The sequence below is a fragment of the Aythya fuligula genome, chromosome 8, assembly GCF_009819795.1.
Source record: "Aythya fuligula isolate bAytFul2 chromosome 8, bAytFul2.pri, whole genome shotgun sequence".
NCBI classification, from domain to species: Eukaryota; Metazoa; Chordata; class Aves; order Anseriformes; family Anatidae; genus Aythya; species Aythya fuligula.
This window is the reverse complement of record NC_045566.1, coordinates 21,554,419-21,691,998: the sequence shown is the minus strand read 5'-3', so window position 1 is coordinate 21,691,998 and position 137,580 is coordinate 21,554,419. Positions and strand designations below refer to the sequence as shown.

The following is a 137,580-nucleotide window of genomic DNA, read 5'->3' as shown; positions in this document are numbered from 1 at the left end:
GAATTGCTGTCAAGTCACATTGCAATTATTGATTTGAGACACCAAGTCCCTGCCTGCAGGGCTACTGGTCTTCATGCAAAGCTATCCTACATCACTCATTTTCCTCTTACTGCTAAGCTACACACTTGTACCAGACATGAACTTTGGTAGCACATAAAGACATAAAGTAGCACCAGGCAGAAAAAAAAAATCAACTCATCCATACTCTAACACAGACTGCTTATACTGCTCAACATCTTCACGCTTCTTTTCTATCCTTATTTCAGCTGTAGACAGCCTCTCATGTTTTGCAGTGACCAGCCTCTTCAAGGACACTTCATCTGTCTTCCCCTTTTTCAGCTCTATCTGAGCACTCTCAAGTTGGTCCTCCAGATTTCTGACCTACAGCATGTAAAAAGTAAAGAGACAAATTAAATAGGGAAAATAAAACCATATATCCTGTTAGAAGTTGACTAAGATTAGAACCGTCTTCTTGCCTTTTAAGAGATTGATTACTAACCAGTTCTCCCTCTAATATTTCAGTTTCTGATTAGAAATACATGTGAATGGACAAGATCCTATTACTTGTGTCAATTCTAGAAGCTACTAGGAGGTCTGCTGTAACTCTTAGGCAACTTTAATTTGAATATGTTATACGAACACCCCCAAAAGATTACATTTTTTTCCCCCCAAATGCTCTTAACAATTGCATTCTCACAGTTGAGTAGCACCTAGCAAGGTGCTTTATTAAGATAACCATTTCACCAGTCAGAGTCTAGCTTAGTAACATCAGTAAAATTAAAGCACTTCAGATGTGAAATAGTCCTGAAGTGGTAATTTCTTGCTCTAGTTTCTATCCTATAGGCAGAAGAAACTGGGTCTCGCTTTTCTTCCTCCTCCATCATTTCCTACCAACAACCCCAAGACAGTTCTAACTATTTTAGGTCAGGTTTCTATGGCAACAAAGGCTTGATTATTAAAAATGGTCAACAGTACATTAGTTAGCGACATACAGCAAAGTAGCATCTGTTTTACTGACGTTTTTCATAATCTGAATTCTTTCTGTTGGTGGCAGATGAGATACACTTTCAAAAAGCAGATGTTTACTGTTGATTGCCTGACTTGGATTGATATTAAACTTACCCACATTGTATCTGGTTAAGGGGAATACAAACCTCTGATAACACACTGGCCAGTATCTCCACATTTTTTTCCTGTCTTTCCATCTTCTTTTGATATAACTGCACCTCCGACTGGCATGCTGGCAGAGCTTCAACTAGGTCTCGGTAACCTTCGTATTTCTCAATAACCTCTTCCTTTAAAAGAAGTATTAATAGAACAACTTAAGAATTCAGCAGTTATTTCATACAGCACTAATTTATACTGACTTATGCCCATTCCCTCATTGTTTAACATACTAAATATTAATTCCAGTGTATTTGTTGAAATTAGATCTTTGTAAACAAAAACACAGGAAAACTGACATAAGTGATTTGCACTGAATCAGCCAGCTTACTACAAAAGCTATGAGGACAGAAAAACTGTACAGTGAAGAAGTTCAATACTAGCAAAAACAGGAGTTATATGAAACAAAAACAGGTATCTGGAATTACAGCGATAAGAGTGCCACGTTTTGGAACAAAAGTCCTGAGGGAGAGAAAGTTAGGTAAGCTTCACAGATTCATGAGTGCTCATGAACAAACTTTTTTGAATAGACATTGCCATAAAAAAAAGCACAAAAACACTAGGAAGAGAGCTCAGAGTTCACCATAATAGTAGAAACAGACAGCAATTCCAGAAACCATGAATGAGAAAAGAGGTAGCATAAAGCAACCGTTTTAAATCTAAGAACATTTGTGAGCTGCCAAAAATACTGGCATCTCTCCAGAGCAAGCAGTTAGGAAAGAATAAATTCAAGAGCTATACACCTAGTTTCACAAGTAAACAATTATTCTTAAGACTAAGCACCAGTGACTGCAACTTCGTTTCTCAAAAAGGAAAAAAAAAAACACCAGAAGTCTGCAGTTTTCTGTGAAGTTTTGATTTCATTTGAGACTAACCACCAGTATGTTGATTTTTAGCTAGAAGTATAACTTATTCAAGAACCAGTTGAAGACTATGTAAGTTCAGTAAAACATGCATCTTCCTAATCGAATACCTCCTCACATGGAAGAGGGAAGAAAAACCTCACCTTGGATTTCTTGAGTCTGTTGACAGTCTCTTTCATCAGTTCCATATAGTTCTTCATTTCCTCTGGACTCTCCACAATTTTTGATTTTAGCTGCTCTTGTTCTTCTTTCAAAGTAGCCATTGTCACTTTAAGCTCATTCTAGTTTTCAAGACAAAGATGTACTTTTGTTCACTTACATTGCTAACAGTAAAGCAGAATTGTCAGGATCTTAAGGCTAGACACATTCTTTTCCTCTGTAAGCCATTCCTCATTAGGAAGTTTATTCGGAGTTGTTTTTTGTTTTTTTTAAATAAATATCATAACATTCTCACTCAAAACAATTAATAGTCCACTTTGCTCCCTAAACATGTCTACAGTGGTACAGCACTAAGTTGCAAGAACAGTATTTAACGAGCATTCCACAAAAGTCCTTCCAGGTAACACCCATGGCTAGCAGATCGCTCCTACACAGACCCTCCCATACAACCCCTCAAAAACCTCCTAAATTCTCTCCAGCCAGCTCAGTGGCTGCCTCGTTAGCCATTCTATGAATGTAAGCTAGCCTGTAGCCTCTCAAACATTCAGAACTGTTGCCCATGATGAGCTTCCTGAATGTACAGCTTTACATTGCAAGGATGGGCTTTTTAAAGAAGTAACAACGCAGGCTACTGCAGAAATGTTTCCAGAAAAAAAAAACTGCTGAAGCAGTTTTTGAAAGAAAAGACAGCTAGTAATCACCACAATATTAATATTACCTAGCTCCAAGAATAATCTGATCTTAGAAAGAAAACCAATCTATTAGCTGAACACAGATTTATGTTAAGGCCTACACAGAGGTGTACTTACCAGTTTTCGGGTCCTCTCTGTAATATCTGACTTTTTTTGTGAAATCACTTCTTGCAAAGCTGCCTGAGAAAAAAGTAACAAGTTTAAACATCTCTACAGCTACTAGCTCCTTTGCCCTTCTATCACTGATTTGTCTATGAGAGATCCACTGATAGTTTCTTTGGAGCACCATGACTAGAATACAAATTTGCAGTCTAAAAGGCACCATTTTTGAGAAAAGTTAACACCAGGCCACCAGTCATACAGAATTCAAGCACATAGTTAATATTATTAAAAATTGTGACATGGCTTAAAGTAATAAAAAAAATACTAATCAGATATTTTTCACTCTAACGCAGCTGAAAAGGTTACCTATGGGATCTCAGGTGAAAGGTGCCGCTGCTGGAAAGTTACCCCACCCTATGATCAACCCTACTCTTTTTGCTAGTCATTCCACTGGGGTGACCGTATTTCCTACCATCATCCTATTTCCTGCCACAGCTCACCTCCAGTTCCTTCTTTGAATTCAGAAAGAAAACAGTTTGAGAAACATACGCATCATATTTCTAAGATTACTACAGGGACCTCTCAAGTCAACACAATACCATATTTCAAAAAGGAAGAGCTGAATACACTTCTGATATCATGCATGTTTCACACTCCTCACAGGTGATGCTAGGGATTAGACAGGACACAGTGTTGCAATGACCTTTTCTGATTTAAACCAAAGTCCTTTTTATTCTTTGTAGAAGCAGGGGACAAACCCGAAGAATGAACAGAACTAAGGAACACCCGTGATCAGAAGCAATGGCAGCAGTTCAGAGGATAACAAAGATATCATACTGTTTTCCGACGATAGTCATGGCTTAGCAGTTGCTCCAGTTCTTGAATGTCATCTGACAGCTGCTTGAACTCTGCTTGCTGTTCAACTGGAACAGTACTAAACAAAAAATAAAGGTGTTGGATAGTTTCAGCATCATTATAGTCAGGTCAGCAGTGTACAGCAGATAAAACACTCTTTCAAAGAGTTTATAGCCAGCAACATCATGGATCAGGTTAAGGTAGCCTGAAATTAATACAACTTATTTTCCCCTGCTTACAAAGCTTTGGTGGTGAAGCGTACTCTGAAGAGCTATTTCAGAAATAAGTGATACAGGCTTAATATAGGACTGTAAATTTTAAGATAACGTTAAATAAAAACAAGTACAAAAGCACAACACTTCTACCAATTTATTTGGATTTACGGTGTTTGCATATTACGTGCCACAGAAACAGCTTGTATTGGGATAAAACTACTGCTAGCCAGAAAACCTCCTGCCTTGCGCATACTGGGAGCAGTTATCAGGGAAGAGCTTTTTAAACAGAAAGCTATCTTGGAAAGTAGCCATCTTTTCATCCTATTACCTACAAGCAAAACAAAACTTAATGGTGCAAAGACACAGTCAGTATGACTAAATGGCCTGAAACAGAGAATGGGGCACCCACGTCAAATAACTGAGGAAGGCAACTTTACCCATCCATTAAGTCAAAGACGAACTTCCTACAGCTATATAAGCAATAAAAACAGCTCACTAAAAAACAACTATAACAGCAAGAAAGTTTCATCCTAGTCCCCCAATTTACAAAATATTCTCTCAAAGCACTTACATACTCCTAAAGTCACATTTTTAACTTCCTGCCAGCAATTCTTCTAGCCTAATACCAGTAGAACTACTTCTTTAAGGGTGAGTGCAACACAACAGAAACATCTCTGCACTTATGAGCTTATTTCCCAAGGAGGCTAACCAGCAGAGGATTAGTTTGGAAGAGATAGAATCCCATGGGAGGGACCCCACGTGGAGCAGGGGCAGAGTGGCTCTGAAGGAGCAGGAGAGAATGTTACGGGCTGACCACAGTCCCCATTCCATTGTGCTGCTCAGTAGGAGGAGGCAGAAGGAGGCGGATGGGAGGAAGGATGTTTTTAGTTTGCTTTTAGTTTCTCACTGTTCTAGTCTGCTAGTGATAGGCAGTAAGTTATATATTAGTCTCCCTACATTGAGCCTGTTTTGCCCATGAGACAGTAATTGGCAAGCTGTCACCCTGTCCTCATCTCATCCCTTGAGCCCTTTTCCATTATATTTTCTCCCTCTCTTCCTTTGAGGAGGGGTAGGTAAGAGAGCAGCTATAGCAGAGTTCAGCTGCCAAGGAGGGTGAAACCACCACAGGCATGTGGATGCACCTGGTGACAGCACTTGCTGGAGGAGATGGTTGTCAATTGAAAGAAAAATGTTGACAATGAGCTATGAGTTTCACTCCCATTATCAAAGGTTAATTAGTATCTCAACTCACAGCATCTTAGATCTGTAGCACTTAGATCCCACTATCTGTAGCAATCTAGTCTCACACACACACCAAAAAACAGGTTACTGAATGCAATCATGCCTCTCACAGTCTAAAAAGCGCTTTCCAACAGATGGAAAGGGATTCTGGGCACCAGTTGAACTGCACAATGTTGCGATCAAGTTCAAAGAAGTCAGTTGTTATCAGCCAATTCCATCAGATCACTGAAATCAAATATCCAGTTCCTGTTTAGGCGTCCCATTGTGCACACACACTGAGCAAGCCAAGAAATACTGCATCTCACAACACTTGCTCCTCACACTTACTTCAGTTTCTCCAGCTTCACAGCTGCCTCCTGATTTGCTGTTTCCAGTTGCTGGTGTTTCTCCATAGCTAATTTCTGCAAGTTAAGAATTCATGAAGACTTATTTTAGAGGAGTATAGTTTTTCCTCAAGTTCTGTTAGAACTCTACTCATCATTATTTCACATAACATTCACAATCCCTGAACTACTGAGATATTCAGAAAAGAAACTGCCTGCAGCCCTAGCTTCAGCTCAACAAGAGCTACATCTATATTTTCTCAAAGTGATTTGTCAAACCTTCACTTACAAGGCTGAACTGAACAATCAAATAAGTTACTGGAAAAAACTCAGATGATAGCTTAAGTGGTAACTCAGCCATGGTACCATACAGAAACTTTTACATTATCAACTAGTCCATCAACTCACTATTCTTAACTGAGATGTTTCCTTAAGAGCAATGTTTTTTTCTTAAGCCATTTACAGTAGTTGTGTACGCTTATAATGTCTAATGTAGCTGCACAATAAGTTTTATTTAATATTAAATGGGTACATTCCTATATTACTCAGCTGTATTTAAGATTCTCGTGTTATTTTACACATACTCTTAAAATCCCCTACCTCTATGCTCCCAATTGTATATTTAATGCTAACCTACTCCAGGTGCTTGCTTAAGTAACATGCACCCAATCTTACATAGTTCATCTGCAGCTCCAAGTAGGTCTCACGTCGGGATTCTCTGAAATGCACAAAGTTGAGAATGCCACTCAAGAAGCGAGCTGTCCTCTTTGCCTCTGAAACGGAAACAACCAAACATCACTATTTTGGTCTACACCTCCATTGCAATCATGTAGAAGTTGGGCAAAACACAGTTCAGAGAAGAGACAAATTAAAAAAACATGCAAGTTCGTTATTTCCCTGCTTACCTTGCAAAGGTTTCATGGACCACACAAAAAGCAGCACCAAGCTATGAACTTACAAGGTCTCAGCAATTCTATGTTACTTAAATAAAAATGGCACCTAGTAGAAAGACTAGTAACACAGCTCCACAATTAAGCGAGCGTCAATGTTTGACTACAGCCCTGAAGACTGAACCTCACTGTAACTCTGGCTAACTGAAGCTAGCTGTTAGAACTGCAGGGACATTTTGGCTCTATTCCCAGTGAACTGCGTGAAAGATGATTACAACGTTCTCAAATGTCTTAGACAAGCCAGACACAGAAGTGATAGAGAAGACAATTCTTAAGAACTCTAAGTTTCTTTGCACCAGAATCACCAAAGCTAGGTGTTGGAAAGAATGAAGCAAAAATGAAATTAGTTCTAGGCACTGGCATAAGATATTCTTCCTAGCAACTCCGGAATGCCATATGAGTTTCATTACCACCTATCCCTACATTATTAAAAGCTTGTCACACTTTGCTCTCCAGATCAAAAGACAAGACCAGTACACAAGACTCTCTTCAGTTATTTAACTGGACAAGCCTACATAGGGACTAAGGTGGAAAACCACTCACTAGAACCATCGTCTAAAGACCACCTTCAGGAGCAGAGGAGCAGACACCCATCTATGCCAAATGAGAAAAAGCACCTCGATATCTAGATATCCACCCTAGGACACACAAGGCTGACAATGCACTCGCTTACTTGGATTTATAACATCAGCAATCTGAAAGTCGTTAACCCGGCACACTGGAAGGAAGCGCTCCCTGTAAGGAAACAGAATACAGCCTTATTTTCCAGTCAGCAGCACTCGCTTTTTGTGCTATATACATTTACTGAAGACAGTTATTGTCCTCTCACTCCAGAGCACATGTACAAACACATGACACAATATGTCTCAGGAGAATAAATAGTAGGACTAGATATCAGTGTTAAAAACTGGTATTCTTACAGTATCTCATAAGGAATTCTATAGACAAAATACTTGCCTTTAGATCAACTTTTTACCTTAATTAATGAACTCCTTCACTTAACTAAGGGAGTCAGATCTGAAGCTTCATCTCTGTTTTAAGGGGAAAACTAGCACACATTTCAACAAAGGAGTCTAAACAGAATTCAGACAGCAGATTCATGCAACAGGTACCCAAGATCCCTCTGCCAGGTGTAACAATGAACCTCTAGCCAGTAAAAGAACAGAATAATACCCCACCTTGTTTGGGGGGCATGGCTAGGGTTTTTATTGTTTGTTTTTAAATAAGACTAAAATAAGCCTCCTCACAGGAGGCTAGATATAGTTAAGCTAATACATTATTTTTGACAAGATTGCTGCCTGCTGAGAATAACCCTGCATTACAGCATTGCTGTCTTTCATTTATCTGCAGACTTCACTTCACTCAGAGCCAAAAAGTGGCAGAGCCACTACCCACAAAAGTTTCTAGTAAATGGAACCTTTATAAGGAGGAACAAACGAACAGATGCTATCTTGTACTTACATGTGAATATACAAATTACAAACAGGTAGAAAGCCTTCAAATATCTGCGGATACATTATTTCAACGTTGACGGGCATCTGAAGAATAAAGAGTCAACACGTCAGTAGAGAATACTTACAAGAAACCACAGAAGATGACTTCCACAACATAAAATCATTCAAATAGGTTAAGCATACAGACAGATACTTGTTTCCCCATCCTTGGGGAACACAAGTTAGAAGCAGAAGGATATTATCTAGTTAGCAGATTATTTTCAGTGTCTATTTTGGCTGGTCAAAACTGAAAGAGACAACAATACCTAAAGCAACACCACCACAAATGCTGGAATTCAATTTAAATCCACCATTTTGATTTGTTTAAAATAGAATCACAACAGTCTCTGCATTAGACACCTAACAAACAGCAGGATTGTCTCTTTCTTTAAAGATCTGAAAACCAAACATTAAACTCTTAAAATAAAGAATTTAGAAGACAGTAGTACACTGTTGCTTTTTCTGATCACAGAATCACAGAATTTTCTAGGTTGGAAGAGACCTCAAGGTCATCGAGTCCAACCTCCAACCTAACGCTAACAGCCCTCCACTAAACCATATCCCTAAGCTTTACATCTAAGAGTCTTTTGAAGACTTCCAGGGATGGTGACTCCACCACTTCCCTGGGCACCCTGTTCCAGTGCCTCACAACCCTTTCAGTGAAGAAGTTCTTCCTAACATCTAACCTAAAACTCCCCTGGCTCAACTTAAACCCATTCCCCCTCGTCCTGTCACCAGGCACGTGGGAAAACAGGCCAACCCCCACCTCGCTACAGCCTCCCTTGAGGTACCCATAGAGAGCGATGATTTAAATCACATTAATACAATATCCCAGCTGATGTTATTGTCTGAAGGACTAAGTTGTCACAGGCACATATGATTTTCCCTTTCAACTTATCCAAAACCAGCACAAGACAATACCATTTACTCTTGCTGTCAGGAATCCATTCCTGACTGGCAGAAACAGGGTAAGTTAAATGTTAATCAACAAGGTATCAGTTAGCCCAGCCCACTAACTGCACTTCTCCTTGCCTTCTTCTCAATTTCAGAGGTGGAAATGATTAAACACAAAAGGCACATTTTACTTTCCTTCTAGACTGGTCCTTGTAAGAGACCCTCCTTCAGCAATGGCCAAAGCCAGATGCCCAAGAAGACAAAACATTATTTCAAGGCCAGAGATAACACCTTGAGATTTAACAGCCCTCCACAGGGCTTGTGCAGCCCCTCTGAGGGCTTACAGACATTTCTGGCACCTGCAGCATATCAGAGAAGAATCCACAGCTGAAATCCACAGCTTAATCACAGAAAATTTTCTTATAGTTTACTGTAGTGAGTGAGCTCTTCATGTCCTCTAGTTCCTTTGGGGAGAAGGCCTTCTCCTCGCCATAAAACAAAAATAAAAATACCCAGAGGGAGGACACCCACAAAACCACTATATATTTCTACAAGCAACTTGGGATGAAGCTAGCTTCCAGACCAGGTGGGCTGTTCAAATCAGCGGGGCCTCAGCAGCACCTCACAGACCACAGAATACCCACAGCTGGGACTGGTGAGGATCACTCAGGCCGACTCCTGGCTCCACACAGAACCACTCCAAAATTAAACTGTATTTTGAGCGTGGCCTGAAGGTTTCCTGAACTCCAGCAGGCCGGGTGCAGTGACTACTCCTCTGGGGAGCATTCCCAGCCACTGCCTCAGCGAAGAGCCTTTTCCTAGGAAGGTTCTTCCAAACTGAAAGAAGCCTGTGGTGGTAATGCTGATGGCTAATGCAGAGGCACACGTTTGGTCCTGCCCCAGCAAACATTGTAAGCTGCCTCACTTATGAGGCATAACGAACATATTAATGAACATATTAAATACAAATCCTCACACACACAAGATGCCCTATACCAGGTATTCTGCAAGACAGGAGAGATTTCTAAGCTCCTGCTCATTTGATTAGACAAAAACACAGAATGTTACTTGCCAGATAAGATAAAAGGGAGACAATTGAACGCATAGTGTGGAAAGTGCAGGATTTTTTTTTCTGTTTATGTTCTGTTATGTCCGCAACTAGCTACGTACCATGTAGAAGTGCTCCAGGCGGATCCCATACACCTTCTGCAGGATCCTCATGAAGATCATGTGCAGGACCTCAGGCTGCGAGGGGAGAGGAGGCGGGTCAGCACCCCCCCGGCTAATTCCTGAGGTAATTAACCACCGAGACCGACCCCACACACCCCCCGACTCCCCCCCCCGGCGGCGGCTCGAGCCCTGACGCCCCGTTACGGGAACGCAGCCCCCAGCCATTAACCCAGCACCTTGGGGTTGGCGAAGAGGTCGGCCTTGGTGAGGCCGCGGGCCTCGGCGCCGGCCAGGAGGTGTCCGCGCAGGTAGGTGACGATGTCGTCGGGGCTGTAGCGGGGGAAGGTGAGCGCCTCCATCTTGCCGCCGCGCCGCTTCAAAATGCCCCCCGCCGCCGCCCATTGGCCGGCGGCGTGATGGACGGCTGGGGCCGGCCTATCAGCGGCGGGGATGGGTGGCTAAGAGGCGGGAGTGAAGGGAGCCCCGCCCCTAACGGCCAACCGCCCGGCGTGAGGCGCTGAGGGGCCGGGGGAGGCGGGAGGGAGGCGGCGGCCGGGGGAGGAGCGGGGCTGAGCGGGGCTGAGGCGCCCCCTGCGGGCGGGCAGCGGCCCCGGGAGCTGCGAGGAGGCTCGGAAGGTGCCAGGAGGAGGCGAAGGTGCGAGGAGACGACGAAGGTGCGAGGAGGGCGGCGGGCGGCGGGCCCCCTTCCCTTGGGGACGCGGCTGAGGGGGAGAAGCTGCCCTGAGGTAAAATGGCGCCCCCCCCCCTCCCCTCCCCTCCTCCCTCCCCACAGGTGGCTGCAGAGACCCCGCAGCGCTCTGAGGTGAAAACCCGCCGGGAGCTCAGCTTCCAGCCAGGCGCCGTGCCAAGGAGTCAGGTGAGTCCCAGCGCTTCCCCAGGGACGGCTCCGCGGCGATGGTAACGCTGCCCGCCTAGGGCTGAGCGGTGCGTGAGGCGGGAGGCCATGTCTCCCTCAGGTGGACGGCGGCCCCTCAGCCTCCTCCTCCTCCTCCTCCTCCTCCTGCTGCTGCTCCTGGGGACGGGGCTGGCAGCGGGGAGCGCGCACTGCCCCAGCGGGTGCAGCTGCGGGTACCTGGAGGTGAACTGCACGGGGCGACAGTTGCAGGAGTTCCCCGCAGCCATCCCGCTGGACACCAGGCAGCTGATCCTGGCAGCCAACAACGTCTCCTACCTGCCGGCGGTGGAGTTGAGCTTCCTGGCTGATCTGGTCTACCTGGACTGCCAGAAGAACCTCTTAGGGGACGACCTGGATTTCACTTTTATCGGCGTGGCCAAGCTCGTCTACCTGGACCTCAGCTTCAACAACCTGACGCAGGTCACATTCGGCACCTTCTCGCAGCTCCTCAGCCTGGTGGTGCTGAAGATCTCGGACAACCCCAACCTCGTAGCGATCGAGAAGGATGCTTTTGCCAACAACACCTGGCTGAGGCACCTGGATGTCAGCCGGACTGGCTTAATGTTCCTGGACACCAGCACCGTCCGGGACCTGCCCAACCTGAGGTTTCTGGGGCTCAGTGACAACCCGTGGCACTGCAACTGTTCCTTTTTGGTCTTCATCACCTGGATGGCAGACAGCAACGTGCATTTCCCAGGTGAGGCAGCTAACCCCCCTCCACACTGTGGCAATGTTTGCAGCCTGTTCCTGCTTCTGTTCTCACCTCCTTGGTGCAGCCCCTCCAGTCCTGGGCTCTCCGATTCCTGCAGTGTCTCATTCACCTTGAATACTGCCCTTGTTTCTGCGCAGCACCCCTGGGAGGCCGTTGTTCTTTGCAGTCCTGCTACAGCAGTTCTGCTCAATGCTGAAAAGCTGGGTTAAAACCCAGTCAGCCCCTCTTCTGGCCAGGGTCTGCAGGAAGAGTCAGGGTGCTGCTGTGGAAGCCAGCAGGAGTTTTGCTGCTGACCTCGGTGGGGCTGTGAGCACACTGCTCCCTGCTGACCCATTTCCATACACGAAATGCCTGGCGCCGTAACTGTGGCTGGCAGGGTGTTAAACTGCAGGTGAAGGAGAGGGCTGTGGCCAAAGGCACGCTGTGCTTCTACAGAAACAAAAAGGAGACAGTGCTTTCCACCACAAGCAGCCTTTGCTGACTTCAGAGGGAAAAGCCAGCATCTGTTGTATTAGAATACGACAGGACACAGTCACTACTTCAGTGCAACCGAATCAGTAATGAGTTTCCTCTTTCTCTCTCACAAAGCAGGTGAGATTATGCCTAATTGCAAACCACTCTAGTTTTCAAACTTGACTCCCTCCATGCAAGCCTCATTATTCTAGTCTCCAAGGGCCTCTTTCAATTTAGCCCTGTCACTTCAGAAGCTAAGATTTTTTTTTTTTTAAAAAAAAGAAGCAACCTACAAGTGCTCTTCTATTGAAATAAAAGTGAGCTATAGCAGTTTGTCACGATCCCATAATCCGACCATCGATATTTTCCCATGGAGACACCACCACAGAAATCATTCCGGCAGCTGTGGTTTGGCAGAGGTGCAACTCTGATTTTTCCTGGGCTGTGGAGGGAGGAGGATGTGAAGCGTGGCGAAATTTTCCAATTTAGCAAACTGCTCCGTCCTTTTTCTAGCAGCACTCCTACTCACTAATGCCTTAGAAACAGGCAAAAGAACCGTGCCGTTGCTCTTCTCTCTGCAGATGCTGACAACATCACCTGCTACACACCCGAAGCCTTCCATGCCTGGAAGCTGCCTGCAGCCGAGGTACAGCTGCACTCCAGCTGCCTGACCCAGCTGCACAAGCAGGACTACATCTTCCTGTGTTTCGTTGGCTTCTGCATATTCTTTGCTGGCACCGTGGTGGCCTGGCTGGCCGGCGTCTGTGCCGTCATCTACCAAGTGCACACTTCCAAGGGGGAGGAGGATGAGGAGGAGGAAGACGCGGTCGCTTAGGACCAGCCCTACAAAGCGTTCCGAACGCCGTCCTGGGAATTGAAGGCAGGCCCTTCCTGGATGATTTCCCACATTATGCCCCACTTTAGATGCTATTTTTTTTTTGAAGTGAAATAAAACTGCCAGAGATGAAAATCTCTGTGCTCCAGTTTCACTCGTTGTGCTGCCTCCGCCTTCCTTCTTCCGCTGGGACCTGGGACCTTGGCAGAGCATTCGGTGAGGGTGTGTGGACAGAGCCATGCACCCCCAGCAGCATTTACGCTCCTGTTTTACCGCAAGGCTGCGGGACAGCAGGGTCAGCGTGCGGCCTGCCCTGTCACGGGGACAGGCGTGAGGAGTTCGGAGATGCAGGAGAGGCCCGGAGCTGTGCTGTAGCCAGGGAGCTCACCGAGGTTTTGCTGGCTAGACTGGGACCAGCCCAGAGAGCTCCCTGCTGGGGGAAGGCAGGTGTGTGAGCAAAGAGCTTAAACCCAGGACTTTTAGGGCCCTGGGGCCTGCTGGCTTCTCCATTATACCCAAAACAGCAAAAGGCGCGCCCTGTCCCGCTGTGGTGGTTCCCAGTTTATGGACACGTTCAGAACCAAAAAGTCCACCTCCTAATTCATTCTGTACCACGTTTCCCTACAACTGCGTTGCTTTTTAAGGTAAAACACCGCTTACACCCAGCCCCAGTGCTGACAGGGGCTCGTGCCTCCCCCCGGGCCAGAACATTGCGGGGTGTAAGCGAGATCCCGCGGATCGCTGGCACGGGGCTCACAGCAGTGAGGGGCTGCCTTCCCCACCCGGCACCGCCTGCGAGGGAACAGGGCACGAGCATCACGAGAGCACCCCAAAAGCTGCCTGCAAAATCCCCCCCCGGCCTGGGGAGAGGGCGCAGCCCCCTGGGGGGCAGCACGGAGCCCACAGCCCTCGCTCCGCCTCGGGGCGCGGCCAAGCCCGGTCCCGGCCCCGCTCCCGCCCCGGGCTGCTCCGCACCGCACCTGAGCCGGGCCCCGGGGTGCGGGTGAGTGCGGGCAGGGGGCCGGGGGGCTGCGGGGGGCTGCGGGGAGGGTCGAGAGCCCGGTGTGGGGCTGCAGGGGAGGCGGGGCGGCCCTGCTGAGTCCTTACTGCGGCGTGGTTGTGGTGAGCCTGCTGGGAATCGCTGCTCTGGGGGGAAAGCGCTCCCTGGGAGCTCTCCCGCAGCCCTCCGGCCGTGCTGCATCATCCCCCGCGGACCCAGGCCCAAGCGTTGCCGCAGGGAAGATGCAAAATTAGGCTTGTGCAGGGCGCCGGTGCTCGTGGGCAGAGTCCTTGCGCTGCAGACAAAGGTTGGTGAGAGGCAGCAGCAGCAGGGAGCAGCCGCAGGTATCGGCTTGGAATCGCTTTGGCTCCTGGTTGCTAGAGCAAAGGCGCCGCGTAGTTCCGCAGCGGTAGCAAAGGTCCAGCAGCAGGTTTATAACCCCTGGCTTAACACTGTGCTGCGCCCTTTGCTACTGAGAGAAAAGGTAAAACTCCAAAGGACGCAGCACGGCGAAAGGCCCGGTCCTTGCTGCCGCGTGGGGCTTCTCCAAGCCTGGCAGCTGAAGGGGGAAATGCGACCGTGGAGCTGCGCTGTGCGGCAGGAAGGGGCTGTATGCACAGCGTGACCTCTAACTGCCTCTAACTGTCGCACGCGGGTGCAGCTGACCTGTCTTAGTTAGAGCTTTCAGCATGCTTACTAAGAATTTTTGACCAAACTTCACGTGGACAAAGCCAGCTGTTGTCTTGATCAAAATCCCTGCGCAAATGGGAAATTAAATCGCCTGCTCCCTGCTGAGCAGTGCTGGTGCAGAAGGAGGGCTGGCTGCGCTGCTTCCTCCAGGAGGGACGTTTGTCCCCCGTGCCAACAGATCGTGCTGGTGGGACAGCGCCAGAGACACCAGAACCTTGCTGCATCACGGCAACGGGCTGCGGTTTGGTTTGGTTTGGTTTGGAGAGGGAATCGGCTCAGTGCTGGGGAGAGAGGTGCCCGCTGCCTCCTGGTGCTGTGCATGACACAGCACAGGCTCCGTTCACGTGGGCGCAATCAGAGGTGGGGATGGTGCAAGGGGACCGCTGCCAGATGGTGGTGGGGCCGCTCTCTGTGACTCTGAGCCCGTTCCTTGAAGCTGCTGGGAGCGAGCGTCGCTCGTCTGGCCATTTTATTGCGTGAAAAAACACCTCTGTTTGTTTTGAATCCCTGTCCTGGCTGCATTTGGTGGCTCTGAGTTCTGACTTTGGAAGCAAACAACCGGTTTCTGTCCGCCCTCTTTAGCTTTTACAGACTTCATTGAATACCAGTCCTGCTTGTCTGCTCTCCGAGATGAGTCTGGACTTACTCGGCTGTTCCTCACATGAAAGCTGTTGCAGATCTTTAAACACCCTTGCAGCGCCACTCTGGCCCCTTCCTGGTTCTGCTGCAAGCTTTTTAAGGTGTTGGGACAAGAACTGGCTGCACTGCTCAGGCTGGAGGTGAAGCAGGGCTTTGCACAGTGCCATAATTTGGCTGACCTGGTCTCCAGCCAGGCTGTGGAGAAATTCCTGCAAGTGCAGGAATTGCAAGGGGTTGTTCTGCTTAACGCCCAGCAGGCACCAAAAGGTAAAAAAATCCCTGAGAGTTTCTCCTCTCCTTCAGCCAGTCCTTGTGCTAGGAGGACTCAGCAGTTCTTACACACACACACACGTGTTTCTGCCTGCACTGAGCTGCCTCTGCTCCAGTCCTCCCCTGCAGTAGTAACGGGCTCTCTTTTCCTCCCAGCACCACCATGGCAGCTCTCTCCAAAGAGTACGGCTACGTCATCCTGACGGGGGCCGCCAGCTTCGTCCTGGTCACGCACCTCGCCGTCAAGGTGGCAAAGGCCCGCAAGAAGTACAACGTGGAGGTGAGTCCTCCTCTCCTCGGGCAGAGGGGTTGGGAAGGGGCTGCAGCTCCGACGCTGGTGGGGAGGGAGAGCCCCAGGCCCTGCTGAGCGATCCCCGTCTGAGGGATCCCCTCCTCCTGCAGCAGGGACAGCGCAGCCTGGCTGCAGCACCCCTCCTTCGTCCCCTCCCCGGCCCAGAAGGGCACACAGGCCTTGCCTTCCCAGGCTGTAGTGCTACAGATAAGCTCGGTGCCACCTAGTTTATTTCTGGATGCCCCACTGGCACTTCCTACCCTGCCGTGTGGATGCAGAAGGGATGGAGCCGACATTTCGGCTCTCCAAACTGGAGCAGACGCGCAGCAGAAATCAGGGCTTGGCAGAACAGGCGCTTGGCACTGAGCTGAGACGGCTGAAAGCAGAAGGCTCCGAGCCCGGAAACACTGACAGGCAAGAAACCACACGGCCTTTTTTCCCTGCGAAGCAGGCAGACGCAGCGTTGGGAGCAAAGGGATCTCAGTGGAACAAAAGCATTCGGGAGCAAGCAGCAGTTTCAACATAGCTGTGGGCCGCGGGGCAGGGTGTGAGGCTCTAACTTGAAGCAAGTCCGTGTTAGAGGCAGCAGCACAGCACGGGGCTCCCCGGGAGAGGTGCCACAGGGCCTGCACCTCGCTGCTGGAGTTCAGGCTGTGTTGCTCACGTTCTGCTCTTGTGTTTCTTTGACAGTACCCCACCATGTACAGCACAGATCCTGAGCACGGGCGTATGTTCAACTGCATCCAGCGTGCGCACCAGAACACGTGAGTGCCGCGTGCGATTGTCGTACTGCCCTTGGCTCCTCGTGGTCAGGGTCCACCCGGCTAACACGGGGCAGAGCACATCCGAGGGAGGCTGGGGCAGCAGCTCCTGGGGCAGCTGGTGGCAGGCAGCATTTAGCAGCAGCTCGGGCACAAAGTGGAAAGAAGAGGGGGGCGGCCTGACAGAGGCACGGGCAGGGATGAAGTCCCTGAAAGCCTGCGCAAAAAGTTCCCTTGTGCCTCCATCTCTGGCCACAGCACCGAGCAGCTCTCCTCAGCATGGAAGCTCACAGCAGCCAGGCCCATCAGTTGACAAGGGATGCTCGCAGCTCTCTGCATGCCTAGATGTTCTCTCTACGAGCAATCTGAACAAACGTAACCTCCTCTCTCATTTTCAGACTGGAAGTTTATCCCTCCTTCCTGTTCTTCCTAGCCACTGGGGGCATCTACCACCCGGTAAGTGACTAGCTCACAGGGTTGCACGACTGAACTCTGCCCTTAATCCCTGACTCAGAGCAGGCAGGAGGCCAAGCCCGCCCCTCTGGAGGCAGCCAGGCTCCTTCCCCAGCCACATGCCCCTGCACGGCCGTGCCCCTTCTGAAAATGCAGTGGTACGAGCTCTCGTGCAGGGAACCACAAGAATTTCATAAATCATTGCCCCTACTGCAGCCTCTAGGCCCCTTTCCTTCCCCTGAGTGGGGTTTGTTAGACAAACTGCAGCATCCACAGCCTCCAGCCCACAGCTGGGGAGGGTCCCTCCGACCCTGCCTGGTTCTCCTGAGCCTGCAGGGTCCTGCTGGGCTCACAGCAGGGCCACTCAGCAGCTGGCTTTGTACAGGATGGGGACCCTGTCACTTCCTTTTTAAACACACTTTTAAAAAGAGTTTTTCTGACAAAAATAGATGGGGAACACTGTGATCTTCCCACCCACCTTCACCACCAAAGGAGGTGTGTGAAGGATGCAAAAAAAGCCTGGATTATTTTTAAATCGAAGAGGTAGACAGCTCTTGAGGAGGCAGTTCATCTGGGAGAGCCTAAAACCAGGAGCTTCTTCTTTACCACCACCAGACAAATCGGGTCCATCTTGAACATTCCTTTTCGGAGAGGGAAGGAAGTGGCACAGGCGGATCTGACAAACTGAAGCATATTGCAGCAAGCTCTAAATGAAGTGGCAATGCAGAAATCCGCAGCAGGGAAACCTGTACACATGCCTGCACCAGTGGAGGGGGGCTTGCAAGGCCCTGCAGCACATCACAGGCACCCCAGAGGTGCCTCGAAAGGGACCCGATCTGAAACTCACCCTGGCTCCCCACACCACTCACCCCCTTCTCCCAGGCTGATTCCCAGCTGGGTCAGGACCCCTGCTGTAGTTTGTGGTCCCTTCTCGCAGCAGGGCAGCTGTAACAGCTGAGCAGGTGCCAGCAAGAAACCTCCAAAACCTTACACGCTTCTCCTTTCCTCCTAGCGGATTGCCACGGGGCTCGGCGTTGCCTGGATCATCGGGCGAATCCTCTATGCCTACGGCTACTACACAGGAGGTGGGTCCTCATCCTGCGGCACAGCAGGGCTGTGGAAACTGCAGCCTCCTCTCCAGCTCCTGGCAAGGAGGCAGCACAAAGCTTCCCTCCCGTAAGCGTGCAGAGCAGAGGGTGCAGGCGCACAGACTGCAAGCTGCACTGTGCTCTGCCTGACAATAGCAAGAGCTCTAATCTCAAGGCGTACCAAGTTTGGGCTATTATTAGAGTAACCTCTAGTTCCTGCTCCCTCTTCAGTTTCATCTGCTGCTTCCCACACTAGTCACAGCAAACCACACTGCGGGGGGCTCATCCCAAGTGTGCACTTGTATTGGTTCGGGTTTGTCACGCTCACAGCACTTCCCCAGCTTTCCTTTCTGAAGGTGAGGGCGAGGTCAGCCAAAGCTGAACACGCTTGCAGCAAGTTAAGGTCATGTGCGGCAGAGCTGGGAGCGGCCTGGATGAGAGAGCCAGGTACTGCTGCTGAACTGATAAAATCTGTCTTTTTCCAGAGCCAAAAAATCGAAGTAGAGGGGCCATCGGTTCTGCTGCACTCATTGGGCTGGTGGGCACGGGCGTGTATTCAGCTTTCCAGCACCTTGGTTGGACCTGCCAGGACTAACTGACCATCGCGGTGGCTGCCTGGGAACCCAAAGGGATTCTTGTTCTGTTTTCTCGTACAGCATTTCATTGCCTGTTGGCTGTTTTTCTCCTCATTCAATAAAATGAAGTTGTCAGTTCTGTATTTTTATTTTGAAGTTGCAGAGGGCTGTCTTGAGTTTTGCAGCAAGCCAGAACGACTGATTTTATAGGACTATAGAAATCTGCCTGTCGGGCAGGGATGTTCCAGCTTTTATGGCTTTGGTGAATGAAAAGCAATCTTGCAGCCCATTTGCTTAACCCATACAGCAACTGCCCAGCCCTATCAGACCGTATTTCTGGGCTCCTTGATTCATGTCACTCACCAATAAGATGTTGCAGAGTTAGTATTTATTTGATTACTTAAAAAAGATTACGTAAACATTTAAATTTGCTATTTCATCACATTTATAAAGAGAAGTAGGCTTATAGGAAAGAAATCAAATAGATGCCTGCCTGTCTTAGGCAAAAGCTGTTCTATGTCAGTGCTCACTACCACTCTGATTATCCTCTGTGCTGTGTGAGGAGAGCATCTGCAGCACCATGCCTGCCACGGGCAGCATCAGCTCTCCATCCCTACAGTATCGTGTCCCACCTGGAGGTGTTGCACAGATAAAAAACAGAATTTTGGTTCACAAGTGGGCTAGAGGGAAAAACTAAAGGCTCCTCTTAAGGCTTTTATATAGCCAGAGAAAAGACAGTCTACAGAGCTACAGCACAGCAACGTGTCCCAGGGCTTTTAGGTGCACTGAGAGTCACACTTGGTAAGGGGAGACTGAACTTGATTGAAGGTGAGAGAGAGCAGGGGTCAAGATCTGCTGGGGGGAAGCCCCTGCTAACATGAAGGAGCTGCAGGTGCCAGCTGCTGAAAGCCAGGTTGCTCCCTCCTGCTCCGAGGTTCCCTTCCCCTCACAGCAGCGGGGTGGCCAAATGCTGCCCTCGCTCTGCCCCACCCCCAGGCACTTACAGTCTCTCAGCACTTTATTGCTGGGTAAATGATTCACCATTCTGAGCCGGCACGCCCTCCGGATGGCCCCAAAGCCACTAGAACACGGACTCCACATCACCCATCTCCACGCAGACCGTCTTCAGCTGCGAGTAGTACTCGATGGCCGCCCGTCCGTTCTCTCTGCCAAACCCTGCAAGGACGAGCCAGCGGTGAGAGCACAGCTCCAGGCATCCTTTGTGCATCCTTCGTGCCCCCTGGGACCAGCACGGAGCCAGACCAGGGTGATACTAAAGTTTATCTCCCTCCTTTCTCAGCACAAACCCACAACCCCTTCTCCTGCTTCCCTTTCATCCCCCGGTGAGGTATCCACCCCGTGACACAGCAGAGAGGCCGCCCAGGCCTGCCACCGCAGACACAGGCGCATCCTCACTCTCCCCTGGGCGCAGCAGAGCCAAACGCTGCTCACCTGATGCCTTGTATCCTCCGAAGGGCAGCTCCACGGGGCTGACGTTGTAGTTGTTAATGAAGCACATCCCGGCGTTAAGCGCAGCCACGACCCTGTGAGCCTTCTGGATGTCCCTGCGGGGAAAGGGCAACTCAGCCGGAGCCTCCCTTCCACCCTCTCCTCCCGTGCCAGCTGACATCCCGCTACAGAAAGGCCCCCAGCAGGTCACGGTGCTTTTTGGGGCCCGTCCTGCCCTTCTCAGTCCTTGCCCACTCTGAGGATCCAGCGCCTATCCCCACGGACACGCAGAACAGCGCTTGATTTGAGAGGGCAGGACAAGGACAGCAGCAGAGCGGGCTACGGCAAGCAGCCAAAAGCCGTCTTTGCACGCTTTCAGCAGCATGGCAGGCTCCTGGCGAACACCTCCTGGAGATGCAGAAGGCGGGCAGCAGGCCAAGCACGGGCTGGAAGGAGTCTGAAGGACGGCCGGGCCCACCTAACCCTTCAGGAGAGCTGCGAGGAGATGCGCTGTCGCTTACAAAGTCCCCTTCTGGCATTTCTGCAGCGTTCCCAGAAGATATCCATGCCCGTGCCAGACTCCACAAGAGGAGCACCAGGTTGCCACAGTCTTTCCCTTCTCCTCCCCTCCCCTGACCTCCCCCCAGCACGGCGCTGCCCAGCTGTACCTGGTGAAGACGCCACCAGCCAGCCCAAATTTGGTGTTGTTGGCTCTCTCCACCACCTCCTCCTCGGTGTCAAAGGGCAGGATGGACATGACGGGCCCGAAGATCTCTTCCTTCACACACGTCATGTCATCGGTGCAGTTCCCTGCAAGCACAGAGATTTCCCAATTAATTCAGGCACCTCAGCTACCTCCAGCACACCCACCTGAGTGCCCCCTGGGGGCACACACAGAGATGGGTCACGCCGAGCACAGCTTTCTCTAGAAATTCAGGGACACCCACGTGGAAGATGCCAGCACCATGAACTTCCAGGACATACCTAGCACACAGGGGCGCATGTAGAAGCCATTCTTCAGCTTCGGGTCATCCGGTACGTAAAGGTCCCCACCACACAGCACCTGGGCACCCTGAAAAAGAGCCGAGCAGGAGGTGGGCAGGCACGGACGGGGACATCCTGCCCAGCCGCAGCAGCTCTGGGACAACAATCCCTGCTGCTGTGCTGCCCCGTCAGACAAACCACACCTGGGCCCTCAAAAAAAAAAAAAAAAAAAAAGAACTATCGGTCTGCTTGTCTAACAACAAAAAAAAGACATTATTTTAGGGCAGTCTCAAGGCAGCATCACGATCTCACCTGCTCCTTCGCCTGCTTGATAAAGTTCTGGACACGATCCAGGTGGGGCCGGTTGATGAGGGCTCCCATCCGGGTGTCTTCCAGAAGCGGGTCTCCAATCTTGATCTTCTGGGTGCGTTTCACCACCTCCTTTGTGAAGGTATCCAGGATCTTCCTCTCCACAAACACCCGCGTGCCGTTGCAGCACACCTGGAACACAGAACAGGCTGCTGACAACAAGGCACGCTGCACTCTGCAAGCCTTCCTGCAAGGGCCCTGCTGCAGGGGTTCCCTGAAAAGCCCCTAAAAAAGCTGCTAAACCAGCCAGCTTGACCCTGGGGACAGCGGAGAGCAGGCAGGCAGTCCTGCTGTTCTTGCCTGCTCTGGACACAGCGGAACTGATGCCACCAAGTGGCCAAAACGCACCGAGTCACCAGCAGGAGACGATTTGCTGCCCGTTCAGCTCCCAGAGATGACCCACGTAAGGCAGTTTGCCAATGGGATCACACAAAACCTGCAGCCAAACCCGCTCCCCTCAGCCACGCACCTCGCCCTGCGTGAGGAAGTTGGCCATGAGGGCTCCGTTCACAGCGTTCTCCAGGGCGCAGTCTGAAAAGATGATAAGGGGGGATTTGCCTCCCAGCTCCAAGGTGACGGGTTTGATCCCTTTAGCTGCCATCTCCATGATCTGGCAGAAGCAAGGACACAAGAGACAAGTGACACACGGGCAATACGGAGGCTGGAGGGGGTAAGGGACACCCAAGGGGAGAGCTACCAGGGGTCTTCACCAACAACAGAAGCAGCCAGCGCACACAAAGGGCAGGCTGGGTTCCTTAGACTCATTTAATTCAGACTGCAGACGTTCTCAAAGGGAACAGCCCCCGTGTGTCCCCCAGTGTGACGGTGCCTTTACCTTGATGCCAGTCGGCACGCTGCCAGTGAAGGAGATTTTGGCCACATCTGGGTGCTGACACAGGAACTGGCCTGTGGCCACCCCGCCCTGCACCACGTTGAAGAGCCCCTTGGGCACACCAGCCTTGGTGAAGATCTCTGCCAACCTCACCACCGAGATGGGGGTGAAGGGAGAGGGCTTGAAGACCATCGCGTTGCCTAAGGGACAGAGGCGAGGTGGGGTTAACACCCAAACTGCATCAGGGGAAATAAAAACCACCGATAAAAAATCACCCTACACAACGAATTTGTCTCTGATGTGTCCCCTGATGTGTCCCCTGCCCTCTTCGCACCTGCCAGGTTCCCCCTTCCATTTCCTTTCCCTTCCTGCCTGAAGGCTCTGCGACCCCTTCAACACCTCCTTCGAGGCGATCCTTGTCCGTGTCTCTGTCCCCCAAATCTCACTCCCCCACAGGATCACTCGGCTTCAGAGGGGAGCTTCCAGGGGCACAGTCTCCATACCGCAAGCCAGGGCCGGGGCAGCCTTCCAGCAGGCAATCTGGAAAGGGTAATTCCAGGCTCCGATCCCGACACACACACCCAGGGGCTCTCTGCGAGTGTACCCAAAGGATCCCCCGGGAAGCTGGACGTGTTCACCTGCAGAGACAGACGGACAGAAGTAAGAGAGGAACAAAGCCCCTTGCTGTTTAATCAGAGCCTCGGGGGCCAGATCTGACTTAGTCTGGGAACACACACACACAGCTTTTACCCCAACAAGCTCACAGAGCATGGCAGCGTTAGGTAGAGAGCTCTGAAAATTCCCCCAAGATCTTCAGAAAAAAGAGCAGTCTTTCTCTTAGAGGAATCGACACCAAAGATGGTCTTGTATCATGGAAGGTACCAGAGAAGACAAGAGGCAGGACAGAGAATAAAGAGCCAACTCCCCTAAAGCTCTCACCAGCCAGAGATCCTGCCAGCCCTGCATAATACTCCAGGCACTGCCAGGATATGTCGATGTCCACTCTGGCTTCAAAGATGGATTTCCCATTGTTGATGGTTTCCAAGGTGGCAATTTCGTCTCGCTGTTCCTGTGAGGGGTGCAGCACAATGACAGCACATCAGAGAAGCCACAAGGAGCTAGCTGCATCCCAAGCGTGCAACCTCCAAGCCAGGCTCTGCCTTGAGTAATCATTTTATCTAAAAGATAAGATTCCCAACTGTAATTTATCGATTTGCCAGAGGCCATTGGGAGAATGCCAAACAGAGAGCTGCTGGGTTCACTGCTAGTCTGGTCTTGCTTAACAGCGCTGTTTATCTGAAAGATGAGCAAAACTGAGCTGAAAAGCCAGCTGGTAAACAATGACTGGAATTCACAGAAATAAGCTGGGAGGGACAGCAAACAGCAAGACCAAAACCGATCCAGAGGATTTAGCAAAAGACGGACAAAGCAGCAGAGCTGGGAGGTATCCTTTAACAGAAATATCAGCCTGATGCAGGAGTCTGGCAGGAGTAGAAATCTGGCAGAAAGAAAACACTATTCTTATCGCATGTACACGCCGGGGCAAGGTCCGGTTTCTTACAGACCTGTGCCTCAACGGGCATTAACTTTGATGTCCAGGAATGTGTTATCTCACAGACAAGTTTGTGATAAAGCTAGGATATTTGTATCCTCTCCCCATACGTATTATCTGCTGTCTAAGGGAAAGAAAACAGCATTCCTACGTTGTCTTATTGCTAAAACAAAATACGCTCCCGCCACGTGACATTAGGGTCTGAAATCCTGAAGTTCAAGGACGTGACAGCTACGCAGCTTCAGCTTGGAAATCACCTGCCCTGCAGGGTCCTGACTGGATTGCTTCAGCTTCATGTCTTCTACCAGAATTAGGCAGAAAAGGTGCTGCAGCACACACCGGCCTTGAGCCAAGCCTGATAAGACCGGGTGCCCTGCCCAAGGGCCTCTGCTGGTCAAAGGTGGGGTTTTACCTCCTGTGCTCCTCCTGGGGCTCGGGAAGTGCTGCTGGAACCACAGCCCACAGCAGCCACCTTAACCCACGAAAATGCTGGCAGACAAAATATGAAGCAAGCCCCCGACATACCCGAATGATTCTGGCGGCCTCCAGCAGCACCCGGCACCGCTCCATGCCTGATTTTTGGCTCCATTCTTTGAAGGCAGCCTTCGCGCTCTGCACAGCCAGGTCCACCTCCTTCTCCCCGGAGCACAGCAGCTTGGCTATCACTCGGCCTGGGCACATTTTAAGCAGGAAACAAACGAGATGTTCGAGTCAGAGGAAGGGCACAGAACACACCATTCACTTTGCAGCACAAATTTCAGTCCCACCACCCGCACCAGGCTACGGATGCAATGGTTCCCAACAAAACCCACTCAGTTGTGACCGGTTTCTCAGCGAGATGCTGTAGTTTGGAGGGGTCTGAAGGCATATTAAGTTATTAATTAGCTCCTGGCATTATAAACTCTTTCGCTCCCCCCCCTTGAGCTTCCACCACCAGCACCCTGCCACGCGTTCCTCATCTCCGTGAGCCCCTCGCCACCTTGCCTGGGGTCTGCCAAAAGCCAGGCGAGGAAAAAACAATTAATTTGGAAATCATTTGAGCCAAATCCCGGCACTTTGGCAGACGGTCTCAGCCAGTCCCAGGCTGCAAGGGCTGAGGATACGGGGGTCGGGGCAGCCCCCCCGAGGCACAGCCGTGTCCCCACGCGTGTCCCCCACCTGTGGCCGGCTCGTAGACCTCCTCCACCTGCCCCCCATCGGCGGGCTGCAGCCGGGCACCCCCCCGGTAATTGAGGGGCTGCTGCAGGGAGAAGGAGCCGGTGGCGCTGCTCATGGCGAGGCCGGGCAGCAGGCGGCGGAGCCGGGGCACCAGGGGCTGCAGCAGGGGCCGTGGCACCACCATGGGCCAGCTGCGGGGCAATGGGGGTGGCCAGGAGCTGGGGGGAGCCCCCCAGAGCCCCGGAACGCCCCCCCCGGCAAGCCCAGCCCCGGCCCTGGGCGCCCCCCCGCGGCTCGGAGGGCCCACAGGTGTAAAAAAGGGTGGAACCGAAACCGTCCTTTCTTCCCCCAAAAGGTAGGTGTCCCCCCGTTGTATTTTGTGGGTTCTTAGAGCTCAGACCTAGAGAGCTGTTCCCCCTTTGTTAGGATCAGCAACCCCACAGAGCTGCTGCAGCAGGCAAGCAAGCCAGCACAGCACCAAAGCCCTAATTTTCAGATAATTTTTGGATGTGCATCACCCTCACAGCGTGATAAAACAGCACGATGCCACATGTGCTCAGCCAAAGGCAGCGTGGTGCTGAGGCAGGGTTTGGGATGGCACGGGGAAGGTCCCTGTGCTGCACGCAGCACCTCCTCGCCCAGCGAGGCACGGTTTGTTGCTATGCCCCATCAGATTTGGCTCTCCCAGCTGGATTTGCTGACCACATGCTGCAGGATAAACTAAGGCAGCAAGGCTGGTGCAGCAGGTTTGGGTGTTTCTGGCTTTGCAGCGGGGTCAGGCCATCACACAGAGGCCACACGTAGGAAACAGGACTTACACAACTATGGATGCTCCTTGGGGAAGGCTGCATCTACACCGTGTCAAAAATGCAGCATCCTCATGCTCCGTGCTTCTCAGGGAGAACTGCTGCAACATGTAGGATTTAACGTCAGATTTATCCCCTTGCCCTGCACCTCATCAAAACCTCCTAGGAAGATGTTCCCTATTATACGCTTCTGGTCACAGAAGCGAGGAATCAGTAGCCCCTACAGGTACCGCAACACTCCAAGGAAGTGTCAGCCCAACTTGAGAGCAGCAGCAAAATTTATTCAGCCCTTTTGAACAAGGCCTGGCCACCAGGACTGAGCCAGGTAATTAGTTGGCAAAGTGTAAGACAGCACAGGGAACCTACTGGCCTATGAAGGAAGGAGGAATTTTTAAGATTTATACTGCTGAAGGGACTGATGATCAGTAAACTAAGGGGCACAAACAAAAACGCAGCTGTCCTAACCCCTCAGGCAATAAAAAGGGTTCAGCAGCGGTGGACAGCACTGATATAATTTAACAGTTTACTCATTAAACTGAGGGCCAGGTTTGTTTCTGCAGTTGAGCAGATTCTGCTGAAGTAAGCAGCTTTAACAGAAGCTGTACAACGCTACAAATCTCTGTGGCACTGCATTCTGCCAGGAAGGCACGGGCAGGCATCCAGCAATACTTGCAACCCAAAGGGCAGCTTGGCACAGGGGCAGTTCCTGGGCCCCCTGCCACCTGAGCCAATAAAAGAAAAAAAAAGACTCACCCTGAGCACTGGAAGTGTTACACAAAACCAAGCACACCTCCTTGCCCAGCTCTCCACTGCACAGGAGTACAGCCAGTATGTCTAAGACGAGGGACACCTCTCAGCACAACTGTCCCAAGTTTCCTAAACTGTTCTGCAGATCTTGTTTGTGATATCTTAATTGATTTCCATGCCATAAGCTAAAGCCAACTGTGCTACGCCAAGGTAGTTCTACTCATCCTATAGCACAATTAACAGACATCTAAATCAACATGCCCATGCCGTTTATTTCTCAGAAACACCAGAGACAAAAAGTCAAGTCATCTTCTGAGAACTTTCTTGGTTTGATGAGCAAACAGCTGCTGGTAGAATACTCCAAAGGCGAGGTGTTTCCGAGACTGTGGCAGATACTGCATAGGCTGGTTTTCGACACGTGAAGCCTGGTGCAGAATCCCATCCTTCTACCTCCCCAGGGCAGACTTGTGCGGCTGTCAGACCTGCAGTGAAGGCTCTAACTGTGCTTTAGGAAAACTTCCCTGCCTGAGGTGGTGGGCCGAGGAAGCCCCCTGCTTGCTTGGTGGCAGCCCGGGATGGAGCAAGGCCGAGCATCTTCTGAATGTTCTGCAAAAACAAGAGCAGAAGAGCACGTCAGTAAGGCCGTGACAAGGGAGACACCAAAGAGGAAGAAATCCCAGCTCTGCCTGCAAGTGCAGCCTTCCTGCTAGCTTCAGCAGATTCAGGTCCTCACCCACACAGTCTTATTACCAAACTGCCCAACATACCGTGGACATCTGACCTTGCAAGGTCGAAAAATGCTTTAGTACAGAGCCAAACAACCACCACTAATGGCTACAGTTATAGCCGGGCCCCTCTCTTCTACCCCAGCTGGAGCCTCATGACTAAATCCTCATTTTGGCTGAGGGCTCCTTCCCACCTCCAGGTGGACAGCACACAGTCAGCTGGGAGATGAGTGCATTAATGGCTTTGTTTAGGGGCTGGTGTCTTCAACCTGCAATAGTCAGACTGGCAGTTTGGCTGCAGAGTGTACACAGAAGAAGGTTCCTAACGTGTGCTCACAGGCAGAACCAAAGCAGCCCGCAGTTTTCACGAGTTCTAGAAACCACTGTCAATGGCAGTGCCATCCAGCAGAGCCTGAAAACTAGCGAGGAAGAAATGCAGTCTGAATTTGGGTCAGCAACGTGGCAACCAAAGCACACGCCAAGTTTGAGCCAGACAGTTAGGTGCAGAATTAATTTGCATGCTGGTGATGCAGACAAGAGCAGTGGATTGGGGGAGACGTACTGTGTAACAGGCCACACGTACCAAGAAACTGACTGCTGAAATGCCCTCTGCATTTACACCTGTATCTGAGCAAGGTGTTTAGGTAGAAAACAACAAGGAAGAAATTCAGTAGTAAGAGTCAGGCACTGGCTGAACAGCTCACAACAGAGTATTTAAAAGTTCAAAGATTTCCTGTTTGTTTTTTTTTGACACTCCCTTTAAAATCTTCAACAGTGCAACTACAGAAGTTAACTTTTCCCTTAGTTTCATCCTTTGCTGCAAATAACTGCAGCTCAAGCAGCTGCTTATGCAGTGCTGGCAAAACAAGGACGTCTGATGCAAGGGAAAGAAGAAAACAACTGTGCCCCCTCCTGTCATCTGCTGAGGGCTGGCTATCCAGACAACAAAAGGAGGAAGGAGGATTCTCTTCAAACCTGAGTGTCTTCCCCAAAATAACTGTCAGGACAGGTCAGATAACGAGGTCATTGAGTTCTTGAACTTTTTTTGATCATGGAAGGAGAACAACAAAGATAAAAAAGCAGAGCTTTTTAATTCTAGAGTAACTGGAAAGGATCATTCTGGGTAGAGGCTAAGGAAAGGAAGGCTTCAGACTGAACAGACAAGCATGAAAGTAGAGGAGGGGAGCACTGTGCAGGAGTGGCACCAGTTTTACAGTACCTGCTCAAAACAAACCCCAGTGACAAGCAGCAGAATACAGTACAGTTTACCAGACAACCTTTCACTACAGCTGATGTTTGCCATGCAGGATAATATCCACGTGAGCAGCAGCTCTGTGCTATGCCTCGGTATCCCCGGCCTGCAGGGAAGATGCACCTGAGACTTGCCAGGAAGAAGTCAGCAACCAGCTCGGGCTCTGCAGCACAGAAACACCAACTGGTTCCAGCCCCGAGGTGGCTGTGGAAGCAGCCCAGGCACACCTGTGTGGTTCTGTACTTCAGTGAGGCCAGACAGACCAAAAGGCAGCCCTGCACAACCACTGACTAGCTTTATCCATAGCATAGTCAAGTCCACAGCCTACACAAGTTCGCCACTCATGAAATTCGGCAACTGGATACATGAGAGTGGTTCACTGCAGGAGACTCCTTTGTGTGGTTCCTCTGAAGAGCTTCCCGTCGAGATGGACAGGGGGGAAACGAGCAGCTTTGGGACAGACTAGGCAACAGCAGAGGGTGCTGCAGAGTCGGCAGCAGGCAGGAGCAGCATCCTACCAGCTTTGCACTGCCTCACGCGTGGAGCAGAACGAGGTCCTAGCAGAGCATCCAAAGCAGCAGCCACCTCCCTCCCTGTTCCTCTGAGTATCAGGGCAGAGCACCACGGGGCTGAAGTTACTCCATCTGCTTGCATGGAGCTAAGAGGAAGAGAGACAAGTTGTCTGCACGTGGATTCAAGTCTCCAGTCACACTCCAGGCCTTCCCCTTCCCCACGAGTCCTCTCCGTGCCTCTGCACTAGCTGCCATGCGGTTTTGCTGCACAGCAATCCCAGCACCCACGCAGCTGGGAGCTCCAGGAGGCCTTGCCTGGAGGAATCCAGCCCAGCTGCTCTGCACAAGGACGCCTGCAGAGCCTCCATCCACCACAAACAAGACCACTACCTTGAGGAGCACGGAAGGAAGATGATAAAACTTAGATCCAAAAGGTTCCCTGCCCTTAGATGAGGCCATGTGGGAAAGTGCACTCACAGCAGGAGCGATATCTGCCAGCTCCCTTTCCCCCCTGGGATGACATTTGAGAGGAGAGGCCTCGTCTACAGCTCAGGCTTGTGTGAAAAGGAAGCGAAGAGCAGCAAACGCCCGAGGACCAGCAGCCTGCTCCTCTTCACAGGTGAAGGCTGGGAGTTCAGTGACAGGAATGGGGCCAGAGGATGTAGCCCTGACGGCGTGCCTCACACCCAGCGGACTTTCCCAGCTGAAACCCAGCGGCTCAAGGACCCTTGGAAGGCCTCTCCCAGCAACCCTCCTCTCTCCAAACAGGAAGGCAGGAGGAACTGGGGGACAGGATTTACGTGCCAGGGAGAGCGAGGAACAGCGCAAAGGAAGTTACTCACTGCGAGGAGACTATTTCGGGAGATGCTGGCCAGGTCACAGGCAGCGCTAGCTTCCCAGTCAGTGTCTGAAGAGTTTAGCACCCCCACATGCCTGAGGACTGCGTGAGGAGACTGCCTGCTGCCGCCCATCTCGTTAACGGGAGCTTAATTAACAGCCAGTTTGTCTCCCCACCCTCACGTACTCCCCTGCATTTCCCTCAGGATCACCTGTTTTCACGTACACAAGAGTTCCTTATTTCGGAGTTCCACAGAGAAGTCTCTTCTCCCTGCCTTTGATCCCTTCCCAGGCAGCTCCAGGATTTAAGGGAGGGCTGAGGGCTGTGTCATTCCCTTCACTTGTTTACAGCCCATCCCTGACTCTCAGCACAGCTCTGTTCCTTCTCCTCGTGCACACCAGACACTCCCACATCAGCTCTCCTCCCTCAGGCCAGCAGCTGCTTTGAAGCCAGCCTAGTGAAATTTCCCCTTCTGCACACAGGGTCACAAAACTTTCACCTCTACAGTCACAGCACCAAAAGCAAAGCCTTTGCACCATTGTAAGCCCTCAATTGCTTTCTTCCCTTCTCCCTCAGCCTCTCAGCCCTTCCAAGTCCTCTTCCCCATGCTGTTACCATCCAAGTGCATTCAAACAGCACTAAAACCAAGAGCAGGATGCCAGGAATCACAGCTCCAGTTCCTAGCTTTTGCACACAGCAGTGCAGCTGGTCTGCCCATCCCTCTGTGCAGCAAGGAGGAAGAAACTTGGAGCTGCCTGGCAGATGGAGAATCTCAGGTACAGTTAATCACGATCACATCAATAAGGCAGCACTACAAAGGCCACTGTCTAGTGCTTCAGTGCAGAAAGACCCTTTTCTGCAAAGCAACGTTAACTTCCATCCTCACAGGGCCATCGGCATGAACTCTGCTGCAAAAGGATATCTTTTTGCCTGAATTTCCTCTTGAAAGCCCAATCCACTGCAACTAGCTCAACATTTCTCCCCAGAACCAGAGTGGACAACCACTTGGTTCTATTCATTTCACAACAGGCACAGCAGGAAATGCCCAGGGCTAGAACCAACCACAGGAATTTTATTTCTGGACAAAAAAAAAAAAATCCACGGGGGATTTTTGAGCAAAGGAGTTCCCCTATCAACTCAACGGGTGCAAAAAATTTCTCACAGATGGTGTTATTTAGTTTCACGTAATAGTCTGCACCACTAGAAAAAAGGGACTTTCCATGCAACAGGTAAAGTCACAGAGCAGCACCACAGAAGATTGCCTCAAAGAACAGTACCGGACCACAGCATCGCAGGAGGATGATCCAAAGACGTAAAAAGGTCTCCTTTCTCTCAAAGCAGCATGCACTGCTCCAGCTATTGGGAAGTGAAACAAGATTTGTCTTCCAGAGAACACAACGGGGAAGTCCCTGGCCTTTGGCACTTGGAAGCTGCCCCTGCTTCGAGTGAGAGGATGAACCAAAGGTTGAGAGGATCATCTGGAGGTCATGAGGTACCTTACAATTCATTACTTGCTTTTGCACACAGCCAGGCACAGATTCATTTCAACACAAGCACCCAAAACGGAGAACTACGTCGAAGTCGACTCATTAGCAGGCACTTTTTGACTAAAGGAACTTTATTAAGTTGCTCCATCGAGCTCACCCAAACCTCTGACAGCTGGCATAACACGCCACTTCCCATCACCGATCCGCTTTGAGTCCCTTGGCACCCCCGAGGAAAAGCAACAAGCCGGTCAAGGAGAAAAGCAGCGAGAATTCAGGAAGCAAATCAAAGAAAAGGGAAACAAATACAGAAGGGCAGATCACTTGCAGCTAGTTGCACCAGCATTCATCCGAATTCCAGAATCTATTATTGTATCCCCAGCACTCTGAGAAACTTTGGCAACCAAAGCAGACTTCTGGTTGCACCGCAGAGGTCCGCTTGTCCTCACCAGCCTTTCTGCCAATTAAACAGTTAATGAACCTTCATCTTCATCGCAACACATCACTGCTGCTCAACACGAGGGTGCTAGCCAGCTGGATAACACAGCCTGATCCTGAACAGGCGCTTCCTTTTATCCTCAGTGATGCTTTTCTCTTTTCAAGAGGCAGAACTAACCAACTTAGCCGGGTAACTATGCGTAGCCTACTCCTGGCTTATCGCACCAAACCCCTTTCCCGAGTCTCTCCCTAACACTGGGAGATACTCAGTTCTGAAGGTAATGTCCTTAAAAAAAAATAGGAGGTCAGCAAAAGCAGTAAGGACAAAAGCAAAAAAAAAAAAAAAAAAATTAATCAGAGGCACACACAAAGACATCCATTTCTGCCAACCCTGTCTTAGCATCCTGGTGCAATTCTGATGTTTCCAATCACGTCTTCCACACCGTCCAGGATCGTGGCTGCTTTTAAGATCCCAATCTACAATTACTATGAGTATGAAGCACAGGAATAACACAAACAGATCAAAGAATACACATGCAAACTGGACAGCAGTGATACCCTTCTTTGATAGCTTCTTCATGGGCTTTCCTTGCTCCAAGCATGCAAGAGACAACAGCGTACTCACCTGTCTGATGGACATCGTGCAGAGAATGTAGAGGAAGATGAAGGAGCAGTCAGTGTAATCCTCACCCAGTAGGTTGCGGTGGGACAAGCCCTGGATGTATGACAGGGGGATAAAGGGAAGTTTTGCCACCACTCGGCCATCAAATCTGGAAAAAAAAAAAAAAAAAAAAGAGCACCAGATCATAAATAGGGAGAGTGAAAATGCCTTTGGCTATATAAAGAACAAGTGAACGCTTCTAGCAAGCCACCAGAGCAGACAAGACCACGTGGAAGACTAAAAAAGCCACGCTGCTTTTCCCCAGCTCACCTTTATACACACTACAGGAGGTGAATGCACCTCTCAAAAAGCCAATCACCCAGAAGGTTGGTAGGCTTCCCTCGACAACCATTTTGCCACGGTGAGAGCATTTAATAGTGACATACAAGTGATCAGCTGGACAAGTTGTTGATTCAGGAGATCTTTGTCAGCGTTTTGCATTTACTGGGGCATTTCATTCAAAAACCAGATTTAACAGATCACTCCCCAGAACACAGTCAGCACTGGAACAAAAAGATGGATTACCACCACCCCGATGTACTGCAGCTACTGCAAGAAGACAGACTCTTTGCTTTAAGCAAAACAGCATTTTAAGCAGAGCCTAAGTCAAAGACATCTGCTCCTTTCCTAGAGCAGCTATGTTTCTCAGCACAAGATGCTGAGAAGAACCACAAACAGCACGCTTTTTAACCCAAACAGCCTTCTCTGCGCTAGCTCTGCAGGCAAGGGCAGTGCAGAGGCAGGACAATAGCGCCTATCTCGAGCAGCCTGTCCTGCTCCTGGAGCTCCTCCAGCTCCACATTCCAGGGCACCAGGCAGAGTGTGAATTCTGGCCAGTTCGCAAAGATTTCTCCCAATCCAGACAGTCGACCCAATCTTTTGAAGTAAAGCGTGTACGATGCCTCATCAGCATGTGCATAGCTGGATGTTATTTTCTCCGCATGTGCTGATTTTCTAACAGGTGTTTCTTGTTTCAAGAGATCCTAAATGAGCGTTCTTTCCTGTGGAGATGCATTCACACAGCTACAGCTCAAACACACGCCAACTTTGTTTACATCTCACAAGCAGCTTGGCAGAGGAGCTAGGAACGGATGTTTATCTCCCGGTAACATCCCCCAGTGGCTTCAAACTCTGCGTTATTCCTGCTGTGAGAATGACAAGTACTTCAGCAGTAGCACCCCGAGGTACCTGCTTTTTCTTCTCCAGCAGGTTTTCACAGTCATCAAGAAGGGGTACCGAAACGCGCAGCTCAGAGCAAAACAGGGACTTGATTGCATTAAGCAGCTTCTGACAGGAGAAAATTGAGACACACAGAAGCTAATTTCTCTCCCAAGAGGAAGCCCATCTGCTTGGAGGCCAACGCTGCTGCAGAGCTCCCAGCCCTAGAGAACCTTTTAAGCCACAGCAGTCATACAGCTGCTCACCTTCACATGGAATTCTGCTCTCTGGGTTTAAACCAGCTTCCTACTTATCCCTCCAGTGGGGTCCGTGACCACTGCCACTTCAAGAAAGAGGCAATCATCAGGCTAATTTCTGTTTTGGCTTAGCTGTCTGCTGAGAACTTAGCAAAGGTGAGGTGCCCAGGCACAGAGCAGCAGTGCCCGCATAGCCCTTGTCCAAGGGGTTGCACGCCTTGTCACTTCCATGCAACTCCTGCTCCTCTTGTCCCCCCAGAGCAATGAACTCATTCAAGAAAAGGAAAGGCAAGGAAATGGGGCTATAGTCACTGCAGGTGTCAGCCAGCCTTTTCCTCCTCCTCTTACCACACCCACAGCACTTCAGTGAATGACCTGGCAGCAGCAGCAGCTTCCCACACGGTGCCTAAAAGCCTCCTGAATTCATAACTGAAGCATTCTCTTGAGCCAAGCAGCTGCCTCTTACACTGTGTCAGGGGAACAGCAGTACATGAAAGAGAAACAACTCCATCAAACCATTCTACAGGCTTCAGACAGTGCAGGTACAAGCCAGCAAAGACGCCATTCAGATACAAACATACCGAGACCAAGAGCAAAGATCTAGCTAGCTACCCCCAAAGGCAAGACAGCCAAATCTCCAGATTTTGACTCAGTTGCCTCAGAACTGCCAGACTTAGCAAGAAAGTTGTTTCAATTCTAACACTGCTCTTTGGATGCTCGTCTTCAGGTTTCCAGGATGGGCTCTGAAAAAGAGGCAGCTAAAGGCAGGATACCCATAAGCTACATATCAGTGCCACGGCTGGTAGCATGATCTCTACAGATAAGAACCCTCAGAAGAAGAACAAGACAAGTCATCTTGGTGGTCCTAAAGGAGAAGAAACCAATTAACTCATTTTTTAGGATAATACATAAGGAAGGAAGGAAGAGCCACTCAAAATTCAACCAAAAACCAATTCCTTCCTAAAAAACTCAGTGAATGTACAGTCCCCTAACACTTGTCACTCAGCATACTCCAAGCTGCCTCTTTCCGCTCTAAGAGACTAAAACAGAATAGGGTGGGTTTTTGTTTTTTTAATTGTATTGCACCAAAAATAGCTAGCCAAGCACTTGAATGCCTCAGGTGCAGCACTACAGACACCGTGCTGCTGGGCACATGACTCAAGATGCACCTCCAATCCACCCTCAGGGCTGCAGATGGGACAACAATAGCTCAAGACTGTACCCAGATTTTAAAGTCCTTTAGTGCTGTGCTCCTTTGCTCAGTTTCAGAGCGTTCCAGAGAATGCTAGATGCTGAGGTCTGACTAAGCTGAATAAGGAGTCCACACTGGCAGTTCTGATATTATGTTACCCCCTGTTTGCAATTTATCCACCCACAGATCTGCAGTAAAATAACAATCGGCTGTATCCTGAGGACTGCCAGCAGAGAAGCCAGAGGTTTTGGTGTCCAAGAACGTAAATTCTCATTTGCAGCATCAGTATATTGCCCAGATACCACGCAGTCTCCATATCTGAATTATCTTCAGCTTTTACAACCAATGGGAAGTCCACATTTCAAGACTGAGCCAAGTTTTAAAAGCCAAGAACAGTCTCTCAGTTTCATGTGTCTGGAAGCAAGCCTTCTATAACCATGCAAAACAGAGTTTTTTGGTTTTGATTTCAATTAGACCAACCTCGGGTCATTTTTAAAGCAAAAGAAGATTAGAGCACATGCCTAGACCTGTTAGTATCTCCACTCTGATCACCTTAAGTAGGGCAGCAACAAACTCTGCAATTACAGCTCATTTCTGAGAGCAGAAGAGCTGACCCAGTTTTGCTTGCAAGTGTTCTTCAGTCACATTACAGCAGAGCCAAAGGAGCTGCAAACCACAGCTGCTTGCCTGACATCAACCAAACCTGCCCTAGAAGATGGTCCCAAACAGGAGGATGTTAGAGCTGCATCCAGCTGGCTTTCCATTTGTTGAATGCGATTGCATTCAGCATGCAGTGTCCACTCTCAAGAAGATGTGTGCTGTGAGAGATCCGTTTCACACCGATTAGTTATGGGCCTTGGAGAAGATCCTGCCACTAGAATACTTCAGGTGGTGGAGTGAAAAATGAGAAGTCCATGAAAGCTTAAGAAGAATCCAGGAAGTTGATACTTACATGGAATTAAACATTCCCATCAAGGCAGTGAAGCAGAAGCCAATGGCAAACATGGATTTCATCCGAACCTGCAAGTAGAAAGGTCAGAGATGAACAACAGGCCTGCACTGAGGGATTAGGGGCTCAAACCCTCAAGAAGAGGCTTTATATAGCATCACTGCAATCTAGAAGGAAAAAAAAAAAAAGGATGATGCAGAAGGCTGGAAGGATTGTAAAAAGTGACCAGAGAACACCCAAAGTAATATTCCATCAAAAACTGGGCACAAACGCAGCCAAAGCAAAAACAACTGATGTCAAGAACCAACTCAGAGAGGAAAAAAACAAAACAAACAAAAAAAAAACAACAGAGTGCTCAAAAATTGTGCTGTTACCTTCCACAGGTAGGCCTACACAACCAGCAGGAACCCATTATAAAGACAGAACTTACAGGAGGAAGTCAGACAAATTAGTTCTACTTCGAAAACATCACGGAGGCTTATAAAAATGAAAACAGCTGAGGCTGGGGATAAATTAACTGCTGGAGAGCTCTGTGGCTCATACTAAGTTCTGTACCTATTAGAGAATCCAGAAAGAGCTGCAAGGAGGACTTGCTACAGCTGACAACTGAACAGAGTCTTTCTGTCAGAAAGCTGCTGACTGAGATCTTCAGCAGTTAGGAACTGGCTTTATTTTCCTTACCATTGACAAGTCCCTGTTGTTATTTTTCAGTTTCTCCTCTTGTCTCTCTGGAAGGACAAAAACAACAACAGTTACCATCAGTTGTACCAGCCTAGAAACCGAAGTGTTTTCATTTCCAGGAAGCTTTAACCTTCCTGGCTCTCCAAACAAGCAACATTCCCAAAACCAACTCCAGCTCTCTGTGCCAGACGTATCAAGTGAAAAGCTGTACAAAGCCAACTGCTCCTCCATCCCAGCAGCACGCAGCAACGCAGGCACAAAAGAAGAGGAGGCTGGAATCACACATTCAGCACTTCAGGAAGAAATGCACAGAATGTCAGATTTGCCAACTCAACCAACTAACACAGTAGCACGAGCGATGTTGCCAGAAAACAAAGACAGTGCCTACAAAGCATGCTTCCAAAAGAGAGCAGGCTCAATTTGCCACAGGCTCACCACTGTCAGCACGTTATATAAACAAGGATTTCGTTTTGGAGGTTGTTGGGACTCCCAAACTGTACACAGAGCCAGCAAAGTTGCCAGTTTCAGTAATGACTTTTGTACTTCTATCACTCCTAAAAGACTCTCCAAAGAAGAAAAATGTTTCCTACACAAATTCCAGCAAAACACGCACTACTGTGCTTTGCAGAGAACGCTTCTTTTGGAATTCACTCTGTCCTTAAGTCACCACAAACTTCAAAAGCGCTCATTTTCCCCCCCATTACATTTCCTGTGCCCCTCACTGGAGAACTGCTCAGGTCTCAAGGACCACCCACACCTGTCACTTCTTCTGTCCCTTTTTCCCGTGTCACCCAATCCCCTGTACTCCTCTCAGGCTGATGATCCAGAGGGGCACGAGGGCTTTGAAGCAACATTTAAGCTGGAGTAAGGCTGTGGGCAGATGAATTAAACAAGGAATAGTGTGAGAAGAGAAGGAGGGAAGGGCTATTCAATGGGTGCATTGCCTGATGGACCCCTGTGATGTTTCAGAACCAGAGGCCCACAGCATAGAAGCTCAACAGATATCTTTCAAGCCCCAATCAAAACCTGGTGAATACAGGGCCTCAGTATTACCACAAAGCAACAGCAACACCCCTACCCGACCTCTTAGAATCCTCCTTGCTGTTTTCAGCTGTTCTTAGCTGCAAACCATCCCCTCGGGCAGGAACTTCCCAGACACCTGCTTCCTGACCTAGGTGGAGAATTTTGTTTTCGGACATTTCAGCAAGTAGGCCAGCTCTTTAGGAATCGGATTTGGCACAAATACTTGTTTTTTCCCCCCTCTGCTACATAACTAACCACCTAGGAGATGGGCTAAAGGTTGCACAGGGATCAAGAACACAGCCAGATGCCCAATATACCTGACCTGTTTCTTACCCATTTCTACAAACTCAAAACAAACCCCCTCAGGTGTCCTACCATCCTATCCAAGTGGTTATTCCCACCCAAGCCACACATAAGAAGCATTTAAGTAGATTTAAGTAGTTTAAGCTAGTTAAGGCTGAGTCAACAGGGAAGAGCCTAGAGTCCCAGCTCTTCTAATTCTGCCCACCAGAACACAAACCATGGGGATACAGCGAGCACCTTATTTGCCAGCATTGTTTCTTCTGCTGTCTACCGAGCACTTCTGTGGGTGCTGGGAAGATCGCTGTCCTTTCTTCTAGGGGCAGGTGGAGGCAGAAAGCACAGCAAAGCCACAAGTTAACGAACCCACTCTTCCAGCTGAAGTGACAAAGCTGCATCATGGCATTAAAGGTGCACTGCTCCAGCAGTACAAAAGGCTATTGGGATAGAATATGGCTGAAATGGGCTCGCTTCACAATTAATAGAAATCGGTAAGTAGGAAACACCAAATTAAGCATGCCCACACAACTTTCATCCTCCCTCCCTGTGTATATGCATGATTCACCTCCAAACGTGACCAGGTCAGGTCACACACACACCTCCTGCCTTGTTCTGGGCAGAAGATGGATGGCAGCCTGGGTTGTTTTGTTTTATTTAAATTCTACAATTCTAGTTCTTTTAAGTGACTCCAGCTCAAGTGATCTGGCTGTTCTACCAACGCTACACACTGCAGAATGATTTAACATTCAGCAAGTCACTGAGATCAGAGTTTTTGAAGTAGTTAACGGCTATGAGTCATTTTCTGGATGTCCAGCTTGACATTTAGACCTGATTTTGCAGAAGCACTAAGAATTCAGCCTTGCCTGAAAGCAAATGAGACACTGAAGTCATGCAGCACTTGCAAAACAAAACAAAAAACAACCCAACAGTCCGAGTATCTTAAGCTTGGCCAGCAAGCATCACAGCAAACAAAATCAGTGGTCACTTCCTAAGTTTTGTTCTCAGCTCCTTTGTGCTTTGTTTTTCATTTGCAAAACAAGATTATTTCAGCGTATTTTAAAAAAAAATCAGTTTTAAATTCCTCAGATTCTACTGTTTATTAGTTTAATTCAAGCACAAGTTAAATATTCTCTGATAGAAACACAGTTTGGATAGCGCCCTGCAAAAAAAGTCACTGACAATTAAAAGTGACCATAGATAACAACAGCACGTAACAACTTTATAAAGACTGCCTTATCTCGTTAACAGTCACAGTATGCATGCATTACTCAGGACTAAAACCTGAAGATATGCTAGGGGAAGAATTTTGGTTCCCATCCCTTCAGAAGTCTAGCAATAACAGGTTTTCATACCTAGGAAGAACCGTTTGAAGATATGTTTATGATTACTCCCAAGCTTTGTGCAGATCAAATGACTAATCCAGCTACCTGGTGTTACACAGGAATGAGGAAGCCAACTCCCAGGAGCTCTCAGAAGTGTTCCTGCTCTGATTTCTGTAATATTTTAACCAGGCTTTACTGCGTGTTTTACTTTATAATCCTGCAGATTAATGAACCTCAGCTTTAGAAAGTTTTCCTAACATCTACCACATCGTTCTTGCACAGTCCAATATTTAAAGAGTTACCTTCACACAGAAATAAATAAGTATATTGACAATTAAATAGAAAGAATGGAAAAGAAAATCATTTAGCAGTACTGATTTATCAAATTTTAAGTAAATTTCAGTGCAGTTAGAGTCAACTCAGGCAAACACCTAAAGCTGTGACGTGTTCCAATGAAGAAAAACAAAAGCTCCACAGTCACTCATGCAGCCAGAGCTGATGCAAGCTCTACATAGAACAGCAAGGAACTTCAGCAACTGAAGTCAATAATAGTAATGGGAGTCTGAATTTGATGAAAAGCATCAAGAAGCTACAGGCTGGCCTCCTGTCCTGGAGGAATAAGGCCAAAGGGTTCACTGCCAGTTGACAGGCCAAGAGCCAGCTCTAGCACCACTTCAGAAGGAAAGGAGAATCACTTCCTTACTGCTCCCCTGTTCTTGGGGCACTGCACGCCCCTCCTAATCTTACCTATTTTCTTTTTCTGCTGCCGGCCTGCTGATTCAGTTATCGTTTCCTTCTTCTTTTCCACTGCAAAAATGCAAAGAAAAATATTCCATCAGTTCTACATAGATCCCAGCCTCCTGTTCCGCACAAGAAAACCATTTTATTACCTTTACAGGACGGGCATGAAAGGAAGCAAGGTAGAGCATGTTCAGACTCTACAAGCTATAAACCACCAAGGCTGACCAAACCAAATATTTGAAACCCAAAATATTTTCCAAATCTTGGATGAGGTATAGAAACGTTTCAAAGGGTTAATTTTAAACTCTGTCAAGAGCCCGTTACACTGTTAACCAAGCAGCCTGAGGACAGTTTTGGCTGAAATGACCCTTGCTGATTTGTCATTAGCACTAGACAGTCCTTTTGATTCAGCAAGTCTAATGAAAAGAGCTTTGTGGCAAGCTCTGCTCAGATTATCTGCAGTGGGAAGCAGAACACAGGAAAGCCTGTGTTCTCTGCCTGCCTGTGAAGAAGGGATGTAATTCTCAGGGGAAATGCTGTCCAAGCAGTCGGCCACAGCCTCTCCATTCTCTTTCAATTAATTAGTACTGAAGCATTTCCAATATTTTCAAGTAAGAGCCTAAGCTCATACTTACTAAAACCCCAAGTCAGACACTCACCAAACAGCTGCAAACAACCAACACTGCAGCAGAAAAATTACCGTAAAGCCAGCAGGGCAAACAATCTAGAAAGTGTTGGCTCACCTGCTAACAGCAAGAACAGCTTTTCCAGAGAGAGACAGCTCTTAAAGTTCTGTAAAATGAGTACTACAAGAAGCCAGGGTGATAAAACATGGCTCTGATCCACCAAGAGTTCTTTTTTACTCTCAGCTCTATGTACCTGTATTGTATCTACTCTACCAACAGATAGAGCTGGCTCTTGTTAGCTCACACAATCATCTTCAGAGAGCTGAGCATGAGGACTTCTCCCACATTAGTGCTAGCTCAGCACAGACTTTCTAGCCCTTATTTCAAAGCACAAGTGAAATAAAGACAGTCTTCACAGACACACAAGTCACACTGGCTTCCGACCTGCTTGTTACCTGCAAGTCAGCCACACTGAAAACCTACAGAAGGTTTCCAAACATCCCTTCCGCAGCGATGTTGTAAGGCACGTGCTTTTCCAAAGAACAAGAACATCTTACAAGGGCAGGCTACAAGGAGGGCACAAACCAGGCAAGCCTGCTCAAAGGGAATGCTGGAGCATGCCAGACAACACACACTGCTCACAGGGAAGGCTGATGGAGCAGCTGGTGCCAAATCCAGGGGGGAGATCCTCACCAGTCCACCTCTGACCAATCCACAGAATCCCACGGCCCCCAGCTCGAACTCCAGCTGGAGAGCACTGACTCTTCTGGCCTAGCTATTGCTCCCAGGCCCAACACGAGGGCTCTTCCACGTCCCACCTTCACTCTGAAGGGCACTGTTGACCCTCATGCCAACCCCGAGGATCCCTGCAGCCCTACTGCCCTTATGGTTTGCACAGAGCAAACAACTGTCAGGCAGTCTCACAAGCCTGTCTGCAGGACCGTAAGTCACAGATTCACTCTTCCAAACACACCCTTCTGATCAGACTTACTCGAGCCTTGCAAGTTTACCACCACATTTATCCCAGGACACTTGCTAGCATTTCTTCAGCAGTCTCCAACAACAGTGGCTCTCAATAGAAACAAGAGGATAGGAAGAGACGAAGCTGAGGCTTATGAATAACAGTGTCTGGTCAAGCATGCTACTCGGCCCACTTGTTTTGGCAAACTGCTCGGATTGCTAGTGCTCCCAAGGGAGAACTTGGGATCTCAAATGTGTTTTTTCCTGTTTCAGATGTGTTGGATAACAGTTGAAAGGTGTGGTTCAAGTGGTCTACTTTACAACCTGTCTGTAAGCCAGCTGTCCTCAGCATGAGAGGAAAATAGAAAAAAAAAAATCAAGCCTGGATTTTTAGTGACTCCTCACGGTTCTGTTTCACTTTTCTGGAGAGGAAGGGGATTTGGGGGCAGGGTGGGAGGGAAGTGTCAAACGAGGTTGGGAACCGACTGAGATGCACGAACCTCCCACCTTTCCCTTCGCAGATTAGAACCTAGATATCAGGAGAGCTATAAAAACAAACAGCACTCAACTCCTAGAGCAGTGATTAACCCCCCGAGATTACACCGTGCTAACTGCCTCCGAGTTCCACAGGACGTTACCTCCAAGTCTGCAGCTGGGTTTCGGTGGCTCCTCCAACCCAACACATTTTTATCAAGCAGAGGGGGCAGGCAGAGATGCAATCTCCATCTGATCCCACTTGATGACAAAAGCCCCTAATTTAGGAGCTGATTCAAGCCTGACTACAGTCCTACTCTTCAGCTTGTCTTGCCCAGGGGAAGGCTGCAGTAAGCCAGACTGGAAGGAACACGGTTTGCTAATCCTGCTCTCACAAACCTGGAGCACTGACAGCACAGGGAAATATTTTTTAAGGTAAAACCAGCTCTGGTTCAGCCCCGGAGCCATTGTGTGCTCTGTTACTGCTGCAACTTGCACAGGGAACATACAAGCGAGTTTGAAAGCTTAGCTCAGTTTCTCCTCTGCGCCTTTGCTTCTGATGCAGACAGGTCCATTGAAACACGCCATGTTCAAATCACCATTTTACCATTTCGTGGCAGATATTTAAACAAGTTTTAACATCTGATGCATATCTTCTGGCTGCTGGCCCTCTACTCCCTTTTCCTACCCTCCCTCATCATTTATTCAGTCCTTCCCAGGCCTCTAAAAACCTCCTCTCTACAGAAGTTATCTGGGACATTTTTTCTAGTCATTACTATTTTTGTTTCCAGTTTATGCTAGTACAATTTATTCTTGTACCAGCTGACAGCTCAGACCTTCCTACCATGACTTTGTCCTTACTCATTCCCCATCGCTGATAACCACTTTTTATTTTTATTATGCTTTACCTTTCATGGCATTCCTTTTACTCTAGGTCTTTCTCAGTATAGATTTCATTCCCCATTCTCCTTGAAAAGCAGAAACCACATCCTTGAACTTATTTCAGGCATCTAAAGGATCCACAAACATATACACACACTGGCTACCCATGCTCAGGAACAGATTCCAGTACTGATCTCTTGTCCTGCCCTTCAGGAAGGGGGGTGAGGGGGCAATTGGGACAACACAACTCATCTCAGCACCAGCCCCGCCTCCAACAAGAGGAAAATTAAGGGCAGAAATAAGTCTGCTCCATACCAGTTTGGGTACCCTGTAAAGTTCAGCTCCTGTGAAACCTAAACTGAAGAACGTTCACTTCCCTCTCAGCAGAAAATGCAGCAGGATTTTCTCAGAGCACAGAGCCCTTAATTTGACATTTGCTAAAGCAGGAAGAAACATTCTCTCCCGTGTCTGAAGAGTACTTACATTTTTTGCTCTGTTTTTCCACTTCAGCCTTTAATCTCTTGTATTTGTCTGTTCGGTACACCAGCACCCAAGTTATGCCTGAAACAAACAGACAACAGGTACCTAGGTAAGCGAAGGCCTCTTGCAATAAAGAAGCAAGCCAGCAAATACACAAAAACACACGTCATGTCTGCAAAACCACATTATAACCACCAGCAAGTTACATCACTTTACTTCTAATCCCCTTTTCACACTCCAGTGGTGCCTATCAAATAATCATAGAACGTCCTGGGTTGGAAGGGACCTCAGGGATCACCCAGTTCCAACCCCCTGCCACAGGCAGGGACACCACCCCCTAGATCAGGTTGCTCAGGGCCTCACCTAACCTGGCCTGGAACACCTCCAGGACATCCACAGCTTCTCTGGGCAACCTGTTCCAGTGCCTCACCACCCTCTGAATGAAAAATTACCTCTTAACCTCTAATCTAAATCTCCCCTTTTAGTTTAAAGCCATTCTCCCTCATCATTATCTGACTGAGCAAACTGATGCTCCCCATCGTTTTTTTTTATAAGTCCCCTTCAAGTACTGAAAAGCTGCAGTGAGGTCACCCTGGAGCCTCCTCTTCTTCAGGCTGAACAGCCCCAGCTCTCTCAGCCTTTCTTCGTGGGAGAGCTGCTCCAGCCCCTCGATCACCTTCGTGGTCTCCTCTGGACCCGCTCTAACAGCCCCATGTCCTTCTGGTGCTGGGGGCCCCACACCTGGAGGCAGCACTCTAGGTGGGGCCCCACCAGGGCAGAGCAGAGGGGCACAATCCCCTCCCTCCCCTGGTGATGCAGCCCAGGATGCAGCTGCCCTGCAGGCACGCGCTGCTGGCTCACGTCGAGGTTTTCATCCACCACAACCCCCAGGTCCTTCTCTGCAGGGCTGCTCTCACTGAGTTCTTCTCCCAGTCCGTGCTCATATCTGGATTGCCCCAGCCCATGTGCAGCACCTTGCACTTGGACTTGAACCTCATCAGGTTCACATGGGCCTGCTGCTTCCCAAGCTTGTCCAGGTCATAAATAAGCAAAAGTGTTTGCAAGTCACTGGGTATCTCACAGAGCACTTCTGTTCTGTGGTTTTGTTTAGCCCCTTCCTGCTTCTATTTCTCAGTTGTTGCTCACCCTAAGCCTATGAGCTGATTAAGGCAATGAACACCTTTTTGTTCTTCTCTTTCAGAGCACCTAATTAAGGTTCGAGGAATAATTTCTGAACCTACAAGGACCTAACTATTAGTTACAGCACATCTCAAAAAAGCAGAGATATTCAGCTAGAAGGGACCTCACAGGACCCTCCAGTTTAACACTGTGCATTAAAACACGACCCAAACTAGTTGCATCACATGCCCTGCCCCAGTGGTTTGTGAATTGCTTAACCTGAGGCTCTTGGCCCTTTTTTTTTTTTTGCCTTCAATTTGACAACAGCGCTGTGCTACTGAGTGCCTGAGAGCCCAGCTGCAAGGAACAGAACCCTGTGGGCACTTCTGAGAGTAACACAGCTTCTTCCTCTGCAAGGCCACGAGGGGTACGCCATCTGAGCCCAGCGCAATGCAGGAGGGCTCCTAGACAGCAAACACAGCCTATTGATCCAGCGGCTCTGAATTCCCCAAAGGAAAGAAAGAGAGGGTCTTGCAGCCTCAGCTCCAGGACGTGAGGAGATTCAGGGGCACAGCTCAGTGCCAGGAAGAGGAAGCAACCTCCGGCTTTGACTTCCCCAGGGAGCATTCCTTCACCCCCCGCACCAACTCTACCCCCACCCCCACCACCTCTTGGGAAGCACCCACTTTAAATCACCTCGAGGAGCAGCCCCTTGAACTCACCTCCACCACAAGCCGAGCCCCGCTCCTTAACACCCACACACACCCCACACCTCCCCCATACCCCCCCGGTGCCCCCCAGCCCTTCCTCCCCAGGCCGTTTCCCCCCCCCAGCAGCCTCCCACCGCCCCCAGCAGCCTGCAGCTCCCCCCCCCCGCCCTCCCCCGGTGCCGGGCCCGCTCCGGGCGCCCACCCTCTGCCAGCAGCGCGGTGCAGACGGAGATGAAGACGATGAGGAGGGTGTCGGCGAACATGGTGCTCATGGCGCCGCCGGAAGCGGGCCTCCTCACAACCCGGAAGTCCAGCGGGCAGCGCGTTGCCTAGCAACGGCCGGAAGCGAGGCTGCTGCCGGCGCTTCCGGGTGAGGCCGTCAGCCAATGGGATCGGCGCCGGGAGGAACGAGGCGGGAAGGGCGAGGGGAGGGGAAAGGGAGGGAAGACGGCGTTGTGATTGGCTGAGAGAGCTGTCAGCGTGATGGGCCCCGCCCCCGCCGCTGCGGGGAGGGGGAGCGCGGCCTGGGGGCGGTGTGGGGCCTGTTATGGCGGCGGGGCCTGTGCTTGGGCATGGGGCTGGGGTGCGCGTCCTGCTGCCGCGTCAGCAATAAAAGGAATAAAATAAAAGTTGTTGAAACGCGATTGTCGGCTCGTTACTGCGATGGGTCACTGTGCTTCTGGGGAGACAAAGGGCTAGGAGCGGGGGAACACCCCCCACAAGCCCCCCTAACGCCATGTCTGTGGGCACTGTGTGCAGGTGGGGTGGGCTGAGGGCACCAGCAGGGAATTCATGTCACAATTAATCAATAATTACAATTTCAATTACAACTTCAATAATTATAACATTAATTGAGGCTGCAGCACCTGGGGTGACAGAACTGGACCCCCAGCGATGGGGCGAGGAGATGTGGGAAGCAGAAAGGGAAATGGGGCAGCGCGGCATCTCCTCAGCTCACTTGGGAGCTGGCCCTCAGTAACTCGTGTCCTGGGAAATGGCACCCGCAGGGCAGGCGAGGAATAAGGCGAAAAGCCCCACCATTGCCCACAAACTAAACACTGTGCGCAGAAGGATGGTGGCTTAATTGCGGTTGAGGGGTGGCAGCACGTGTGATAAGTGAGGGAGCAGGGTTAGACGGCAAACAAATGCCTGGTGACATTCCGCTGCCTGGTGACATTTTGTGTACAAGGAAACACAAGCACTGCATGTGCAGGTGGCTACGCAGTGGCTCTGGTGTTACTAAAACTTGCAGCTCGGTGCCCGCTGCGCTGCCTGGAAAACCTCGGAGGGAAGTGAGTGAGAGCCATCAGAGAGAGAGGGATGAAATTAATATGGATGCTTCAGTTTAGGGTAAACGACAGGAAAATACTACAGCTGCTGATGTGGCAGGACCCTTGGTAATCGTTTGGGCCTTGCTGATGTGCCTCTGTGCCCTTTCCCTTTCTTTGGAGCTCCTTGGCTTTCCTGCCTGCGCGATTTTTCACTACCACAATATTTAGAAATAGTTTTATAACTGCTATGGCAAAATGATTCACACAGTATCAGTTGCCAATACCGACCGCGGTCTGTCATGGAACAACCGTGTAGCAGAAGTGGGTCAGGAGCAGGCAGGCAGTGATGAACCCCTCTCCAGGGCCCACACTTTGAACTGGACGCAGAGGTGACACGGGCTCTTTGTAATTTCATCCTGTCGTTTTGAATCACACCAGGATCCTTATCAGCAGGTTTTTCCAGACAACAGAAGGCATATTACTCTCAATGGCATTTCCTTTTTAAAACAGTTTTCTGTGCTTTGATCAACATGTGAAGGACTGACGAGGAGTTGGATGCAGTTTGATTTGAACGAGCCTGGGATGTGAGCAAAAGGAAAATGTTTGCATAATACATGGCTCCGGATGCACGAGCTAAGGGACAGTCCCATCTGCAAATATTCTAGGTGCAGCAGAGGTGATATTTCTGGAGGTAACCTTCAAGTCCAGACTGGAGGAAGACATTTCCAAACAGATTTGATATACTGAAGTCTCCAGACTGAAACTGAACAAAAGGTTAGGTTGCTTTGCACAGGGTGTTAGTGAGAGGCACTTAGGAGGAACAGAGTGTAAGATTCTCAGGTACATTCCAATGAAAGCTGCCATCTAAAACTAACTGGGACTTGGATTTGATTCACTTCCAGTTTACTGCCGTGGCCTGGTTTTGAAAGAGCTGTTAATCTGCTCTCTGCAAGTTCTCTTTGTGCTCTGTACAAATAAATCTTGAATATCCCTCACTTGTACTGCCATCAAGAAGCGTTTACTTGTCTGCCCCTCTAGAAGCGTGTCTGCTCCTGCCACGTGCCAAGAATCTTTTTTTTGAAGGGGAAAGGGTGATGAAATGCTGTGATGGGCATCCCGCAGAGCCACTTGGCTCTGGGGTCAGGGACAGCACAGTCTGAAGTGGCTGCAGCTCAGCAGAGGTTTTGATCTGCCTCCAGAAAGGGCAGCAGCGAGGGAGGAGAACCAGATAACCTGGAGGTCACTGCGCACCGAAGGGGCTTTGCCATTCAGACACGGGGTGAGAAGGATGAACTCGGAACAGCTCCTCGTGATGCACAGGAATTGTACCCGCGATCGGCGCTTGGAAATTTGCATGGAGCCGTGGGAACCCACTGGAATTCATCCTCGCAGGAAGCTCTCGGCCACATTTAGCACTTCCTGCCCGCGGTGCCATGCTCCCAAGCAACAAGCCGACACTGCTCAAGGGCTCTTGGCAGCGGTGGACAGAGAGGCTGCACCTTCCCAGGAGATCCTCTCCTCATCTGTCCTCTGCGTGGTGAAGGCTGGGATGTGGGACCCCATCTGGCAGATGTTTCCACAGCACTGTATTGAATTGGGAGAAGCTAAAACCTCACCAAAACCTCCTCATCTTATGGATGGGGCTGGGAGGAATCTCAGTGTGTTGCGTAGGCCATCCCCTGCCCCAACGCAGGATCAAAATTCAAATCAAAATTTCTATACAGGAACCTGCCTAGTGTGTTTTTTTATTTGTTTGTTTGTTTGTTTTAAATCCTTGGTGGTGAAGAATCCTTATTATCCCTAAACAACCTAGTGGGGGACTTAAACACTCTCACATTTAGCAAACGTCCCTTAATATCTATCCTGAATTGCCCTTGTTGAATTTGAGCTGGCAACATTTTGTCCTGGTCCCTGCGGTAGCAGAAATGTCTTCCCTGCTGTCTGTGATGTCCCTTTATGTATTTTTGAAGTGTGTGTCATGTGTTCCCTCAGCCATCTCATCCCTAGCCTAAACCCAGAGTTCCTGTGGTCCTTCTGCGAAACCAGACCTCTGCCTGCTGCCGGAGGCTCCGTGTCTCCATCAGGCCTCATCTCTCCCAAAACGCGGTACCCAGCGGCGTTTGTGCCGAGCCGAGGGCCAGCGACTGCATTCCACCTGTGTTTTCTGTGTCCCAGCGGGATGTTTGCCTTGTTCACAGCGGCACGGCATCGACTCTTTGATCCGCTGCACCCGGATCTTTATCAGCGGAGGGCTTTGCCAGCCAGCAGGTTCCCCTCTTGCCTTTTCACACCGGATTGCTCCCACCTCAATGCAGCACCTCGCACCCACCCGTGCGGCCCCCACCCTACACCTCGCTGGGCCTTTTCTCCTTTTCCTCTTGGCTTTTGGGGTGCTTGAGGCTCCTCGGGGCCTGCTCCCATTTACCAGAGCCTCGAGCACCACCTTTATTCCCAGCCTTGGGCTGTTAAGGAGCATCCTGGGGGGACGAGAAGCTGGGGTAGGGGTGGGGGACAAACCTTGTGGGGTACACCAGCTTGAGACACACCGGGGGGAGACCCTGGGGAGAGGCAGTAAGGGACATGGGCAGACACTGAGGGACACGGGCAGGCACTAAGGGACACGACAGGCATTAAGGGGCAGGCACTAAGGGACATTCCCCTGGGGACAGCCCCCGGGGCCGAGGGACAGGGACCCGGGGGCCGCCTCGCCTTTGTCCCCGGGGCTGAACGGGGGGGAGGGAGGCGCGGTGGCGGCGCGGCCGGGAGCCGGAGCATGTGCAGCTGCGGCAGGCACCTGGCAGGGAGCCGCAGCGCCGGGGATGTGAGGCAGCAGCAGGCGGGGAGGAAGGCCCTTGACTCATCAGATAAATCCAGCCCCGCCAGGAGAAGCGAAGGCGGAGGGAGGCGCGGCGCAGGAGCACGCTGAGAGAGAGAGAGAGGGGAGGATGGCGGGGGACAGCGAGCAGCGGCTGGAGGAGCAGGGGCAGCCCAGCGGCGGAGAGCCCTTCCTCATCGGGGTCAGCGGCGGCACGGCCAGCGGCAAGGTGCGCCCAGGAGGCTCCGGGAGAGGCTCCGGGAGCGGCTCCGGGAGCGGAGCGGGGCCGGGGCCGGGGCCGGGCGGCCGCCGCCGCCGCCACGTGCGCTGCGGGGCCGGGCCCGTGCTGGGGACACCGCGGCGGGGAGGGGGGCTCCGAGCGGGCACCCCCTTATCCTGCTGCCCCCCCTTCTCCTGCTGCCCCCCATCCTGCTGCCCCCTTATCCTGCTGCTCCCCCCATCCTCCCGGCCCTCCTGCAGCCCCCCGGCCGGCAGCGGTGCGGCTGCCCGTGGTGGTTTACCCTCCCCCATCCCCGGTTCTTTTATTTTTTCTTTGGGTTTTGTGTGATTCTTCGTCTTTTTTTAAGCGGGGGGGGCTCGTGCAGGAGTTGGTGGGGAGCTGCTGACTCACGGCCCCGCTCCCCCCGGCTCTGGGGGGCGAGCTGCGGGTGTGCCCGGGGGGCTGCTGCACCCCAGCCGCAGGGCTGCGGGGAATCCCTGCTCTGTGCTCAGCCCCTGGCAGGTCGCTTTCTGTCCCAATACTAGAAAAAATATACTTTTTTTTTTTTTTCATCTTTTTCCCCTATTTAAGAGCAAACCCACAGCTGACCCATCCACCCAGCGCAGAAATTCTACCTGCCTTTTTTTCTTTTTTCTTTTTTTTTTTTTTTAAAGGGGAGAGCACCCCTGGGTGTAGAAGCGCCCCTGAGATGTTTCTTGCTAAAGGGACTGAGCGTGGGCCGCCACATGGAGGCAGAGCCCGGTGTCTGGGTTCGGTGGTGTTCAGAGGGGGCCTCTCTCTGTCTCGAAGGGTGGCACAAGCCAGCTGCTGCACCCCAGCCCCTAACCGCAGCGTTTTCGGAACGTGTCGCCGAGGATCCTATTGATTCTTGGACCGCAGCTCCTGCTGCGAGGAGGAAAAATCCAGATATAACAGGGAAGGGATGGCGAGGGAGGATGCAATCCCTTCCACTGGGAACCGGGGCTGGGTTGTTCCTGCGGCAGGGCTCTGGTGACTCAAATGCACTGGGTTTGTCTGCTCTCTGATGCGTGGGGCTGCCTCTCTGTAGCTGCCCCAATAACATTGTGTCTGGCGCTGCCGAACTGTTATGTCTCTGAACACCGTGTCTCTGGCCCACAAGGTAAAAGCAGTGATTACAGTACAATACGCCGCGGTTGTTCCCAACTTCAAAGTGGAAATGCTTCAGCAGCAGCAGGCTGCCTTAGAAAAAAAAAATAGGGAAATGGTTCTTTCTAACTAGAGAGATGTGCTAGCTGGCTTTTCCTGTCTCTCAGCTTTGATTCCCCCCCTCCAAGTGCTTGCTGGCTGCTAAAAACCTCAGTGCGGTGCTGCCCGGCTGAAGGGAGTCCAGCAGACCAGCACGAAGTTTGTGGGAAAAGGCCGCGAGAAATATGCTGCCAAAAATAAACCTGGAAAAATATTTTTCTTAACAAAGCGAGCTGGCTCAAGGAGAAGCAATAGGGAGAAAGGAGCGGGGGCTTGCACACGCTCATGGTCACCTCGGTTGGCGCTGGGATGCGGCCGCTGTGGAGGGAGAGGCGAGAAGAGCGGCTCCCATCTGGCCCCCAGGAGCACAAGGCTCCTGGAGGGAAAGCAAAGCAGGCACCTTTCCCACCGGGAAGGCGACAAAATCCCTGCGACCCACCTTGGCACCAATTGGGGGTTGTTGTCCCAGCACACCCCTTTGGCAGCGCACCAGCCCCAAGATAACGGAGGGTGTTTGCCGGCCGAGGGCCCCCCCCCCCCCAGCTCCTCCCACTGCTGCTTTTGTTGAGTCTGAGATGGGGAAAAAATGCTCCGCGGTCCCCCCACGTCCCTCTGCGGGGCTGTGGAAGGCAGGGAGCCTGTCTGGAGCTTGCCACAGCTTTCTGTGTCGCGTGGAGCCTTCCCCCGCGGGCTCGGGGCAGTGCTTGGCTGGCATTTCTTAAAGGCAGATTTTTGGGAAGTCGAATCCAAATGCTGACTGCTGGTCCCTAGTGAGCAAGAGAGGCTTGAGGAACTTTTAGGACTCCAGTAGGAGGTAGGAAAATGGGCATCCTCCTGCATTTGGGCCTTGAAAGAAACCTGGGCTGTGCGGGGAGGATGATCGGGGAGCGGCAGAGGTGCTGGGCGGGCTGTTGTGCTGCAGCCTCCTGGAGGGCAGTGCCAGAGCTGTGGTGGCTCCTCACAAAAGCTTGATGGGAGACACAGCTTCTCCCTTTGTCCCCCTAAATCCAAGCCATGTCCAGCACAGGCAAAGCGTGCTGCCATCTGATGTGGAGGAGATGACTTGGCATTGAGACCCCCTCCTGTGCCAAAACCAGAGAGGACTGCAACCGCCTCGTTCCCTCAGAGGGATTCCCAGGGCTGGTGGTAGCATTTCTGTTCATGCTAAAAGCCTTCAAAGTGCTCTGCTGAAGCTCTAGTTCTTTTCTTCTACCCGTGGTCTTTGTGCTAGCAGCTTCTTCCCTCCCTCCCATGAGAGACTCCTGACTACAAAGCACCGCCGCACGCGAGGCAGGCAGCCAGGCTGGAGGGGAGCTCAGCAAGGTGATTACTGGGATGAGCTGGAAAATGTCAGGATGTCTCCTGGAGGTCTTCAGGTGTCCCCACGTCAGCTGAGCTGCTGGGACCCCGCGGCTCCGCCGGCTTGCTGCCAGCAGCATCTGGTGCTGGGGTGGCTGCAGGGGTGGGGAGAGCTCTTCAAACCCAGGCTGAAGCATTGATTGCTTGCCCCCACGTGATGCGAGACAAAGTGCTGATCGCTACCTTCCAGCAGGAGGTTGTAAGAAAAGAGAGATTTACAATGGGCTGAGTGCTCTCGTTGGCTGCTTGATGATGTGAGGGCCGAGTATGGGTGCCACCAGGGCCTGGTGGCTGCACTTTTGGGGTCTTTAATTAGCTCATTGAGTAGTAAATGTCTGTTCAAACATGCAGGCCTAAGAGTTTCCAGACTGCGGAGCACCAAAACTGCAGTGTGTGTTTAGCCAGGTGTCTTCTTTGCTGCTAATCCTCAAAGCACTTCTGCTTCGAACACCAAAACTGCTGTTTGGGGCCGACGTGGCCAGGTTGGAGCCAGACAAGGGGCTGAAGAAGGCGCTGGGCAGGTGGGACAAACAGTGTCTTGGTCCCCAGGCAGTGAGTGGTCCCCCCCATCTCCCCATGGAGCAGTTCCCTCTCCACATGGGGCCTCTTGTACGACAGAGAGCTCAGACCCCTGCACTAGCAAGGGTTGAGGTCCCCCACAGCAACCTGTGGGTCGTGACCACTGTGTCACCACCTGGATGCTGGGCAGAGAAGCCCAGGGGAGAGCCAGGAGCGATCCAGAGGCTTGTGCTAGCCACAGGAGCCTCTGGAGGAGGACTCGCAGGGACTGCGGCAGCCTTGTGGCAGCTCAACACCATTTCCTGGTGACGTTTTGTGGCTGGCAGGAGCCCCGGATCACAAGGTCTGACTTCATAAACGCTGGTGTCAGAGTGTGCTAGAGACTCGTCAAACCTTCTGGTAGAACACTGCTCCGTGCCAGCCACTGATCAGCCCGAAACACGGGGTGTTTTGATGGGTCAGCCCTTCCTGGGGCCGGCTGAGTATGTGCAAGCTCTCTAGGGAGCCTCTCTGGTGTTGTCCCCCGGGCTCCAGAAGAATATCTTGCAGCAAAAACAGGTGGATTCGGAGAGATTGTGTTAGGAGGGTTGTCTTTCTGCCCACACATCGTCTGTGTTCAGATCCTCTGTGTCTGCGTGCACCTGTTTGTGCTAGAACCCACTAGATGCCGTGTGAATGAATAGGAACCTGGCTGTCCCCATCCGGGACTGCTCAGCCTGTGGCTCGCAGAGGGAAAGGCAGGAGTGGGGAACCTGCCCGGGAAAGCTCTGGGTGGGGGCCTGGCCTTTTGGTATGAGAACAGCAAGTTTCCAGTCCCAGTGCTGCCCTACGGATGTGCTCCATTGGGACTGGAAAGGACTGCGTGGGTCACAGATGTGTAATAGATGCTCCAGGACCTTCCCAATTTGGCATCTGTTCTGTGTGCCACCCCAGTCCACCGAGCACTTCCTAATACCCTATAATTAATATAAAAATCAACAGTTAGTGCGCTGCAGGAGATGAGCTGTGGAGAAGAGTGGTGTTACCAGGGTCATGATCTCTGGGACTCAGTTGAGTAGAAGTCCCAGGTGATGTCTGGAAAGGAAGCCATGCCCTGTGCTACAGGGGGCATCATCCCAGCAGTCCCTTGGTGTGACCTTAGGGGAAATCCTGCCAGATCCCCAAAATGGAGACTTTAAACCACAAGCGTGATGAGGACACCCGGCCAGGATCCTGCAGGTCGCAGGGTCCCACCTGGTGCCTCTGCCTGGTGCCTGCAGCACTGTCTGGCTGCGTTCTCCCCAGTACCCATCTGAAGTCATACCAAGGGGGACTGCGGGCTAATCTGCATAATAATATTGGGGAATTAGTCAACTGAAGTGTATTTGAGTGGCTGGCTATAGGCCATGAGTGGATATGAATTAAATATGTAATGTAATTAATATATTTCAACTAAACGTGAGGCGTAGGGCTCCAAACACCCTTCTGCCGGATTCCTTCCCTGGTGCACCACCTCTGTCCTTCCAGGAAAATATGCTGGTGTTGTTCCCCAGCACCCCCTGTGTCTTCCCCAGGAGAATAAAGCTGCGCTTCTTCCTAAAACACGAGCTGGTTGTGTGCTTGGTGCAGAGGAGGAATCCTGCAAGGGGAGCTGCAGCTGCTTCTGCTCAGGAATGACATCTCCGAGCTCTCTTCTCGAGCTGGGCTGTGCAGAGACCTCCCTCTCAGCGTGTACAGCTTTCCTAGGGACCAGCTCGAGCTCAAAGAGCAATGGAAGGTGCCTGAGAAGTCCTGCCTTGGTGTGGTGTGGCTGGCATGGCAAGGGTCTGCTCGGCATCCTCAGAGGCTGCTGTGTCCTGTCTGTATTTTGGTTTTAACCAGCTTCTGGAGCACATCGCGCTTGCTGGGTGTGAATCAGTCCCAGCCTTTGCTTTGGGCCATGACGAGTAAAGCTGTGTGTGGCTGGTGGCTGGCCAGGGAAGAGGCCGAGCAGAGGCAAGGAGGCCTTTCATGCTGTGCCTCTCACCTTCAAAGCATGTAGCAGGGCTAGAACTTGGGATGGGGCCCAAATCCTGGAGTTTTAGTGTTGGGATTCACCTAGAGCATCACTGCACCTCCCTCAAGTCATTCCTCTGTCTGCCTCTGCACTCTTGGGCTTCTCAGGGAAGAAATGAATTTCTTCACCCCCCAGGAGAAGTGGTTGATGGTGGTAGTTAGGAATAGGAGGGGAAGGAATTGGGGCCCAGGTTGTCCCTTCAGGTGGGTGCTGGGTGTCAGCACCACACATCCCCTGGGTCCCACCAGTGCAGCCAGGCCGGCCGCATCCCACCTTGGTCATTCTTGGCCAAGGCATGACTAAGATGTCCTCGTGGGCTCCTGCAGGCCCTCCCCAGAGCCCAGCCACCACCATTTGCAGTTAGGAGTGGATTTTTCACGCTGCTGATTAACTTTGGCCACGTGTATGTACACGGAGCTGGTCTGTGAGAAGGGGTTTGAGCAGGGCACTTGCGTCACTTACTTGGAAGATGTTTCCTGAGGCTGGGAGTTTCTGTTCCTGCTTGTAGGGGAATTTGTAACCTCTGCATTTCTGGTTTTTCTTCCTCCTTTGCGTATGGTGTTTGTCGACTGAGGGGAAAAGCTGCCTGCCCCGCTATAGGAGCGTTCGGGCTGGCATCAGGGAATGCCTGTCACAAACCGCTTTTGTTTCTGCCAAAAGTCATCACAAGGAGGGGAAAACCCCTCTGCACCGAGACCTGGGGCGGACACTGTTCTTACCAGCCCCAGAGAGGCTGGGGGAGGCCTCCTGGGGCCTGCTGGGCTGGAGGAGCACGCTGTGTCCCCCGCGGGGCCTACAGGGAACCAGGGTGACACGTGTGCCCCTTCCCTGAGCCCAGCGGTGACATTCTTGCAGGGTGTCCTTCTGATCTTCCTCGTCTGCTGCTGCTCACAGCTCTCTGAAACCCACCAGAGAAAAGGGAAGGGGTCCAAAGCAAGGGGCACTTGCCACCCCAGAGCTTTGGAAGGTGAATACAGCCGGGATATGCTCCAGCAGGAGGGTGTGTATGTGAGCCAGGCTTTGTGTTCCCCTCTCCAGCTGCTGAGGGTGACTTTCTCTTGGGGTTTTTCTCACCATCAGGTGTCTTAAGTTGGGTGTCGTGGAACATGAGGGTGATTCTCAGAGCTGATGGGGACTTCTCCCTGCTTTCCAGGATCAGTAGACTAGGCATGAGCGTGCCTAAGGCAAAGTAAGGACTGGGAGGAACTGTTTGATGCTGTGAAACAATTTTATTGTCCATCTGTGTGCTGAAGTCCAAGGGGAGAGTGCAAATTGTGTTGCTTTCACTGCTCTGAAGGAGCTCTGCTCCCTTCCCCAGGCTGGGGAAAGCAGTTTCTGGTGCAGATCCGTACAGATCCCACTGATCTGCAGGCCGGGGATCTGTCCTGGAGGCTGTGCTGGAAGGTGGTTGATTAAAACTTGCAAAGGGCCTGGGAAATGTGGTGTCCCTGGCAGCTGCGGCCAAGGCCGAGCCCTGCTGCGCCGTCAGCACGGGCAGCAAGGAACGGCAGCGGCGTCCGGGAGAGAGCGCAGGGAGGAAAAGCGGAGGAGAGGCAGCGTGCACGCCCTGTGGGATACAGCTGGGCAAGCAGTGGGGCTGGAGAAGGATGTGGGGAGTGGGAAAACAGAGCGGGGGCTCCTGCTCTCTCACGCAAGCAGCTTGTGTGTGCTGAGGAGCTGCCTGGCAGCGGCTCGCCGCGGTGCTTTGTTCTGGGCGCAGGGCAGGGCTGCCGACGTGGCTCGGGGAAAGCACGGCTCGCCCTCCCGAGGTGGGTGGGATGTTCAGGGAGACCCCGACCCTGAGCAGCAACCCGAACGTCTGCCTGGGGCTGTGGGACCGCTGTCGGGCAGCCCGGGCCGGTTGTTTGGCTGCGCTCGGTGGCTCTGCAGCGCGGCTGGGGCTGACTCACAGCGCGGCGCGGTCACAGCCAAGTCAGGTCAGCCTGGCCCGAGGGGAACAGACGCTCTCTGGGGACGGCAATGCCGTCAGATCTTCCAGCTTCGCAGGCAAACTGCCTTGCCCTCCGCCTGCCGGGGCTGTGACCTCTGCCAGCCCTGCCTTCCTCTCCTCCTTCCCCTCGCCAGCGCTGCCTCCCGGGGCTGCCAGCCGGGTACGGGGCAGACGGCCGAGCCAGCAGCGAGATGGGGGTGTGGATAGAGCCACAGGCAGGCCGAGGCAAGCGAGCCTCTCACTGCAAAGCAGAGAGCTTGGCAGAGGGTATTTGTGGTGACTGAGGCCAGCAGCAGCTCAGTGGGGTGTTTGCAGTGAGCATGATTCACGCGGGAGGTGAAGCTGCTCAGCTTGGTGCCAGGAGCACCCCTTTTTCCCCCGTCCCAAGTCGGGGGAATGCTGGTGGCAGAGCAGTGCCCCCCCAGCCTGTCCTGGGCTCTCGCTGGCTGGGGCAGGCAGCAGCCAAGGCCTCCTGTGACTAAGGAGAAGGGACAGAAGCACGCTTTGGGGTTTGTCCCCAACGCCGTGCCCTGATTCATGCCTGCTGCAAGGTGTCGGTCCCCGTGCCAGGGGCACTCGTGGGGATCTTGTGCCAGCAGCCAGAGCCACGTGGCTGTGTGGCTGCTGGCTCCACAGTGCCCTTCGCTTTGCTGTGCCAAGAGGCACCAGGATATGCTCACGGCTGCTCCTCCCAGCCCTGGCAGCTGTGGCAGAGCTCTGATAAAGTCCCAGCGCTCTCCTCCTGGTATCTTTTCATCTTGGGCTGTATTTAGGGTATGAAGACAGCCTGGCCCTGCCTCTCTGCAGATTTTTTCTTCGTCCCTAGCCATGCAGCCATAGGGTTTCTGGGCTGGGGGGATGCTGCTTGGTGCTGCTTTCACACCAGAGGGTCCCGTGGTGATGCCCTTGAAGCACTTCTCCCTCTGTGCCTTTGGGCTGTGCCTTCGAGGGGACCACAAACTCTTGGCTGAAGGTCCAGCGAGCGGTGTCCCATTCGTGCCATTACTGGGGGACATTCTCCCCATGTGGCTCAGACACTGCTGCCCCTGACTTGTCCCCTTTGCTGCTCTTTTCCCAGTCCTCGGTCTGCTCCAAGATCGTCCAGCTGCTGGGCCAGAACGAGGTGGACTACCGCCAGAAGCAGGTGGTGATCGTGAGCCAAGACAGCTTCTACCGGGTCCTCACCTCGGAGCAGAAATCCAAAGCGCTCAAAGGCCAGTTCAATTTTGACCACCCAGGTGAATGGAGAATGGCACCGGGGCTCTGCCGCGCGGGTCTGGAGTGGGAACCCCCATCCCACGGGCAAAAGGCCTTGCAGGGACACCAGGGCTCTGCCTGGGGCAGGCTGGGGATCTGTGGGTGGCTTAGTGAAGGCCTTGTGGAGCTAGGAGCCTTGTGTTAGAGGTGGGGCCGCCTGTGTACCCTGCAGCACAACCTCTGCCTTCCCAGGAAAGGAGCTGCCTGTGGGGTGGAGTGCTTGGGATGAGAAAGGGCAGGTTTTGAGCTGTCAGACTCCTTAAGATGCTTCTCTTCTCCTCTCTGCAAAAACATGCCCCGGTTTGAAAACCCTTCTGGGTCAGGACCGGGGAAATCCAGCCTGGCACAGCTCCCCGGAGCCACCAGCTCCATGTCCCTCCTTCGAGGAGGGAACCGCCTTGTGCAGCTGCCCTGCAAACCCGTCTGCTGGGATGGCCGTGCCCTGCTGCTACAACAGGGGCTCTTTGAACTGTCCCCAGGCTTGGTGGGGAAATTCCAGAGCCACTGTCCCCTCGTCCCCCACGAGGACAATGGCTGCAGGCAGCAAGCACTGAGCAAACAGAGCCCTGTCTGTCTGGTGGCTCAAGGCTGAAACACTGCTGCAGTCTCTGCGAGGGCCGGAGCCCCGGAGGAGATGCCTTCCCAAACCCAGGCCCTCAGCGTGGCCGTACAAGGCTGGTATTGATTCCTGCAGACCAGATCCCAGGCCGGTGCAAAGCAGCAGAGCCCTGGGCTTTGCAGCACCCGTGGGACAAGCGGGGCTTTCCTGCAGACACACAGCCAGAGCCGTGAGCAGGGTGCTGGTGGCTCTGCCTAGGCTAAGCGCGGCGCGGCGTGTGAAGCCACCTCGGGTAACGTTTGCTCTCTCCTCAGATGCCTTTGACAACGAGCTGATCGTGAAAACACTCAAAGAGATCACGGAAGGGAAGACGGTCCAGATCCCCGTCTATGACTTTGTCTCCCACTCCAGGTCCAACAGCTGCTCCTGTCTTGCTGCACCTTCGCCGCAGCGTGGTGCACGGCCCTGCCGCCCCAACCGCCCGCCCCCCGGCTTGTGCCACCCCACAGCTCCCATGCTGACGGCTCCAGGCCCCTTGGTTAGAGGATCCGAGGCTGGCACAGGCACAGCCCAGGGGTCTGGAGAGCTGCACGGCCATGTGATGCCATCCGGCAACACACAGGCAGCAGCGGAGGAGGGCTACGGCCCCCCACCTGCGCTTCTTCTCCCCATAAACTCTGTGTTTGTGGCTGTAACAAGTATTCCGGGCTCAAACACTCCTGCACTGCCAGGAAAAGAGTTCTTGCAGCTCTTGCTCCCGTCGCTCCTCCCTTGCATGCGTTCAGCTTGTTTTTGCATGCCTGCATTGGTCGGGCATGGTGTGACCCCGCTCCTTGTCCTGCAAAAGCAGGAGTGCTGCTGTTTTCCCCCATCCCTATTGGCTTGTTCTCCCCCCTGCCAGCACATTTTGACTCTCCTCCTTCCCTCTGCTAGGAAAGAGGAGACGGTGACCGTCTACCCCGCCGACGTGGTGCTCTTCGAAGGCATCCTGGCCTTCTACAGCCAGGAGGTGCGGGATCTCTTCCGCATGAAGCTCTTTGTGGACACGGATGCAGACACCCGGCTGTCCCGCAGAGGTGAGGCCCGAACTTTCTCAGTGCAGCAGGGAGAGAAATGTGGCCTAAAATTGGCTCCCAGAAATGTGAGAGAAATGAGGGTGTGTGTGTGAGGGTGTGATGCAGACAGGGAGTGTGCTCATGCACTTGATCAGCGCAAGCACAGCAGCGTGGAGTCTCCGTGCTCCTTGGCACTGGGGTGAAAACTGAGGGCGAGGAGCCCTAGGAACCAGAATATCCCTCTGTAGGACTCCCCACCTCCAGCTGGCTTGGCTGCATGTCACCAGGTGGTGCAGGACGGGCACTGACAGCCTCCCCAGCGTGTCTGGGGTGCAGGTGACTTAGAGGAGGGGTCCCACGCAGGCTGTGACAAGAGAAGCGTGTCCCAGTGCTTCAGCCCCTGTGCACAGGACTGTCCCACGCCGAGCCAGAACTGGTCTTGCCTGCTCAAAGCCCTGCAGCCCTCCTGCTGCCAGATGCACAGCCTCCTCCGTGCTGGGATGTCATCAGTGCTGCTGAAAAGCTGCTCTTTACGCATCCTCCCTGACCCTGCCCACTGTTCCTGCGTGACTCATGCGGGGAGGTGACAGCACACTCATCGCAGGGAGACGTGTTAGCGGGTCACAGACGCACGTTTGCAAGATCCTGCAGCGTGAGCCTTATCCCGTAAACAGACCACGCGGTGCAGGCCCTTGGGCACACAGCCCAGCCAGGGGGCAGCCCGTGTTTTTGGCAGCGCCCTGTAGCAGCTGTCCGAAGGCATTTGTGTGTTTGCAGCGCCCTGTGACCACGTGTGCATCCTGATGGCACTCTGCAGCGCCTGCTGCAGCCACTTTGTGCCATCCTCAGGGATTTCTCCCACCCAGCATCAATAAAGCCTCGCAAAGGGGCTGCTGGCTGGTTGAGGTGCTGGTGTCTCATTGTCAGGCAGCTTGTCTGCCTCCTGGTAGGGAGCTGCCTGTCCGTGTGACAAGTCTGCTGGCCTGCTGTCATCTCCCTGCACGTCTCCCTGGCATTGCTGGGAAAGGAAAGCCAGCGTGTGAGATGCCGAAGGTGTAATCATGTCCCTGGAATGTAGCTGGAGGCGGCTTGTAGCAAGAGCGAGTCGGAATCCTGCGTTGTGACATGGCCCTGGGCCATCTTGCTCTCCCACAAGTCCTGAGGAGTTGCAGCAATGGGCTTTTGGGCTGGGTGGCAGCAGGAGATGAAGTTCCTGGAAACGTAGCTGGCAGCTCCGTTAATCAGCAGTGCTGGGGTTGGGTACGTGTGACTCGCACTGCCCCCCTCTCAGCATCTCTCCCAGAAAAACGCTGCCACCGGAGTGCGAGGGCCCGGATCTGCCAGGTGCTTCCAGCAGCCTGCTCCGTGCAGAGCTGCTTCTGGCCAAGGTCCCTCGCTGCCCTGTCCTGTGCCAACTTCATAAAAAAAAAAAAAAAAAAGAGACCGAGCCAGGTGTCACGTGAGTTTTCCAGGTCTGATTTGAGTGGTGCCTGCTGGCTCTGGGCGCGTGCCGCCGTGTCCTTGGGACGCTGGCCTGCCCTGCGAGTAGAGGGTGATCCCTCCAGATAGGGCTGCGTGCTCCTCTCGCTGCGACGTGTGGCTCTGGGGCCAAGTACAACTCAGCAGGCGCTTGATTCACATTTTGGGGGGTCGTTGCCCTGCGGTGGTGTGCCCTGGGAGCAGGCAGGAGAGCTCAGCCCTGCCAGGAGCACCCTGCAGCCTGGGCGCTCGCCCTTGCAGCTCGTGGACCTCTTGCACTGCCCCAGTGGGGTGTGCAGCGTGTACACCCTCGCCGTGCTGCTTCCCTGCCCCAGAGCAGCCAACAAACAGGGTGTGGGACCTGGGAAACAAAAGTCTCTCTGTCTTGCCTCTTTTTTTTTATTTTTATTTTTTTAATTTTCCTTGCCTTTTTTTTTTTTTTTTGGTATTGTTTGTGCTGGGGCTTGCTCCCGCTCTCCAGAGAGGGCAAGGAGCTGGCTGGAGCAGCCTGAGCTGGCCAAACCCTTCCAGGGGATCGGATTCCTGCTGGACTGGGGCACGTGCCTGCGCTGAAGGGATTTCGGACCAGAGCTGGCAGCAGCCCAAGCGCCTTGTGCAAACAGGGTGCGAGGCCTGAACGGCACAGCGAGCAGTAGGCAGCTTCCTCTTCTGCCTCCTGGCTTCCTCCTGGGCTGATCTCCTACCAGCACGGCACCAGCCCCTGTTTTTGAGAGCCTGCTTTGCCTCCCCGTCCCACTCAGCTGGGGACAGCACGAGGAGGCCTGGCAGAGCTGCGTGCGTGGGTTTTGCTCCCCTCGGATCTGCAGACCTGAGCTGAAGCATGCCTTTGTGTGAGCACACAGCAAATCCCAGAGCTTTTCTCTTTGTGCATCTCTCCCCTGGGACAGCTGGGAGAATGCCCTGACCCCAGAGGGAGAAGAGGGACACAAGGGCTGAGGCTGGGGTGGCACTTAGAGCGGGACATGTGCTTGCAGAGCTGATGAGGGAGGGAGGCCAAGACAAGCCCTTGGCCAGGTCAGCCAGCCCTTGGCTCCTGGGGAGGCTTGGAAGTGGGCTGGGTGTGCTCGGACATGTGGGCAGCAGCTTCCAGGAACACGGACCGTAGGGAAAATAGCAGGGTGGCCGGCCAAAACCTTGCTGAAGGGAAGGGAGGTGGAGAAATCCATGTCCAGGCTCCTGACTGTGCTTTATGGCTTCCCCCCCGCAGTGCTACGAGACATCAGTGAGCGAGGCAGGGACCTCGAGCAGATCTTGTCGCAGTACATCACCTTCGTGAAGCCTGCCTTCGAGGAGTTCTGTTTGCCAGTAAGTAGGGGGAGCAGCACACACAGAAAGGCCTCTTTCCCTGGCCAGCTCGTCAGACAGGAGCGTTTCATGTGCCAGAGCCCTCTCCCTGCAGGCGCTGGCAAAAAAAAAAAAAATAAATAAAATAAAGGGGGTGTCAGTGTCAGTGCTGGCTAGGGCAGGGCGAGATGGGGACTGTTTGTACAGCCACTGCCTTCCCGGTGAGATCACAGTCCCCAAGGGAAGGCAGACACGGCGAGAGAAACCCCTCCCTGCACGGGGTCAGCCAAGCCAGCGCCCGGCAGCTCAGCAGATGCCAGCTGAGGACGGGTGATCCTCGCCTGCATCTGGCTGGGGAATAGGTCCCCGTCCCCAGGCAGTGAGCACCGTGCCTGCCTCCTGCTTTGGGCTGTCCTGCCTGCCCTTTTCACCCTGTGCTGCTGGCTGGGTGCTTGGGGGAGCAGGGGGGCTTCTTCCTTTGCTCTGCGCTGCAGGATGTGGCCTTGCAGGTCACATTTCCCACCTGGCGAGAGGTGAAGGTGTAGAGCAGATGGACCTTGCTGGGGGCCAGGGTTGCAGGGCTGCCTGGGGCAAGGAAGTGACTTTGGGGGCTGATAATTGAGGTGGGAAGCCTGGCTGCCTAGCAGGCAGGGACTTTGAATGCAGGAGAGCACTGCAGTCCCAGAGACCTTGCAGGTGATGGAGCGTGTTTGCAGGTGTAGCCATCACACGCTTCCAAGGTCCAGCGTTGGTGTCAGTCCCAGGAAGACTTTTTCAGGGAGGCAGGAGCAGCTGGGTGCCTGGCAGGTCCCCAGCAAGCTTTGCAAGGGTGAAATGTGAAACAAGGAGGGTAGAAAACAACTGCTTTGTGCCCACCCACCAGCTCTGGACTGGTCTGCTCCCACCTCCAACCCAGTGGTGGGCTTGGCTGCAGATCCACGTGGTTGTGGAGCAAGCTCAGCACCCACTGCTGCTGTTACTGAGCTCCAAGCGTGTCCTGGAGATGTTTGATAGGGCTGAAGTGCCTGGAGGTGTCAGATCACAGCCTTGGCCCCGCAGGCTGGCTGGCTTGCTGATTGTGGAGCGTGGCTGTCAGGAAGCTGATCAGCTGTAAAAGCTGGCACAAGTTGGAGAGGAAACTGAGACTGGCACCTTCCAGCAAAAATAGGCCGGGCCTGGCATCCTGAGTCAGCCTTTTTCTGCAAGTGTTGCTGGTAGAAAACTTCTCCCACATCCCAAGTGGATCAGCCCTGCGTGTCCACGCAGCCCAGGCATGCCAACTCTTGCTCTTGTACCTGGATTTGGGGTGAGGCTGTTCCCTAGAGCATCAGCTGCTGGAGTGATCACAAGGCTTTGTTGGGGTGCTTCTTTCCAGAATTTCTTTGAGCTCAGGAAGCTGAAGTCAAGGTGCGAAGTGTGGCCCTCAAAATGCAGAGCAGAAGGCAAAGAAGAGGTTTCAAAATGAATTATCAGCACCAACGCACCTCCCAGAGGGTTTGGGCTTGGGGAGGGGAGGGACGGGACCTGCCGCAGGAAGCAGTGTAATGCCCCGGCTGGGTGGCTCTCCACTTTCCTTGTAACACAATGCTCTCTTTCTTCCCAGACCAAGAAGTATGCTGACGTGATCATTCCCAGAGGAGCAGATAATGAAGGTGAGCAGACCCAGATCTTGCTGTTATGTCCTGGTGTTACGTAGGAGGTAGCAGGGGCTGCCACGGAAGTGATTCAGCCCACGGCCTGGCACCTCACACACACTGAGCTGAACCCCTGCCCTGTGCTCCTGCCTGGTGCATTGGTGCCTGGGAGTTTGTGCTCCTCTTACCGAGCCTGGGAGCCCGTCTGTGTGCGGTGCCTCTGGGCAAACAGCTCCCAGCTCACCCCACGCTCAGGGAAAGGTGCTTCTCTGGGGCCAGGCGTGCAGGGACGGTCAGGTCTCCCCCTGTTTGGAGCCTGCCTGACCATGTTGGCCAGGAGGGAGGGAGGGAAGGGGCAGTGAGGCAGCTCCTCCCCACAGGGTTACAGCTCCCCAAGGCAGGGTTACAGCTCCCCACCGTGGGATGGGAGGCAACGGGAGTAGGGTCATCGCCTCCAGTTTGCCTCTAGTTTTCCGCAGTCCTAACACAACCTCTCCCCCGGTGTCTCTCCCTCCCTTCTGCTCGCAGTGGCCATCAACCTGATCGTGCAGCACATCCAGGACATTCTTAACGGAGGACTCAGCAAACGCCAGAGCAACGGCTACCTGAACGGCTACACTCCTCCCCGCCAGCGGCAGCCCTCAGAGTCCAGCAGCCGGCCTCACTGACCCCGGGCGGCAGGCGGGAGGCTGGGGGCGGAGGGCGCTGGGTCCCTGCCGCTGCCCCCCTGTACATACTGTCTGTTCATTCCCCCCTTATCTATTTAAGAAACCAGACGGAGACGAATGCCTTTAATTTTGTATGTTGGAAATGCCGAATGAGAAGCAGCCGGCTGCTCGGGAGCCCGGACCGCCCACAGCTCCTGGCCTTGCTCAGTAACTCCTCCAGCATGGAACCGGCTATAAATCTCTATAAATATAGAATTGCTCTATTTTTGTGTAAATGCAGAATAACGTAAAGTTACTTGCCGTCAGGTATTTGCCAGGCTTGGTGTTGCTGGGAGGGGGCTGGGAAGAGGGTCGGGATGGGAAGAGATGCTATGAGGTGAGGTCAGGACTCTCACCTCATAGACAAGAGGAAGAGCATCCAGCAGCTGCTGTATTATTGCTGTGATCCCCTTCCCAGGGAAGGGATGAGCTGAGCAGCTTCAGTGCCACACAGACTTTGTGACTAGGCTGTGGTTGCCCCCTCCTGCCGTTGCTGTTCAGGTCCACTCAGCCTGGTTTGGGCTGGCAGGCACTGCACGATGCAACGGGGAGATGGGAGAACAACGTGCAATCCCTCCCCCGCCTGTCTCTGTGCTTGTGGGTTTCTGACACCCCTTCCCCTGCTGCTGTGGGGGCTGTTGTCGCACTCTCCAGCAAAAACCTGGCAGGTGAGGCTGGGAATCTGGTCGTGGGCATGGCAGCCGGTGTCTTTAGCAGCCTTGCTGCCTGGCTTGTGTGGGTAAAGGACATGGGTGACACAGCCCCTCTGGAGCTCGGCTGTGCTTGTGGTGGGACTCCGAGCCAAGCTGCAGGCTCAACCCCATGGGTCTGTAAGATACGATTAAGAGAGAAGCAGCCTCTACCAAAAAAAAAGGGGCAATAGGTGCTGAAAAGCAGCTGCAAAGCTTCCTGAGGTGGGGGCAGCAGTGTAGAGCAGTCTCCCGAACATCTGTCTCCACGCTCTTGCCTGGCCTGTGTCCCTTCATCGTGTGCTCGGGGAGGACGTGGTGTCCCCACAGTGTTATGCCTGGGGCTGCACTAACTCGCTCAGGATGAGAATTAGTCTCCCCTAACCTGGTAGTGCTGCAGTAGCCCAGGAGAGCCTGGTGAGGCTATTCTGCAGAACCTGGAGAGCAAATTGGGGCAGATGGGCTAGGGCAGGGGCTTGGTGGGAGCCAGGGAAGGAAGGGGATGCGATGGGATGGTAGCCAGGACAGATCAGTTGGCCCATGCTGCTGGGTTTGAGGCTCATGCTGCTGGGTTTGAGTTGCCCCATCAAAAAGCAAGTCTCAGAGGCATCCCATGAAGCCTGGAGCAAGGACCCTCTTAGCCTTGCTCTCTCTGATGGTTTTCACTCCTTCCAGAGCATTGTTCTTGCTCTGCATGGTTAAAAGCTTAAGACTTCAGAAACCCAGTGCTCCATTGCTCTCCAGCCCAATGCGAGCCAAGACGAGCTTTGATTTTAACCAAGAGAACAAGAAAAGAAATTCCTCCCCAAGTCTGCTGGGGCAGACATTCCCTCTTGGTGTGTGATGGGGGCTGGCATCAGCCCTTCATCCCCCTCACTGTCTGCAGATGCCCCCTGAGGCATGACAGCTTTGCCATAATAAAGGGCTGTCACTAGCTGAATTATTCCAGCTACAGCATGTCAGCCACGGGTAGGACGGACCAGAGCCCCACAGCTCTGGAGAGGCTCCTCAGGGCTTTAGTGGCCAAGACAGATCTCAAGCAAATATTATCAGTAGATAAGGGAGGTGACCTTTCACAGCACTGCTGAGGCCAAACTGCAGTGCTGCGTCCAGTTGTGTGCTCACCAGTACAGCAGAGACATGGAGCTATGAGAGGGACTGCTGCAACGGGCGCCTGCATAGGAAGTGGCCCATAGGCAGGTCAATATTTGGGGCTAGGGCTGATTGCTGCTAAGGACAGCCTATGGTTCCTCTGAGCAGCTGCCACAGAGGTGTGGGAGCATTAGTATGGACTAGTGTCTCCTGTGACAGCTGGAGGTCTCTACAAAAGAGATTGATAGAGTGATGTAACCCACGGAGTCCTGGGCACTCACCAGCCACCGCCACCTCCCAGGGCCATGGGCACCCCCAGGAAACCTCAGTGGGACACGGGCACCCCGCCGGGATGTGGTCTGTCCTGTGGGGGCCTCAGAGGCACCTCACAGATCTTCTCTCCCAGCCCAGCTCCCTCATTCCTCTGCAGGTGTGTTCTCTAAAACCTGCACACAGCAGCCCTCACTTGCCCCACTGCCTCCCGTGTGCCTGTGCCCCAAGCCCCTTGGTACCAAAGGACACAAGTTGCTGTATGGATGATCTTTATTCAGCTGGGAGAAGTGGTCTGCTACCAGCAGGGATTTCCAGGAGTCCCCCAGCCAGCTCACTGCACACGCATGCTCCTGCTGTCCTCTGTGGAGCCATGTCCCATGGGATGCCAGCAGCCCCAGCAGCGCCTCTGGGAGGTTGCAAAAGGGGACTCTCCTCGGAGGCCCTCATGAGATGAATGTCGATTCCCTGCTGGTGTTGTGCTGGCTGGGCACGGGCAGCCCACCAGGGGACAGCCGGTAATGTCGGTGGCGCCCATGCAGGGCGGTGATCAGGGCGATGTTGGCATCCAGCTGTCAGGGGAGGTGCCTTCAGCACAGGAGCCTTCGGAGGGCTGAGGGGTGTCCTGCCTCACCGGCTCGCTGTCAGTCTGAAGAGAACTGACTGTCAGATGGGTGAAAAGGCTGTGCCAGAATTATTAGCCAGGCACTTCCTTCACCCTGCGTCTTTTCCCGGTGCGATGCCTGCCCTCGCACGGGCCTTGGAGGTCCTAAGACCAAGGGCTACCCCCCTTGTTGCCGGGGGTACTCCAGGGGGCTCTTCTTTTCTTGTCCTTGTTTTGTGCCTTCTTCCTCGGCTGTGGGAGCCCGAGCTCTTGCAGGCGGAGCTGGTGGAGGCGCTTGAGGCTCCTCACCACGATGGCAGCGTTGGCCTCCATCCGGCAGCGCAAGGCGTAATCATGCAGAGCGCCCTTTCCCTGGCAGTCTGTCCCCACAGAAGCTGAGGCCCACCGGCCCGTTCCCTGGAAGCGACAGAAGAGGCACAGTGAAGGGCAGGGCTGAGGGTGGCAGGGTGGAGAACTGCCCTGGGCTCGGCTTCCTCTGGAGCGTCCAGCCTCGAAGCCTGCTGCTGCCGCTGCAGCCTGCACGGGGGTCTGTGTGCCCAGCAGGGCGGTGGGCCTGAGCCCCCCGTGGCTTGGGCCGTGCCCTGGGTGTCTCGGTGAGAAGGAGCCGTGGCCAGAGCCACGTCCAAGCTGGGCAGCCGTGGCACGGTTCTCCTCAAAACCCTCTTGGGGGCAGAGTGGAAGCCCCCAGTGAGAGGAAAGCCCCAAGTTGGCTGTTGGTTGGATACAGTCATAGAACCAGTTAGGTGCGAATGGAATCATGGAATCACAGAATCACTGAGGGTGGGACAGAACATCTGCTCCAACCACCCCCTGCCACCAGTGTCACCCACCAAACCGTGTCCCCCAGCACCACGTCCAACCTCTCCTCAAACACCCCCAGGGACGGTGACGCCACCACCTCCCTGGGCAACCTGTCCCAGTGCCTGACTGCTCTTCTGAGAAGAAATTTTTCTGATTTCCAACCTGAACCTTCCCTGGCACAACTTGAGGCCGTTCCCTCTAGTTCTATCACAGTTAGCTGTGAGAAGAGGCCGACCCCCAGCTCCCCTCCCCTTCCTTTCAGGGAGTTGCAGAGAGCAATGAGGTCTCCCCTGTGCCTCCTTTTCCCCAGCCCAAACACCCCCAGTTCCCTCAGCCGCCCCTCACAGGACTTGTGCTCCAGGCCCTTCACCAGCTTCACAGCCCTTCTCTGGACACGCTCCAGGGCCTCGATGTGCTTCTCGTAGTGAGGGGCCCAAAGCTGAGCACAGCACTCGAGGTGCGGCCTCACCAGAGCTGAGTACAGGGGGACGACCACCTCCCTGGCCTTGCTGGCTGCACTATTCCTGACACAAGCCAGGACACTGGTGGCCTTCTTGGTCACCTGGGCACACTGCTGGCTTATGCTCAGGTGAGCATCGACAAACACACCCAGATGGTTTTGGTCTGCACATCTTTCAAGTCACTCTGCCCCAACCCTGTAGCACTGCACGGGGTTGTTCTGGCCAAAGCACAGGACCGGCACTTAGCCATGTTCAACCTCATCCCCTCGGCCTCTGCCATTGATCCAGCCTTTCCAGGTCCCTATGCAGAGCCTTCAAATGTAAAGTGTTGTGAAGTAGGAGTGGAGCTGTGAGAAACAAAGTTGTGTTTTTGCAGTAGAGAGCTGATTTTCTGTATTCCAAGGTAGCTGTGTAGGCATAACAAGGAGAAATGCTAAGTAGATAAGCGGACAGTAGAAGGCCTCGCTGTTCCAAAACAAGGTAGAAGCTTGAGAAAACAGGATGAGCAGTGTGAGAACAGTAAAACAAAGATCACAAGTTCTCAAAACATAAGAAAGGAGAAATTAAAGGATTGAAAAAAAGAAAATTTGTACATGTATCTTGAGGTCTCATTTGTACATCTGATCTTGAGGTCTCTTCCAACCTAGAAATTCTGTGATTCTGTGATATATGGTATAGCGGAGCGTTGAGTAGCTTGTGAACCTGTAGTACTCAGCCTATGAGGAAACAGGGGAGGTGAGCAGGGGTCAGGTAATAGGGAATAAAAGGTTAGGATTTGTTTACTAAAATGTGCTCCTAATTGACGGGATGCCCGCCATTGCAATCGCGAATAAAATAGCTTCATGTAAGATCCTATCTAAAGAAAATATTTGAGATTTTTCTCATATTCTGGAATTAGTCCCCCAGGGCCATGACTCACAGGGTCCTGGGCACCCACCAGGGCCATGGGCACCCCTAGGAAACCTCAGCGGGACAGGGGCACCCTGTTAGGATGTGGTCCATCCTGCTGGGGCTGGGGGACACCTCACAGCTTTTCCCATTCCCCTGCAGGCATGTTGTCCCAAAACCCACAGACAGAGCATCCCAGTGGGCACGAAACCAGGGAGAAAGTCACACAAGGGCAAGAGCCAGCCTGAGCGCTTTGTGCTGAGGAAGCACACTGCTGCTTGTGCTGACTACCACCCTGAGCAGAGCGACCACCAGCCCTCGCTCCAACCACCCGGAGCCCCCTGCCCCTCGCCCCCCTCGGGCTTCCCCGGCGTGGGGGCGGCGCTGGGCGGCCGGGGCCGGGCCGGAAGGGGCGGGCGGGCGGCGGTGGCGGCGGGGCTGGGGGCGGTGCGGGCCCTGCGCTTCCTGCCGCTCGGCACCCACGGCGGCGGCCCGGGACCGCGCCCGGCGTGAGTTGAGGAGGGAGCCGGGCTTTGGGGGGCACGGAGCCGGCGGGGCAGCCCCGTTTGGGGTGTGTGGGGAGGGCTCGGGGCGGGTCTCAGCGGTTTAGGGGTGTCCGCAGGGTGCCCGCGGGGTGCGGGGGGGAGGCAGCGGGGGAGCCGCAGTCTGGTGGTTTTGCCTAAAGTTTGCCCGCTTCGCCCCGTTTTTGGGTGGGGGGAAGGCGGTGCGTGTCAGCAGGGACACAGCATCCTTCCAAGAAGACGTGCTTGCTGCTTTAAATAACGCTTGAAATAAATTTACTCCTCGCTCAGACCTTAAAACTGGAATTGAGGTGGTGGGTGCTGTTCTAAAGCAGGGATAATCTACGCTAAAATCAGAAATTAGTGGTTCGGGATGGACGGGCTGTGCACTTTGCAGCTGTTAAACCATTCGGAAAATGGGCAGGTAGAGGGGACATGGCCAGCACCAGGCAGCATCAGTAATCCTTGCAGGTGTAGTCCTGGTATTAGCATCGCTTTTACCTCTGGGCACGCAGTTATCTTCAGTTTCCAGGCCCTGGTTTTATCTTGCACTGAATTCTGGCCCAGCAGTGCCGTGATTTTTTGGAGGGTGCCAGGCTGCCTTAGATCTCTGCTGAATCTCAGGGAGAGAGCTGCTTCTGCTCGAGGGGTGAGAGGGAGCCCACCCGGTTCCTCGAGACACTGTCCTTTGGTGGAGGAGTTAGAAGGATTTGGGGAGGCAGACGGTTTGCTGGCTTTGATCTGTGTGTGCCGTTTGCCTAAAGAATCATTATGCAGCTGCGGTGAAATTACCTTTAATGATGATTATGTTTTCTTCTGCTTTATTCTCTGCAATCTAGACGTCGTTAATCTGGGCTGTGAATTTATAGCTGGGTAAGAGCTTGAAGGCATGTGAGGATGTGCGTGTGGTCAGTTCTGCTGGCCCAGAGTCAGACCGAAGAGGAAAGAAGACTCTTGCTTCACCTTTTTTATTTCTTGTCTTGGATCAGGTCTTGAAGTGTAGAGTGAAGGTTTCTCTTCACGGTGCATGGACGGAAAGCCAATGCGCAGGTAAGATGAAAACCAATTGTCCTTCTCTTACCCCAGTACAGTATAATGTGAGCTGGTTTCAGAAGTGCCTACACCATAAAACTATTTTTTTTAAGACCTGGATGGGAGAATTAGAATATAAAGCATTTATCTTTAGTCCTTGCTTCTATATATTTAGCTTTCAATATGTTCCTAGAAAAAGGGTATGGAAACAAGCTATAATTCTCCATTCTCCTCTCCCCCCCCCTCACTTACTGTCATTTAAAATCCAGTATTTAATTACTTTTGTGTTATGATTGTGTGAAATAAATTGCCTGGGAATAAAGATGATTTCTAAGGGGTATTATTTTCCCCTTAACTAAAGGAGTTTAGCTCCTTTGATGGGGTAAGGTCTTGGGTGAAAAGGAGATTTCCTCTTCTAATTATGGATGCCAGCTGCCTCAGTTCTAATGAGCTGAAGATGCAGCTGAAGTTTAAGTCTGGCGTATGCCTTGCTGTGGTTATGTCAGAAACATTATCTGTTATGTAGAAGGAAAAAAAATGTTCCAGTAAATTAGCATGACGGCAGGTTGGCAAACGGGATTGCTGGTTCTAGCTGTTGTTCCCTATCAAATGTGCAATGGCAAGTCTTAACAGCAGATGTATTTCTGCATGCAAGCTGTGTGGAAGCAAAGCATCCTGAAGTTTTACACCTCCAAATGAAGTAAGGGGAACTAATGCAAATTGCCCAGGCTGTCTGTACTCTAGGATGTTAAAAGTAGGGAAACTTTACTATGGCTAATTCTGTAAATGTTAGTGTGAGAGAAGACAAGGAATGTTAACCGTACATGAATATATAGAGTGTTTCTAGCTGCAGCATTTGCAGAAAATATTATTCTGACTTCTATGTTGTAGAAGGAGGTAAGAAATAAATAATCATTTAAACCCTTGAGGAGTGACACTGTTGTTTAATTAAATAAACCCCTCAAGCGCAACAAAAAAGACTGTGCTGCTGCTTCAGTTAAGCTAATGAGTAAACCTTGGGACATGATATGGGCATCACTGAGGCTATGTATTGTTTGGTATTTTTGCCAAGATAAGAAATGTGGTTTTTAGACAGTGAGGATGTATATATGGCTCTATTGTGAGTTCTTTTTTACTCCGAGACAAATTAAGTAGCAGACCAGCTCTCTTCCATCTTCGTCTTCTGCAGCTGAGACTGTTTAAATCTTAACTAACGTAAAACCATATCTCTTCAGATTTTCATGTTGTACTCCATTTATCAAAATGCTCTTGCAAAATAGCATGGAATTTGTGAATAGCTGGGCTTGTGTTCTTGTTTTCTCTCCTTTATTTTCGGGCTCCTAATGGGAAAATCGAGGTTGTAAACTTGTCTGCTGATTTCTCCTTGTGGCGTTGAGGTGGAGAACAAAAGTGCTGAAGTTCAGAGGTATTCTGGGGGTTATGGCCTTAGGTTTGCTGTCCTAGAAGTTCTGTCTGCCACTCAGGCCGGCGTAGTTCTGGTGTTGGGTAACAGCACTGGGCTGAAGAAGGAGAGGTTTTCTTTTCTGGTGCAGACCTTTCACTACCTTTTGTTTTCCCTCCCTCTGTGGCAAGCCAGTGCAGAGCAGGGATGATGTGTTTGACAGACTTACCCAGGCATTATTTTTGGGCTAACCCTTCAGTGGATCACTGTGCCTGCATGTGTTGTATTGCTGCAGTCTAGCCTGACAAGCATGGCTCTACAGCGGGCTGTGGACTTCAGTTCCTGAATATCCTTGTGTTGGAAGGGCCTCTGTGTGGATTGTTAAAATTTCTGTTTGTTGTTCTACTGCTTATTTTAGCAGAAAAGGATGAAAGCTTCCTGACTGGGTTTCAGGCTCCCAGATCTTCCTATGAAGTGCAGCTAAGCAGCTGGGGGAGCACTTGCTTTCATCCTTGTACTCAGGGCTCTGCAGCCATTTCAAACCACGAGCGAGAGTCGTGGCAGATCCTGCAAGAGGAGGGAAGCCAGGCTCGTGTGTTAACAAGCATGGTGACTTGGTATCAAATGCGTACAGTGTCCAGGGGATGGGAAGCACAATTTGAAGAGAAAATGAGTTGCAGCCGCTCCTGTCAGGATTGTAGCAGAGCGAATGCACTGATGTTCGAGCAGAATTTATCTTGCATCAGAAGTGAAGTGGTAGTTGGGGCAGGCTGCGCTTTCTCTCTGTCAGGGAGCGGCAAGAGAAGTTGTTCTGCTGAAGGCAACAGCAAGGCAGAGGGGACCTCACCAAGAAGGGCAAAGTCCAACAGCACCTGGGCAAAGAAGGCAGAGCAGATCTGGTGACCACGAGTCCTGCAATCATCAGGCAAGTCTGTAGTGATGGGGAAGGGCTGGGGTAAAGCAGAAAGCCAGCCCAGGAGGTCAGTGCCAGTGGGGTATGTGGCCAGGCGCTGATGTGCCTGTAACATAGCTCAGGCAAGGCACAAGGGCTGGAGCAGCTCCCAGGCCAAGTGGGAGACCTCCTGGCTCTTTCACCAAGCGCTTTTCCAGCAGCCTGCTTGCTCCCAGGTGACAACGACATTGTGTTGGAGCTGGCTTCAGCGCAGGCAGCCAAACCCTGCCAAGGAGGCGAGGTTGCAGAGCCTGGTGTTGTGCTTGGGGAAATGAACTGGTTGCTTTTCCAAGACAAACTGCAAAAAATTTAGGAGGGTTTTTGGAAGTCTCAAGGAACAAACTCATCTTTCCGCACATCAGCGTCCTCATTTTTGGTGAAACTGAGTGATTTCTGGGTTTGGACAATGAAAAGCCAACTAAGCAACATAAATAGGGATGTGTATGGCGGATCACTGCTGCCCTCACTTTGAGTCATAAACCTGGCAGCAGTATTATTTTATATGTGCTTGTTTGCATAACAGCCTTGTTGACGTGTGACTAAACCTTGCTGTCTAGGTAAGAAAAGAAGTCAGCAGTATTTTTTACTAATAATTAGATTTCTAATTAATTCAGAGGTTTGTTTGCCACAATTAGGCATTTCCATTTACTTGGTAGGCAGTGTTGTAGTAGACCGAAGGTCTTTGTCCTGGCAGTTCTGTAATAAGAAACCCTTTCTTTGTGTATGCATAGAATTCAAAGCTAGGCTTTGACAGAAATTGCTACTGCTTGGTTCATTATCTTCGTTTGTTGATAAAATCCATTGCTATTGAAGTCCATGAGAGCAATGTATGATTTCAGTTGACTTTTTCAGCCTGTTACTTGTTCTATTTCATGGGTCTCTGTTTCATGTCAAACTATTGTTTTTTTTCAGAATTACATTAAAGCTTTCTTGTAATCTCATGCTAACGCGGACGTAATCTTAAACCAAAAAAATGCAGGCCATTCTGACTTTAAAGTTAAGGAGCTCTGTGACAGTATTGGAAAGTATTTTTCTTTGATATTTTTGGAACTTTTGAAGAAGCTGCTGTGTGCAGTAAGGATGGGTGTCTCATAGATGCCTGTGTTAATGATTGAAGTTTTGGGAACTGGCATAGATGAATAAAATGGAGGTAGAGCAGCCTATTTATCTGCCAGCGTGGCAGACTGTCTGCGTTCCCATTTGTACTTTTCGGCAGTGTGCTACAAAAACTGATCCTTTGTCAGCCCTTTCTTAATCCCATTGTGTTTGCTGATTTCCCCAGCCCTGCATTTTGATGGAAGCTAATCCCAGAATATCTGCATAGCTGAGCAGGAATCTTTTATCCTTGCATACACATTTCTTCTTCGGCCCTCAACTCTTCTTAATCACCCCAAGTATTCAGGAGCAGCTCTTAGCTTTGCATGTGTTAGGGGGGGCAGCAGCTAGCCTAGCATGTGAGAATCAAGTGCTGCCTTATGCCTTTCACACCTCTAAGCTACTGAGTCATCGTTTCATTCTCTATGCATATATATGCATAATGCACACATAATGCAGTGAAATTATTATCCTTGTGGAGATGCATGCCGTTGGACGGTGTCCTTTTAATTCACACTTCTGTGCCTGCGCATAGCAGCAACCCACGGTGTTTAACATCCAGCATCTGGCTTGATCCAGGATGGAAATTGCCGAGCCCATTGATCACTAGCTTCTGCATTGCCCACAGATAAGTTATGGATGAATCAGAAGTGCTAATTTGCTTATTGTTCTTTTTCCATCCATTCAGTTTTCTTTAATCATTAACCAGCACTTTCCTTCCCGAAGGAAGGAGGCTGGATACAATGGGCGCACTCGGATAAACAATGCAGAAATTCCTGCAGTTCTTACTAAGCAATTTCCTTTTCAGTTAGCTGACTGAGATGTGTTCAGCAGTCAGATTTGGAGAGAAAAGCCTCTTCTGGCCTGGCACAGCAGGGCTAGGCCCAAATCTGGCTGGCTAAGCACCTGGCACAAGCTGCTCCATCGAGGAGTTTTGGGTGGTGGTGTTGGCAGGGCACACTGCGATCCTTATGGGGTCGTAGCCTTAATCCAGTCTCTTTTGGAGTTCGAATCAGTGCCGACCCAAAAAGCTCTCTGAGACATGGTTTAGGGGTGTTTTTAGGGGCTCGCCTTTGTTTGAGGAAAGCCTGGTATGTTTTGGGGCATGGTGAAGGGGTCCTGCTCTCATAAAGGAGCTCCTGTCACGGTCCTAGGCTGTGTCTTGTTGTCTGTAGCTGTGTGAAATGGGTGTCAGCTTCAGGGGTGCTTGTTCTATGGTGAGATGCTTTGACGGACAGCCTGGTTATGACCAACTGCCCAAAATTATTACGGCAGCAAGCATCTCAATCAGGCCTTTTTATTTTCTTTTTCTTTTTTTCCTTCCCCCAGGGGTTTGACACAGCTTTAAATCCCCAAAGCACAACAAAATCCATTTTGCTTGCTTAGCAAGAGATAGACTCAGTACAGGAGGATTTTGTCCCCACCTTTCTCCATCCCTTGGCTGAGGGATTAAATTACTTATCCTCTGGCCTTTGCTGCTGAGGACTACAAAAGAAAGCCCATTAGGTAAATTAATCTTTAGCCAAGGTTTCTTGATTTTTTTTTGTAGGAGTACCGTTGAATTTAGTTCTATTTTGCTACTGCAGGGAGTGTTTAGCTGCACTGTCTGTGAGGAACTTTGAAAATGGTCGTCACCCCACAAGGTGAACTTGGGTTGTGGGGGACAGGAGTGGGTGAAGGAGAGTGAGAGGCAGGGTAACAGCAGAAGGATTTGTCAGAGGTGTCAAGAAAGGAGAGCAGTGATGGATAGAAGAAAGATAAGAGTAGGGATTAAAAACAAAATAAGAAATAAATTAAAAAGAAAGCCAAGGCATTTAAGGTGCAGACGCTGAGCAGAAGCAAGCAGCAAAACCCAGAGGGGAGACCCAGCTGGATCTGTGTAAGTAAGATATGAGGAAGAGGTAATGGTCTGAAACATCTGAACGCGATGATCAAGGAGAGGGTGTGGGGGGAATGGGAAAACAGTCTAAGATGCAAGTGAATAATTTGAACTGCTGCAAAGAGACTGGTTTCCCTGTGGTTAAAAAACGCATTTGACATAATAATGAGAGGAAAGGATGTGAGTTATTTAATCCTTTCCTTCAAGCATGCTGCAAAATACATCGAGCAATTGCAGAGCGATCTCGTTTTAACTCTTAGTATGAACAAAGTGAGGTAGTGTAGCTCCCAAATACAGTGCACCAGAGGAGCTGGGAATGGATAAGATGTGTGTTGGCTCTTTCAGCGTACCTCCAGCAGCCTGTGCACTCACTGGTTACTCAGAGCTACCATCACTCTGATGGTTTGCTCTGTATATTTTACTTCCTCCAAATGATGTTTTCTTTTGAAGTGGAATTTCCGGTGTTTTCTTTATTTCCATAGCAGTTGATAGGTGCTGTTGCATCCTTTTTAGCAATTGCATATATGGTATGGGGCAGAAATAATGCTCTGAGCATGCAAAATGACGTCTCAGGTGAGTGTGTGGCACACTTAGTGTGCACTGATCTGCAAACGCGGGTTGCTGAAAGCAGAGTTGGGTTTAATTCCTTTCTTGTTTATGGCTGAACTCAGTGCTAATGTGATAGTGAAGCCGGGGATGTTGGCAGACAGCTTGCAAAGTGAGGTATGAGATGTGTCAGCTTGGTTCATCCCTACAGACGTGCAGGAGGGCTCGGGGCAATCCTGCATTCCTGTTCTCTCCAGTTAGCATCCAGGAGCCGTGTGGGGTGTCACCATTACAGACGGGGCACCAAGCATCATCTCAGCACTGCTGCACAGAGGGATGTTGCACTTCAACCACGGCGGAGCTGACATCCACTTGGGGATGCGAGGGATGGAGGAGAGAGAGCTGAAGCTATGTAAAGAAGAACAGCAAGTAGCTAGAACATTATGCACGGAGCTAGCAGGACAGTATTTCTTACCTCCTCTGTGCCAGAAACTTAGCTTGCACCTTCCCAAATGATTTCTCATCTCTAAAATTACCACCTAGACTTTTTCTTTCTTTTTTTTTTTTTTTTTTCATAGGCTAATAGTTGATTACTCTGTTTTTGACTTTTTCTGGTTGGTTTGATAATCCCAGTCGCCTTCTGCAGCTCCTAGTCTGCCATTCTTGGGAAGGATTAACCTTTGTTGAAACGTGTCAGGGATGGTGGATTGTGTCAGAAGCTCCCATAATTCAAAAATAACAGAAGAGGTAATGATTAAATGGATAGTTTGTGAACCTGAAAGATCCTTGTTGTAGGCTTCGGGCCATTTTAAGCTACCCAAGTCTGCGTGACAGTTGAGCATGTTCAGGTATCAGTGATGAGTGACCCTATAAAAAAAGGTAGGTGGAAGAGCAGAGAAGTTTGGTTAAATTATGTGACTGGAATTCTTTGCAGTGCAAATCCATCTCCAGCACTGACAAAACTCAAGTGAGAATGGGGCAGTCAGATAATCTTCATTGCTTTGAGTCACTGTCTCTGAAATGGGGGTAATATTTCTCTACCACACAAGGCTCTTTGGAGGTTCAGTTAATAAATATGTATGTGTAGTTGGATGTTACAGCAGCGTGTCATAAAAAGCATATAAAATAGATATAAATATAAGCCTGAAGGTGGACATTTGTTTATTTCTAGGTACACTTTGGCTTGACACTGCTTCTTTTTGTGTGTATTTACTTTCACGTTCTCACGCGGAGCTACAGGCAGTGCTGTTTTTGCACCTGTAATTGGTGTGAGCATTAAAGCTTTGGCTGGCAGTGATCGATGAGCTGCTGATGGTCCTGTCTCGTGCTGCAGGTGTACCAGTACTCGACCAGGAGAGACCGGAATGGACGTGACCAGCCGCTGCACACTCGGAGATCCCAACAAACTGCCGGAAGGGGTGCCACAGCCTGCACGCATGCCCTACATCTCCGACAAGCACCCTCGACAAACTTTGGAGGTCATCAATCTTCTCCGGAAGCACCGGGAGCTGTGCGATGTGGTGCTGGTAGTCGGTGCGAAGAAGATCTACGCCCACAGGGTGATCCTGTCAGCCTGCAGCCCTTACTTCCGAGCCATGTTCACGGGGGAGCTGGCGGAGAGTCGGCAGACAGAAGTTGTGATCAGAGACATCGACGAAAGGGCCATGGAACTGCTCATTGACTTTGCCTACACCTCTCAGATCACTGTGGAAGAGGGGAATGTCCAGACCTTGTTGCCAGCTGCTTGCCTTCTCCAGCTGGCCGAGATCCAGGAGGCCTGCTGCGAGTTCCTTAAGAGACAGTTGGACCCTTCCAATTGCCTGGGCATCCGAGCTTTTGCTGATACTCACTCGTGCCGTGAACTGCTGAGGATTGCTGACAAGTTCACCCAGCACAACTTCCAGGAGGTAAGGAGCCCCTGTGCTAGAACCATGGCTTAAAACGTGAGACCTTTGGGCAACTCTTATTTTATGCTTCTTTCTGTGAGACCTTTGGGCAACTCTTACTTTATACTTCTTTCCAAATTTTGCCATTTGGTCCGCTAATAATGATGGATGATAGCTGTTAGCTGGGGAACAGAGACAGAAGAGGTACCTGCAGGACTACGTTGTGCTGTTATTGTGTGTGTGATCTGTGGCATTTCATCCCCTGGAGTTCTGTGGTGAATGTGATGTGGAAGGCAGGGCCACAGGCATCGCTGGTGTTTGGTGTTGCATCCGAGGTGGCTGCACAACTGTGTGGCATTGCACTTCCCTTTCAGAAGTATTTGTGATTGGAGGGGCCTTAAAATAAGGACAATACATCAAAAAAAAAAAAAAAAAAGTATTAAGTAGAGGGATTGGACGTGGGTGTGTGTGGGGAGCATACAGCTGCCTCAGAGGAGTCTTCAACTCTCGCTGCAGCAGAAACAGGATTTTTTGCATCTATTATTCAGCAGAATTTGTTTTAAAGTAATTTAACTAGGTTATTTTTTGGCTGACCTTTATAAATCAAATTATTTTTGCTTCGTTAATTCTTCACATAAGATTTTTTTTTTTTTTTTTAGGAAAAAAAGTTGCTATCTCCCAGCTTAGGGAAGGATCAGCATAATGAAGGATTCCCTGAGCAGTACTAGGAAAAGAGTGGGTCTTTACTTAACTATTACACCCAGATGCAGAAAAGAGCGTGATGCCTGTAAGTGGTGTCTTGCCAGATGCCCTAATTGGAGGCGCAAGAATTTGTGTATATTTTGGAAGTGAGTGCTCTCAGTATGAAGGTTTGCCCCCCTGGTAGAAAGATTCATCTCTTGACTTCTCCAGAAACCGTGTTCTTCTGTCCCTCGGAGCAGATAGCCTGTTGTGGAGAAACCTCTTCTTTTCACCTGCTTCACAGGTAGATCCTTTCCAAAGGCGGTAGGAACTCTGGAACCTGGGTACTGATGCTAATTTAGTTTCCCCAGAGAAGTGGCACTATGTGATTGATTGCAGCTTGCAGACTTTTTTTTCCCCCTGGAGGGAACAGATTGGAATTGTATTAATTTCAGTCAGATAATACTTAAGAAAATTATGAGCAGAAGCAAACACAATTGAACTTGAATGTTGGGCACACTGGAGACAATGCTTGCTATCTAACTGTAGACACATGACAGCAGCTTACTCTAAAAGTTGCAATTAAATCTGGCTTTCCTAACCATAAAGACTGGAAAACAGAATTTGCTGTTTAACATGAGGCTGTTTTTTCTGGAACTTGGTGATTTCCCAGAAAGCCCTATGTTTTATCTGACCATTTTATGTACTCTCTGCTTGCTCTGCATTTCTATTCTTCTGCATTTTTTTTTCGGGAGCAGGATGGTAACCAGATGGTTGTTTATTTTCAGTACTTGGTGGTTTTAATGGTTTGAGCAGTGCTCTTCTTATTATTACATGAGTAGGGCATGCTTACAAGCCTCTAAATAACTTCTTAACAGCATAACAATTTTGTATTTGAATGTTTTAGCATTAATACTTGCAGCTGGCTGTTAAGAGCTGCACACTACGGGGTTCTTTTCTTTCGCAGTTTCTCAAATATAGCTTCCTGTGTTTGTTTTCCCTGTGAAAGCACACACAGGCAAGTTTTGCACTCTAGAAAACACTCTCCTCCTCCAAGATGATGTGAATTATGATTGACTCAACTAAATCATGGCCTCTGGAAAACAACAGCTTAGATTAGCTCACTGTTTGGCCTGGGCAGGCTTTGGTGTCCCTTTCAGTACTCCAAGAGTTTTGCTGTTCTTCATCCCTAATGCTCCCCTCTTTGCTTTCAGTTGTTTCTCTGCAGCCCGTGTTAATGGTGGTCCTTGTTGGGCTCGTGTTTTGGCTTGGTTATTTTCCATCTGGAGAGTGGATTGGTGGCCCCTGATGTAAGCCAGTGACTTGGCTACTTAAGCATCCTCCAATGTGGAGGTAGAGAACGTTAGAAAATGTCGTCCTCTGCGGAGGCTGTGTGGTCATCGTTCTTCCAAGCTGGCAAAAAGAAACACGAGATGGGAATTTCCTGAATGGCAATGTAAAATATTAAGCACTAGGCATCCGGCCAGCCCATGCAGTTACTTTGAGTGCAGTCTGAATTGCTTTATGTCCTCTGCTGTGCTAACCTCTAGATCTATTAATTTTTATGTGTATTACTGCATTACATCATTAACTTCTCGGTGAAATGTTTTTCCAAGTTTTCTATTTCCCTCAGTTTAATATGTTGCCTAAAACCCCTAGTGAATCTTGTGCGTGTAATGTGAAATGGTTCTATTAACAGCTCCGCTGTGTGAGAACAGCCTTCATATTTTTTTGTTTGGTCTCTGACATCTGCGTGAAGGGAGAAAATCCACGTAAGGCTGAACAACTCGTACTTTGTATCAATAGCCAAAAATTGCACTCTGTATTATCTACTCTGACACTTATTCTAAGTGCAGCAGACAACATGAGTACTGTACACTTCCCTGATTTTGTTCACGTTTTGTAAGCAAGTCACTCAAACAGACCACTAATACTAGTCAGATAATTATTAGTGTCCTGATAATTAAGCCAAAATAAGCCTAAGCATTTTGAATAATTAGTTTTACTATGTAAACTAGCGAGTTGCATGGCAGTAATAGGCTCGTTTGCTGAAGTGCTTACAGTGAGTTCTGTAGGGCTATTGATGCAGCTGGATTTTCAGAGGGTGGAAGGGGTAGCCTGGATGACCGACCCTAACTCGTAAGTGTTATTTCCAGAGCTTCCATTTCCAGAGTCTGAGGCAGTGCTTAAACTGTCAGGGTAAAATTAGGAGATGGGGAGACTGGAAAAATGCTGATACAGACCTTTGTGAGCCACCCTGTTGGCAGGCTGAGGCTGAAGAAGTGCGTGGGCCCACCTTGTGACTCTCGCTGCCCCTGAAAGCCCACAGGATCCCAGAACAAAGTCTGGTGACTGATCTGATTGTTTTCTGTGTTTCTTTTTAGCAGTATTTGTTGTTGCCAGTAACTGGGCAATTTCTGCACATTTATTCAGTGCTTTTAAGCCATTTCTTTAGGTAATTAAAAGAACTGTACATGTAATTGCTGTTGAGATAATGGTATCATTATGAGCATGGATTTTTCTTTCATTTATGCTGCAAATCATAGCATAAGTCGTGCAATTCTAATGTGGTTGCAAATTAGAAAGACAAGCCAATATTTATCTTCTCTTACTGAATCTCTCGGATTACAGGCTACAGACTGGAAATGCTCGTGGGGAAGTTGAGCTAATGGTTATCAATCAAACCTTTTCTGCAATTCTTCCCTTAGCTTCTTGCAGCTTTGCCATCTACCTGGTACCTGTGCGGAAGACGCAGTGGTGTGCTAGCTCTGCAGCCTCCCGAGGTATTCTGCAGCCTGGTGCACGCGTGCTCTGGGCTGTGCTGTGCGAGCCGTCCCCCGGCAGCAGCCAAGGCCTCCTGAGAAATCGGTCGCTGTCTTGGGTACCGAAGGAATTAACGCGTTTGCAGATTGTCAGTGGCTTGAATTTCACAAGGGATGAGTCCTTAGGAGGCTCTGATTCCCTCTTAAGTGCCTTTGGACTCACACGTGCTCTCTCTATATTTAAAACCAATGAAAGAGACGGGATCAAATGAATCAGTCTCCCTGTCCAGAAATATTTTCTGTTCTGCCGCAAATTGGCATTCAGGAAGATTTTCCATATTCTTTACAGTGCCTCTGGTAACTTATTTCTGAGACTTGCTTCTGTGTTCTGCTTTGGATTCCTTGTGAATAGATCCTCTCTATTTTGATGCTGCTTTTCAGTCAAGTATTTGTCACCTGCGTAACCTTATTTTTACATGTGGTGAAAGAGAAGGCTGATTTTAAAGAAGGGCTTTACTTTTCTTAAATTTTGGAACCTGATCAGTATGTTCTGTGGTTTAACCCTTTAAAAGTGTCATACTAAAAAACTGTGATACTTTTTCACTTGCATCTGTGTTGCTAGGGTCTGCGTTTTGTACCATACTGCAAGCCCTTCGTGTGCTGATGTCAAGGCAGCGATGGATATTTGGGATTTCATTGGATCAGTCCCTTGGTTTCTAATTCAAGCGGGCTGTCTGTCCTTTAGAGTTGCACTGAAGTGCCGGAGTGGTGAAAGGTTCTGGTGCTTTGGGCGCTGTCCTCATTTTTTTTTGCTGCTTTTTCCATTGAACCAGGTAATGGAGAGCGAGGAGTTCATGCTGCTTCCTGCCAATCAGCTCATAGACATTATATCCAGTGACGAGTTAAATGTTCGCAGCGAAGAGCAGGTGTTCAACGCGGTGATGGCCTGGGTGAAATACAGCATTCAAGAAAGAAGACCCCAGCTGCCACAGGTAATGCTGAGCACAATAACATTTGAGACTGCTTTATCTAGGGGAAGAGTAATGAGGACTGATACGGCGGTGTAACAGCAGCGTGACAGTTCTGAACGCATGCAGTGGCACAGTAGTTCTCTCTGACTTCCACCTGTGTTAGAAGGCTTGCAGTTTCCTTTCATCTAGGCTGAAAGATGCAGTGGCTAGACCTTTTAATAGGGGCTTTATTGAATTGTTTCCAGGTAGGACTTGCCAAACTAGATCATTCCAGTGGTCTGTCCAGACAAACCTGCCTGGATTGCTTTGAGTGTTGTACAAAAAAAAAATAGTGGGTAAGAAAAAGCTTGCCTTCATTTGAGGTGCGTCTTTAAGCTCTGCTGTTTGATTTATGCCACAGCCCTCACGATCTTATATTGGAGCTTGTCAGAATGGTTTTGTTGAAATGCAGCGCTTCATCTAGGCCAAGCCATTTCACAAAGAAGCACCCATTCTGACAAAGCTGTCAACTGGAAAGCCTCTGAAGTCCCAGGCTTTCTGATCAAAAGAAGCGAGAGTCTGTCTACCTCAGTGTTTTTACTTTGGAAATGCTGATACTAAATGCAACTTTATTTGGTGGAAAGCTTTTGAAAATTATTTAAAAGCAAACAAAAACTCTGCTGTCCTCAAGCTAGCTCTTCTTAATGGTGTTAAACTGTGTGCCTTTTTAGGCCCCTCTGTCTGTACCTGTTTGTGCTTCTGAATTCTAAGCTGTTACGAAAGGGATGTTATTTGTTATCTGCAATACCACTCACGTTTAAGAGAGCTAAATGGTTGATAAAATGTTTAACTAGTGTTTCAGGCAGGTATATTGACATCTGTATTTTTGTGAAGGTTTTCAATTGTGAGCTTATTTTCATCTGTTAATAAATCAGATTTTCATCAGTTAATAAAGGGATTGTCCCTTTTCAAAAACTGCCTGCCTGCCTTCTGCCTATCTAAATTGATATTTGGAAAAGGCGAAGGTACTGTAAGCTGTGCTATGTTAAACTCAAATGCTAGAGTTTGGATTGTAAATGACCATGGATGTTTGCTAGAGAAATAATTAACTTTTTATCAAAAACTTGTTAGCCAATCTTTTTTTTTTTTTTTTTTTTTTCAATTTTACTTCTCTTTGTGTGTGTGGGAATATGTGACTTATCTACAGTGACATTCTGGTTTGTGTTGTAGGTCCTACAGCATGTCCGTCTGCCACTGCTGAGTCCCAAGTTTCTTGTGGGTACCGTGGGCTCTGATCCTCTTATTAAGAGCGATGAGGAATGCCGGTAAATCTCCTTGCTAATTTACAGAATAGGATTGTGTTGTCTTTGCGTGCCTTATTTACATCTGTTCTCTGAAACTGTTTATTTGTCACTAGTAAATGGGTAATATCTCAGTTTCCTCTTTTGCAACTGGGAGGAGAAGAAATGCAAGACAGCATTTCCTATTTGCATAATAGTTGGTAGTGTGCCATACAGGATTTTTTTTTTTCTTTTAAAGTTTTCAGTGAAATAGCAGATTTTGGGTACACAGGTTGACTTTTGGTATGATACCCTTCAGTGTATTGTTTTCCATTTCACATTTTTAATTCTGTAGTCGTGGCTCTTCATTGCAGCTTACCACTTCCATGGTATTTATTCATAATCTCTTCATGACTTAAAGTAGTTTCTGTATGCAAAACATCTTGACTTTGATAACTCCACAGGACTCAAGGATTAGAGTCCGCTGTTTTGTGCAATGCTAGTGCAAAGAAACTGTTGTTTCCTTCTCTTGTGGTATAAGTCTCACCTTTCTGGTTTTGCTGAGTTCTGCATTATCTATGAAGCACGCAATTTTTCTTTCTGTGCTTAATGTGGAAAAGCTAAATGGATAGGCTAAACTGTTCTCTTCCTGAATTAAGCATTCATACTGGGGGAATTCCACGCTTTTAGAGGGAAGGAGGACTTTTTTTCTTTTTTGTTTTATTCAAGGGTTTGGAATATTAGGATTAGACCAGGTGACAAGTCATGAATGGATGGACATTGTGAGCTGGCCAGAGCTCATGGAGAAAATATTCATCAGAAGGGTACTATCTCCATCTATTGGTTGTGTGTGTATTATGTATTTGTGTGCTTTTCGAGTCCTGTTTTGTTCCTAGGCAAAACCACTGATTTGTTAAGACTTAGCCTGAAGCAGACTGGGTTTTTCTTTTCTGTACAGTAAGCCTGACAAATCTCATCATTCTTTTAGTCCGTCTTTATAGCTTGTAGTATCTAATATTAAACTCCAGCCAAATATTGATACTGATCTACTTCTGTCACTGTGTAAATGACTTGTAAGCAGTTGATGAGTATTTAGGTGACAGTGCGTGTTTTAACTAAAGCTATTCATGCACTTACGTGATTTGTGAATACCTAAATTGTACAACTGTTGCTAGCTGCTCTTGCCATCAGTTTTGGTTTGTGCTTTTTCCTTAGACCTGTATCACGTCAGCTCTGGGAATTAATATTTTCCTGTGTTGCACAGGGATTTAGTGGATGAAGCCAAAAACTATCTCCTGCTGCCGCAGGAGCGGCCACTGATGCAAGGACCACGAACCAGACCACGCAAACCCATCCGCTGTGGAGAAGTACTCTTTGCAGGTGTGTACAGCTCCTGCTGGCTTAAGTCAGGAGATTCAAGTCTGTGTTTTTTATTTTTTTTTTCTGGTGATAGCGTTCCTGTAAGCCTAATCTTTTCCACATCTTTCTGAAGTGACCTGTGTGTTCATATTTGGAGGTTTGAGTTTAATTTTCTTGCTCATGTTATCTTTTTGGTGGTATTAATGCCACAGTACTCCCAAGCTTATGTAAATCACCTTGAAAATGACATTGTCTTCCAGTTATAATGAGGAATGAGGAACTCTGAGAGATGTCAGCCTTAAACCAGTAGCCACAAAGTCCAGAGGGATCATTTGTATGAGGCACATGTACAATACGTGAGCTTGGTGCATTGCTGTGACACCATTTCTTGTGTTTGGTTCCTACAGTGGGGGGCTGGTGCAGCGGGGATGCGATTTCCAGTGTGGAGAGGTATGACCCTCAGACCAACGAGTGGCGGATGGTGGCCTCCATGAGCAAAAGACGCTGTGGCGTTGGAGTCAGTGTTCTGGATGACCTCCTCTATGCGGTGGGAGGCCACGATGGTTCCTCTTATCTTAACAGTGTGGAAAGGTAGGTCTTCATAAGGCCTGTATGCAAAATGCTAGCTCTGAATATCTAAACCTGGGTGCAGCCTTTTAAAAATGGTTTGGTTTTGTGACCTGTGTTCTTTTCCTGCTGAAAACCTGAAATTTGTTACCTACGTGGACACCCCTTCAATATTGTGTTGGTTTACTGCTGAACTAGGTCTTCACATGTAGCACCTTCTCATGTTATCCCCAACTGAATGAGAGAAGATGTAGCCTTTGGTATAAGGAAGGAATAGGCAGGAGGTGGGTCTGGCTGTAGTTGGGAGCAGTGATGATCCTGGTTAACCTTCTTTGCATTTGCTGGTTTGTTTTTAGCATTGTTGAGGAAGGTGAGGCTACGGTATGCATAGCTTCAATGCTGAGGGAAAGCATCCTGGAATTTCATTGTGGGTTGGTAACTACAGAATAAAGGAACCTTGCAAACACAGGAGGAGGAAAATAGGTCAGTTTTAGACCTGTGGAAGACGAGTCAAACAAGCTGTGTCAAGCTTCCTGTTTCTGGGAGCAGCATATGGCAGTCTGCATGGCTAAAAGCCCCATGACTCAAGCACTCCTAGCGCTCTCAGTGTCTTCCTTTTAACAAATCCAATGAGCTATACAAATATCTCATTCCTACCCTTCTTTCGGCATCTCTTTGCGTACTTCTGGGCTCCCAAATCATGACCCTAGCGTTATGTCTCCAATGTTCTGCACTGTATTTTCTTGTCTCTGGGTTCCCAAGTCCACCTGTTTCCTTCATCTTTATCTAAAGTGCAGGTCTCACTCAGTGCTAGCTGAGTTCTTGTGTGACCTGCAGAGAACATCCAGCGGAGCAACTCTGCCTGCTGCTCTCTGCACAAGTGTAAGTTACCGTGTGTCAGCCAGACCCTGGTAATCTGCTCTCTTATGAGTCTGAAGCTTTGATCTTCAGTTTGAATCATCCAAGCTGCAGTTTGAACATCCTTGGGATAACATGTTGCATGCATTACATCATTTTGGGATACTTACTCAACTTACAAATAGTTCTGGTGCAGTTCAAGCTCAAGATAGGCAAACTTTGCTGCCTCCGTACTTCCCAAGCATGGGGGAGTCTGAAGCATCCTAGACAAACAACTTGTCCTCTTTGGTATTTTTCTAGATATGATCCCAAGACCAATCAGTGGAGCAGTGACGTGGCCCCCACCAGCACCTGCAGGACCAGTGTTGGAGTAGCAGTTCTTGGGGGCTACCTCTATGCCGTGGGTGGCCAGGATGGTGTCTCTTGTCTCAACATTGTGGAAAGGTACTTAATTTTAAAAGTGGGTCTCTTAGCAGGTGCAGATCAGCTTCAGAGAAGGTAAATGTTCAAATCTCACGGGGATTTTTCTTTGGAGAGAATAAGATGAGTCTTTCTGCCTCTTTTGTGAAGACGTTGATGCTTTGCTGAGCTCTGGTGTTTATTTTCCTGCCAGGTATGATCCCAAAGAAAACAAATGGACTCGAGTGGCTTCCATGAGCACCAGGCGCCTGGGAGTTGCTGTGGCTGTCCTAGGGGGTTTCCTCTATGCAGTAGGAGGCTCTGATGGAACTTCTCCTCTCAATACTGGTATGCCTTTTGCTGTCCCTCACTGCAGTCAGAGCTTGTCACGGTCCTGTTTGTTGTCCTTAAGTCTCCAGGTAGTAGTTGAATACTGTGGTGGTTGTTTGTTTTCTCCTTCAGGTGTGGTTTTGCTCTATTGTTATTCACTCTATGAGCTTGTGAACCCCTATTACCTGATTGTGTATGGTGTCTTTTTGTTTCTTGATGCTGCATTTGGCAGTGTTTCCTGAATACCATACTTCGTTCATTTGCATAACAGCTGCAAGCACATCTTTTTTTTCCCCCTGCAATAGCCCTTGCCCAGCAGGGAAGGTACCAAAGGTCAAACTACTGCAAGATGCCAATGCAGATCATTTTCTAGCACTGCCAACTCATTCTTGAGCGAAGATGCTTTATATGATTGATTGTGTAGGATTGGAGAGAGGAGAGAGAATAGCAGCCTTTTTAGGGAAGGGAAACATTAGAGTGACAGAACAAACTGGTACATTATATTTTTGCTGTGTGGAAACTGTAGTGCCTTTACAGATAGAGCAATAGCACTGCTTGCCAACCCTGTTGTCCAAAAATGTCGTTTCCTCTGCAGTGGAACGATACAATCCCCAGGAGAACCGCTGGCATACGATTGCACCCATGGGCACTAGAAGGAAACACCTGGGCTGTGCGGTGTACCAAGACATGATATATGCTGTGGGAGGCAGAGACGATACGACAGAGCTCAGCAGTGCAGAGAGATACAACCCTCGAACAAACCAGTGGTCTCCTGTTGTGGCCATGACATCCCGCCGGAGTGGAGTGAGTTTGGCTTGGTTTGCTTGCTTATAATGTACGTCGTGTGAGAGCGTGGGACAGAGCATCATCTTCTGAGATATTCCTCTTGCTTCCTCTGTACTTTCACCTCTATTCTTCTGTGAGGGAAATGTTTGCAAAGAGGCAAAGCAACTTAAGACTTGAGAGTGAAGTGGTAGTTGTGTCATGGCATAGACAGCTGCTTAACATGCCTGAAGACGGGGACATTCAGTATTAGAGAACACTATTCAAATTAGTACCTGGTCTCATCCTGCAATGTGCTTTGGATGAATTTAGAGATGAGCAAACCTACCTGCCCAGAAGGAAGAGCTGGAAAACTGGGCAGTTGTATTTAGATATGAACTTCTTGCTAAGCCTTTTCATTGCCTTTACATGTGTGGGAACAGGATTTTTGGGCTTTCACTTAAAATGTTGCTTCTCTTCACCAAATCATGTGGGTATAGGAAGTGACAGCGTGTTTTCATCAACTGCTAATCTTCCTGCTTTTAGTAGGCATCTGAACAAAAGATTAACACAGTGTTTTAAGTAGTCATCTTGCTTGGGCAGATGCAAATGTTATGAATATTTATCGCTGGATACTGGATTATATAGTAAAGCATGGATTAATTCTGTATGTTAGTATTTCAGTGTCTGGTGAGGCAAGTGTGAATCATAACTTGCTCAAGGACTGGTTTTGGGGACAGAATGTATATTTCCTTCCTCAAGCTTATAGTACACTGTTCAGCACTGTCCCTCTTAGTCACTCATTAAGTGTTATTTTATTATGAATTTATTTCATATGTGCTTTGTGTAGAAATTGCTCAACAGATGCATTTGTATTTGCAGCCCTCCTGAGTTTGCTCTAAATTCCTCAGAGGCAAAACAATGAGTGTTTTACATAGTGTTCTTGTCGTCATCTCTGTACCACAATGTTTTCAATAGAGGTGACCTTCCTGAACCATAGAACTGTTTGAGATTTTGGTGGTTTTGCACTTCTGTAGAAAGGTAGGCTGGAGACCAGGGTGCTTACAGATGGTCCAAATCATAGCCCAAAAGGAGAAGGCCAGGGCTTGTGTATGGTTCTGTTACAGTTTAAGCAAGCACTCCAGGCTGTAGGCTGGTAGATACTCCGGGGTGTGTGTTCTCTTGTCAAGAAGTTCCATCCAGGACACGATGTGTTTTGGCTGGCAAAGGCTTAGGGCCTGATGTGTCTGTAACCATTCAGGCAGTTCCAATTCTTGTAGCTGGTAATACAGGGAACTTTCTCCTCTTTCTCTGAGACATTCTCTGTTTTCAGACGTATATTAACCTCTTAATGTCTTGTAATTTTAAACCCAGTATTTGGACTGTGTAGCATCCTGTATCAGCCTAGAATGCATCTAGCTAGAATATACTATTTTGTTTGTCCTCTTTTCTCCAAAAATTCTCAACTGTAGATTGACTTTCCCCAAACACGGTTACTAAACCCTTTTATTAATACTTGTTTTAACCATTCATTTCAGGGCATGCATTGAGGAACGTGTCTTTTCAGTACATCCCAGCTAAACAGTGACTATCTGTGATGGTTGTTTTGCAGGTTGGCCTTGCAGTGGTGAACGGACAGCTAATGGCAGTGGGGGGGTTTGATGGCACAACGTACTTGAAGACCATTGAGGTGTTTGATCCGGATGCAAACACATGGAGGTAACTAAGTTTGTGAAACAATCAAATAGCAATCTCCAGCCGTGGCTGCTGCCACCCAGCTGGAACTGTCCTAGGCAAATTAGAAAAATGACATACACCATCATGAGGAAATTGGTGCAGTAACCAGCATGAGTTTCGTACTGTAGCCTCTTGGTTTGCATGAAACTGTAAGAAAGAGGGTTGTATTGGGAAAAAAAGTGAAGACCCAGGAACTTCTTTCAGCTGTTGCTACCACATTATTCCAGAAGTGCAGTCTAAGGCTGAGAAACCCCTATATACAAGGGGCACTTGCTGCTCGCACTAACCTTGTGGCAGGCTTGCATCTCTGTCACTGGTGCCTGACTGTGAAATCCTTCCCTGACAATATGACTTCTCCATTTAAATATGGATGGAAGTTGAACAGTTTTAATATCCTGATGTCATTTACCTACTGCAATCCCCATGTCCATGACTACAGGAGTAACGGGCAGTTGAGAAACATTTTCTTGCAAATTTCTGCTTGAACTCCAGCCATTAACTCCATTTTAGGTGAAGTGGGAGTGAGTTCTGCCTATTTTTTTACCCTGGTATTGCAAAGGGTAACTAACACTTAATGAATAAAGTCTCATTGCATTTTTTTTCAGGTTGGAAAGCCATGTGTAGGTAGGTAGGTTATTGAGACCCAGACAAAAGCTATTTATCAGTCTTTCTAGGTAAAATGTCATACTAAAACCTAATTTGTTTTTAAATGCTGCTTTTGAATGTACAACAATGAAGCATGCCGAAAGAGATCTGCCCCTTCTGTTTATTTTGGGCTCAGTCTCTTCTACTTCCAAAAACACGCTTGCCCTTAGCAGAACGAGCTCACAGTCATGGTGTTTTAGAATTCAGCCTACTCATTTTTGGCTATCAAGCTGAGGCTCTGAGTTCCAAATCTGTCTGGAGGAGCTGAAATGAAATACTTAGAGCATATGATGTTCTTCCCCTTTAAATCTGGAAGGCAGCAATTAGAATTTCATCTGATTTACAGGATGAGAGAAAATCATGAAATTGCTGGTTTGTATTTCCCATTTCTTTTCTATTCATAACTATGCTCGAAAGCAATTACCTGTATGTTTATTCCTAAATCTAATTAGTATAAAGTTTCAATCTCCTATCTGTATTCTTGTTCCTTTAGTAATCAGGAAGGATTGGAGGGAGAGGAATAGAAATTAATGTCCTTATTCTTTCTGGTATAATAATACAAGTAAATTAATCCTTCTGAGAGAAGGTGTCATGAGAAGCAGTAGAGACCCTTCCCGTTGTTTGCTGAGCTATGGTCAATGTTTTATGAACTGCTGAGGAAAGAACAGCTGAATAGAAAGTAATACGTACTTCATATTCCTTAGCTGCATCGTTTCAGCTACTTCCAGTGACTGTAACCATGACATATATTGCATTAAGAGTTACTGTCTGGCGTGGCTTCCACAGAAGCTTAGGAGGTTGTTCAAGGTAGTAGCTTGTGGGCTTTTCCCCCTGCTTAATTCGATGTAGCTAATCAACATCTGGTCGTCTTCCTTTTCTTTGCTGAACTTCTTGCTCTGAGAAGGTTTTCAGTATATGTGTGTAGCTTGATGAGAAATTCTTCTGATACAATTTGTTAATCCCAAATGGTATCAGTAAGAGTTGTTTGAAGAGCTCCTCTTTCTGCCAGTAGACTTCAGTGGCACAGAAGTATGCAGCTGAAGTGAGTAGGATACTGGAGTCTATAGGGATCAGATTTCCATCTGAAATGCAGGCACCATTTCGGTAGCATATCTTGGAGAAGCAGATGGTGCTTGGGATGTGTTACATCTTGGTCAGATCAGATGAATTTAGGGTATTAGAAATGTAAGTTGAATTGTAAGTGACAACCTTATCCTTGATCCAGTGCTATCCAAAACGTTAGCCCAAGGTCAGCTACAGCCTGTAAATTGTTTTTTTTTTTTTTTTTTTTAAATCTTGCACACAACGAGACAGGGAGAAAGCAAGTGATTACTCAAGTAACAGAAAACTATCGTGTCAAAACAAGAAGCAATTTTTGTTTTGATGGAGAAGGGCATAAGCAAATAGAAGTGTTTACCTTGGAAGTATATAAAAAGCCTGCTGCCCTGCAACTTGTCACGATCCGCTGTAACCAGAGGTTATCAGTGGGGTAACTGTGGTTTCAAAGGCTGGTTCAGTCTTTCCCTTGGTAGCACCATGAAGGAGGTGAAGCAGTGTGCTCATGGAAGCCGTGTCTTTGCAGGTTGTACGGTGGGATGAACTATCGCCGGCTGGGAGGAGGAGTAGGTGTTATCAAAATGACACACTGTGAATCTCATATATGGTAAGCATTGAGAGGGAAGGAGCCCCCGAGCTTCTCGTTTCTAGAAAAACTGAAGAGACTTGTTGACACTGGACCTCTTTGCAGCTCTAGTATGAACGGTCTAGACCCGATGTAACTCTTTCTTATGGAACTATAAAAATGACTTCTGTCAGAGTGTGCCCAATGGGAGACCACGTTGTCAGACTCCAGGGAACCACTGGACAAAAGTAGAAGTGTCGCTTATGTCCGTATTTTTTCTAAATAGTCTACAATTTTGAATAAACCAAACTGTAAATGTCGCTATAGTGTAAGTAATACTGATGTAAAGACTACAAGCTATAATGGGAGTCTGGCAAGGAAGAGGGTTTCCTGCCTTCCCTCCTGCTGTGAGCAGTGGATGTGGCAGCTGTGTGGTGGGCGAAAGAGGAAAGTGATACGGAAAACATTGCTTTTGCCTTATTTACAGAGAGCTTCAAAAAAAAAAAAAAAAAAGTACTTGACCTGCAAGGTGCCACCTTTGCACAGAAGCTTTCCTGTGCTCAGAGTATATTTATTTTTTCATTTAATTTGTATCATGTATTTTCTTTGTATCGCTCACAGCGATGATTCCAGCTTTTTATATACATATATATGTGTGCATATATATATGTATTTTATATATATGTATATGTGCGTGTGCGATTTGAGTTTTGATGAGTTGATGGTTAGGGCAGGGCTATGTCCTGCAAGCTATTGTGGTTCCAACCCTTGTGGTATGTGTTAGGGTCTCTTAGAGTACAGGAGAGGTATGAAGATGGGTGCCCTGTGTATCTTTTCAGTCTTGCTAGAGGCAAGAAGTAGAACTGGAACTCTCATCTATTGACTGAATCAGTGAAATGCCCCAAAAGAGAGTGAAAAGGATTTCAGACAATGCCTTTTTAGTGTACAGTGTATGGTACAGAAGTTCAGCTTTTGTCTCTCAACGCCCCTGTATATGAACCTAGAAACAACTTGTTGCTTACTTAGAAAAATCTTTCTCACGTTGCCTACTTAGATATCACTCTTTGTCTGAAGCTGGTATGCAGGTGTCATCTGTTAATTCTTACTAGCCTAGATCAACACTCCTCAGCTTCTTGCTAGAGTGGCAAACCCGCAGTCAGTGCCTGCTGTGAAAAATGCTTAGACTAGCATCACCTTAGCTGCCCTCCTGCCTCTTGTCTGTGTCTTCAGAATTCCTGTTGTAAAACACCGACCGTGACGAGATGGTAACCTCCCTTTTAGTGATTTTTATGTACTTTCTCTGGGCTGGTTTTGAGCAGGGAAAGGTCTGAGACTCATGAAAGAGTTTGGAGGGGAAGGACTCTTTGCTGGCACTGTAACTTGTCATGTTTTGGTGAGTGCAGAGGTACCCAGGGGTGGGGAGAGAGGAAAGAGGAACTCTAGACTCAAAGGTTCTGATACGTTTGTACTGTAATTTCTATACAGTATGAAAGAAAGACCTGTTGCACCTGACGTAACTTTGGACCTTACTAAATCTGATTTTAAAAGAATAAGAGGACAGGACTGTAAATTCTTGAGATGAAAAAGGCAGTGCTGGTATCTTAAGTTCTTTAACTTCATAGTTTGATTCATGTAACTCAGCATTTTAATGTGCTTGAATATAGTAAAAATTACACTACAGTAATAAATGGGTCATTAAAGGTTTTTAAAAAGCCCCTTTCTCCTCGAGGTTGATATTGTGTTTACATATGAAAATCATTTGCACCTTTACAAGGAAAACAAGTATTCTGTAAACAAATGTTTACATTTATCATTTATGCTTTTTTCTAGCATGAGTAACTTGTATAAATAGTGCTATCTTAATAAATTTCTTCTATGCTGTTTTTTGTTTGTTCCTTTACTTGAAAGCAGTGGTTTTCTATAGTTTGTGTACGTATGGTGGACATAGATGCTATTTTTTTCAGGTACCAGTCAAAGTAAAACTGGTTTAAAAACTCTGCTGTTTGGTGTTAACCTCAATTCCTTAGAAGCACATGATTCAGAACCAGCTTTTTTCCTGGAAGAAAGCATCTGTAATATCTTCTTAAATCTAGCTCTGCTGACTTAACTGCAGTTACCTATTCCAATTTGTGGGTAAGCCTGTAAAAAGGAAGTAGCCCTTCGTTCCAGCAATGTCCTACAGAAGTCTGTAGCAGGTACTGGACGTGCTTAGCAAAGGAGCAACTTCAGGGAAGTACCAGTCTTGAGAGCAGAGCACTCACAGGGAATTCTCGCAGGTTTTATATGCTCTTAGTTTGTGTTCCTAAAAGAAGGAATAGGTTAAGGCAGCTATGCTGAATTTAGAATTTTAGAAACTGATTATGCAATGCTGGGAAGAGCTGAGCATTAGATCTTAAAATTAACCCCTGGGAGTAACAGTCTTGTTTTCAAACCAAATACAGCTGCCAGTTCATGTCAGATCACCTATTTCTGCTTACCTAGTGTTCCTCTGAATCAATACAGCAAATTTTTGTCTAAGATGTTTCCTAAAAGGAAATCAAAACTGATAGTTTTTAATAGCTGCTAGGAGCTTCAGAAGATGGCTCAATTACTTCTAACAGGGTAAGCATCATTGCTTTACAAGCAAGAGTAATCCATCTTCAATTAGTAAACATAAAAACTACAAGCAAGTGCATGAATCTTTTCATAAATGTAATAGGAGACTAAAGGCTCCTTTATTAGCAGTAGATTAGGAACTAGACATGCAATTATGGTGTGTTAAGCAGCTATTCATGTTTGCATGGCTGGTTCCTCTCAATGTTGCTGGGGAGAGTGAAGAATGTACTAGCCACGTTTAGTGAGAGTTGATGAATGATTCCAAAACTTGTGATTTGGCAAAGAAAGGAAAACTTACATCACTGTTTATGGGGAACAATGCAACACATGCGCAACTGTTGAGACTTTAGAGATGTTAAGTACATGAAGTTATGAATGAATTCTACAAGAAACTAGACTTTGGCTTTGCTCACAGATTTATTTAAGAGGTAACAATAAGTAGTTCAGTCAAGTAAAAAATAATTGACAGATAAGTAGAAGACAAGTACGTGTTTGGTCAGCTATAAATCTTCTCTTCCACTGGTTAAAAAATGGAAATGTTTACATAGTACTGTAACATTAATCATAACATTTAGGATGTGCTACTTCCTTTCTGCTCACTTAAGCTGTAACCAGTCTCTATGCAGTAGCTTTCTGAACTGCCACCTACTGTAGGGAAGAGATCCAATATAAAGTTCTGTGGTCTACAAGATTACATCAGGCAAAGGATCATAAAACTAGTCTACAGACAGATCTTAAATTCCCATATATTAACTCATCATTGAGGACCCCCAGCACTGGAAAGAGAAGGCAGTTGTCAGTCCTGCTGTTCACCTTAGCCCACCTGGGGAATAGATAAACACTGACTATTACCAACGGCCTTAGTTTTCTAGAAAGTTAGAAACCTGGATTTTTCTGCTATAGGCTGCAGAACATGCATCCCTTTCTCAGGTGTGCTTGACTGCATTTAGACTTCAGCCCAGCAGTACCATGCTATAGCTAACATCTGTAGAGCTGGGCTGGTCAACTTCAGTGGAAACCAAATTGCCAACAGCAGCAAACGAACACCTGTCAGTAAGCTGCATCCAAGAATTTGCAAAACTTTACCTCGCAGCCTCCAGCAAATAACACTATATACAACTGAATGCAGTAACTATAAAAAAGGTGCTTAAGAAGCTACTGTAGTCCTTTAGGGCAAAATGTTGGCTTTTCTTTGTGCATGATGTTGAATTTTAGCTAATTACGGATCTCAGTGCAGAAGTTACAGTTCCATTTTGAACAGCAAGCAGGAAAGGTAAAAGAATGCTGCAAGAATGAGTTTCCAATAGGTTTCTCAGCTTCCATCTTCCAACTGCAAGCCTTCATAGCGTGACGATTTGCTGAATTGAGTCTCACTGTATCTGAGAGATTGCCAGCTCTGTCAGGAGCATCAGCACTCTAATCAAGTGCTGGCTTTGTAGAAACTGTTTAAAGAAAAAAAAAGAGCATATTAAAATAAACCAATGGTCAGATTTCCACACCCTTAACTGGCTGGAGACCAAACACTAGGTGTTCCTTGGGATTACAGTTAGCTTCTCTGTCATCTGCACGGTACCTTTATTACTATTTTGACTCTGGCTTTGTAGAAAACACTCCTGCCTAAATCCTGTGCCAGTTGGAGCCCCCCACCTTTTGTTTCAGTCCCATGGTACCTGAAGAGATGGCCTGCTCCTGCTCTGGCTGTTTGGAGGAAGGAGTCCTAGCGCTTCTTTGGCTACTTCCCTTCTTTAGGAACACAAGTTAGGCTGCCACTTTTCCTCAAGTACCCGTATTTTGCTGTACACGTCTGACAAATTCAGTTACAACTCCTTCATAATGGGGCTATGGAGTTCATAAACCCCACTTTCTAGAAAATGCTTTCTCAGGAAGTCTGAGAATCTCATGTTTACTTGCCTGCAACATGAAAAGTTGTTGTAGCCACTCTTAAACTTTTGCAGGTAAAAATAATAGGCAATGCCACACTAATGTTCAGTGTTTCGTAATTGTCCTGCTAAAGGACAAAATTGTTAAGAGATGCTTTCCAACAAAGCTTAGTTTTTCAGAATTTCATCTTGGCACAGAAGTCTTGTTCCTTATGATGGAAAAAAGGTGCAGTGATAAGTTTCCTGCACTGAGAGGAAGCAATACCTCCATAATTAAGGAGAAAGGGAGGGACCAAGATCTGGAAGACTTGAAAATTCAACTAACTTCTAGTAGAAGATTATGCATAAAAAGCAGGCAGCTTTAATTTTTAAAAGGAAGGCATTTCTAGTCAGGTACAACTATTTTAGTTGCCCAGTATTATATAGGATAACATGCTAAAACCTCACCTTTATAATCCCATCACAGTGTGCTGAGGCAATTCCTGTAGAAACTTTGACCAGTTTTGTAGCTGACAAGTGAATCTTAAAGTGTCTGTGGAAGTGAGAGTAAAGGCAGTCCATAAAGACATCCACCTCTTCCTGAGTGATCTCTCCTGGAGTTTTTTGGACAGCGTCCCACAGAGCTTTTGCATCCTCTGTGTGAATGGCATATGAAATATCCAGAGGCTGGGGCAGACAGGGAACAGAGAAAAGGAGTTCCATGGCAGATGAAGTTTTGTCCACTTTGTATCCAGTCCACAATGCCGCCATCCAAGTGAGAATGAGAGGGCTAATGACTAAGCGACGGAAGCAGCAGTCAAAAGTCTTCTGAAACCAAGTGCCAACAAGGGATGTGTAACTCTCTGCCCCGTTAGCAAGAAACAAAGGTAAACACGTGAAGTCCTCCAGCACGTTCACTGAGAGATCATCTCCAGCCACAGAGCAGAACCATCCTGACCATACCAGTTTCTCTTCTGTTTTTTTCCGGGAAGCAGATGATTTCAAGGAAAGCTGGATTGGGGAAAAGAAGTGTTTGAACGCTACAGAGCAAGTTTTACTTTTTTTTTTTTTTTTTTTTAAAGTTAAAGATGGGTTTTATTATTTCAAGTATTTGGTGGAAGATTTTTCCTCAGGACTTCACACCAAACATCCTTGTCTGTAAAGTCCATACAGTTACTCAGTCTATATGTTACGTCCCTAAAAGGTGTGATCTTCAGGAAAAGCATTTTTTATAGAAACACTCCTTGAATCTGAGTTTAAGGCGCTTCATTTGGAAAAGCAGGTGCATGGTACATCCTGTAAGTATAGCCATACTGAGCGAGCTTGGCATTTCGCTCAAGGCAAAGCACTGCAGAAGTACTAATTGGACGGGGGCTATGGCCAGGAGGTAGAATTATGCCAACCTCGTCCATGAAGCTCAATAACCTGTGAAAGTTCTTGCAGTAAGTTGAGCTGAGTTAAAGCATGAGGAGTGCTCCTTGTGTTCCTACTGTGATCATACAATGGAGCTGAACTCAGAACTTCAAATTTGAACACACACATTGGTTATGAGATGTTCCTTCTGGCCAGAAGGCACTTTCATTAAGTCTCAACAGATACTACAGTAATCGTTTCACAGTGTTGGGAGTTTGGAAGTGGATGGGGTAGTTTATGACAGAAAAAAAAGGCTGTGAGATGTAAGTAGTAGTGGCAGAGCTGCTGGCGAGACCCCTTACCTGCACGAGAACTGCAGCGTGGTCCTGGTCGCTGCCCCTGAGGTCTGGCAGGCTGGAGACAGCCACTTTGATGCCCAGCTCGACCCCCACCTCCACCGCCAGCCCCTTCTGCTTCTCGGCGGCGATGAAAGCGCCGAGCTGCCGGCCGTAGTCCTTCAGGTGGGCGCTGGAGAACTTGTACAGAGGGGTCACGCTGTACAGGGTCCACTGCTTGCGCAGAATAAACGCTGTTTTCTGCGGGTCCGCGTTCTCCTAGGAAGAAAAGAAGAACAAGGAGCGATGGCAGCGCTCCCCTGGCTCCCTCAGCAGCCCTGAGGGGGCGGCCGAGCCGCGGCCTTACCCACGAGCCCGGCAGCAGCGCCCGGCCGCTGGGGCTGACCCCGAGCTGCCCGCTGAGCTTCTTGAGGAGCGGCCCCCGCGACAGCTGCCCGGCTCCGGAGATCCTCCCGGCCACGGAGCCCCTCCCGGTGCCGGCCGCTGCCCACCCGGCCCCCTCAGCAGGCTCCATGGCCCCTGCCTCGGGCCGCTCCCCGCCGGGCGCCGTTTGAACGCGCGTCCCGTCCGCCCCCGCGGCGCCCAGCACCGCCCCGGCCGCCATCTTAGGGGCTGGGCGGCGGGGCCGGGGAGGGAGGGGATTCGCGCTCCGGAGGCTTCTCTGTGAGGAAAACTGGCGCCTTGCTGCTCGTTTTTGGCAGCCTGAGGGTCCCTCCCGGCTCCTTTCTGTCCGCGGGGGGCTCCGCAGCATGTCCTGTCCCCGTGTCCTGCGGCTGCTCCGCGGTGGGCTGCCCCGCCTCGGCTGGGAGCTGGCACGGCCGGCCCGCGGCTCTGCCTCAGCGCCCGGGGCTGCAGGTGAGGAGCGGCCCCCGCCGGCTGCCCCCTGCCCCTTCTGCTCCTTCTCCTTCTGCCCCTTCTCCCCCGCCGCTCCTAAATCCGGGGAGCCCACGCTGAAGGGCAGGGCCTCGGTCGTCCGCAGGTGTTGCAGATGGGGCGCTTTTTATAGCGCCTTCACGTAGTGCTCACTCGACTTCTGGTATCTCACAGTGAATTGGGATTGAAAAATACACTAAAAGCAGCTTTTGTAGTTGTTTCCCCCTAGCTCTGACTTTGCGTTTGCATATTCTTTCTTCCCATGGCGTGCAAAGTCTATAAACAACAGGAGGAACCTCATATCTAACATAATAATTACAAAACAAAGCTTCTTGCCCTATGCGTTACTTCCTTAATTGTGAAGGCTCTGATGGAGGCAGCAAGGGAGATTAATTCATATATATATATGTGTATATTTATGCAATAGCATCGTGTATTGTTTTTATTTCTTGCAAGTTGATAGTCTAGAGCATTCTCTAAACGATGGATTTGGTTCAATAACTAAGCCACAAGGCCGGGCATGCTGGGGTCTACAGAAATCCTGTAGTTATTCAGGCCTTTCACTTGTTGCAGGCAGGAAACTGATTTAAACCGACACGATGGGTGTTGGTAAGGTTTAGTTTTGGCTTCCCAAGCCCCCTTTATTCTGTGTCGTTTGGGTTTAAGTGCAGAATTGTCAGCATGCTTCAGGGCTGCTCTGCAGCTTTTGCTTCTCTCATCCCTGAAATTTGCTGAGCAAGTTTGCAGCTAAGCTGTGCTCAGATTTCTGCGTGAAAGTTTGATTGGGACATAGCACTAATTCTTTAAAATCTGTTTTGTGCAATTACATATTTATGTACTAAGGTCTCAGTGGTCATTACGGGATTATATGAAGTAATTTCTTCATGTATATGTCCAAATTGTATTTGAACTTCTGAAAAAAAATCGCAGCACTGCTTAATATATTGTTTCTCTGCAAAAGTTTTAAAATAACATTTTATTTATTTATTTGAGATTTCAATAGCTTTGTTGCTCGGACCAACACCTGTGGAGAGTTGCGTTCTGCTCATGTGGGACAAGAGGTCACGCTGTATGGATGGATTCAGTATCAAAGGTAAATGCAAGCCAAGCTGAAAATGGAGATGCTTAATTGCCAGATCCAGTGTAGGCCAGTGTTTTTTATGCTAGAGGTTGTCTTTTCATATCCTGCCGTGGTTACTTTTGAAGTGTCTGACTAAAACAGTTCAGAATCATGCCAGAGCAGTATTGAAAATGTTAGAGTTTGGTACAAATATTAATTGATCTTCTTTGCACCCCTGTAAAGCAGTTAAGTGTTACTACCTTCACTGTATAGAGGATGAAATAAATAATAGCATTTTTATCACAGTTCTGATGGCTGTGAGCAAATAATTGCTTTTATATAAGTTCCTTAAATTTTAAGCAAAACGTGTTTTTGTCTTTTCAGCTATAGCATATAACAATGCATATTTCAAGTATGCATGCTTTGCTCAAAGAAAGAAATATCATGAGAAGCTAGTAAACAGAGGATGAAATGTTAATTCCAACAGTTGGCTATAAGTGATGCGATATAATAATTACTAATGCAGTTGTACATTTTGCAAATACAGGGTTGAAAGCATACCTGCAGTGTAACTCTTAAATGTTATGATCCTGGGTATGTGCTTGTAAAAAGGAGACAGGTCCAATGGTTTTGATGAAATTAATTAGCATCAGGAGTAGCCTTTTGCATTTTACAGTGCAGTGAGGCTGTTTCATCCAGCATCATTCCACTGGAATGGCATGCATGGATTTCATGAAGAGGACTTGAACATCTCATCTTTGAGCAGTCGTAGGTGCAGTTCCAGGAACAGTTATGATTGCATCAGTGACATTGTTGTGCTTTTGCCTTTAAAGGCAGTCAGAGCGTGCTCAATTTGACAGCCTTGTGATGGTTTAAGTACAGTGGTAGCTGTCACTATGGCAGCTGAAGACATCAAGATTTGTGATGCTGGGTCTAGGAGCATGGATTGCTCATGTGAAACTTTTTTGAGATTAGTGTTCTTCTTGTTATTATGGTTGTGGGTTTTCTTTTTGATGGATTTTTTTTTTTAAGTGGGGGGTATCCATGTGAACTTTACTTTTATTGCTCATCTAAATGTGTTTATCTGGATAATGTTTCTCAGCAGGAAATCTCTAAGAATTGCGTGTGTTCAGAGTCCATGCTCTATGTGGATTAACGTTCAAATCAAAATACTGCCTCTCCTAGTTATTTTGATAACACATTGTTTGTCTGTGACTGTATGAAATCCGAAACAAACTGTTAGATTAGGTTCAGATGTGGGAAAAGTATGTGTATGTATGTTTCTTTGGAAGTGCCTTGAGGTATGAGTCACAAGATATAGATAGTAGGTAGTTGCCACCTGCTTTGGCTTAAAAAGCAAAAGATGATTGGATTCTTGATGAAATTATCTTCTTTTTTGTTTTTTTTTTTATGGATCAGACAAGGCCTGTTTCTGGTTTTGAGGGATTTCCAGGGACTCACCCAGATCATCCTTCCACAGGATGAGGTAAGTGCTACCTAAGTATGAGTCTCAAGCTTTTTTTCCTCTGATAGCCTGTGTCTAGCAGGTGTTGAGGGCAGAATGAGGTCTTTGGTGAGACAGAGGGCTCTGACACACAAGCAGACTTCGGTGTTACGAGAGCCCTCCTGTGATGCTGCATCAGAAGCATTAATGCTGTTTCTTCTGGATTGTAAGCAGTGGTCCCTGATTCAAACAGGACATTAACAAACGAGGCCTCGGAGCATGGTGGTGTTGTCCTGTTCTTGAATTTCTGAGAGATGTTGGCATCTTCTTGCAGGCACATTCCCACGTGAGGAAGCTGCTGTCAAACGCCCCAGTGGAGTCTGTTGTGCGAGTGACTGGGATTGTCTCCTCTCGGCCCCCAGGGCAGGAGAATCCGGTGAGGATGCTGGGGTCTCTCAAGCTTTTTATTCCTTGTGGAACAGAGCACTGGGTAGTGGGTTGGTGGTGGTTTCTGTGCATCACAGCTTTGCCACAGGCAGTTTTGTTCTGAGGTGTGTGACAGCCTGTCCTCAGATAATGTGAGGCAGGAATAACTGCTGTGACATGTAACTCAGGAGAACGTCACAGTATGTTACAGATGCCCATGAATTAAATTCTACTCCAGCCCTTTGAAAGGATAATGAAAACCACTGAAAAACTAACTTTTTCAGTCTTTCAAATGGTGGTTGAGATAATTTCATTTTCCTGAAAATAAGTGCTGTCACTATACGTTCTGCAGTACGCGATGACCTGGTTTTTATTCAATAAATTTTCCTGTCCTCATTGCATAGGAAACAGAGGTTCAATACTTTTATCAATGTGCATTTCTCAGTTTTCATTGTAATCAGCTGTAGATAATCTGTCAGGATTGTGTGCAGGCTGCCATCCTGCATCATTGGCAGGCCTGGAAAGAAAAACCTGGGTTTATGTCTATAATTTTTATATTTATTTATTTTCCTGTGACCACCTATAAATGTCCATAAAGGATGGTAGCTTCAAGCTAAGTTTTTATTTCTTTTAATCAGTTATCATTTTGTTGGAAGGTTGTGTATTCTTTCCCCTAGTAAATAGAAAGAATTCTGCAGGATCAAGTGAACTTCAACATGGCAGTGTTAAGTTGGGGAAGTTATCTGCTCTCCCTCGGGATTCAAGAAAAAGAAGACTAGTTCTGAGAACTGGTGTGAGGAACTTCTCAGAACTTCCAGTTCTGAACAAGTTGCCTTTTTTGACTTTTATTGAAGGGTGATGGTGATGCTGCTAATGCACTCTAAAATTCATACCGTGTTATTTCACTGGAGCTAATGGAACTAGTATTTTGTCCAAATGCATGTGCCCTAGCAGGATCTGGGCCTGACCGTTCCTCTGTGCTCAGCATGTCATTGAAGCAGAAGGCAAAGGAAAAGCAATTTTATTTCTTGTGGCACTGGGTACACTGCTAGAAAAGAACATGTCATTTATGGTGAGCTGGCTTGTGCTTTTTTTCTGAACAGAAGGGAAATCTAGGAGAAATCTGCCCTTGACAGAAGTTCTCTGAATTATACTGTGTTAGAAGGCAGGAAAGATAATCATATGTTTTTTTTTCCTCCTGATCATCTGTGAAACACCTCTGTGCAGTTTTTTTTCCCCTAAATTTTGAATCTAATTTTTTTTTGCTTTTTGCTCCAGAAAATGCCAACTGGGGACATTGAAGTGAAGGTGGAGACTGCAGAGATCCTAAACTCCTGCAAGAAGCTGCCTTTTGAAATCAAGGATTTCATCAAGGTGTCTGCATTTTTCTCTGGCACACAAGTAGTGTTTTTTCATTAAATTGAGAATTTGCCCAGGGTGATTGCAAAACATCTGCAAGAGCTTTATCTGATTCTATCCAGCTCTGCTTTGAAGGAAGGGTGGCATTTAAAATAGGATGTGCTTATTGTTAGCTGTGACGTTGTAATTCTAATTGGACTTAAGCAGAAAACAAGGCTTGAAAGATTCCATTGCAGAGGGTTTTAAAATATCACTGTAAGAACAGATGGTAAAGGGAAGAGTGGAATAAATTCAGGCTATGCTGGCTCTTTTGAGTGTGAAGCAGAACCTGCCAATGCACCGCTGTGTTTTAAGTCAAGGCTGCTTAGTCTTATCTGGACAAGTAGCTAGCTGGCCAGGGGATTTTCTTCCTCTGTAAGTACAGAGTCTTATAAAAGGTTATTTTTAGAGTAGTCTCCATGGTGTCTGAGAGGCATTGCTGTTAAGATCTTGTCTATACCATTGCACATGACTGATAGGTAAGAGTAGGAACTGGGAGAGCTGGGTCCTGTTCCTTGCATGTTACAGATTCTGGACAGTTCTCACCATCTGCAGTACTTCAGTTTTCATGTATATAATAAGAGCATCTCACCATTTTGTAGTTCCTTTAGATCTGTGTATGACACTGCTCCTCCACTCAGAGGAGGATTGCTGCAGTCTGTTGCAGTGGACTTATAATAAGGAGGGCTGAAATCCTGAGCTTTTTTGAGGCAACTCTTAAGATAGAATAAATGTCTGTCATTTTTTCTTTTAAAAAAGAAAAAAATGTCGTGCATGGAGATACTCTCAGTGGCTGATGTTTCTCTGTGCAGGTTGTAGGTAATGAGTGGGTTGTGGCAACTGAGCAGTATCCTTTCTTAGCTTCCCCCTTTTTTTTCTGTGGCTTTGGGAGCAGCTTCATTGGACATGCAGTTTGATTTTTGTCTTTTATCTCCAGAAATCAGAGGCCTTACGCATGCAGTACCGCTACTTGGACCTGCGCAGCTTCCAGTTACAGTACAACTTGCGGCTGAGATCCCAGATAGTGATGAGGATGCGGGAGTATCTGTGTAACCTCCACGGTAAGAAAAGTGCTTGCACAACAGTGTGTAGCAAATGGCATTTTAGAATTCCTTTATACCCTTCCATGTTGCTGGAATGGTTACCAACCTACTTAAAACTCCTAACGGTTTCCACTTGGTAAGAATGTGTCTTCTTGCAGTGGGGAATTTATGGAGATGTTGGCAGGTCTAAAGAACAAAGTATGTTGAAATACCTTAGCATGCTATAAAACAGTTGTTTCAAATAAGCCATATCGAGAAATTTAAGTGAACAAAGGCTTTATGCAAGTAGTTCCCCTCTTTTGTTCACTCAACTCGAGGCATATAAGTGGGATTGAAGGTCTGTTTAGAAGCCCAAAGCCTAGTTCAAAATGGATTGAGAAATAACAACTTCTCAGCCTACATGGAGTCCTCTGTCATCAGCATTTCTGGCAGGCCTTGGGGGAGCTCAGAGTCTTTAAACTTGGCAACGCACAAGTTAGAAACAGCGACGTCTGGAGATTTGGAGAGGCTACATTGCGTGCTAGATTACCTAGTGAGCTGACTAATTGACCTTACTCTAGCCTATCGTACCAGTTCTTTTCCCTGCTCTCACCATATTCTGTGTCTGAAGCATGTTTTTGTTCCTTAGGGTTTGTGGATGTAGAAACTCCAACGCTCTTTAAGAGAACCCCAGGGGTATGTATGCTGTTACTAATGCACAATTGCCTAGGCAGTTCATGGTTGAATTATTGTCACTTGCCACTCAACCTTCATGCTGTTCCCTCACTAGGTAACAGCTTGTGCCAATTTCTGATACAATGCATTGATCCTTCTAATGGTAGGGGGAGTGAAAGGGAAGGTGTGGCACCTTGAGCATTCAGTTACTATAAAAGGAAAAAAAGCTTCTTGTAGAGCATGTTGAATGCAAGTCCTGTCCTGGGACAGATTATTGAAACAAAAATCTTCCTTGAAGCACAGTTTCCTTAGCATTTTTCTCTTAACTGGTAGGTTACTGCAGTGGCAGTGCTCAAACCATTTTAACTTCTGAGTTTGTATTCCTTTCTTTCATTTCCAAATTAATCCCAAGCAAGGGAGCTATAGACCAGCAGTTGTTGATGCAGCTGGCATGATGGAGTTCTTGCATATAAACCCCCTGTCATGGATGGTGGATTGTTATGCGTTAGTCTTGCCAAGCAAGAGATGTAGAAACCTGCTCCTGGATATTTCAGATCAAGTTGGTTAACAGATTATTCAATATAGAAACAGTGATTTCCTCACAAGTAGGATTTTATAAGGGGAGAAAGGAAGTCCTTTCCTCTTGCATTTCTAGGCTGTGATGGTAGCCTCAAGTTTCTAGATTTACTTCTGCAAAAGAGCTGAGGCTGTGTAATTGCCCAGCGGGAAACCCAGACTATCAGTGATGATACCAAGCACACTGTTTCTCCGTTATTTATGTGAGGCTTAAATCCTGTATGTGTCCAAACTAACAGCTGCAAAAAAAAGTCTGAGATGTTGATACCACATTTGAATCAACATTTGAGCAGAGCTCAGTGAGAGATGTTTCCCTGTGGTGGGAGCGAAAGATGGCAAAGGAGATGTTTTGGAAAGTATTGAAGACTTCAGGTACCTTCAGAAGATTTGTAATCAGGCCCTGTAAAGGCCTCAATTTGCTGCAGTTCTTAGGAAATTCTGAAAAAAAAAATTATATTTCGTTATCAGTTTATTTGATCAGCTCTTTAATTGCTCAGTGTTTCTTCAGTATTTCTGTCTTGCCTAAGTTAGTGAAAGGAAGTCTGTAGAGTGTGGAAAATTTGACTCATATATTAGGATACACATGCTCTGATGTTTTTTTAATTATTGTGTGTATGGTTACTTCTTTGTACCTCAAGAGGGATGCTCAGACATTCCCCTCAATTTTTAATTTTATTTTAAGTTTCTCTGGATGATAGCTTTATACCCTCCTTCTGACAGAGGACAGTAATCTTTTTTTTGAGTTTTGGTGCCATTTCTCTGCTGTGCAGCAGCCTTCCTTCACGCATCATGTATTTCTTTCTCTCAGAACTGAGCAAATTGCAGCTGTGTTTGTTTCTAGGCCTGGACTGTGACACCAACCAAGATTAAAGCCCATATCTCCTGTGAGAGCGGGAAGTGTCAGGGAAGCAGAAGCAGGCCCAGATTTCAAGAGATGATTAAAGTTTTACTAGATGTTGCAACAGGTCTCTGCCTGCTCACTTCCAAAGGCTATTTATAGCCTGGTGATACAACTGTTTGGGTCACTCGAGGAAGCCCTGCACTGACCTGTCTTCCACTTAGCTCTGCTGCCAGAGGCAGGCTGGTGGGAGTGTAAATGTTGATACATCTGCCCTTATTAGCTCCCTAATGCTCAGAGAAAGGAATATCCCCACTTCAAATGCACATCTGAAGATAAAATAATGATATTTCATGTAGGTTTGGATGGGGTTTGTGCAGAGTGGTCATGAGGTTTGTGTTACAGACCTGCTGAGGCTGCAGCCAGCCTGTGGTGCAGTAAATGAGCAGTCTGGAGGCTTGCACAGGCTATTGTCTGGTAACGTGGCAAGCTGTTCTATGTTTTCTCTTATTAGCTGCTAGTCATTCCAAAGCCAGGCTCCAGCTACCTCTGTAAGAGTGTAGTTTGCCCTAGTTTACACTGAAGTGTGTGAAGTCACTGTGTGCATCATCTCTGGAGTTGCTTCTTAGTTCTTCGGAACATTGTCATGCAGCTGGACTGTAAACGTAAGTGGTAGATGGATGTAAAGCCTGTGTGGCTGTGCAGGTCTGTATGAAGCAGTAGTGTAGTAAACCCTGTATTTTCCCTTTTACTTTCCTCAGTGACACCACATTTCTCTGGCACAACCTTGGTACAAGTGGCCGAGCAGCCAAGATGGATTTATAAGGCAGAAGCAATAGACCAGGTGACAGAAATAAAACTGCTCCTTCTCAGGATCTAGAGAAAGGACTCCTCCCTGCCAGCCCAACCATAGCCACATCAACTGCTGGTTTCAACGAAAGGATCCTAGCCCAGGCGCATGGCTAGCTTGCCTACAATTTTGAAGGTAGAGGTCCAGAACTAAAACACCAGCCTCTGAATCTTAGTGTTTAGCTTGGCTGCTTGTGGAAACAAGGGAGCAATTCCATTGCCCTTCCCCAAAACTTTTAAATCCCTTTGTAATTTTCCTCAGGGGCAAAGGTTTTGAAAACAAGAAATTCTTGGAGTGCAGTACCCCCATAGTAGAGGGAAAGGCTACAGTGTGACCTCATGCTCTCAAACACTAAAGAAGAATCGGTGGGAGGAAGGATGTTGTAGAATGCTCCACTTGATGTGTTTTACTGGATGGGCTGATTGTAGGAAATGGAAATCTCTATTCAGGTACTCAGGTGAAAAAGTTCAGGTGACCTTTTCTTTCAGATCCATTTGTTATCCTTGATGACTTTTATGCTTTTGCCATTCCGTGTCCGCTTGTAACATTCTGAGTGAGTAAAGCCAGGATGAGAGAGAGACAAATCTGAAAGAGAAGGGGGGAAAATGGCCTAAAACCCAATGACTCTTGGAAGGCAGTAGATCTGTGTGCTGGTTATATTTGGGGCACCTTCCTTTCAGTTGGGAATTGAGGTCACTTCCTGAACTGTGTGAACTTTTCTTTCTCATGCCAGGGGGCAAAAGAATTCCTTGTGCCCTCACGGGAAGCGGGCAAGTTCTACTCTCTGCCTCAGAGTCCTCAGCAATTCAAGCAGCTCCTCATGGTTGGAGGCGTGGACAGGTAAGAGTTACTTGAACTCCCGTTCTCTGCATGTCCCGTCCAGGGTTTGTTTCTTTTGCTGTGTGAGGCTTTAGAGACTTCCCCAAGAACTTCTTGCCAATGGCTTTGTTTCAAAGAGGGATCCTTAAGTACTTAGAATTATCCTAGGCCAGGCTCATTAGCAGTAATGCTGCCTAGTAAGCAGAAGTTTATCCCTCTTTGATGGTTGAGATCTTCACTGTTTTAAAATGGAAAACTGATCTTAAGCACAGAAGTAGGAATAAGCTTTGCAGAGACAGTCTGCCTGAAGGACAGAAGATCTGGAGCATGATAAAAAGCCTCATGCAATGTATCCTGTAGAACTAACTGACATGAGGCTGGTCAGCTGAACGTGACAGACAAGGTAAGCACATCCTCCAGATGCATAGGTACAAAGCTTTTAATTGGGCTCGTTCCTCCAAATAGAACTAAAGGAGAGGGAGATATTCCTGCAGTGGACTTCAGACTAGGTCTTGACCATGAATGAATTTTGTATGGCCCTCAGTAAGGTCCATGTTTGGAGTGGAAGATAGGAAAAGGTATGGCACGTGCCCTGTCAGGGCACAGCTCACCTGGTAGCCTCCTCGTGCCTCTGGAGGGTATGGCTGGAGAAGGATACAGCTGCTGATACAGCTGCTTCCACTCAAAATTTCATGCTGTTGAAAGGATGGCAACAACCAGGGCTATGAGAATCCACTACATACAGAGCAGAGCACTCCTTTTACTGACCATTTCTATAGCCACAATTTAATTTAGGGTACTTTAAATTGGAGTCTAAATGTAAGTACTATTGCAGGTACTTTCAGGTTGCTCGCTGCTACCGAGATGAAGGCTCACGGCCTGACAGGCAGCCTGAATTCACTCAGGTAACCACCTTGCACTACCTTTCACCCTCTGCCTCACACAAACAAGCCTTGTAGCTGTTTTACTTTTTGAAGGCCTGGTGTCTGCTGGTCCTTGTGCTGCTTGTGGGTTAGAATGTTGTTTGTTGTGTGTTTCACAGCCCCAGCCCCCTGCAGTTGGTTTGGGACGTGCACTGACTTGGCTGACTACAGTCCCAGTCAGTAGATGTGGGGTTGCGTTGCAGCAGAGATTATGCTTGATGCTGCATGTCTGCTGCTGTCCTGCAGAGCTGGGCATCCTGTTCATCAGCCTTGAGAGCCCAGGCAGAGTTAGGTCGGTCCATTCAAGGCTTCTCTCTCTGTCCTTGTCATCATTACCTCATTTAGTACTCTGAGGAAGTTGTTGCCTGAGTCAGCAGGCTGTAGGGAGATCATAAACATACCCTCAGACTAACGCAGTCATGCTATGATTTAATTTAATATCTTGTTTCCTTTTACGCTGGCTTAAGAGCTTCTGCAAGTAACAGTGCAAAGGCAAAAACTGTAGCTAATGTGGAATCTCTTATTTTCTATTTTAAGATAGATATAGAGATGTCATTTGTGGATCAGGCTGGGATCCAGGGGCTGATAGAGGGCCTCCTGCAATATTCCTGGCCTCAGGAAAGAGGTGCCGTTACGACTCCTTTCCCTTCCATGACCTATGAGGAGGCACTGGCTGACTATGGGACTGATAAACCAGACACCCGTTTTGGGATGAAGGTGAGCCTTGCCTGTTGGAAACGTGCGGGTTTTTTGTTTTCTTCCTGTTAGTATTTTAGGAATAATCTTTGATTAAATCACTTATACATGGTTAAGTGGAGTTCTTAATTATGTAATATACCCAAGGTGTCTTTCCCATCATCACTGCTTTGCACAGGTAATGATCTCTTAGAGAAGAAAGGGGTAGGCTTGTTTGTGGGAAAATGTATATTTTTGGATCACTTTATTCTGAAGATAAGGTCTCCGGGGTTTTTCTTGCTCCCTTGCTTATTTGTCTCTGTAGTCCTCTGTCTTCTAATGGTTATTCACGTTGGGCCTCATTCGTTTCTTTCTGTGAACCTTTTGATTTCTTTGAGTAAGGAAGCTGTGTCCCAGGGAATGGTTTCTGAAGGCAGTAGGCACAAGAGCAGGATTTTTGCTTTGTGTTCTCTGCATGTTCTTCCCACCACCGCTTTTTCCTGTGTTCTCTCCTTGCTCAGATAGTGGACATCAGTGATATTTTACGAAGATCGGATGTTCAATTTGTGCAGAATGCGCTCAGTTACCCGCGTGGCACTGTCAAAGCTATTTGTATCCCTCAGGGAGTGGTAAGTGATGCTTTTACATAATGCGTATGTTTATAAAATAAAATACCAATTTAAATCCCTTTGTTGGTATGGAAATGTTCCCTGCTATGACTGGGGGAGTGGTGTCCTTCAGGGAACTTGGGATTGATTGTGAGTGATGTTAGGCTGGGCTGAGGGTTGTTAGAAGCAGGGGAATGGAGGTGATCAGGCGATGGGAAGAATATGTGATTTTGTAATATACTGTCCTCGTGAAGAGACAATATATTGCCCTGGGTGGAGAGCAGAGCTGCAAGGCTGTGAGGTCCCTTGAGGATAGGGAAGCCTCCTGGGGCTTTGGCTTGCTTCTGTCAAGGATAACATCTGAATAATAAATTGTGCCCTGTGAGGAGAGGTTGAAATAGAGCCAGGTATGGCACGGCTCTGTTCTGGGCTAATGAGCCCAAAACTCCATCCTGTTTGCTTCTGTTGTGTTTGTGGGCACTGCTCACGTCTCGTAATGAGACTGTCACCAACCAAATCCAAGGCTGACAGTAGATCGAGAAGCATATTTGACGTATTTTGGCAGGGAAGCAGATTTAATTCTGGCTGTGAGCATCTTTGCAGCATAAGCAGTAAGGGGAAAAAGCGTTTGCTAGACACCTAGTTTTATTCAGGGAATAGGACTTCCTTTTGGGATTCTTTTAATTTTGGCAGAAAGCACAAGTTCCTGGCTTCCCACGAGAGGGCACTAAAGGTGTGCATTTGCAAAACAAGTGGAATCTGGAGCTTTTCTACCTTACAGTAGTTTAAGAAAAATCAAGAACTTGATGGAGGTTTTCATATCTACTGCATTTCTCTGCACATGAGGATCAGCCTACACCGAGTTATGCCTTCACCATCGGCAGTGAGGTGTTGTAACCTTGTTCTGCTCTGTAACCCGCATGCTGGAGGCAGTTAGTTGGCATGATCTGACACTACTGACTAGCTGCATCTGGTCTGTGAGCAGGGAGAACAACTGCTGCCTAGAGGGGCTGCTTGGAGAAGACACTCAGCTGCAGTCTAGTGCTGCAGGCCCTCTCTTATTCCACAGCCATCATGCAAATCTTGTGCTAGAAACAAAAGAACTTGAGAGCTTTGGAAACAGCTTGGTCAATAGATTTGAATCCTGGTTTGGCTTTCCGTAGATTTTGCTGCTGTTTGATGCGTCTTTTCTTGCTCTTTCCCCAGAGATACCTTAAAAATAAAGATCTGGAGTCATTAAAGGAGTCTGCAAAATCCCAGTTCAACCAGGTGAGACAGAAACACTGCTGCAGCATTGGCAGCAATGAATGGTGAGCTGTGTATAAAAGCACGTGCAGGTAGAGGAAGGCAGAAGAGCTGTTTTTAATAAGGCTATTTGCTGAGAGGCAGTGCTGGAACACGTCATGGTTCCAGAGAAGAGACAGCAGCACTGAACTGAACATATTCTTTTACTGACCTTGCATTAGGAGGTCATGGACATGATCTGCAGGCCTGATGGAAGCTTGAAGTCTCTGCTTACAAAACTTCTTGGCGAGGAGCAGCAGTCGGAGCTCATGCGAGCGCTGAACGTGCAGGTGGATGATGTGGTGCTGCTGGCAGCTGGAGAACACAAGCGAGTGGTAGGGAGCATTTCTGGGTGTCCGTGTGAGTTGAATGTCGCTGATGGCTTTGATGTTATCTGTCCTTAGTCTAATTCCTCTGACCATTACAGTAGGTCATCATCTAATTCCATGCTTCTCTGGATCTGAAGATGTAGCAACAAGAAATAATGCATGAAATGTACCTATTGCTTTTATTTCCACCAGTCAGCTTCTGGGAAGAACTTGTAACTGAAATGAAGGCTGCAACATAAAACAGGAACAAATTGGTGCCTCATTTTCTCTCATGTCAACTTACTTATTTTTTTTTTTTAAATTACTAAACAGATTGGAAAACAAGGTTGGCTAGGTAACTGTCTCCCATAATGAGGTGACAGGAGCAAAGCACGGCTGCTTATTAGCAGAGAGGAGAGGAGATTCTGTCTCAAGCCTTCTCTGTATTCCTGCCAGTAGATGTTGCCTTCCAAGCACCGCATGTGTCATACTTTGCATGACTGCCAATGCTGTGTAACTTCTTTCTGTGCCTTCATTTCTCTGCCTGTTATGAGAGATCTTACTTGTGCTTCCCTGGTTAATCCACATGTGTAGAGCTTGAGGTGTCAGTCCAGAAGAGTTCTGTGAGGATGGAACATATGGAAGAAAATGGGCTTTCCAGCTCTTTCCAGCTCCTTATTTGGCTTTTTTTTTTTTTTTTTTTTGGTCAAAGCCTGCCTCAGCAGGAAGGTGATGTCTTTCAGGAGACAAGGCAAAAATATTTTTTAAGGCAGCACCACAGTACAACTAATGCTGTCTGTGATGTTGCAGTTATGGAAAGCTCGTGTATGGCTGATGTATGAGCAACTTCCTTGGCAGTAAATTGCCCCTTCTCATTAGCTCCTTTCTTTTTTTGCAGTGCTCTGCATTAGGAAGCTTACGGTTGGAGAGTGCTGACCTCCTGGAGGCAGCCGGAATGATGCTCCGTGATCCTACAGCTTTTCACTTTCTGTGGGTGGTAGATTTCCCACTTTTCCTCCCCAAGGAAGAGAATCCTGCTGAACTGGAATCTGCTCATCACCCCTTCACTGCCCCTCATCCTGCAGATACCAACCTCCTCTATTCTGACCCCACAAAGGTAACTGCCATGTTGGCCCTTTTACAGCTGTGTTTTGTGGAAAACTAGGCAAGTAGCAGTCCTTTTACTATAAAGAGGGATATTTTGTGGAATTAACTTCATACTGTACTTAATCTGTTTGGAAAAGATTGCATCCAGATTATTCTGAATAGCAAATATCCAGGTACCACTCTGACAAAAAGGGCGTGTTGGAAATGTTTGCTTCAGGTGAGGAATCTTGAATTCTGACACATCCCACGTTACTTCAGGTTTTGACTAACTTCACAGAAGGACTTGTACTGGACCAGTTTCTGTTAAGCTACATGCCACCCTGAGGTAGCATGCACCTCTGTCAGCAGCAGTCTGTGCTGCTGGTAGGATTGGTACTTGAACTGGGACCTTCTCGTGCTTGGGCTTGGAGTTGGGCAGTGACAAAGCCACAAAAGAAGCTGCAGGAGATGTATCCAAGTGGTATCTTTTCATATTTGTACCTTGTTGAGTATTGCAGAGCAGGAGTCCTGCTGGGACTGGAACTAGAAGAGGAGCACTGGTGAAACGTGCAGTCTGCCTTGCTCTGCATGTGCTAGTAGGACTTTGTCCGAAGCCAGAGGAGATGAATGGGAGTTTTCTCTTGGGCTTCTGTTGCAATCTGTGTACCTGTTATTCCAAAGCTAGTAATCTGTCACCCCCAGAGGAATTCAGTAGAAAGCTTTCTCCTCTATAGTGTTTTGAACCTCTTATTATGTGTCTGTGAAAGGCTCCACTGAGAAAGCAGTGTTGTGAATGAAGACATGACACTACAGCATCTTTGTCGTGTCTGTGCTGGTTGGCATTTAATGCAGTTCTGTCCCAGTTTTGCTAAGGTGGTGCTTCATTTCTTTTCCCAGGTCCGTAGCCAGCACTACGACCTTGTGCTGAATGGCAATGAAATCGGAGGTGGCTCCATCAGAATTCATAATGCGGAACAACAACGTTTCGTGCTGGAGAAAGTGCTGAAGGTAATGCCTGTAGATGTCTCCAACATCCTCTTGAAGTTTTAAATGAGTACTTAACTTAAATATATTTCAGGTTCTGTAGAAATATAACTCCTAGCCCTGAGAGACGGATGACTCCATTGTACTTTTATCTTATCTTGCTATAAGGAAGTGTTTGTTCAGTGACATTTCTTATGTAACTTTGCAGGAGGACTCAGAGGTGCTTTCCCACCTGCTTGAGGCTCTGGAGTTTGGAGCTCCTCCACATGGAGGAATTGCTTTAGGTAAGTGCTCTGTAGTCATCCAGAATGCAGGTGTCTCGTGCCTTTCTTCTGGTGTATTAGATCTCAGGAACAAGCCTGAGAGCAAGTTTGTTAGCAAAAGCCTTGCCTCCTCCTGACAGAGATGGCTGTTTTGGTGGTGCCAAGTACCAACATCAACATGGTAACGCTTTGTGGGCTTCTCCAGTGTTTGTCTTTATATAACTGTGTTATGGAAGAAGCAGAGCACTCATCACCAATGCAGAATGTTTCAGTGTTCCTCTTCTCCTTCCTGTGCAGCCAGAGCAGGTTCCCTGTACTGCATGCGCAGAGGGCTGGGACAGCACAGTTCTGTTCCATGCCTTGGGTCACTGCCACAACCTCAGCCTTTGCTTCTGTCTCACTTGCTATCTTCTGTCTCTGTTTCATTCACTAATTCAGAGAGCTAAACTGTCTGTAAGCAAATGCTGTCACATTAGCTCCCTGATCTGGCTCAGCATGGATCTGATGGACACCTGTGCCACGACAGGAAGCAGATAAAACTCTGGAGTCAGAGGGAGTGTGAGGAGATGGCAGCACTGACCTAGGTGTTGTGGAATGGCATCTTCAGAAGTCATTAGAGTGTTGTGTATAGCATTACAGGAATGTCAGATTGTTTTCTTAGAATCTTTCATTATTTTTTTTTTAAATGAGCAATGAAAGAGTAGCACCCAGAAGCTCTTGTTCTTTCTCAAGTCCTCCTAGTTTGGTTCTTCAGGACTGATTGACCAAGAGCTTTGTCTGGGCAATTAAACAAAGCGGTGATGGCACTCCTGCCACTTAGTGACCCTGGCATTGTTATGCTCTCTCTGCAAAGGCACTGCCTCTGTCTTGCAGTCCATGGTGTATCACAGAATTTTTTTGGTAACATTGAAAAGCTTTGTTTTGCTTGGCACTTCTGCTATCTAGGTTAACCATTACTGGCTGAGATTATTTTTTATGCGTTTGCTTCAGTTTTATTCTTAATGCCCCAATAATGTTATCTGCTCTATTTTTCTGACTTTCTGAATTGGAGGAACTAATATAGCACCGTAATTCAAGTGGTTCATCAGTTTGTTTTCTGCTTCTAGGACTTGACAGGCTGATCTCTCTCATCGTTGGTGCTCCAAGTATCCGGGATGTCATCGCTTTTCCTAAATCATTCAGGGGACGGGACCTGATGGGCAACGCTCCAGACTATGTCACTCCAGAAGAATTAGAGCCATATCACATCCAGGTTTCCTGGCCTGTTGCAGAAACAGAGGCAAAGAAAAACTGATTTACAGCCAGTGGTGTGAGCTGAGCTGTTTAAGTAGAGATGGTTCCAACTTCTAATACTAGAAGGCAGCTCAGAAAACATGAGCTGTTATGGGAGGGTCAGGGGAATACAACCCCGCTGTGCCATGGTGGTTTCAGAATTGAATGGGGAACAGACATGAGAGTTCTCCTGATAAGAATTCACCTTTGGGTTGGTAATGGGAAGGAGAAGCAGGAAAGTGAAATTAGAAAAAACATAATTTCAGCATAGGATATTGAGACTGTTGCCTTCAGGGTGTTATATTGAAGGTGGGATTTCTTTTTCCACTCCCCAGTTTTTACATGTTCTTTGTAAACTGTTTTTCTCACATCTGGAAGAGATGGTGTACCACCTTCTCTGCGAGACGTTCCTGTATTCGTGATAATCACTGAATCCCTGTTAGCTGAGAACTGTTACAACAGGGTAGTGCTGTGCTGGGCAAAGCTCTGGGTACATAATAACAAGACTTGAGTGCAACCAGCAATTTGTCTCTTGCTGGGGGATACGAGATCATCCAGAACTTGCCATAGGGAGTTTGTATTTGGCAGTGTTTCCTATTCAAAGATGGCGAGAGGAGCATGCATGGCATTTGTAACAGTTGTCCTCACAACACTCATCGAACAGGAGTTAATCTGTCTTTGGGGCCCGTGGTCCTGCCACTTTCAGAACTCTAGTTCTGAAGTTTGTATCCTTTCTAAATAAAGTTTATCTGGCAATATGATTTTGTCTGAGCTTGGCTTTGGGCTTTCGCTACAAGAATAAAAAGCCACCAGTTCTTCTCTAAGACCTCTGACTCATCCAGGACGTGATAAGAAATCCGTGGCAGCGGGACTGCCAGTGCCTTGAGTTCTGCAGCCTCCTGCAAACCTGCTGCTACAGCTGTGAGTGATGCAGCTGCAAGCCCCTTGCAGGTGATGCTGCCAGTAGGTGTTTTTATCTGTGCATAGGTTGGATAAAGCAGATTTGGCGGGGAGACAGCTAATACAGTCTGCACGTTGTGGGACAGCATTATGTGGCATGGACTGCTGGTGTTTTTAAATAACCGGACTATCCTGTGGATAAGAAGCAGTAGGGGAGATGGCTCTTTTCCTTAAGGTTGATTTTTATTTTTTGATTTCTCTGTACAGCCTGAAAGTACTGCCTATAGGCAAGTAACAGGAGAACTGACTTGCTGTTTGTAGATTACTAGACAAGGGAGGTGTCTTAAATCTGATCTCATCTCATGTTATTACTGTTAACAGTCTCAGAACGTGATTAAATACTGTTTAAAAACAAACAAACAAAAAAACCCCCACAAAATCCTGGATTTATATTCACATTCTTTGTCATCAAATACTGAATTCCTTAGTTTTCCTTTGTAGAAGATATTTTTATCTTAAATTAATTCATGTTTGCTTTTTTTTTCTTTTTTTTTTTTTTCCTGAGTAGAAGTTGTCAGTAATGGAGTGAGGATCAGTTTTCAGAGAGAAGCTGAGTTTGCCTCACTTTCCTTTGGCGCTCAGAGGTGGTTGCAGGATTTTGGGTGGAATTACATGTCAAACACTGATTTGTGTACTAACACTGGCTCAGGAAGTTTGGTGACTTGATGGCTTGAAAAGCAGATCCGTGTTAAAAGCATATTTAAAATTGGTTGGGGCACGAGTGACTAAGTGTTAAAATAAATATATAAATTAAAGCTTGGAGAAGCTCTGGTCTTCTAGAAGAGAGAAATTTAGAATGGTTTTCATGAAGACTGGGAAGAAAGATTAATTTAGATTTATTTCTCTAACCTGTGTTCAGAGATGCTATAGAGAGATTTCAAAGTGTGACTTTTAGTGGAGAATCTTTGGAAAATGCTAGGTTGATGAGGGCTCCAGAATGTTGTTAACATGGAATTAGGAAGCTTTTGATTAGGAAAAACTAGTAAATCCCATGCAATCCCCAACAGCATGGCTGAATTAAATAATAGCAGAGAATAACAGATTTGGAGAGATTTTAGATGGTGCATTGCTGATGGACCCGCAAGTGTCTGGTTCAGAGAAGCTACTTTGTTGTGCAAGATGTGTGAGACTGATTTTAATGCTAGAGGGTTAGGGGTTAAACGTGGTAAGTGTCTTATATGACTTGCACAAGAATTTACCTGGTATCAGGCCAAAAGCATGTGTTTATTATCTGCATATGTGGTTCCATTTTGGCTGAAGAGCAAATCTGCAAATCTTTGATTAGAATAAAATGGAAATACTTAAGTTAGAGCAAAGTGCTCAAGCACTGCCTTGCAAGAGTTATACCCGAGATACCATTCCCTTTTCTTTTAAGTGATGATAAGGAATACAGCCAGAACAAGGCTATGTTGTATGTGGATTGCTTCTTTAGAGGATGACGGATTTTGCTATTTAGCTTTACTGGTAGTGAGAATGAGACTTAATGGAAGTTGCTTGAGAGTTGTCAGTGTTTCTAAAGTAGGGATTATCAGAGGCTTCTCTGAGGACACGAAGCACAGAAAACCAGTTTTTCTGAGAAGTCCTTCACTCCCCCAGGCTATTATTTATAGTAACTGTAAACATAGTATGTTAAAGGTTTTTTTTAATAGTGAAATAAGGGGTACTGTATCATTTTGTAAGTAACTGCAAAGGCAAATGTTGTTTACATCTGAAGAGTCCCAGTTCTTTAAATTAGGATTATTATCAAGTGTTCAGAGTGTAACATTCTCTGAGAGGCTTAGGCAGAACTGTAACACTGCTTGGAATGTTCTTGCTGAGAGCACTTGTTAAAACGTGTGAGCAAGCTGTCTCTAAAGCGTCCTTCTTATGTGCAAACTGTTTTGTGTGATGTTTATTTACCCACTGCTATATTAAGGCCTCATTGCAGTTGTGTGTTATACAGTTATGATTAACCACAATGAAAAAATGCTGCAAAACCTGTCATCTGAGCTGCTGCAGTCCTGCCACGATGAGGTCAGTGAAAAGATGGATCCCAAATGGATGCAGAGCATCTGTACTTGGACTGGTGAATGAAGGTAGCTTACAACACAACTGTGTGAATTCACCAGTGGTCATACGAATGCTACTATAGAGAAGACATTACTTGTTTTGTTTTTATGGAGTACTGTTTAAGGCTTCACTTGGGTTTGTGGAAGCCTGGTCTACAGATAATCACTTCTAAACCACAATCTAGTTGGCATACTTAGCTGCATATTTTGGTAGAAGCAAGAGTAGACAGACATTACAAAGAAATACATGGAAATAAGGGCTGATCATATTGCAGGCTGATACATTTGCCAGAAAAGCTGCTGGCCTGGAAGAAGTTGTTAAAGACATTGCTTCATTTCAGCACAATGTAAATTGTGAATTGTGTTTTCATCAGAGACACCTGGTGAAAAGAAGCTGTGGCATAACCACAAACTGTGAGCTTTCACAGAGCCTTTGTTGCTTCTGCCCTCCTTCTGTATGATGAACCTATGGAGAAATGTTGCTGTCAGAAAATACAAAGTTCTGGACTCATCCCCTAAGAGTTAATATTAAGTAAACTCTCTGTTAGGGGTGTGATATGTAAGAAAAGGTTGATGAATCTATGTTGCTGCTTGGCTTCATTTTGTTTTCTTTGTGTTTTTTTTTTTTTTTTCCTTCCCAATGTAGCAGAGGTGTAAATCTGTTCAGCTGAGAGTCCACAGTGCTTGAGGCTGTCTCTGTACTAATTCTTGTTGTCCATAGAGCGAGAAGTAACACAATTAGTATATGCAAACTTCTCCCTGTATTGGAGATGCTAATGAGACTGCTGGCTGTCACCAGAAATGCCCCTTTCATACACAGCAGCTTCCCATGCTATGGTATGCATACACATAAAATAGTTAACAAAAAATCATTACTGCAGGAATCGGGATAGTAATTTCCATGTGTTCTGATGACTCTTTGGCTCTTTCTTCAACCTTGTGTGTGTGTGGTGGTCGGGTGTGTTTCCTGACAGGGCATTCTGTAGCCCAGAGAACTTAATGACCAGTACACATGAGATATGAACGTTAGGTTTGGTGATCGGATTGTACAAGGAGCATTCTTGCAGAAGCAGGAGGTGTGTGTAAGGTTTCTCTACTCCTTTAACATAACCTGCCCTGCCCAGCTTCCTTCTGTTAGATCTCAACAAAACACTGGCAAAGCTGAGAGGCAGATTATTTCCCACGTGTGAAGGAACTGGTTCGGCATTTCAACCTTTAGCATGTGTCAATAGTTTTGACAAGAAAAACCTTCTAGTAAGTTTATACTGCTCTTCTTTTTAACATTAAAAAACACTTTGGGAACTTACTGTCAGTCTTTTTTCTAGAACTGAGCTGTTCTCAGCAGGCAAAGTATGCCTTTTGTTGAAAAGCCTCCAAGCCTATCCAGAAGATTCAGAGTTTGGCCAAGCTGGGGAAAGATCTGTGTTTGATTCCAACCATCCTAGATAGTTCGGGTGAGTTTGGCTGCAAGGGCTTTGCACAAACTGACATAAAGACAAGAACGGTTTTGAGAACTCAAGCTGGAGCTTAATCCTATATTGTGCTGATACCTATTGGTCTAGAGCTAGCTAAATTACAGAGAAAATAACTTCACAGCAGTTTTGCAGATGCACAGAGGTTAAGAATGTTGATAAATTTCCAATTCTGTTGAAAACAGACTGCTACTTTAAGAAAATATTATCTGTCTTCATGACAGGTCAGCAGAAATTCTTGAGTTGCTTCAGCTGTCTGCAGCTGGATTTTAACCCACAATTTAGCCCATGGGAGAAGGGGGGAGCTACTGCTCTGTACCACCACTCTCCTGTACCCTGAGTCTGGCAGAAGTCCATTTATATGTGCTTTTCTCTGTCTTTGAGAGCCTGGGGACCTGAGCTGGTGTAAGGAGACTCAGTGCCATGCAAGCAAGAGGCCTTTTTTTGGGTATTCAGAACTCTTCCTGGAGGCAGATCACATGCTAGACCCATATGTTGGTCCTTTTTGCATGTGCATGGCAAATCTTCAACAACCATAGGGAGGCGTAACTCCACTGCTCCATTTCACAGGTATGTGCCTCACTGGGAGGGATGTGGCAGGTTTGACATGGGGTGACACTGAAATAAACACTGATATCCAGCATCTGGTGAATACAGGCAGCCTCAGAGCAAGTCTGTAATGGTAAGAGTGAAAGAATAAGGAGAGTTTATTCTACCAAATACAAGGCTTTCTATTTTCCCCCACTTTTTATACCATTAGCTGCTTACCCAATGACAAATTTTGACCACGTTTGCCTACTGGTGTCAGTGTGCATAGCCAGCAGTCTCGTGATGATGCTTGGTACACTCCCTGTCCCTTTGGCCCATGTGTTAACAGCAGCTGAAAAGGCACGGACAACTGACAGGCATATAAATGCTACCAGATGGAAATCCCTGGTGTGGGCTTCACATGACTGCACTTCTAAATATTTAGGCTCTTATTTTAGGCTTGTGTTTTAGGTTGTTGTTTTTTCAAAGCATTGTTTTATGTAATTAAAAAATGTTGCTTATATGCAGCCACCAGCTGTGCCAGCCACAATTTTACAGCAAGGAAGTCCATGGCAGATACATTCAGCCTGGATCACATTTGCCCTTAATGACGCCAAGACAGTTCCAGCTTTCTTGTTTTGCTTTGATGGCCATTGGTTTTACTGTAATACTAAATTAGAGTTGAAGAAAGGTGTTCTGTGCTTTTCTCCCATGAAGTTGGTTATATTTTAACTGTATTAATATTTCTGCAGTGGAGTTCTTATATTAAATTGTGCTATTCTAAAAAGTGCTGCTTCTTGCTTAATGTTTATCTGTCACCTGATCATATCATCGGGTACCTTCCCATTTACGTTATTAGAAGAAATGAATATTCAAGTTCCTTTTATATTCTCCATTTTGTTCAGCATTTCACAAACTCGTATCCTCTGTTTCCGATCACATCAACTTCAAGCTGCAGATTTTTAGGCGATTTTATCTCTTCCTGTGGAAATCACTGCGTACCACCAGTGACTTCCCATATACCCGTCTACAGCTGGAATGGCCAAAAGTGCATCCTGTTCTAGGTTGTTTGGAATTACTTTTCCCCATATCCATTTCTCTTTTATTTATCGACCTTCACTTTCTGCCCTTTGCTGTCTAAGTCTACTAGGAAATTCTTTGTTGTTGCAAAAACTGGTATGAGCCATGTACTTCAGTTACTATTCAAAAATAAAATAAAAAATATCACAAAGTACCTGAAGGAGAAATCGGCTAGCTTTTGGCAACCCTTTACACTTTCCAAGTAGCAGGTGTATACTGAACTGAATGATACAAAAACATTTCTGGGAACAGTTAGCACAAGGGGCATGTGTAGTTGTCTGCAGAACAACAAGCATTGTGTGCCATTGGATTTTTGTTATATTATACTCTTCCTAGAGAGTGATAGATTCTAAAACGCTGTCATTCTGGCGAATTTTACTTGTTTGCTTAGCAATTTGAAGAGAATTGTTGATGAAGGCTTCATCTCTCTGAAGGTGTCCCTTAAAATGCAGAATCCTCAGTTGACATCTGTTCTGTTATTCCTGTCATTAGATGTTTATCTCTGTGTAAAGAAAAAGACATCCAGTACGGTTTTGTAGAAGAAAAGCCTTAAATGTGGTGTGTGTTTTTTTCGGTGGCATGAACAGAACTAATTTGACAGCAATTACAGTTCCAGGGCTCTGAGTGGGGTGGTACCATGCAACTCTAATCCTTTTAAACAGCACCACTTCCCTGTGAGTGGCAAAACAACCGCGTTCGGAGCAAAATGGGTGTAATATTTCTCATGGTTAATACAGCCCTTGGTAATTGTGGAATGCTATTTTTCACAGCTCTGTGCAAACATATCCGAGAACAAATGGGAGAGGTGGGTGGATGACAGGCTGACTAGCTCAAGGTCACACAGTGTATTGTCCCAGAGGTAGCAGCCCAGTAATTCCAGCATCTTTCTAATGTAGAAATCTAACTCATCTCTAACCTCTGATACATTTTTTGCAGGGGAAAAAGGCTAGAGTTCAAATAAAAAGTATTATGCCATATTCATGTAAAAGCTTAAAAAAGGAATTTATAGAACATAAGAGCTCGAGTCAGATGTTTAGGACGTCTTGTAAAAATCCCAAGAAACCAAGAATTTAAAGTGAAAGGATATAAAGCCATGAGTTCACTCTTTATGTCTTTGCTGTTAATATAGCATAACTAAAGACAGATCCAGCAAATTATTCATACTGTGTTTGGGGGCTTGGAGGGGCTTGGGGTGGGAATTCTTCTAATGGGAGGAGTGACTTATTTTTAATTTTTTTTTAATTTTTATTTAGCATAGTTCCTGCAGAAATACACAGGGCCAAATTCAGCCCACAGTTGCATCGTGTGAGAGCTTGCTGGTTTTAATGCAGTTGCAGAAGCCATGTGAAGAAAGCATCTGGTATGCTGTTACTAATTTCATTTGTGGAAAATGAGATAAATAATGAATATAAGCATCCATTAAATGTGGACTCACCAGTTAAATAAGTATGATGACTGAATAATTAGTATATGAAGATGTACTTTTTAGTCATGATGACGTTCAGCCAGAATGACACTTTATGAAAGGTATTTTCTGTGATTTTTTTTTTTTTTTTTAAAAACTAATGCTTCCTGAACAGTCTTCTCTATAAATCTAATTTGTGATTCTGCAGATCTTTTTCTTTACATCAAGGTCATTCCCGTCCCTCTTTCTGCTCCTCACTGCTTCCTTGGCAGCGCTGATAAAAGCATTTGAGGGCTGCATGATTGGCAGTACCTAATTATTTCAGCTTGGACCAGTTTTTGGATCCAGCACACTGCATGGCCTTAGGCAGCTACTGCAGCACAGGTGAGGAGCAGGGTAAGTGACTGAGGTTTGGGGAGTACAGGAATGAGGAGTGCTTGAAGCTGACTCTGCAGCCCTGTAATAAAATAACACGCCGTTAATTCATGCTGCCATCTTGTGGCTCCTGCTTGGAAGGTTTTTAAAATCCCGCAAAGTGGCCAAATAATCAGAATCTCTCATGCAGTATTAGGAAGTAATGGAGCTGTTCTCTAAAGAGTCAGTGACACAGAAGATCTTTGTGTGTTTTCCTAGACAGTGATCCCTTTGAAATCATAAAGTGAGTTGCCATTTTTCTTAGCCTTTTGTGGTAATGGGAACTAAAATTTGGAGGTGTACCATATGTGTTTATCTATAATCTTCTGTGCTATTTTATACCGTGTTATGGAGAACTGACATCACTTAATGTGCAGTTATGGAAATTTGTATGCATTTTAACAAATTTCTAGACAGAAAAGGGGATTTACATGAAAATCTGTGTATAGTGTTCCTTTATTTATTAAGTAGACCTGGAGCATAAGTAAAATCAAGGATTAGAAATCTCACCAAAGTCTGCTGAGGGCTGTATTCACCCCCCTGATGTCACAAAAGAAGAAACAAGGAGGGTGATCAGGAGGGTGAGTTGCTTAACACGCCTCACTTTAAACATTCAGGAGGTGAACATGGTGCCACTGCACAGTAAAATGTTTGGAACTGAGCTTAATGCTTTTATGAACTCTTTGGCAGCACTTGCATTTCACTTGACTGTGCTTTTGAACTGCTCTAGGGTTTTTTGTTTGCTTTTTTTTTCCTTCCAGGAGCTAGGATTGTTTATGCTAATGTCTCAGATTTCTCATGTCTGTGGATGACTCCTGATTCCCTTAGTCACTACAGTCCCTGCTGCAGTGCCAGGCAGGGACTTCTGGAGGCATTGCTTCCTGGCATCTCCATGAGTTTATCCAAACCTCCTTTCAGGGCATTGCCTGTCTTTAACTAACCAGTGACTGTTGTTAAAAGCCATGTGCTTTCGTGGATGTATTGACACTGTAATAGAATTGTTAAGGCTGTGATCTTACTGAGGTACATCTCTAAGAATATTTCCTGTTCTTAATTTTGTTATTCAAATATTCTTGCTTTCAGGAAACCTTAAGGTTTCCCTGCCTAGACCACATATATATATATATATATATATATGTTCACTTCCCCTGTACACCCATATGCATATTGTATTAAGTGTTCTGTGTGCTTAAGTTTTTTCCTTGGCAGTACCAGCACAGCACAGCACGCTGCTGCTCATTTTCTGGTGTTCACTGAGAACATTACAGACAACAGACAGTTCCTTTTATTTGCCACTGGCTGAAGGGAGAGTTTCTGTTGCAAAGCTTTGATGTTGCAGATGCTTTTGAATCCTATTTCTCTCTATTGATTGATCTTAATAGCTGTCAGTGATTTCTTTTTTTCCTTGTAATTTCTCAGCTCCTTTGGTAGATAGTGTGTTGGACTGTGCTACATGGCTTGCATGGCCAAATGAGGCTTACTTTTTTTTTTTTCTGGGTTTCTATTTCAGCCTTACAGCTTGGTTTCTTTAAGGCTGCCTAGCCCAGAGTTTGCTTCTCGAGCCAAGGAAGTGTGCCTTTGGTGGCAGGAACCTCTAATAAATGAATAACCACAATTCTCCCTTTGTAGCAGGGGGATTAGTTTATATCTCTAAGCCCGCAGGACAAATGCTTTTTGCTTTGTCATGATCCCTTAATATAAAAAATACTTGTTATGGCTGACAACCCGTCCTTTCAGCAGTCCCGGTGAGCTCTGCAAATGAGCAGATCAGCACTTTCCTTGGTCCTCCTCATATTACTAATGTACATGGGGGATAATCACAGGATCAGAAAGGCCTGTTAAAAAAAAAAAAACATTCAGAAGGCCAAAATGTTTAATGCTTTATTTTTTTTTTCACTGTAGTTGTTTAAAAAAAAAAAAGCTTAAGAGAAGGAAGTGAGAGACTAGCACTGCTGGTAGTAACAACTAATAGTGAGATCTTAGCATAGAGAAAAAATATATTCAAGGGTGTTCTTGGGAAACTGGGTGGTCTCAGGCTGTCTGGGTGTCAGGAATTTTATTAAAGAGCTAGCTGAAGTGATTGCAGAAGCATTTATGGCCTTTCTGACAAATTACTCTGGATAGGTGAGGAACACCCGAGTGCCAAAAAGGTCGTGCAGTCTCTAGGAATAATAGAGGGCCAAGGTAATTACAGATCAGTTTAATTATCCTTTGCAGAAGAAAAAGGAAAAAAAAAAAAAAAAAAAAAAAAAAGAAACGAAAGCAGTCTGGAAGGTGCTGGGCAAGTAAAGCAAAGTAAAGTAAAAGGTCTTCTTGCTATGGGAGAGGCAGTTCATGACAATATGCTAGGTCTTTTTGGCATGGTCACACCTAACACTGACTCTAAACTGGGTACAAAATGGTTGGATGGTGCTAAAATTACGTATTTCAGGTGCTTGTCCCTGGAACATTTCTTTCAGTCTTGGGTGGTAAATAGAAAATGGAGCTTCGCATACTGATTATGTGAAGCTAGTACAGATTTGGTAGCTGGAGAATCTGTAGGTTATTGGGACAGGAATATAGATAGGGTTCAAACCTTGACAAATGGAGAAACTAGGATGCCATACAACAAAGACAAAAGCAGGTTGCTTCACTTAGAGGGGAGAAAATCAGCTCTATAGGCGGCATCAGAGAGCGGCTGTTCTGACAGTAGAAACTGCTGGTGTTTATACTGGGTCAGAAGCTAAACATGAGTCAACAAACTTGTCCTGTTGTGAAAAAGCAAATACAGTGCTGGGGTGTAAACAGAAATGCAGACAGCAAAAACACGTGTTGCAATCTCTTCGTTCCGCTCAGCGTGGTGTGGTTTCGGCTGCAGTACCTGAATCGGGGGCTGGAGCTGTGCCCTGGAAGAGACCGTGTGTGCTGCTGTAATTCCTCGAGCTGTGCTTCTGGGCTGGCAAGAGCAAAACTGCTCGCCTGCTGCCTCATGACTTGGGTGTTGAGTGATTCCCACTGAAACAGAGCTTTTTTTCTCCAGGAAGGCAGGCTGATGCAGGAGTGCTGACTGGGGAAATCGGGTTCCCTCTCTTTCACGTGCTGCTCTCCCAGAGCTTGATTCCTGGCCTCTGCAGAGTTCATGAGGAGTGCTCGTGACCTGTCGTGCTTTGGCAGTCAGTTTTGTATTTGGCCACTCTGTTGTCTCGTTCAGCAGATGTTGATGTTTTCCAAGAGGGCTGTTGCATGTGTGGCTTCAAATAGCGTCGGGCAGTGTCTTTGCAAAGGCAGATGTGCTGGGTGTAAATTCCTGAAATACAGCCCAGTCTCGCTGGGTCACCTTGTTCGGGCGTCTTTAGTCATGCATAGAGAGACTGCAGGCAGGATGTGCACAACCTGGCTAATAAATACAGCTTTCTGGCTGTAACAGGGAATCTGCTACACTCAGCATTAGTATGTGTCCACCCTCCTCTCCGTAAGCCATCCACAGAGTCTTTGCTGGCCACGTAGGCATTACCAGGAGGGAAAGGGTTGGTCTGGGTGCTCCCTGCAGCAGATCCCTAGTGGAATAGGCAGATCCCATTGCTGTTTTTCACCTCCGTGATTATTTCCTATAGAATTTTCAAGGTTTGTGTTTCCTCTTGACTCTTTGAGCCACTGACTTTCACTGCTGTAGCAATCCTGTAACTGTTTTATCTTGCATAGCTCTGTTTTATGGCTTTTCCCACAGCTTAACAATTTCCTCCCCCCATTTTAGGGAGCTGGGCTGCGTTGAAGCTAGGTCATTGGGCACTGCTGAACCTCTTCAAGGGGAGGCAGAAGGCATCTGAGGATTACACCATCCCCGATCCTGGAGGCAGTGTTTCTGAAGGCTGAGCAGCTAGCAGTGGCGATGTGAGTGATGGGTTAGGTGGCAGGGGAGGGGATAGGTAAGAGCCAACCTCAAGCACCAGATCCAGCCCCATCCTCTGCTGGTGCTGGGTCTGAGCCTGCAGTGCCTGCCTTTCTAGTCCCATAGGAAACAAATCTTTTGAACTCATGACTGCTTAAAAGGGATTTTCTGTTGCCTCACAACGTGGTTCTGGGTTTTGCTGGGCTGCAGTGCTAGACATCTGAAAGAGGAATTAATCTGCAGGTGCTTAGTTGGAGCTGGTGTGTGGCTTTCCAGGCACACAAGCCAGTTCTCAGGGTCAAAAGGCTGGACTGTGCTGATTGATCTTAGCCAGAGTCATGAGAACATCTAAATGGCAACGCTCCGGGCACTGGAGGGGGATGACTTGGCAAAGAACAAGAGGCCCAGGAAACAAATGGTACCCAGATCACACCATCTTTCACAGAGGGCAAAGGCATGCATGTCTCCTCTCCAAGCATACCGCTGCTTAAACAGGGGCTCAGCAGTTTTCCCAGATGTTAGCTCGCTAACAAAAGGGCTAAACAAACAGCAGCAGATGGCAAGTCCCCTGTTGTCGTGCACCGCAAAGCCAGATGATGACTCCAAAATGCATTTTGCAGTGTTGCTGCTCGCAGTGGGTTAGTTTGAAGGAGCAATGAGCTACAGCCAGAGGAAATGAGAGAGCAGCAGGAACATTGTTATACCCTTCTCAGCTGTGATTATGAAAGAGTATTGGAAGATGATGGCTCTCCTCTGGGCTCTGTGTGTTAGCACTGCAGCAAGGGTAAATGCAGAATTAATGGCAGTTTTTTTTTTTTTTTTTTTTTTTTTTTTTTTTAAGACTTTCTCCAGAAACTCTTTACAAAGAGTATTGCTCCCAGGGACATTTACATTAGAAGAGACAGAGGTTATTTTGAGAGTCCTTTCCCAAAAGAGCTCTCTGTTATGTGATGTTCTAGCTAGAAAGGCCTTCTCCAGAGGGTCTGATGCCTTTGTTGTTGATGCCTTTGTTGAGTACTGCCCCTGGCTTGGTCTCTGCTTAAAGACAGTGAAAACCCTGGCTCACCAACCTGTCTGGAAATCGTTCCCTGCTATTTTTCAGTTAGGTGTCCAGGAACATGCCCCCAAGATCAGGGACAAGTGGCTACACAAGCAGTTAAAATTCAATGCTTTTTGTCTTGGTTTCACTATGAGAGCAAATTTACATTTCCTTCCATTTTCAAGGTCATTCCTTCAATTTTCAAACCGGGGTTTCTGTGGCGGATCCAAGCCACCAGACTTTACATCCAGGAGCTGCTAATGTCAGTAATGGCATTTCTCCAGCCGCCTGCTTCGAATGACGCTTGGGTTTTGTTTATGCACAAGGGACTCGTGTTTTGTGAGCGCCCCATCCACCACAGGGGACGTCTCTGTGAGCAGAGGCCCGGCACTAATGCCATCCTGCATGGCTGTGAATGAATTCGCCCTTTATTCAGCCTTACCCACCCCTGCTGAGCCGCGAGCTCTGCACTGCGCGCGGGCACACACGGGCGCTGCCGTTTGCAGTGCTTGTTCAGCTGGGCTTCCACACCCTGCTGCCTCTAATCCTGGACAAAACCTGGGCCACGGAGGAGAAAACACAACGAGACTTCTATTCTTAGCCTGCAAGGCCTCAGAGCTGGTTCTCTGGGGTGCAGGGTGATGAATATGCAGTTGCTGGAGCTCTTGACAAAGCAGTGAGTAGCGGTGTTTGTCGTTAGCGCTGCACGTATGCTCCTCTCTCATTGGATCTGTAACCTTCACTGCAGCTTTTCACAGTTACATAAATATGGCCTATTTTTCCCTACGAATTAACATCTTGCCTGCTAAGTTTAGGCTTTCACATGCGTACAAAACAAGCCATCTGATTTTTTCACATGCAGCTGGAGTCCTGGCTCAACCGGGAGAAGCGGTCCCTGCCCGTACAACGCCTTCACGGTGGTGATGAACGACGGGGCCGAGCGTCCCCCTGCAAATGGCACAACCCCATGAAGTCCTGGACATCTCACCGCAAACACCGTGCGAGGTGCCTTGTCCTTTCCTCCGGGGAAAGTCAGACCCCAGCTGTGTGGCTGTGAGGATGCCAGAGGGGCTGCCTTCCTGGCAGGCTGTGAGGCTCCCTGCGTGTCCTGGAGACTGGAAGGTTGGCTGCATGCTTTGGAGCACACAGCAGATGGTTGCTCACTACCCAGAAAATACAGATGTGGTTGTCTTTTTTTTTTTTTTTCTCCTACACAAAGATGGCTTTTTCCCCCCCCTACTAAAAATGCACCGGGAGATTGTGCTACAGCATCTGTAGAAAAAAACAGCCCTGTAGAGAACGGATGACACTAAGAAATCTCCCAGCCCTGGGGTGTAAGAAAAGTGATTTACATTTGCTGAGACTCCGGTTGGATTTATTACTGAAGTAATATAGATGGGCAGGACTGCAAGGGGGTGTGCAGGGATCCATTCTCCAGTGATACGACTCCCTTCTTCAGCCAGCCTGAAGGGATCCAGCTGCTGCTGGGGTCTGTCTGCAGTGGGACAGTGACCTGAAATATATTCAGACACCAGGCAGCACAAGCCCACGAGGGAGCCATTTCCTGGAGCTGGACGCCAGAGTCCTGAGCCCAGCCCAACACACATTGTCTGGGTGCTGGATTTTGCTTAGTAGGGCCTGGTCCTGTCCTACTCTGCTGTAGACATGTGTGATCTCAGGTGAGTGTTAATGGTGTACTGCTGAGCACATATATATAGTCACTTAGAGACGGAGCTGGCAGCACGGTGTGCTCTCAGGGTAACTGCTGTGGAGGGCATTGGAGACTTTCTGTGCTCATAATTCAGCGCATCACACCTATTGATTTTATTAGCAGTCAGCTGTGAGGCTAGATCTCCGTGTCTTTTCTGAAAACCTTACAGTAAGGAGCTGTGATAAACAGGTGACTGGGAGTTTTCAGGGGAGGCCGTAATACCTCAACCATCTGACCTGTCTTTTAGTTTAATTCTGGCCATACTGAGCACCCCAAATAAAACCTCAGAGTGGTAAGGCATTACGACAGAAGAAGGAAAGAGGTGTGGGATTTTTCAAAAGCTGACAGAGGCATTAGGCACAAAGCTTTTTCTTCCCTGCAAGCTGGCCTGCACTTCTGAGCACATGATGCTTTTGAAAAGCGTGCTATTAAATATGTGGAATCCCCTTCAGGGATGATTAGGGCTAGATCTGTGAATTCCTTGCTTTTTGGGAATGTTATTAGAGCAGATCAGCGGTGTCAGGGACTGCAGGCAGTTCTGCACAGCCTCCAGAACCCCTGCCATGCCTCCGGACCTGTATTAGCATGATGCAGGTAATGGGAATGATAGGCAGAGGCTAAGATTTCAATGTAGGTGCTTTGGGTATGTGCTGCTTGCTTTCTGGCTGTGCTGATGCAATGCTGTCTGTATCAGCTTCGGGTCAGATTAGTCCTACTGCATCCCTCAACACAGCTGTGGAGGACTGGGGTAGAAGATTTTTGATTTCCAAGGGAGGAAAGGAGCAGCCAAGCTAAAACTGAACTCTGTATCGGCACAATCATTTCCTTCTCTCAGGTAGGACCCTTTCCCTCCCAGATAAAAGCAAACAAAGACCACAAAGGCCCCAGTACCGAGCTGGCAGTTTTTCTTGCTCTGCTGGTCCGTGAGGACCTAATCTCTTCCTTGTCCCTTCTCTCTGCCGTGCCCCCAGCCAGCAGCGGATGCTGGCGAGCTCTCCAGCAGCCAGCCTGCGGCAATAATGAGAGCAAGTCAGGCAGTGCCATCCTATGCAAGCCTCTGTCTGCTCGGCTGTGTGCATCTGAGAGCGCTCTCCCTTCTCCCCCTTCCCTCTCTTTCCTAACCCACCCCCCCAGCTCTTGTTTTTGGGGTTGATGCAGGGCCTGGTGGCTCTCTGCTCGGATATGAGGCTCTGCGAGGGGGGGATTTGACTTGGTCCTGCCCCAGTTTTCTGTGGGGATGGATGGCTCCACAGGCAAAGCAGGAAGGGTGCTGCTCAGGTGTCACCCCTGATAATGTCAGGGCAGCACTTCTGGTGTGTTAATCTTCCTGTGGCTCCTGTGAATGGACAAAGGGACACAGGAAGGGATAGAGAGCGGTGCACTTCTTACCTTAACCCCCAGCCCACCCCTGGCTGTGCTGATACGAGGAGCAGGGCTGGTTCTGGGGGTGATCTCCGTTTCAATAGGATTAGCGGTGGGCCTTTGATGCTGGGAGAAAATGTTAGCCTGTGCTGGTGCCTGTAGCTGCAAGATTTTTTTTTTTTTTAAATTTATTTATTTTGTCCCTTGCTATTGTTGGTGCTTTAAAATGGTGGATTGTTTTTTCCTCTGAATTTTTGCACTCAGGGTATCCGTGACATTGTGACTAACACCAGGGCTGAGCACTGGGGCTGGGCTAGTTAAAAATAAGGCTAATTGGAGTGAAAGGAAAACGTGTTGGAGGAGAGAGAACCGCGTTGAGCAAAGGCTGAAGCAGAAACTTGCAGATGGCAGGAGTGTTTGCAGGTGGGGGAAGAATTGGGGCTCATTTTCCTGCTCTGGCAGCACAAGTCTGGCCTCCTGCCCTGCAGTCCTTCCATGCAGCTCTGGAGATGTGGCCCAGTCCTTAGGGCCTGAGCAGTGCAGGCACAGGCAGCGCTGCGGCGTGCATCTCTATCTGGGCTGTCAGGACACAAGCAACGATTGCCAGCCAGCCTCCCGAGGAGCGATTTGTGCTGGGTGCAGCAGGCATTCTTATGAAAGAACCACCATCTGCTGGAGAAGAGGATGAGCCCGTCTAACTCGCTTCATTTATGTTTTAATTAAGGCTGGAGCAGCAGCCTCCTGAGATGAGAGAGGAATCCCAGCTCAGCCGGGCAATTTACTCTGTTTGTGTTTCATCATGCAAGTGTTCATTCAGCTGCTCACATGGTTCAAGTTGAGCACGTGCTCAGGTGTTTTGCTGCAGCGACCTCCCGGTGCCACGTCGCCTCCCCATGTAGTGGCTGATAACCCCAGCAAATCCTTGCTCTGGGACCTGGATGCCCTGTAAGCCCGAGGCTTTGAAACAGCAGCGATAAGAGCAAAGAATCACAGACCTTGTCCATCATAAATGGATTTGTGACTGCAGCCCGCAGATCTCAGGGATGATTTCTGCCATTCAGTAAACGAGCGGGTTGGCAGAGCGTTCAGCTCGCAAAATGCAGGCTGCTTGCAAGCACCTTGAGTGATCTCTCAGCAGAAAATGAACCCCGTCCGTCAGCAGGGCTCGCTCCCTGGCCTGTGTTCAAGCATCAGCCCTCAGCCAAAACCTACCAGGGATGGAGCATCTGCAGCAGGGGATCGTTGTGGGGTGCTGTCTGTCAGGGTGGATCTGTCTCAGATCCCCACCAACTGCGTTACAGACGCTGCCATATTGACAGCAGCAGCGATGCTGAAAGCTGGGAGGACTCCAAGGCTGCACAGAGCAGCTCTGTCAAGTCCAATCCTTTCTGCCTCCCTGCTCCACACTTAACAGGATCCTCTCCAAAGCACACGCCGAGGCACCGACGCCTTTCTTAACGTGTAACTGCTCCTGGGCACGGGAGCGTTTCCTCTGAGAACAATTATGGAATCGCAGTAAAGTGCATTAAGGGGGAAATTCTTTGATTCCTGTCTTGCACAGTGCCCCTCTCAGCCTGGAGCCTCCCACACTGCTAAGCTGTTGGTTTTGCATCCTACCTGCCTGGAGGAATCGAGGAGGGAGTCGGAGCACGCCGGCCGGGGCCCGGAGCCATCTCACACTGGAGGCATCTGCTCTGCTGCAGCCATCGCAACACGTGTCCAGCAGACACTTTTATCACTGACACGGGGGAGAATTGAAATAGCTGCCATCCTCTTGAGCTAAGCCGGAGACAGAACAACGGAGCACGCTTTATGTAACTCGTTTTTATTTTTAAACAGCCTTTTATTTTCAAGGGGAATTCAACTCAGTGGGTGTCTCCTATCTCCTGCCCTGCCTCGTTACTGCAGGAGAAGTGGCTTCTTTTGTCAATACCCCCTCCTATCCAAGATATCAGCTGTGTGGATTCCTCACCTGCCCCTCAAACTCAAGCTCTCCTTGTTTGACCCTTCAGGATTTCCTGCCTGCCAGGGCTGATGTGGAGAATGATTTGAGGCTTAAGGTGAACAGAAAAAATAACCCCTTATTTTTTTTTTTCTCTTTGTGTGTTTCCTGATGCTACAGGAGCTTCTTTTTGGAAGGGGAAGCTGCTCTTGTGGTTCTTCTAATAAGATAGTCTGTGATTTGTCTTGAAGCTTAGGAAGCTGTTGAGATGAGCTGTAATTCTCTTTTGCCCAGGCAATCACCTTGTACTGGACCAAGTGTGTTTTACCCCGGATCCTAAAACAGGCAGGCAGCCTGACGGTGAGCAGAGCATTGCGTGTTAGCTGCCAGTTACTAACTACTTTTAACATTAACAGCTTTCATCGTAAACAGTGGTGGAAACAGCACACTCTGGAGGCAAATTAATTACTGATTTGAATTACCGTAGGCTTGGGCCCACATAGGTACCAGCGTGGCTTTTGGACAAATTTGGAATTCCTGGGTGTCAGAGGAGACCAAACAATGCTTCATCTCACAAGTAGCTTTGTAGGATTTTCACTCCATGGTACGAGCAGTTGTTCCTTCCAGTCCTCCAGCAAAAAATACAACAAAACAAAAAAAAAGACACATGCAAAAAAAAAGGCTAACGAAACCAAAGCTCCTTCGGGATGCAGCAGAAGTCCACCAGGGCTGAGGCTTGTGGTTGAGCCAAAGGCAGGCTCTGCAGCGTGCAGATCACCTGCGTTCCTGAGGCAGTGTGTGCTGCAGGGAAGTGGCTACCCCAAGTACTTGGTCGGTCACAGATCCTTCATCACAGAGCTCTTTCTAGAGAGGTCGCAGAAGCAACAGAATCTTATGTAAACCAACCAAAAAATGAACTCAGCTGTGGGGATGTAGCTATTAAATGTCACAGCAGGCTGAAGAAACACATTCTTGATGCCAGGCTAAAACCACTTGGACTCGCAAGCCATGAAGCACACCCTAAAACAAGCTCCTTGGCTCACAGTGCCAGGAGAGAGAGATGCTGGCACAGGCCCAGGGAAGGTCACAAAGTAAGAGCAAACACAGTCCCGAAGAAGTTCAATGCCTTGTGGCATGGATCGCTGTAAAGATGACAAGGCCTTGAAGTCAGAAACGAGGAGTGGAAGCGACAGGCCCAGCATGACAGCTAGTTAAGCATGAAATAATGGAATCCCAGAGAGGCACACAGCCCCCCGAGGAAATAGAACAAGAGTGAGAAGACAGAGAGTAGTCTGCTTAAATGTCAAGGTGAAGGAGTTTATTCAAGGCAAGCCCACCGGAGATGTCAGCCAAGCAAATAAGGTAGTCAGCGTAGCTGCTCTCTGAGGGTGAAGCCCCAAAGTGAGAAGAGAGGTCAGCTGCCAGCCCTGGGGAGTGTTATCCGCCCTTGGGGGGCAGAAACCATGCAACTACCAGCTGGGCTGGCTGGGTATCTCTGGTGTTTGGGCAGCTGTACTGGAAGGAACGGATGTCTTCAGGCTATGTGGCTCTAGTAGTTGGGTGGCAGGAGCTGGGACCAAGTGAAACCAGTGGAGATGTTTGGTCAGGAAGAAGTTTTGGGGTAAAAATTGCTCAAATGATGATCAGTAGGGGCAAGGATAAAATACATGTAATAGGCAGGGAGGCATTTTAAATAATAGGGTGAAAAGGACCCTGGAGGTGATGTTCTTGTCCAGGGAACTGGCTGGCAAATTCCCTTCCACCCTGTCCAGTGACAGGCAACAGTTCCAGTGCCACATGTGTTTGTGTCTGCTGTTAGCAGGTCACGAGGAAACTGCTTTAAGGTATTTTTTAGAGATTTAAAATTTTGGATGGGATTCAAACCTAATATCAAAATGAGTTATTTTATTAAAAGGTTTTAAATAGAAGGTAGAGAATAGTCAGAAACATGAGGGCCATTTTAGGAGGAATTTGCTATAAACCTCTTCTATCTCACAGAAGCTTTCTAAAATATTACCCTGTAAAATACAATTCTCTTTATCTGCAATTTAATTACATTTCCCATAGTGCCTGTGTCAACACAACTCACTCACTTTGTTCTCTGTTAACTCCATCCCACCCCAGGAAAATAAAAGAAAAATGGTGTTTTGCAGAGCTGTTTGTGGGTTGCTCCAGGACCTCACTGAGCTCACGAAAAGAGGGTGCTGACAGCCTGGAGAAATAGGGACTGGGGTCTCTGCCCATACGGGTGGTGGCTGTGAGACAGTAACATGTAAAACTGGAGGACAACAAGCAGGAGCCCTCGTCCCTTGGCCTCTTCCACCCCACTGATGTCCTGGAGGTGCTGCAGCCAGTGTCACTTGTGACATCCTGCAGTTGCCCTGGGAGTGTGGAAGGGCATTAAAACAGAGATGACATGCTCAGAGTTGAACCCTTGGTGATGTTGTATTAAATTTGGCTTGGGTTTGGGGCAAGGGCTGAAGCTGATTGTTATTTAACTTGAACAAACCAGCCTGTTGTACCAGAGGCATGGGATGGACCTCAACCTTTGACCTTGGCTGAGAGGATGTTGTATCAGCCGCTGCGTTTTTATTTTTTTATTTTTAGATGTTTGTCTCCTCAGAACCAGAGACGTGATTAACCCAAGTCAGGATGACCTGGGCTTTGTGATGGGAGGGTGAGAGCAAGGCAACTGTTGTTCCTTGCCAGGTTGAGCTGTGAAGGGGGGGATCCGAGTCGGAGAGCTGGGATCACTCCTGCAGCACTGCTAATCCCTGTGCTTTCACAGTGAGTTCTGCAGGGCTCCTTCCCCAGGGATGTTGCTGGTGATAATGTGCCATCTCAACACATGTTTCCCGTCAGTAGCACAAGGATGTCAGGCCCAGCGCCGCTTTAGCAGCGGAGAGGTGGGTGACTATGGATTTCTAGGAAAATGACAGGAGAATAAAGAGAAAAATAGTGACTAGTGTAACTGCAGACACTTTTTTTTTTCTTTTTTTTTTTTTTTTTTTTTCCCTAATGCAGTGGCCAACTCCAGCAGGATCAAAAAGAGCATAGCACAGCCCCTGTGTTGGGGTTCTGGTGGCTGAGCCAAGCCCCAATTTGGGGTCGTGCTGCTGCCCCACCACGTGTGCTGGGGGCTAGGATCCCGTGGAAGTCCCACTGGAGTGCACTGGGGACCCCATATACATCCTCTGCTGGTTGAGGATGGGGGTGTGGGGGTGCAGGAGGGGA

At 48.2% G+C, this 137,580-nt stretch overlaps 9 protein-coding genes across 10 annotated transcripts in view; 5 read left to right on the top strand and 4 right to left on the bottom strand.

The window, feature by feature from the left end:
* Positions 1-10,481, bottom strand: part of NUF2 (NUF2 component of NDC80 kinetochore complex) — a 12,968-nt gene extending 2,487 nt beyond the window's left edge. The window contains exons 1-11 of the mRNA XM_032192326.1: positions 10,359-10,481; positions 10,123-10,197; positions 8,027-8,103; positions 7,239-7,300; positions 6,291-6,388; positions 5,620-5,693; positions 3,818-3,914; positions 2,996-3,058; positions 2,171-2,308; positions 1,155-1,295; positions 206-381 (exon numbers count right to left, since the gene is read on the bottom strand). Coding sequence (XP_032048217.1) covers positions 206-381; positions 1,155-1,295; positions 2,171-2,308; positions 2,996-3,058; positions 3,818-3,914; positions 5,620-5,693; positions 6,291-6,388; positions 7,239-7,300; positions 8,027-8,103; positions 10,123-10,197; positions 10,359-10,481 — 1,124 coding nt within the window. The remainder of the gene's footprint in view (positions 1-205; positions 382-1,154; positions 1,296-2,170; positions 2,309-2,995; positions 3,059-3,817; positions 3,915-5,619; positions 5,694-6,290; positions 6,389-7,238; positions 7,301-8,026; positions 8,104-10,122; positions 10,198-10,358) is intronic.
* A 665-nt stretch (positions 10,482-11,146) lies between these two features.
* LRRC52 (leucine rich repeat containing 52) lies at positions 11,147-13,038 on the top strand (the record flags this gene model as incomplete). Its single annotated transcript, XM_032192285.1, has 2 exons — positions 11,147-11,735; positions 12,785-13,038. Coding segments are annotated over 2 exons (843 nt in total), but the record flags the coding sequence as incomplete, so codon positions are not given.
* A 933-nt stretch (positions 13,039-13,971) lies between these two features.
* On the top strand, positions 13,972-18,949 carry MGST3 (microsomal glutathione S-transferase 3). Its single transcript, XM_032192530.1, has 6 exons — positions 13,972-14,041; positions 15,794-15,917; positions 16,620-16,693; positions 17,089-17,146; positions 18,156-18,228; positions 18,717-18,949. The coding sequence occupies exons 2-6, from the start codon at positions 15,801-15,803 to the stop codon at positions 18,824-18,826; spliced, it is 432 nt and encodes a 143-aa protein (XP_032048421.1). The 5' UTR covers positions 13,972-14,041; positions 15,794-15,800; the 3' UTR covers positions 18,827-18,949.
* A 228-nt stretch (positions 18,950-19,177) lies between these two features.
* On the bottom strand, positions 19,178-25,326 carry ALDH9A1 (aldehyde dehydrogenase 9 family member A1). The gene is made up of 11 exons (XM_032192529.1): positions 25,151-25,326; positions 24,518-24,663; positions 23,380-23,509; positions 22,944-23,078; positions 22,444-22,640; positions 22,078-22,218; positions 21,552-21,740; positions 21,240-21,327; positions 20,924-21,065; positions 20,259-20,371; positions 19,178-19,982 (listed from the first exon to the last, which is right to left on the bottom strand). Exons 1-11 carry the CDS (start codon positions 25,263-25,265, stop codon positions 19,888-19,890), a joined length of 1,491 nt encoding a protein of 496 aa, XP_032048420.1. The 5' UTR covers positions 25,266-25,326; the 3' UTR covers positions 19,178-19,887.
* A 1,629-nt stretch (positions 25,327-26,955) lies between these two features.
* TMCO1 (transmembrane and coiled-coil domains 1) lies at positions 26,956-45,790 on the bottom strand. The gene is made up of 7 exons (XM_032192716.1): positions 45,690-45,790; positions 43,662-43,739; positions 40,243-40,302; positions 36,851-36,897; positions 36,173-36,240; positions 32,578-32,722; positions 26,956-27,309 (listed from the first exon to the last, which is right to left on the bottom strand). The coding sequence occupies exons 1-7, from the start codon at positions 45,757-45,759 to the stop codon at positions 27,211-27,213; spliced, it is 567 nt and encodes a 188-aa protein (XP_032048607.1). The 5' UTR covers positions 45,760-45,790; the 3' UTR covers positions 26,956-27,210.
* A 3,795-nt stretch (positions 45,791-49,585) lies between these two features.
* On the top strand, positions 49,586-65,136 carry UCK2 (uridine-cytidine kinase 2). Its single transcript, XM_032192242.1, has 7 exons — positions 49,586-49,802; positions 57,963-58,122; positions 59,015-59,111; positions 59,634-59,776; positions 62,463-62,560; positions 64,143-64,191; positions 64,702-65,136. Exons 1-7 carry the CDS (start codon positions 49,704-49,706, stop codon positions 64,839-64,841), a joined length of 786 nt encoding a protein of 261 aa, XP_032048133.1. The 5' UTR covers positions 49,586-49,703; the 3' UTR covers positions 64,842-65,136.
* Positions 65,137-70,172: 5,036 nt separating this feature from the next.
* Positions 70,173-94,853, top strand: KLHL20 (kelch like family member 20). Of its 2 annotated transcripts, XM_032192563.1 has the most exons (13): positions 70,193-70,215; positions 71,067-71,100; positions 71,217-71,277; positions 78,467-79,040; positions 83,296-83,454; positions 84,643-84,737; positions 85,957-86,072; positions 86,459-86,642; positions 87,777-87,920; positions 88,090-88,223; positions 88,801-89,009; positions 90,580-90,686; positions 92,932-94,853. In XM_032192563.1, the coding sequence occupies exons 3-13, from the start codon at positions 71,255-71,257 to the stop codon at positions 93,014-93,016; spliced, it is 1,830 nt and encodes a 609-aa protein (XP_032048454.1). In that variant the 5' UTR covers positions 70,193-70,215; positions 71,067-71,100; positions 71,217-71,254; the 3' UTR covers positions 93,017-94,853. The 2 variants fall into 2 exon arrangements, with proteins under 2 accessions (XP_032048453.1, XP_032048454.1); XM_032192562.1 differs by lacking the exon at positions 71,067-71,100 and having other exon boundaries at positions 70,173-70,215.
* A 1,145-nt stretch (positions 94,854-95,998) lies between these two features.
* Positions 95,999-99,737, bottom strand: CENPL (centromere protein L). The gene is made up of 4 exons (XM_032192284.1): positions 99,480-99,737; positions 99,140-99,391; positions 97,893-98,435; positions 95,999-97,007 (listed from the first exon to the last, which is right to left on the bottom strand). The coding sequence occupies exons 1-4, from the start codon at positions 99,735-99,737 to the stop codon at positions 96,936-96,938; spliced, it is 1,125 nt and encodes a 374-aa protein (XP_032048175.1). The 3' UTR covers positions 95,999-96,935.
* Positions 99,738-99,775: 38 nt separating this feature from the next.
* Positions 99,776-117,278, top strand: DARS2 (aspartyl-tRNA synthetase 2, mitochondrial). Its single transcript, XM_032192726.1, has 17 exons — positions 99,776-99,988; positions 101,000-101,099; positions 102,486-102,552; positions 102,845-102,946; positions 104,215-104,310; positions 105,272-105,395; positions 106,006-106,052; positions 109,029-109,135; positions 109,950-110,019; positions 110,575-110,754; positions 111,234-111,341; positions 112,527-112,589; positions 112,787-112,939; positions 113,811-114,029; positions 114,896-115,006; positions 115,191-115,266; positions 116,352-117,278. The coding sequence occupies exons 1-17, from the start codon at positions 99,883-99,885 to the stop codon at positions 116,537-116,539; spliced, it is 1,917 nt and encodes a 638-aa protein (XP_032048617.1). The 5' UTR covers positions 99,776-99,882; the 3' UTR covers positions 116,540-117,278.
* The last annotated feature ends 20,302 nt before the right edge of the window (positions 117,279-137,580 follow it).

Bases quoted from the DNA above. Each gene is read 5' to 3' on its own strand.
- MGST3 (XM_032192530.1), top strand. From the start codon at position 15,801: ATGGCAGCTCTCTCCAAAGAGTACGGCTACGTCATCCTGACGGGGGCC. The intron at 15,918-16,619 runs GTGAGTCCTCCT...TTTCTTTGACAG, and splicing joins GCAAGAAGTACAACGTGGAG to TACCCCACCATGTACAGCAC. The intron at 16,694-17,088 runs GTGAGTGCCGCG...TCTCATTTTCAG, and splicing joins CAGCGTGCGCACCAGAACAC to ACTGGAAGTTTATCCCTCCT.
- ALDH9A1 (XM_032192529.1), bottom strand. From the start codon at position 25,265: ATGAGCAGCGCCACCGGCTCCTTCTCCCTGCAGCAGCCCCTCAATTAC. The intron at 22,219-22,443 runs GTAAAGGCACCG...TGCTTCTGCCAG, and splicing joins GCGTGCCGACTGGCATCAAG to ATCATGGAGATGGCAGCTAA. The intron at 21,741-22,077 runs GTGCGTGGCTGA...TCTGTGTTCCAG, and splicing joins ACTTCCTCACGCAGGGCGAG to GTGTGCTGCAACGGCACGCG.
- TMCO1 (XM_032192716.1), bottom strand. From the start codon at position 45,759: ATGAGCACCATGTTCGCCGACACCCTCCTCATCGTCTTCATCTCCGTC. The intron at 36,898-40,242 runs GTAAGATTAGGA...TTGTCCTTCCAG, and splicing joins GCAGCAGAAAAAGAAAATAG to AGAGACAAGAGGAGAAACTG. The intron at 27,310-32,577 runs GTGAGTACGCTG...TTGTTTTTGCAG, and splicing joins GCACGATGTCCATCAGACAG to AACATTCAGAAGATGCTCGG.
- UCK2 (XM_032192242.1), top strand. From the start codon at position 49,704: ATGGCGGGGGACAGCGAGCAGCGGCTGGAGGAGCAGGGGCAGCCCAGC. The intron at 62,561-64,142 runs GTAAGTAGGGGG...CTTTCTTCCCAG, and splicing joins TCGAGGAGTTCTGTTTGCCA to ACCAAGAAGTATGCTGACGT. The intron at 64,192-64,701 runs GTGAGCAGACCC...TTCTGCTCGCAG, and splicing joins CAGAGGAGCAGATAATGAAG to TGGCCATCAACCTGATCGTG.
- KLHL20 (XM_032192562.1), top strand. From the start codon at position 71,255: ATGGACGGAAAGCCAATGCGCAG. The intron at 86,073-86,458 runs GTGTGTACAGCT...TGGTTCCTACAG, and splicing joins TGGAGAAGTACTCTTTGCAG to TGGGGGGCTGGTGCAGCGGG. The intron at 90,687-92,931 runs GTAACTAAGTTT...GTGTCTTTGCAG, and splicing joins CCGGATGCAAACACATGGAG to GTTGTACGGTGGGATGAACT.
- CENPL (XM_032192284.1), bottom strand. From the start codon at position 99,737: ATGGCGGCCGGGGCGGTGCTGGGCGCCGCGGGGGCGGACGGGACGCGC. The intron at 99,392-99,479 runs GTAAGGCCGCGG...TTTTCTTCCTAG, and splicing joins CGCTGCTGCCGGGCTCGTGG to GAGAACGCGGACCCGCAGAA. The intron at 97,008-97,892 runs GTGAGGTTTTAG...TTCTTTAAACAG, and splicing joins ACTGTGATGGGATTATAAAG to TTTCTACAAAGCCAGCACTT.
- DARS2 (XM_032192726.1), top strand. From the start codon at position 99,883: ATGTCCTGTCCCCGTGTCCTGCGGCTGCTCCGCGGTGGGCTGCCCCGC. The intron at 101,100-102,485 runs GTAAATGCAAGC...TTTATGGATCAG, and splicing joins GGATGGATTCAGTATCAAAG to ACAAGGCCTGTTTCTGGTTT. The intron at 112,590-112,786 runs GTGAGACAGAAA...ACCTTGCATTAG, and splicing joins CAAAATCCCAGTTCAACCAG to GAGGTCATGGACATGATCTG.